Source organism: Hippopotamus amphibius, chromosome 11 (genome assembly GCF_030028045.1).
Source record: "Hippopotamus amphibius kiboko isolate mHipAmp2 chromosome 11, mHipAmp2.hap2, whole genome shotgun sequence".
NCBI lineage: Eukaryota > Metazoa > Chordata > Mammalia > Artiodactyla > Hippopotamidae > Hippopotamus > Hippopotamus amphibius.
The window spans coordinates 98,781,809-98,925,987 of NC_080196.1; the positions used below are offsets into that span (position 1 = coordinate 98,781,809).

Here is a 144,179-nt window from a genome sequence, read left to right on the forward strand (position 1 = left end):
CTTAAATTTTTTTAAAAAATCTAGCAACCCAAGTATAATGTCTTGCCTATAGTTAACAATACTGGACACTTAAAAATGTATTAAGACAGTAGCTCTCAGGTTCAGTGTTCTTAACCCAGTTTTTAAAAAAGGAAGAAAATCTGTTTTAATGACTCAATGAATGTTTGCATCAGCCATTTTGAAATGCCTGATAGCTTTTCAGCAGCTTTCATTCCCGTTGTCAGACAAGATACTGCTGTGTCCCCTCAAACAGTGGAGATTTACAATCATCCAAATAATCCAAATAAAGGGAATAACTTTTAGGCGTGGGTTTGGATTTGTGGCAGGCCCGTCTGCCTGGGTCTCTCACAGTGTCCCATGCCAGAGCAAACTGGCCCCAAACCATTGCCTGGCCTCTGCCCATAGGCTGCAGGCACTGAAGCAGGTTGCTCAGTGAGGGGGAGAAAATAGGAATAACTTTTGACTAAAACACTCAAATGTTTCAGGCAGAAGTTCCCAGGGCCTGAGATACCTGGGTTGTTAACTCAGATTTTCATGCACTTGACTTTGCAAAGCCTTCACAAATCCCTCCTTTAAGTCATCCTAGATGTTTATTTTTCCTAATTATTGAGATAGCCTTGAGGTGAAAGAATCTATTAAAATTATTGTCAAGCCAAAATAAACAGACATTAAAAAATAATAATAGTTTCTCAAAAGGGTCAGAATGGACTGAAACTAAAAAAGGAGAATTTCACCACTTTAAAACCCTGTAATGTACCCAAATATGCTGTATAGACCCTACTTCTTTCATCTTGTTCTAGTTCATAAGGAAACAATCTGCATTGTTCCCTCTTGTAGAAAATGTAAACAACTACATATGTAAAGCACAGCTATTCGTTAGGTTAAAAACCGAAGTCTAGATACTTACTTTTCAATACTTTTTGTCCAAGAGACGTGATAGGGGGGCTGGCTCGGCTGTGGGCTTCCCAGGTTGTGTGTGAGGCATTGACTGGGCGTCCCTGTTCCTGGGACTGGAGATTCAGAGGAGTTACAAGGTTCAGGGTCTTTTCCAAAGTTTTTCAAAGCACAGTTGGCTCTGTTTCCAGAAAAGCTCCTATCTTCCTAAGAGGGAGAATTCCGTGCCCAGGGAAGTTCTGGAAGAGGAGCATTTTTTTTTTCCCTGCCCTTGAATGAACTAGGTCATTCCTGAAGCTGGAGAATATTTTTTAGCATCACTGTGATGAAACTTGAGGGCTGTTTCTGCAGTGGGAGCGACACTTGTTGACGCTGCCGGGGAGGCCCTGGCAAAGGGGCCTGGTGAAATGCAGCCCCGGGGGAGCTGATGAAACCCAGACGAGCTGTCACTGGTGGCGGGGAGACAGCAGCGTTTGGCAGAGCCCATGCAGGACCTCAGGTTCAGGTGCTCGCCTCTTAGAAAAGCAAAATCTTGCTGCCTGATAAAGTGATTAAGGCCAGAGTAACACCAGCAGTTCTCCTACCAAGGCTATCAGGCACATGAAATACACATCGGAAACCTGAAGGGGGTTGGGGGGAGGGGTGGCGAAAATAAGAGTCATGTGTTGTTCATTTAGAACTGGTATTACAGTCGTTCTCTGAAGTTCTCTGAGAAAAGCAGAAGCCACAGCAAGGCAGGATCCACCCTCCTCCTCCAGTGGTCCCCTCCTCTCCCCCACACCCCCCCTTCTCTCTCTCTCTCTCTCTCTCACACACACACACACACACACACACACACACACACTTACACATTCTCTCTCTTCCTATTTTGACTGCAGTAGTAAGAAGAAAAGAGAGGCAGACCAGAAGAAATCCAGAGAAGAAATACCTTGAGCCCTGTTTTTTCAAATGGTCAAGAATCGTTCATGTTGGCAAAGTAGGTTTTATCACGTGGGCATTTCTTTTCTTGAATTTTGTCCAGTTCCAAGAAAGAACATAGAATATCCAGAAGTATCATTCCGTAACCACTTTGCCTCTTTGCAAAAACATTTTAATGTACCATACCTAGAAACTGACAGCTTAGAAGGAAACCTCTTATGAGACTCACGGCTAAAATTAGCAGCTTCAAGTGGGTGACTTTGAAAGGGACATAACTGTAAATATTCACCCCCTACTGGGCACTATAATCCTCAAAAGCAAATTGTTTTAACACAGCACAGTGCATGCATCACTGTACCTTGATGGAATGAAACTTCTCACAGGACGAAAAATCATCATCCAGAATTATTAGGTATCAAGTGCACTGTGGATGTGTTCTGTTTATTTCAGTTGTATCTTCATTTGAGAAGAAAGATACTGAAAAGCTGAAAGACTTTAAAATAACGGGAACACATTTGGGAACACATTTCTATGAAGCAACAGAACACAGAAATTCCACACCTTTGCGATTATGGATATCCGTTGGTTTTATTTAAAGCCCAATCCTCTTCACAGAAGAAGGTCCGTTCCAGATAAGAGGAGATAACTTTAAGGTGAGATTGAAGAGAGAAAGAGGTTGTGATGATAAAAAATAAATGTTATCACACTTAGCAGGACAGGATAAAGCCAGAAGTGTCCCAACACAGTAGATAAATGTGATGTGATCGTGAAAGCGGAGTTGCCTGGCAGCTGGTAAATGGAAAAGTCGACACTGGTTATGAAACTTAATTTTGTTCTTCACAAACAATTTGAAAGACAAACTCCCTCAACTCCTATCACCCATCTCCTAGCAAAATAAATTTGAGGAGCAGTGGATTGAAATATATATTTATTTATATATAACGGATTATATGTCTATTTTTATATCTAATGGATTACTCATCTCGTTAGCCTGCAACCACAGAATTTCTTTTTAATTCTTACATTTGGTGGAGCAGGAATGGAAGAAAATCAGAACCCGAGACCTTGGGATTAAACTCAGACCAGGTCACTGTTCTGAATGTTTTAGGATTATTCGAAGGAGGGGATAGAAGGAGGGATGTTGAAGAGAAAAAAGGAGGGCACATATTTGTGTCCCTCTAATAGCATCAAAAAACACGTGAGTTTGTGATTAAAAATAAAGACCTAAAAATGTTTGGCATCATTCCAAGTGAAGTAGTATGGAATAGAGAAAATACGTTTAGGTAGGCTCTTTTACTGAAGCTATAGGAGAAGGAAAAAAACCTTCATTTGAGAGGAGATTTTTCCATCTAAGGAGCAGGGCTGAAAATGTATTTTTTATCAGTTGTCATTTAATTGCTTCTCTGAAAGGCCTTTGGGGCTGTGTTCATTCCCTGGAGTCTGGAATGAATGGGAGCCGTGCAATTCACCAACTACTCTGGGCTGGCCCGGCACTGGGATCTAGTCAGTTTCCAGCACATCTGAATATTTCAAGCAAACCTGTTAGGCTCTTAAACTGCTCTCCACTCCCATGACTTGGGCTTGGATTGGTACGTGAGGGGTTTACCCCTCACTTTACTCCTCCTGGCACAGGTCTTCAAGTGCTCACATCTAACGCTATGAGTGATGAATGCCCTTCCCAGCAGAGCACATTCTTGGCTGAGGTTTGATACCAACCACATGTCAGGTCAGATCAGATTTTCTGCCAGGGTCCTTGGGCCAAGCTGGAACTGAACGGGTCAGTCCAGCTGCAGGGAGCAGTCCATGTCTGGGGAGGGTCCCCCACCACGGAGAGCAGCAGTTCATCCCCATCCCGGGTCCAGGGGTTCTCAGAGCTTTTGCAGTATGTGTAGTTTCTTGCTCAGTGGATGTGACCCGAATCAGGCCTTTGCAACCTTCATTCAGTTCCCTGTATATTAAACAGCTGCTAGTCACTCAGGTAGGTCAGCTCCACAGGTACTCCTCCTTTCCCTCAAGTACAGTGGCCAGAGAATTAGTCATGTCAATAAGATTCTGTTCTCTTAGTGTTTTTCATTCCAGGGAAGATATTTCTTAAAAATTCATCATGAGAATATTTGTTTTAAAATATTTGCAAAATTAAAATTAAAATTGTGACTTTTTCAGAATTCATATATTTGAGAGGAACTTGTCCAAACATATGAACGTTGTTTGGAATTTGGAATTCATTTTCCCCCAGAGTATCACAATCGTAAATGGTAGTTAGGTTCACAGAACACTTTACAGAATCATTTTACTTAATCCATCATGTTCCTAAAGTACCTATTTCAGCTTCCTAAAACCACAAGTCTCAAAACCAAGTTAATGTTCAATTTAATTGTCATGTCTAAGTACCTGGGAAAAAAGATCCAAACTTCCATGATAAAATCCTGGCATAGTTATTCCCGTGCTTCAGTTTTGTTTTAAAGTAGCCACCAAAAAAGCATTACAACTTTTAGAACAGGAAAAAAATTCCAATTTTCACAAATTTGTAGGTTGAGCCCTAGGTCCAATTTCACAAATACTAAGTCAGATTAATTACTTGAACAGTGTATGAAAGTTTAAATTTTTAAAAATATTTGTGTATGGTATGTATATTAAGTATTTTATAAAAGTTTCATTTTTAAGGCTTTTTTTCTGATTATAAGATCAATACATACTCATTACTGAAAATTACATACCCATTACTAACAATTTTTAATATTTTGATTTTGAAAATTTTGAATCTCCCACCACCCAAAGGTAACCACCATTTTGGTGTATTTCCTTCTACTCTTTTATTTTCCCTTTGTGCATGCTTATACATACAGTTTTCTATCTGTTTGTTTGTCTGTTTATTTTTTTACTTAACATGGGCCTCTCATTAAGAATTCTTTATTCTTAAAGCCTGCATACTAACCTGTCAGATGAATGTGTTCTACTTTATGTAACCAGTGTTCTACTGCTAGATATTTAGATTGCTTATATATTTTTGCTTTTATAAACAACGATGTGGTACACATTCTTGTAAATAAATGTTGGGGCACATCGCTTTGGGCATATTGTCTAAGGATAGGATGTTAAAAGTGGCATTGGTGAGTCAAAAGTCACAAATATGTTAGATTTTGAAATATATTGCCAAACAAAACTCTGTCAGTTGTACTATGTTATGTTTCCACCAGCAGGTGTAAGCCCGCCCAACCTTACTGAGAGAGTAATTACTTTTGGCACTGAACACTATCACTGACAATGTTTTTGCCAATCCTAGAAGCAAAATTTCTTTGATTGCTAATGAGGTTAAATAGTGGTTTGTTTGGGGTTTTTTGTTTTGTTTTATTTTGTTTTGTTTTTGGCTGCTTTGGGTCTTCGTTGCTGCGTGGGCTTTCGCTAGTTCCAGAGAGCTGGGGCTACTCTTTGTTGCAGCACGTGCAGGCTTCTCATTGCTGTGGCTTCTCTTGTTGTGGAGCACGGGCTCTAGGCACGTGGGCTCAGCATTTGTGGCTCGCGGGCTCTAGAGCACCTGCTCAGTAGTTGTGGCTCGCAGGCTTAGTTGCTACACAGTATGTGGGATCTTCCTGGCCCCGAGACTGAACCTGTGTCCCTGTGTTGGCAGGCAGATTCTTAATCACTGTGCCACCAGGGAATTCCCTAAATAGCATTTTGTAAGTTCTTTGGAACTTCTTCTTTCATGAATTGTCTTTTCAATTTTGGGGATCAACTTTGCTATTTGAGTATTTTCCTTTTGGACATATAAAAGCACTTCATAATATAATTTGCTGCAAATAGGCTCTATCTTCCAATCTGTGGTTTTGATACATAGAAGTTATAAATTTGCGGTTGTGATATCTAGAAGCTATGAATTTTTATTTAATAAAAACTACACAGGAAGGAGGAAAGGGAGTTGTTTTTTAAAGGGTACAGAGTTTCAGTTTTGCAAGATGAAAATGTCCTGGAGATGTATTTGACAACAGTGTGAATATACTTACCACTATCACATTGCACACTTAAAAATGGTTAACATGACAAATTTTGTGTTATTTTTTTAACCACAATTTTTAAAAAGCTCTCTTTTTCTTGTGGTTTCTTTCTTTGCTTATTAAGCCCCATCCCTACATGCACTTACTCACTATCCCACTGTCCCAAGGCAGAATAGAGGGTAGAGTACAAAGCAAGCCCTTCTCCCTCTTTTTCATGTTCCTTGGTCTGTGCTCATGTACGAAATCAGCCTGTGCCTTTTTCCTTAACCCAGACACCTAGGATTCTCAGTTTTCTTGCTGCTTTAAGGGCTTCCACCCTTTACAACTAAGAGAGTGATAGGTATAATAGTTAGGATTTTGGTTTGAAGACTAGATTCCCCCCCACCCCGTCAAAAATAGAATGAAATGGCAGTTAGGACTTTCAGCTGTGAGTGAATAGAAAATCTTCTCCCCAAAAAGCAACTATAAAGATAGACAATGTAGACAGCCATTTTAATGTTCTGGAAATCAACCAAAGGCATGCAACAATATGAGAAGCATTTATGGTTGGGAAACATCTCAACTTTGGGTACTAACAGTGGGTCTCTATGACATTCTTGGCTGGAGCTTCTCCCACGCCCCCTCCCAGCTGCAGTGTCACAGAGGTTCTGCCAGGGCAGACTGTGAGCACTGCCGTTTTTATTGCCACTGTTGAAGGGGGCTCGCTGGATTTGGAGCAGTAGACAACACCTGTGCCCAGCAGTGTTATCAGTGGAAGCAACTCTTGGTGGCAGATGAGTGGAGAAGGCCAACAGCTCTACCAGCGTGAGGATGGGATTGAGGTTGGGGCAAGCATCTGTCTGGCTGGGGCTGCATTCTTGTGCAGTGGAAACCAGGAAGGACCCAGCTCTCCATCTACACATTCCCAGCATGCACAGAGGGGACATGAAAGGGTCCAGCAGAAACTAAACATTAGGGCAGACTCAAACATGGCTGAAACTTGAATGCATTCCCCTACCCACACATAGATACATTGGAAGAGGATGGAAATTTTACTGGCTCAAGGCATTTGAGCACAACCTCTGTCCAATCATTGGCTGCCTACCAAGCCACGTAAACACAGGAGTGACTCCTAGGAAACAAAGCTTTAACATTTTTTTTAAAGAAAACTGAGCAGAAATATTTTGTCCACATACTATGAGGGAGACAGATTTCACAGTTTATCTCAGGTAAGTTACTAAACTAAAAAATAAACCAAACAGCAACAACAACCTTGGGGCTTGGGGGAGAAAATTGGAACTCAGAGCTACCACAATATATTATCTAAAATTTCAAATTTTCAGAAAAAAAAAAAAAGAGGTAGGCAAAGAAACAGGGCAATGTTCTCTTATACAGGAAAAAAGCAGTCAATAGAAACTCTGAGTGTTCCCAGCATTACCCTGATACCAAAGCCTGACAAAGACATTACAAGAAAATAAAACCAAAGACAAATATCTTTCAAAAACTTAAATGTAAAAATCCTTAACAAAATATTACCAAATTGAAATGGGCAATATATGAAAAAGATTATGCACCATGACTAGCTGGGATTTATCCAAGTAATGCAAGGATGGTTTAACATCCGAAAGCCATTCAATGTAGTATCTTGTTAATAGAATAAAAGACAAAGCCACATGATCATCTCAATAGAAGCAGAAAAAATTTTGAAAAATTACATCCATTCATGAAAGAAAAAAAAAAAAACCTCTCACAAACTATGAATAGAAGGTAATTTCATCAACCTGATGAAAGGCATCCACAAAACAACAACAACAAAAACCCTCAGTGAGTATTCTATTAATAGTGAAAGATTGAATTATTATTTCCCTAATATCAAGAAAAAAAACAAGGACATGACTTTTGCTACATCTATTCAACAGTGTACAGGTGGTTCTAGGTAGGGTGATGAAGAAAAAACATTAAAGCATCCAGATTGGAAAGGAAAAAGTAAAACTGTCTTAATTCATACATGATAAGATTTTGTATGTAGTAAATCCCAAGGATTCAACTGACAAACCACTACAACTAGTAAATAAGCTTAGCAAGGTCACAAGATACAACTGATTTTTAAATATTAATTTATGTTTCTTTATACTAACAATTCAAAAATGAAATTAAGAAAATAATTATATTCACAATAGTATCAAAAAGAATAAAATACTTAAGAAAAAACTTAAAAGACTTGTATAATGAAAATTATAAAACATTGAAAAGAGAAATTAAAGATTAAATAAATAGACATTCCACATTTATGGATTGGAAGACTCAGTATTGTCAAGATTGCAATTCTCCCCAAATTGATCTATATATTCAACACAATCCCTATCAAAATTCCAGTGGTGTCTTTGTAGAAATTGATAAGCCGATCCTAAAATTTATATGGAAATGCAATGGAATTAGGATAGCTAAAACAAAATTTTGAAAAAGAACAACAAAGTTGGAGGACTTAGACTACCTGATTTTAAAACGTATTAAAAACTCACAGTAATCAAGACAGTGCAATAGCGGCACACTCATATACATGGACAGTCTCTATAGATGTATCAGAATTGGAGAGTCCAGAAATAAGCCCTCACATTTATGTCAATTTGATTTTTGACGAAGCTACCAAGGTAATTCAACAAAAGAAAGGATTGTCTTTTCAATAAATGGTCTTGGGACAATCGGATATCCATATGCAAAAAATCCAAACTTTGAAACTTACCTCATTCCATACACAAAAATTAACTCAAAATGGATCATAGAACTAAGTGCTACTAATGTAGTGCTACAATGATAAACTTCCAGAGAATAACACACGAGAAAATTGTGACTTTGAGTTATGCAAAGAGTTCATATATATGACACCAAAATCATGATCCATAAAAATAAAAATTAGGAAATTGACTTTTACCAAAGTTAAACATTCTTTTGCTTCAAAAGACATCACACACCATGGACTGGGAGAATATACTTGCAAATCATTTTTTATATATATTCTTGAAATATATATATATACATATATATATATATTCTTGCAATCTCTCAAAACTCAACAATAGAAAGACAACCCAACTGAAAAATGGACAAAAGACTTGAAAAGACATTGAACTAAAGAAAATATACAAATGGCTAATAAGCACATGAAAGGATGCTCAACACCATTAGTCGTTAAGGAAATACAAATTAAGACCACAATGAGATACCATTACATACCCAGTAGGATGGCTATAATAAAAAAGACAGACAATACCAAATGTCCATGAGGATGTGAAGAAACTAGAACCCTCAAACATTGCTGGCAAGCAAATAAAATGGCACAGCCAGTTTGGAAAACAGTTTGGCAATTTCTTAAAACAACATATCTTTCCACATGACCCAGCAATTCCACTCCTAGGAATCTACCTATAAGAAATGAAAACACATGTCCAAACAAAAACCTGTATGCCAAAAGCTGGAAACAAATTATGGTACATCCGTCCGTACAATTGAATAATATTCAACAGTAAAAAAGAAAGGACACAGACAGATACATGCTACAACTTGGAAGAAACTCAAAAACATTATGCTAAGTAAAAGAACTAGATGCAAAAGACTAAATATTGAATTGTGCCATTTATATGAAATGTCCGAAGGAGGCAAATTTATAGAGACAGAAAAGATATCAGTGATTACCTAGGGCTGGAGGTGGGAGAGAGGATTAACTGCAAATGGACATGATGGAACTTTGGGAGATGATGAAATGCTCTAAAACTGGCTTGTGGCAATGGTTGCACAACTATAAATATACTCAACATTGTTGAATCATATACTAACATCCAGAGAATTTTATGTAGATTATATTTCAGTAAAGCTTTTTAAAATTTATAATAAAACAGTTAGGATCCCTCGCCTATCCTTTAAAATTTTTTTTAATTTGTACTTTATGTTCTTTCCAGCTTTATTGAAGTATAGTTTGTATATGGTTTGCAAATATTTTCTCCCATCCTTCAGGTTGCCTTTTCACTCTGTTGATGGTTTCCTTTGCTGTGTAATAGCTTTTTAGTTTGACATAGTGTCACCTGTGTGTTTTTGCTTTTTGTTGCCTGTGATTTTGGTGTCATATTCAAGAAATCATTGTCAAGATCAATGTCAAGAAGTGTTTTCCCCAGGTTTTTTTCTAGGAGTTTTATGGTTTCAGATGTTACATTCAACTCTTTAATCTGTTTTGAGCTACTATTTGTGTATGGTGAAATGTAAGTGTCCAGTTTCATTCTTTTGCATGTGGAGATCCAGTTTCCAGACACTATTTATTGAAGAGACTATTCTTTCCTCATTGTGTGTTCTTCGAGCCTACTTATCAAAAATTAATTGACACTATATGCGTGGGTTTATTTCTGGGCTCTATCCTGTTCCATTGGTCTCTGTTTTTATGCTAGTATGATACTGTTTTGATTACTATTGCTTTATAATATAGTTTGAAATCAGGAAGTTTAATGCCTCCAGCTTTTTTGTTCTTTCCCAATATCACTGTGGCCATTCAGGGTCTTCTGTGGTTCCATATGAATTTTAGGATTATGTTTTCTGTTTGTGTAATGAAGTCTTTGGGATTTTTATAGAAATTGCATTGAAATTGTAGATTGCTTTAGGTAGGTATGGCCATCTCAACAATATTAATTCTTCTAATCCATGAATACAGGATAGCTTTCCATTTATTTGTGTATCCTTTAATTTCTTTCATCAGTGTTTTATAGCTCTCCATAGCATGTCTTTCATCCCCTTGCTTATGTTTATTCCTAAGTATTTTATTCTCTTTGGTGCTATTGTAAATGGGATTGTTTCTTAATTTTCTTTTCAGATAGTTCATTGTTTAGTGTATAGAAACTCAACTGGTCTTTGTATGTTGATTTTGTATCCTGCAACTTCACTGAACTCATTTATTCTAACAGTTGTTTTGTGGAGTCTTTAGGATTTCCTACATATAAGATCATGTCATCTGCAAACAGAGATAATTTTACTTCCTCCTCTCCAATTTGGATGCCTTTTAGCTGACCTTCATAGTGACATCAAAAACCATAGGACCTATTTGGTAAACCTGTGACTTTGAATGATTACTTTGGATTTCAATTCCCATGAGCCCAAGAAGCAGATACTCCATGAGTAAATCCTCCTGAACATGATATTCCTCATGACAGACATCCAGAGAGCCAAAAGTCTAAGACAAGGATTATCACCAGCCGCCTCGTGTGATACATGCTCATTTGACAGTGTCATTATGCTGCTGTCTTATGCAACAAGACAGAACATGAGCCTGTCCTTCAGCAAATGTAAAGGTGGCGGGGGAAACCGTGTGTGTCCCAGGGAGCTCTGCAAAGGTCAAGGGACAGAGTTCCTGAACTCTTGTACCACGTATTACCTGCTGGTCATGTAGCCTTGCAGTCATTGATGACCCAAATTCTACATTAATAACATTCATTTTTTTAATTAATTAATTAATTTATTTTATTGGCTGTGTTGGGTCTTCATTGCTGCACACGGGCTTTCTCTAGCTGTGGCGAGTGAGGGCTACTCTTCATTGTGGTGCATGGGCTTCTCATTGCAGTGGCCTCTCTTGTTGCAGAGCACAGGCTCTAGGCACGTGGGCTTCAGTAGTTGCAGCTCATGGGCTCAATAGTTGTGGTGCACGGGCTTAATGGCTCTGCGGCATGTGGTATCTTCCTGGGGCAGGGATGAAACCCATGTCCCCTGCACTGGCAGGCAGATTCTTACCCATTGCACCACCTAGGAAGTCCCAACATTCATTTTTTTTTTTTTAATTTTTTATTTTTTTTGGGGGTACACCAGGTTCAATCAACTGTTTTTATACACATATCCCCGTATTCCCTCCCTTCCTTGACACCCCCCCCCTCGAGTCCCCCCCACCCTCCCTGCCCCAGTCCTCTAAGGGATCTTCCATCCTCGAGTTGGACTCCCTTTGTTATACAACAACTTCCCACTGACTATTTTACAGTTGGTAGTATATATATGTCTGTGCTACTCTCTCGCTTCTTCTCAGTTTCCCCTTCACCCCCCGCCCCCTCCCATACCTCGAGTTCTCCAGTCCATTCTCTGTATCTGCTTCCTTGTTCTTGTCACTGAGTTCATCAGTACCATTTTTAGATTCCGTATATGTGAGTTAGCATACAATATTTGTCCTTCTCTTTCTGACTTACTTCACTATGTATGACAGATTGTAGTTCTATCCACCTCATTACATATAGCTCCATCTCATCCCTTTTTATAGCTGAGTAATATTCCATTGTATATATATGCCACATCTTCTGTATCCATTCATTTGTTGATGGGCATTTAGGTTGCTTCCATGTCCTGGCTATTGTAAAGAGTGCTGCAATAAACATTATGGTACAAGTTTCTTTTGGGATTATGGTTTTCTTTGGGTATATGCCCAGGAGTGGGATGACTGGATCATATGGTAGTTCTATTTGTAGTTTTTTAAGGAACCTCCAAATTGTTTTCCATAGTGGCTGGACCAACTTACAGTCCCACCAACAGTGCAGGAGAGTTCCCTTTTCTCCACACCCTCTCCAACATTTGTTGTTTCCAGACTTTGTGATGATGGCCATTCTGATCGGTGTGAGGTGATACCTCATTGTGGCTTTGACTTGCATTTCTCTGATGATTAGTGACCAACATTCATTTTTAAAGCATAGTAAAGCTGATCTTAAATCAGGGTTTTTGGCAAAATATTGTTTCCTGTTCCTACCATTTACTTTTAGGTTTACATGGTCAATTAAGAGAGTTAATTCTATAATACTTAGATAAATCAGCAGGAAAAGTGTAAATTCCTTACCTGGAGCAAAACTTCACAAAGGAGGTTTCCCCCAACCCACAGCTTTCTGAAGCACAGTCTACCAACAGTTGCCTGTCTCCCTTTCTTGAACTTCAGAGTCCTGTCCAAGCTTCATGACATTAGATCCCTCTCTTGGTGTAAAGGATTCCGGTGGCAGAGCTCTGGGCTCAGTTTTGCCAGCCCAGCAAACTCCCTTCTTTGCTGCCCCCATGAGAGGGCTTATAACTACACCCTTCAGAACATGGCCCTTCTTTCTCTTTACATTTCACAGTCTTCTTTCTCAAAAGTTGTCCAAACCTGTCTTCCTGAGGACAGAAAGAGAACCTTATTCCAGGGAGAAAAATATCATCCCCACCTGCAAGTGTGGCTGCGTGTGATAGTGCCAGTAGAACAACCAGTTAGCATCTGCGTGTGTTACACAGGCACTTCTCCACATTCATTTACTTTATGAGTGTTCACTGGAGTCCATTTGTTTCTCTCCAGCTCCCCCCACCCCCTAGTGATGGGACCATAGCCCACCAACCACCCTTGCCAGGTCAACCACCCTCACCACCACTTCCAGCATCACAGCCGCCATCTGAGGCTGCCAGCAGAGAGCCACTGGACCAATCTTCTAGAAACACTGTTGTTTTTCATAAATCTTCCATGGTTCCCCATCATTAACGGCATAAAGATAAAACCTCTCAGCCTGACGTTCCTGAGTCCTCTCTTGTCCTGTGATGAAAGCCGACCCAGGAGCAAACTCTCCTGGGAAATGCAGGTCCTGTTTCTGGATTATTCTGCTCTTGTGTAGGGAGGATGCCAGCCTGGTCTTCAAACACTCATCCTGCCCAGGCTCTTCAACTTTCTTGTCAGTTTCAGCCGTATCTTCACCTCGGTGGACTGGTAACGCATATGAATCAGAGCTTAATCAATGACTCAGACTGTCGGTAGCACATGTCATCAGCACCTCAGAGGCTTCTCAGGGAGAAGCTGGTGTGAAGCTGGACTATCTGAGAGCTCCTTGCCGGGACCAGAATATCTTGCCCCGTAGGTAGAAATGCTTCCTGAACTCTGCTCCTCCCCTATTGGCCCATCTCTTCATTTTCCCTCAAACACACTCTATTGTCATCTCTCCCATTGCAGCTTTGCTGACACCTGTCCTTCCACCTCCTCCCAGCAGCTCCCATCCCGGCCTTCCTCCACCTTCCTCCTCTGAACTCAAGATATGTCACTCATTTGTTTTGAGACTGAATTCCTCAAATTCTTAAAATTGGTGGTGATGGTGGGAGTTTTTCAGTGAATACTGGGCGGGAAGACATTCTCCTGAATTCTCTTCTTGTACTTGTTTATGGTTTCAATTTTTTTTAATATTATATAATCTGATACATTTGGAACTTGTTTTAGTGTGATGCATGAGTTAAGGAAACAGTTTTACCATTTGCCTCAAAATCAAATTTCCCCAGTGATTCGAAATGCCATCTTCATTATAATTTAAGTTCTCATCTATTTGGGGTCTCTTTTTATGGTTTTACATTCTGTTCCACTGATCTGTCTAGCCATGCAATGATGTAAAACCATTTTAGTACTATGGCATTTTAAATCTATTTTGATATTTGCTAGGGCTGGTCTTTTCTCATTATTGTTGTTTTTCAGAAACTTCCTGGTTATAACCTGTTTACCTTTCCATATGAACTTTGTAATCATCTTGTCTGCTCCCCTCCACCAAACTCCTATTGCTGACATTATCAGATCTGAATTTCAAAAATCATTCTGGCTACAGTGTGAAGAACAAGAGTACATGAGGAAAGACTAGTGAGAAATGCTACTGCATGAGTTCACAAGAGAGGTGAGGGTAACCTGGACTAGGAGGGTGACAGTAGAGATGGAAAGAAAATAGGATCGAGTGATATGGAAAAATTAAAATTGGCAGGACTTGGTGATAAATGTGATTTGGTAGTTTAGGAAGAGGTAGGTGGTTTCCTAGTCTTGCCTGGAGCAGCTCTGGGATTTAGTCCAGTTCTCCAGAGTCCCCAATCTGGATCAATCCAACGATGCACTGTTAGTTTGGGAGTTGCCCTAAAAAGCAGGGTGCCCTTGGGAAAAGACCTGGAGCTCTTCTGTAAGGAGATATCATTGGTTCAGACAAGATACCCCAAAGTGAATTGCCTCCCCCAACCAGTATCAGGTATCAGGAATACCAAACCAGCTTCTAGAGCGTTTCACAGGCTGTGGGGGTGTACCCATGACCTCAAACCTCATGGCTTTAAATGGCAACCGTATATTGAGAGACATTCTGTCACATCACATTTGGGGACTGCAGAGCCAACTTGTGGTTAGTGAAGAAAAAAGGCAATACCTCAAAAGTTTTCTTTTCTTCAGTTCCTCAAAAAGTGCAATTATCATACGATTCCACTCCTAGGTAGATGATACCCAAAAGAATTACAAATGGGAACACAAAGAGAGCCTTATATATTAATGTTCGTAGCGGCATTATTCACAAGAGTCAAAAGGTGGAAACAGCCCCAAAATGTCCATCATCAGATGAATCAATAAACAAAATGTTCTACATCCATACAACAGATGCGGCCTTCAAAAGGGAGGAAATTCTGACACATGCTATAGCATAGAGGGACCTAGAAAGCATTATGGTGAAATAAGCCAGAAACAAAAGGATAAATATTGTATGATTCCATTTATGTAAAGTACCTAGAATAGGCAAACTCATAGAAACAAAAAGTAGAATAGAGGTTACCAGGGGCTGGAGGAAGGGGGAAATGGGGATTTATTGTTAAATGGATATAGAGTTTGTTCGGGATGATGCAAAGGTTCTGGGAATAGGTAGTGGTGATGGTTGCAGAATGCTGGGAACGTAATGCTATTTAATTGTACAATTAAAAGTGGTTAAAATGGTAAAGTTTATGTGTATTTTACCAAATTTGGAAGTACAGGAAAAAATCACTATGTTGTCTAACAGGAACTCATAATATTATAGGTCAATTATACTTCAAAAACAAACAAACATGCAAACAAATTCATTGAAAAAGAGATCAGATTTGTGGATACCAGAGGTGGGGAATGGGGGAGGGGGAATTGGAGGAAAGCAGTCAAAAGGTACAAACTTCCAGGTACAAGATAAATAAGTACTAGGGATGTTATGTACAACATGATTAATATAATTAACAGAGCTGTATGTTATACACGAAAGTGGTTAAGAGAGTGAATCCTAAGAGCTCTTATCACGCACAAAAATTTTTTTCTGTTTCTTTAAGTTTGTATCTATATGTGATGATGGATGTTCACTCAACTTATTGTGATAATCACTTCATGATGTACGTAAGTCAAATCATTATGCTGCACACCTTAAATTTATACAGTGCTGTATGTCAATTATATCTCAATAAAGCTGGAAGAAAAAATGGTAAATTTTATGTGTATTTTACCAAATTAAAAAAGAATATATATTTTAAACTTCTCTTATGAAAGAATGTCATAAAAGAGGCACCTCCCCTCATCACTGAGATAAATTATGATCATGTGATTATGGCCATAAGTCGTATTAGCTCTCTGAGACCTAGGTTTTGCAGAGCAGGCAACATACTCTCTCACCCAAAACAATGCAAAATATTTTGGGAAACAAACTATATAGCCTGCATCTCCGGAAATCCCCTCCCAAGTGGCTAACCACAAAGGGAGGAAACACAGCAAGGTGAAACCAAAAGTTTACAGTCAAAACTTCAGAGTCCCGTGTTATTTCGTTCTGATCAATGCAGTGCAACCGTGCACTCAGGAATGATTCTATTGCAACAGTTAAGCTTTCTCTGCCTTGGTCTTTCTTTATGCCATCATTCAGGGCTAATCTTGTTTCCAAATGTCTTTTTGAAGCAAACAGGTCTAAGGCATTCGATTAAACAGAAGCTATTTAAAACTCATTTGGCAAACCACCTGAATATTAACAGAATTAGGCAGTATCCTTCGAAGAGCTCTGAAGACAGCTAGGGATGAAACTGTGTTACTATTGGCAAAACTGATGCTACAAATAACCGCTCAGCTAGACACTATGAGGTTGCCAATGCTACTTCCATGCAAAAAAACATATATTTTTGTTCCAGAGGACACCCTAAGAGGAATTTGTCATAAAATGTAGGAGCATCTAAATGCAAGAACAATCAATTTATTGAGTGAATAGTAACATGATTTCCAGAAAAAAGAAAGGATAATTGATTAATATTGTATACATAAGTGGATATAAATTATTTATAGTGATAAAATTCTTTGTCAAAACTCTAAACAAGCAAATTTTTCTGACCACATAGTCACTACAATATTAAAGAGTGTGCAAAGGTTCAAGTGTTGGCTCAATGACAGTAAATGAAGGGTAGGAATAAAGGGAAATACTTCTCAAGGGAAGAAGGTAATACCCTTCTAAGTCATTGCTATATATCATGAAGATGTGTGAACTTTGAAATCTACAAGTTTGTGGATATCAATGAGCTTGGGAAGACACCAAGTTAAGGAAGATAAGTATAACAGGATGGTAAAATGAAATTTTCAGCTGAGGTCCCTAAAATAGACACCACATTCTAAAGAGGTACAAGAATACTTAACGCAGATGGCATAATTTTAAAAATAACCACTACACACCCATTAGAAGGACCAAAATTTGGAACACCAACAACACTAAGTGCTGGCTAGGTTGTGGGACGACAGGAACTCTCATTCATTGCTGGTGGAAATACAAAAGGACACAGACACTTTGGGAACCAGTTTGGGGGTTTCTTACAAAACTAAGCATACCATATGATCCAGCAACCACACTCCTTAGTATTTTCACAAAAGAGTTGAAAACTTATATGTCCACAAAAACCTGCACACAGATGTTTATAGCAGCTTTGTTCACAACTGTCAAAACTTGCAAGCAATGCAGATGTCCTTCAGTAGGCCACTGCGTAAATGAACTGTTACACCTAGACAATGGAATACTACTTAGCACTGAAAAGAAATGAGCCAGCAAGCCATGAAAAGACATGGAGGAAACTTAAATGCATACGACTAAGTGAAAGAAGCCAGTCTGGAAAGGCTGTATGATTCCAACTATACGACATTCTGAAAAAGACAAAACTATGAACACAGTAAAAATATCAACAGTTGCCAGGGATGAGGGTTGGGGGGTAAACAGGTGATGCACAGAAGATTTTTAGGGCAGTGAAAATACTGTGTATTATAATGATGGATATATGTCATTGTACATTTGTCTAAATCTATAGAATGAATGCATAACACCAAGAGTGAATTTTAAGGTAAACTGTGGACTTTGGGATGATTATGATGTGACAGAGTAGGTTCGCCAATTGTAACCAATGTACCATTTTGGTGAGTGATGTTGATAATGGGGAGGCTATATATTGGGTACAAGGGGTATATGGGAAATCTATGTATCTTCCTCTCAGTTTTGCTGTGAACCTAACACTACTGTAAAAAAAAAATGAAGTCTAAAATAATCAGTATGAATTGTTTATCCACTTGGAAAATAAAATATTTTTTTAAAAAAACCTACTGAGTGTCTTGCTAGTTAAAGCATCTATAGAAAGATGTCGTGAAGCTAGACACAGTACCTAAAGGGTACAAAATTGGCTTAGACAATGAAGGGGTTCAGAATATGCCTCTCCAAAATATGCCAAAATATTTGGTATAATGATTATTTTAAGCTGAAGACGTTTGAGATTCAACAGACACACACACACACACACACACACACACACACAGCCCTCTGGGAGCTTCCCTTATCTGACTAAAAGCAGTAACTTCTGGGAAATAAGGCTGCCATAAATTCCTCTTCAGGGTGGATCTACTCCCACAAGGGAGAACACAAATAAAACCTGACCCAATTCGCTTCTCCAGGGGGCTGCTATGACCCTGCAGAAAATGGAAAGACTACTCATACCTGTCTAGACAAATGTTATCACAAACTTCCTCAGCCCCCATCTATTTTCCTGAAACCCACTTGCCTTTCCTAAGAAACCTATTTGTTCTTCCCACAAGAAGCCTTTTCTCTCCCCTCCCCTTCTTCTGCCAAATTAGGTATATAATTCTTTAACGCCAACCAATTAATGAGGCAGCTACTTCCTTTGATGGTTCCCATGTGCATACGAAATAAACATTTTCTCCTGCTCATCTGTTGTTTACCAGGGTAATTCGCAGGCCCCAGGTACTGAACATAAGAGGGTAGAGGAAAAGGTAATTTTTTTTTTCCCTCCCCTATAGCAAAAAGGGAAATTTGTTGGCTCAGCCAACTGCAGTGAAGGAAAGGTGAAAAGTGAGCCGGGCCTCAGGGACTATCACAACCAGGGATGGAACACCACTTTCTCCATCTCTCATTTCTGCTTCTGCTTCTCTCAGGGTACCAGTCACTTTCTCCCTCTATGGACTAGATTCTTCCACACAGCCAGTGCGGACATGGCCACCGGGCAGCTGAGACTCATACCTCCCAGGTTTGCCACCTGAAATAGCCTGAGACCCTCTTCATCAAGTTGAAGGTCAGAAATCCCCAGGACTGGCCAAGCTTGGGGAACGCGCCTACCTGCAGCCAATCACTGGGCTGAGGAAGCAGATTGGTAAGAAACTGGGGGCTCCCGCTGAACCACACGTTGAAAAGCAATATTTCTGAGAAGAGAGGGCCACTCTAGGCAGACAGAATGGTCCTTCCAAACAGCATCATGAAGACCTCAGACACATTGTCAGGCCACCTACATGGCTCCCTCGGCATCCCGAATCCCTGGGTGTCTCCCCTAACTCTGGTTTGGCAGGAGTGGGTGGGGAGGAGCAGAATCCCAGCCAGTCATCTGGTGCCTTTTTCAGCTTCTCAGTGCTCAGCTCCCAGAGGGCTAGACCTTTCTCCATTCTATGTTGCTGCATTCAGACAACCTGTGGAAAAATGTTGGCCAGCATCTGAGACACCCCCGTCTCTACCACATCGCTCCTAAGTTTTACCCCCACTCTGCGCTCCCTCGACTCAGTGTTATTTGTCTTAAAAACCCAGACCCCAAACGAAACTGTGCCGTGCTCCTCTTTGGAGTGGCTCTTGGATTAGGAAATTATTGATGAACGGTAATGAGAAGGGACGAAGAGCAGCCCTTGTTGCCCCAGCCCCTGCCCGCTGCCTTCATCTCCCCCTTCAGCTGAGCCCCACTCTGCGCTGTTACCCCTAAAGGTGTCTCTGCACTTGTACAGACTGTGTGCCACGCCCTGCAAAGCTTTAGGGAGATAAATTTAGACATAAAACAGGAAGTAATTCTCTATGTCGCTGAGAATGATCTAAGAGAAGTTATTGCCTCAAGATATCTTAAAGCTAAAGTGCGAGGTGGGGGGGAGCGGTTCTCAGATCAGAATCACCTGGAGGGCTGGTTCAGCCATACCGTCTTTGGCCCCTGCCCAGAGGTTTTTTTCAATGGGTTTGGCGTGGGGCCTGAGAATTTGCATTTCTAAAAAAGCTGATGCTGTTGGGCCAGGGCCCGCACTTTGAGAACTCCTATGACAGAGGCTTAAGCAGAGACAGAAAACCTCTTTAGGCCGCAGGGTTCTCGTCTGAAATTGAAGAGACGAGACGTACTGGCCTAAGTCAGCTAAGGTGCTCTTTAGGGCTGACTTTCCGTGACTATCGTGTTAAACAGGTGACCACATATGTACTCGTTCAAGCTATTCTCATTACCATGAAATAATTATCTTTATTATGATATCATAAAAATTTCCAGGAGCTTCAGGGCTCTGATCTATACACTGCAAAACCTCAGTAAATTAAATTCATTAAAGTCACTCAGTGAAAAGCTTAAATTATAGAATATTTTAAATAAATGCGCTTTTGCTCATAATTTCCACTAGCCTCCTACAAAAAATATTTCGAAGAAATTTTTTCATTGATGGAGCTTTACAAAACCAATTAATGATTAGCATGTAAGGATTAGCAAATAACTAATGTTTAAAGGCCTTAAGTGTGATTTAAACTGTTGGTTGACTAAACATGTACCTTCTTCTCCCCTTTCCCTCAACCAATAAATAGTATTTACATTTTAATTTAATACAGTGTCCATTCTCCTGAAACAGCATTGTTTGTTCTCTACATCTAATTTGAACATATAACTAATATGTTACAATTTGAACCTTCATTTAAAAACTGCCCTTCTCCCCCCCACAAATAACCTTATTTGTATGTTAATTTGCTTAACTGGAAGTAGTCCATGATCTTGGAACAGCTGTGATCACCATCCAGGGCTCATCTTTGATCACTTTTTTTTTTTTTTGTGCTCTCCTCTGAACCCTCATGCCCTTCCACTTAGAACCTTAACACTGAAGGGGGCTTACAAAGCATCTAGTCCAGACCCCCAATCTGAGCCACCAAATGTGTCCTCAGGGTACCACACCAAGGAATTCCCAGACTCTGATGGCCAGCCGGAGCAGTGAGGAGTTTTGCATCAATTCTTGGCACATAACATCACGTGCAGAGTCTACTCAGATCCCTCCGTTAGTGACCCCAATAAACTGAGAACAGGTCACACTTGGGCACCTGGAGAAGAGCCAGCACTGATGTATTTAATCACCTTTGCACCTGAGCATGCACACCTGCCAAGGCTGATGTTGTCATTCCACTGGGAATAGTCAGAGTTGTCACATTTTTAAAAAACTATAAATTATACCAGTATTACCCAGGAAATAATCATGCCTTCACTGGTCAGATTCCTTTCATTCTCTGAGTCCACCATCCCTAATTCCAGAAGTTTATTGCTCTATGTTCCTGGCCCATCTCTGAAAGCTTCTGAACTGCATACACCAATATAGAAATCCCAAGGTCCCAAACTTTGCTTTGCCACTTTTTTATGTTTATAAAATTTATCTCCTCAACTAGATCATAGGCTTCTAGAAAACAGGGGTTCTACTTTATATTTCATGTCCCTTGTCTGCTGTGTCTGAAGGGATAGCCAGGATCTGGAATCCCAAGTCCCCTTGCCAGTGTCTGCTTTGTTCCCAAGGGACATATGTATGGAAGAAGGACATGTTACATAGGGGACATTGCAGGCAGTGTATTCTCTTTATTACTGGTTAAGTCATCAGCCAAAATCCTTATGGTGAGACTCCAATTTGATTGAATGGCAGAGACTAACAGGGAACCCCTACTTTACCTCATGGCTTAGAGTAGAGCTGGCCTCATCTGCTCTCTCCATACTTCCTGTCTTCCAGATGCCACCCTGACCTCACATTGCCTTTCAGCTGCAGTTCTAAATCCACCCCACCCAGTCTAGTTGGCCTTGGTTCTAGGGACCTAGGGCTGGAGTAGGGCGATTACAAATAAGATGGCAGGATGCAACAGGACCTAATAAGCAGACTGAGCCAGTACATATACAGAAGAACAGAAATACAAATACCAAGGAAGATAAAAATGACAAAAGACTGGCTGAAGGTAAGTCAGGATCAATCAAGGGATGATGTACGTCTACCATCTCGATGATCCTTTAAAGGTAAACGAGCTAATTTTTCATGCACCAGTGCTATGGTCCCTTTTTCCCTTTTTTTTTTTTTTTTTTGGCTGCATCTCTCAGCATGTGGGAACTTAGGTCCCCCCTGCCACCCAAGGATCGAGCCCGCACACGCTGCCCTGGAAGTGCAGAGTCTTAACCACTGGACCACCAGGGAAATCCCAGAGCTATGATCCCTTGATAGAGATACTCTTAAAAGCCCTGGCTCTTTGGAATCCTGGCTGGACAGGTCAGCTCTGAGCCCCTCTTGGGAAGGGAGAGGAATCCAAGTGGGGACTAGGGATGGGGGAGGAGCAGTGCCCGTGTTGGGAGGTGGGAGGAGCTGAAGGAATAAGCAGCCTTTCTCCCTTAGGAATGAGCCTAAGAGGTAGCTCTTCCCCCTTTCTCCTGGACCCTCTACGGGTCTGCTTTGTTCTGCCACTTTTAACGTTCTGACTGTGAAGGGAAAGAGAAAGAATCAAGTGGCCTTGGGGAAGCTGGTCCTCTGACTCTCATCAGAAGTTCCTTTACCACTATGTCCTTGGTTTCATCATTGACAGACACGGAAGAGCTTGTTCTCCAAAGGTGGAAAGAAAGGCAGAGATCCTGTGCTCTCCCTAGAGCAATCAATGGTTCTCAACTTGGTTACATATTAGAAACAGATGGGAAACTGAGAAAAAATTCTCAGCGATCAGACAGCATCCCCAAACCAATTAATTAAATAAGAATCTTGGGTGTGAGACTCAGACACCAATGTATTTTAAAACTCCCCAAATGCTTCTAATGTATAGTCAAGGCTGAGCACCACCACCCTGGAGATTAAGCATCCCTTCTGAAACCTGGCTTTATATTAGAATCACTTGAGGGACTTTTAAAACTTTTAAAAAAAAGAAAAGAAAAACTAAAGACCCCTCAGACCAATTAAAATCAGATCTCTGGGGACTGTGAGCCAGGTATCAGGATGTTTTTAAGGTTTCTCGGGTTTTAAGGTTCCTTTGTCTATGTGGTAAACCATACACAACATAAAGTTTACCATTTCAACCATTTTTAAGTGTACAATTCAGTGGCATTAAATACATTCACAATGTTGTGCAACCATCATCACTATCCATTTCCAGAACTTTTTCATCATCCCAAACAGAAATTTTGTATCCATTAAACAATAACTCCTTATTTTCTCCTCCCCCCAGCCCCACTGACTTCTATTCTACTTCCTGTCTCTATGAATTTGCCTATTCTAGGTACCTTATATAAATGGAGTCATACAATATTTGGCCTTCTGTTTCTGGCATACTTCAATGAGCGTAATGCTTTCTAGGTCTCTCCATGTTGTAGCACGTGTCAGAATTTCCTCCGTTTTTAAGGCTGCATAATATCCCATTGTGTGTATGTAGCATATTTTGCATTTCCATTCATCTGTTACTGGACATTTGAGCTGTTTCCACCTTTTGGTTACTATGAATAATGCCACTACAAATATTGGTGTAGAGGGATCTGTCTGAGTCGCTGCTGGCAATTCTTTTGGGTATATTCCAGAAGTGGGATTGCTGGATCATATGATAATTCTATGTTTAACTTTTTGAGGAACCGTGATACCCTCATGTGATTCTTATGTGCAGCCAAGGATGAGGAACAGTGATATGGCCGGCATCCCTCTTACATCCTGAGAGAGTACGGATTGGTAGTCGGTAAATATTATTGGATTAATTTCTTCATAAATTGCGTCGGAACCCAATGCAGTCGTTAGTGTTACCAAGTCAAAAGACTGTTGGATGGATTAACGTAGTTAGCACCCTTCTGAAAACCCCAACAAAGTATCTCCCTGCCACCAGAAATATCACATCAACTGCAGTTCCTATCTTCAATTGAAATGTGTCCCCAGTGATTTGCTAGTGCTGATCATTTACATATCAGAGTTTCTGATTTGCTTTGTAGATAATAAATGATTGGCATTGTAGACAGTAAATTAGACCCAATTCAAGACTTTTCTCATCGCCGTATCTATCATGGTACCTGGTATTATTCCTCAGATACATTTTCTGGAATAGGAAGGAGAGAGTGGCAATGTCTACGGGAGTGTGTAGTACACAGGAATGTGTTCCATCTCACAAAGCGCTGCTAAACTAGCCACTGACAGCTTGTATGTGAGGTTTGGTTTTGTTTTTTTCTCTCGCTGCTCCACGTGGTACTTTCTCCCCCGTATTTTCAGCCTTCCTTCTTGCTGCCAACAGAGTACTCACCACTCTTTCTTTGCCATAAGCAGAGATTGGATTTAGTCAACCTTGTACTCTAAGCACAGTAAGAAAGAATTCACAAAGATGTAAAACGTGATGGGTGTCCTAACTAGCTCATCTATCTGGATTATCTACGCCTTTGTCTTTGACTAAGGTATTTTGCAACTCTGAGAGATAGAAGTTGTAGCAAACTGATAGTAATGCAAATAATTCTTGATTATAAATAGATAAATTCGGGGGTGGGGGGGAAGTTCAATGGATTTCCCTCCTCCACTGTGGAAGAAGCTGCTTTGCATCTATTAAGCTAATTCATTGCAGCTCTCTGCTGGGCTTACATATTTATCTCCTCTTTGGATTCTCCTTTGAAGTGGTTGTAACACCTTTCTGGTTCCCTCATTCACTAATGTGTTAAATAAAATCTTTGACTTGTGTTCACTGTACATTCATTGAGAGTCATGATTTTAACTTTCTAAAAAACCACCTTATCCAAAATCTGAAACACCAAAAACATCAAGTGTTGGCCAGATTGTGGGGCAACAGAAATTCTCATTTATTGCTGCTGGGAATGCAAAAGGATCCAGCCACTTTGGGAAATAGTTTGAGGTTTCTTACAAAACTAAACATACTCTTACCCTGTGATCTAGCAATCATCCTTCTTGGTATTTACTCAGAGGAATTGAAAACATGTCCACACAAAGCCTACACACAGATCTTTACAGCAGCTTTATTCACAGTTGCCAAAACTTAGACACAACCAAGATGTCACATCTTCAGTAGGTGAATGGATAAATAAACTGTGGTACATCTAGACAGTAGAATATTATTTAGCACTAAAAAGAAACAAGCTATCAAGCTATGAAAAGACATGGAGGAAACTTAAATGCATATCATTAAGTAAAAGAAGCCAATCTGCAAAGGCTGTATGATTCCAACTATATAACTTTCTGAAAAAGGCCAAAATATGGAGACAGTAAAAAAGACCAGTGATTGCAAGGGGTTGGGAGGGAGGAGGGATGAACAGCAAGAGCACAGAAGATTTTTAGGACAATGAAAATACTCTGTATGACAACATAATGGTGGATACATATCATTATACATTTGTCTAAACCCACAGAATGGGACTTCCCTGCTGGTGCAGTGGTTAAGAATCCACCTGCCAATGCAGGGGACACAGTTTCGATCCCTGGTCCCATATGCCGCGGAGTAACTAAGCCCATGCCCCACAACTACTGAACCTGTGCTCTACAGCCCACAAGCCGCAACTACTGAGCCCACGCACGGCTGAAGTCCACACGCCTAGAGCACGTGCTCCACAACAAGAGAAGCCACCGCGATGAGAAGCCTGCGCACTGCAACGAAGAGTGGCCCCCACTCGCCGCAACTAGAGAAAGCCGTTTGGCAGCAACGAAGACCCAACACAGCCAAAAATAAATTTTTAAAAATAAATAAATAATAAAAAAATAAAAATAAAAATAAAAAATAAAATAAACCCACAGAATGTACAACACCAGGAATAAACCCTAATGTAAACTATGGACTTAGGCTGATTATTATGCCTCAGTGTAGGTGCATCAGTTGTAACAAATGTACCGCTCTGGTGGTGGATCTGATAATGGGGGAGGCTGTACCTATGTGAGGGCAGAGGGCACATGAGACATCTCTGTGCCTCCCCCTCAATTTTGCTGTGAACCTAAAACCTCTCTCTCTCTCTCTCTCTCTCTCTCTCTATATATATATATACAGGCTTAATAAAAACAAAACTAAATGAAAATCATCCCTTTACAGTATTTGGCACAGAGCCTGGCACAGGTAGCTATCCAGTTAATATTTGTGAATGAATGAATGTAGATAAGTAAATGTAGTCTCTGCCATGGATGATGTATCATGAAGGAAGGGTATGGACTCTTAACGCAACGCTTAGCTGCTATGCTAAAGTTGAAATTGAAATGGGAAAATCCCCCCAGTCCTTTGGGAGATGACGGCCAGAAGGGGCTGCAAGGGAAGTGGAGAGCCTTGTGTCAGAAAGCGGATTGTGTGGACTCAACAAAGAGGCTGAGTCAGGGGTCACAAAGGGTGCTGGGCATGGAATAAGGTGGGAGACAAGGAATGCCATTTAGGTTACAAGACTCCTGTTTCCTTTCCCCCTGTTGCATACAGATCCCAGGACCTCTGGGTTTTCTCCTGCACTGGGCCTCTGAAAATCTGTCCAGATATAAAATAATGGCACTCTGGCCTTTTTGGTTAGAGTACCAACTCTAATCAAATCATGTAAAGGAAAAAAATCTGAGTCAGCTTCCAGATGTGAGTGTTTTAAAGATGACATCAATGGATTTCTGCAGAATGAAACTACAGACTTCCTGCAAATTGTCTGGATTCACAAAGCCCTATGTCACTTTTAACTAACGAGGAAGAACTCCCAAGTACGTCATCTGTAGACATGCATGAACTTTCAAGGGGCATTTAAAAGTCAGATCTCCACTCTGTTTTTCTCCTATCATTACAGAAATGTAATGGTTGATATAGAAAAGGCACCTGAATTAGTTTACTTTTTAATATTTAAATTTTATTGGAGTATAGCTGATTTACAATGTTGAATTACTGTTTATTACATTTTTCCAAATTAACCTGGCAACTGTGAGAGTACTAATAAACAGTGAGTCTATTTCTCCCATACACTTTCTATCTGTATATATATTCTCTCTCATTTAATTCTCATAACAACCATTTGAAACAGGTACTATTATCTTCTGCACTTTACAGATGTGGAAATTGAAGCTGAGAGGTTAAGTAACTTGCCTAAAGTCACACTATTAGTGACTGGCAGCATCAAAATTCAAATTCAGAGCTAACTCTAAAGGTCACATTCTTTCTACGGTACCATCAGGCCCCATAAGAGAACCACAGGAGTGAAATTACATAAGAAAATATTAACATTTGATTGGGCGGAGAAAAAGACCAGTCATAAAATGCAATGTTAGTCCAAGGTAGAGGTTGGAGGGTGAGAGGTGGGGTGAATGCACAAGATATAAAATTGCTGGGTGAAAAATAGGGCCCCGACTAGAGTGAAATGAAGGAGGCACTTGTCTTGGGGCAGAGAGGAGAAGCAGGGGAGGGGGTGGGAGGTTACTGACACCATTCGTATCCAGCTGAGCTGTAACTGGATAAAGATGCACCTAATCAAATTGTGAAGGATACTCACAGGGTAATGAATGAGCAGGAGCACAAGCAAAAACTTGCACAAAGCATACTTACAAAAAAGTCCCCTGAATCTCAATTTTAAAAGACTAGGAGAGAAATGCAAGTCAAAGCCACAATGAGGTATCACCTCACATCGGTCAGAATGGCCATCACCAAAAAAATCTAAAAGCAATAAATGCTGGAGAGGGTGTGGAGAAAAGGGAACCCTCCTGCACTGTTGGTGGGAATGTAAATTAGTACAGCCACTATGCAAAACAGTATGAAGCTTCCTTAAAAAACTAAAAATAGAACTACCATATGACCCAGCAATCCTACTACTGGGCATATACCCTAAGAAGACCATAATCCAAAAAGAAACATGTACCACAATGGTCACTGAAGCACTATTTACAATAGCCAGGACATGGAAGCAACCTAAATGCCCACCAACAGATGAATGGATAAAAAAGATGTGGCACATAGATACAATGGAGTATTACTCAGCCATAAAAAGGAATGAAATTGAGTTATTTGTAGTGAGGTGGATGGACCCAGAGTCTGTCATACAGAGCAAAGTAAGCCAGAAAGAGAAAAACAAATACCGTATGCTAACTCATATATATGGAATCTAAAAAAATGGTACTGATGAACCCCGTGACAGGACAAGAATAAAGATGCAGATGTAGAGAACGGACTTGAGGACACGGGGTGGGGGGTGGGGTGGGTAGAGGCAAAGGGGAAGCTGGGACCAAGTGAGAGAGTAGTATTGACATATATACACTACCAAATGTAAAACAGATAGCTAGTGCGAAGCTGCTGCATAACACAGGGCAATCAACTTGATGATGGGTGATGATTTAGAGGGGTGGGACAGGGAGGGTGGGCAGGAGTTGAGGGGGGGATATGGAGATATATGTATAAATGCAGCTGATTCACTTTGGTGCACAGCAAAAACTGGCACAACAGTGTAAAGCAATTATATTCCAATAAAGAGCTTAAATAAATAAATGGGAGAAATGTATGTGAATTATATCTCAACAGAGCTGCTTAAAAGTTATGCCAATAAAAAAAGTCAAATGTCACTTCCTCCTTAAAAAAAAGAAGACTAGGAGACTAGACTAATAAGGACCAGACCAATAAAGACGAGAAGGCTTGATTTCTATAATTGGTACCTGCAGGTAATAGACTCTAATATTTGTTCACTGACTGAGGACAAAACCAGAAGGCCCTGGAAGTAACTGGAAAAGGTTTACCAAGTCAAACTGAGTATGAAACAAGCATTTGCACTTGTTAGGAGAATAGCTAGCATTTATTATCTACTATGTGCTAAGCAGAGTTAAGTGATTTATGTTAACTCCTTTAACTCTGGTAACAACGCTATATACACTATATTTTCAGTCCCATTTTAACAGATGAGGCAGAGAGTTAAGTAACTTATTCACAGTCATAAAACTAGAAGCTAGCAGATCTTCCTGGATCCAAAGGTTGTGCACTAAGCCATTATACCGCATTCTAAACTCTGAACTTACTGGATTTTTTAAAAAAAAATCACTGGATAGTGACTACTTGTGCTAGAATGTGGTGGAGGCTGTATGCCTCCAATCACCTTGAAAAAATGTAGTGAGAACTTGGGTGTCCAAATTATTACTACAGGACTTCCCTGGTGGTACAGTGGTTAAGAATCCACCTGCCAATGCAGGGGACACAGGTTCCAGCCCTGGTCCGGGAAGATCCCACATGCCACAGAGCAACAAAGCCCGCGTGCCACAACTACTGAGCCTATGAGCCAGAACTACTAAAGCCCATGCACACAGAGCCGGTACTCTGCAACAAGGGTAGCCACTGCAATAAGCCCGCCCACCTCAAGGAAGAGTAGCCCCCCCCCGCCCCGTTCTGTTCGCAGCTGCAACTATAGAAAGCCCGGGTACAGCAATGAAGACCCAACACAGCCAAAATAATAACAATAACAATAAATTTCTAAAAAAGTTACTGCTACAGAAAATCCTGCTGTCCCATGCTGTGTAAAAGTTAATGGCATCAGCAATTGGGTTAGGAAGCCTTCAGTCTGGGGTCGACCTGGCTGGTCACACTTCCTAAGTTACTTGCTCGCTTTTGTCCAAAACTACCCTCTAGTTTTCAATATGGCAACGGCCTCGAATAATGCTAAGACTGGGAGAGCCAGCTCCGGCGCCGTCTGCATTTGTTATTTCATCTATTCTGCATCCTTCCAAGGAAGAGCACCCTCTATAAAGTCGCCTGCTTTGATTTATGAAGATTGTGGGTGGCAGTCTGACTCGCAAGAAACCAGATGATCCCCGCTAAAAACAATCATTTCCAAGATCTCATTAGGTTTAAATAACCACGGCCCAGTTTTTTAAGTCTAGGCACCGATTTCAGGCAATTTCCATTAAGTATCTGGATTTCCGGCACCACTTCCCTTAGCAATGCCATACACATCTAATCCTAAAACGGGGAAGCCTCTGCTGAGGTTGCCCAACGCGGGCGCCGGTGGCGTCGCAGGGCGCACGCAAGTCCCTGAGTCAGCAGAGCGCGCCTCTGGAGGAGCGGCCAGGCCCGCGATGGAAAGCCGCGTGCTCCCCTCCTTGGCGTGAGGCAATCCTCCTCCCACAGCCTCGGGAAGCCCCCGACGCCGCAGGCTTCCTCGCCGTAGCTGAGCCGCCCGGGCGTAGTTCCTCCACCGCTTCCTCCTCCAGCTGCCACCACCAGACCCTTCCTGCTCAGCCGCGACTCCACCTCCCCGGGTTCGAAGCGCGCGCCTCCTCCGCGGCCCACAAAAGGCGACGCGGGCGGGGCAGGAGAGGCAGGGGGGGGGAGGCGGGCCGCCGCGCGCACGCGCACAGTGGGCGGCCCCGCCCCCGCCCGAGGCCCCGCCCCCGGAGCGGCCGGCTCGGCCGGCCCGCCGGGCTCCCCCAGGCAAACCTGTCTCTGCGGGGCGGGGAGCGGAGCTTCCTCCTCCGAACGCGGTGCGGCGCCGCCGGATTCGTCCTTCCGCCCCTGCCTCCGCGGCGCCGCGGCGAGCGAGGGGCCGAGCGGAAGGTGGTGCGCGATGTGGCCGGCGGGAGCAGCGGCCGTCGTGGGGTCTCCGGCGTGGGACACGTCGGTGTGCGGGGAGTCGCAGCAGGCCTCGCCGCCCCCGGGCTCGCAGCTGCCGGCGGCCGCGCCCTCGGGGCCGCCGCTCCCCGTGGCAGCCGGCGCGACCCTCAACCGCCTTCCGGAGCCGCTGCTGCGGAGGCTCAGCGGGAGCTTGGACCGAGCGCCGGAGGGCCGGGGATGGAGGAGGCTGGCCGAGGTGGCAGGGAGTCGGGGGCGCCTCCGCCTCAGGTGCGGCCCCGGGGCCCCGGGGAGTGGGGGGAGGTGGCGGGGTCACGTGGGGACGAACTTGGGCCGGGGGCGCGCGGGGAGAGTGAGGTGGGCGCGGGAGCCGGAGGATGGACGCGGCGATGGGTGAGGTTGGAGAGCATTCGGGCCGCTTGAGAGGGTGCAGGGGCCGCTGGTGGGAAGGCGGTGGGAGAACTTAAGCAGCCTTCCAAACGGAGAGCCTGAACACAGGAAAGCCCTGGGAATGCAGAGATTCGAGGCTGAACTCCGGCCGTCCACACCCTTTTCCTACCCTGCTTCCCTTGAGCTGTAAGAGAGAAATCGAGGTTGACCAAGGAGAACATAAGGAAAGCTATCTGGAGACCACTGCGTTAGGGCGGTAATTCCAAAGGATTAAAATACACAGACCTAGAAGACCTAAGGAAGGTTAGGAAGGGACATGCAGATAGAGGGATAATGAAGGTGAAGGGTTTGAGATGCAGGAATTCATGAAGGTTTTAACATAGATGTAGAGAGAGAAGGATGGTGGGAAGACAGAAACTAAACTCACCTCCTTCCTCCATCAAACCAGCTTGACAGGTTTTCTTCTTGATTTCAGCATGACTATTAAACTATAAGTAAAATAGTATAGTAAACGCAATTACCAAGCTTGGAACTGGACTCAAGACTCCTTTACACTCTTAAGAATTATCCGAGGACCCCAGAGTTTTTAGTGTGGGGTTCTATATGTTACATACATACAACATATACTGATATTACCATATTAGAAATTAAAATTAAGAATTTTTTGATATTTAAAAAGAATAATTCATTACATGTTAACAGAAATGACATGTTTTTGTGGAAAAAACAAACTTTTCCAAAACAAAAAATTTAGTTAGAAAAGTGGCATTGTTTTGCGTTTTGAAAATCTCTTTAATGTCTTGGCCTAATCCCAGAGAACCGGCATCTTTGACGTGCTTCTGCACTCAGGTCAGGTAACACTGGATCCTCCCATGCCCACTCGTGAGAGAATGAGTGAAAAAGATAAATAACAGTATTATTATGAATGTCATTTTGACCTTGGGGATCCTGTTTAAAGGGTCTCAGGAACTGCATTTGGGCTTCCCAGACCACACTTAGAACCACTGCTCTAGATCATTGTTATGATTGGGGTCTGCCTTTGAACCCCTTAGCAGTTTCATTAACTTCTCATATGACTAAACTTTGTCTTGTACTATAATTATTTGTACATGTCTTTATAAACGCCTCGAGAACAGGAACCATCACTTAAAGATCCTATGTGTTATGCATAGAAGCTGTCTTAGACACTCTATAATTTTGAATTGAGAGGGGAACTGTTCATTCAGAATTGGGTTTTTGGAGTGCCCAGTTTTAGCAAAGTTTCGGAAGATAAAAAGATGTCCGATATTTAGCTCCTACTTATAAAGGCTTATGCGGTCATAGACTGTTATTCTGAGACAATTGCAAATAACATGTTAGATGCTCTGTTGGGTGTGAAGAGTAACAGCAGGTTTAACCCTCGCAACAACCTTGAGTTTCAAAGAGTTTGAGGTTAAACCAGAATAATGATGATTTGGGATTATTTGGCCGTTCGGGGGAGTGATGATGTGAGGATGGAATCAACAAGTGGTAAATTTGCACAGTTGAGCAGATAGATGACATACATTTTCTTTTCTTTCTTTTTTGGCCACACTACACGTGGGATGTTAGTTCCCCTGCCAGGGATCAAACCCCTGTCCCCTACATTGGAAGCGTGGAGTCTTAACCACTGGACTGCCAGGGAAGTGCCCTTTTTTTTTCTACTGTTCTAGGAAGAACACATTGTGCTTTTGGCCATGCAAAGAAAATCCAAAATACGTACTATCATTCTAGGTCCATAGATTTCTGGATTTCTAGACTTAACAATAATATAAAAAGTTGTCCTCTTTGTTGGGGTGGGGGGTATCAAATTACCAGATCTGTGATTGGTTAATTTGTGAAATTAACCACTACTCTAGTTAGGGAAGGCCCTGGCATTTCCTAAAGAGGGTGCTCCTGAAGTGAGCACTCCTGTTTGGCCATGAAGAAGGGAGAACAACAGAAAGGCCCTGCCACTGAAGAGACGGATGAAATCTGAAAGTAGTGGATACCTGACCGCAGGTGTTCGGTTTTCCCCCCCATGCCTTCTCTTAAGTTTTGTTAAAGGCTACAGAATGGTATTAGCTGTGTTTGAGGAACTAATGGAAAAGTTTGAGGCCCCGCCTCTGGTGAAGGTAGTATAGAGAGAAGGCAGTCGCCCAGCAAGAGGAGACAAGCAGCAAAGGGCACGCAGCTCTGGAAGCAGGGATGTCAGGGCGAGACGTCTGCCGGAGACAGACGAGTTTGGCCAGTCTCCCAAGGATGTGAAGGTGAGCTCAGAGTAGATTAGTTGAGCTGGGGAAAGTGGGGCCACCCTGAAGGTTGGAGAGCTGGAGAACATTAAGCTCACATACCTGTTGAGATCAGAAGAATTAAACTGACTTAACAAAAAGTTAGCCCTGGGAACTTGGAGGCTGAGGAGTGACAACTGAGGGGGCAAGGTAAGCTGGTGATGCTTTTTCTGTTTAAGACTGAAATGGTCATTTTAAAGTGATTTCATACCAATGGCAAAAGAGCATCTGTGGTAGTAGAAGGTCCTAAAGGCATTTTTCTCTAGTGTCAAACCCAGGAATTACAGTGAGTTAGTCCAAATGGGTAACGGGTTCCACGTGGGTGTGCAGTGCTTTCCTCAAGAGTCACTGGATTCACAGCCCTAAAATCCCAAAATGTTGCCTATTCTGTTTCTTTTTACTTTTTTCCCTCACTATACAACTTTCCTCAAACTAGATAGGAATTTAATAAATAAGCCACAGGAGCTCCTGCTGAATTGTCCCATCAGGAATGAGGAGTGCTTCTAGATGGTTATTGGTGATTCAGGATAAATCCTTGCATATGGTTTAGTTTCTCAAGACCATGCATATATGGGAGTACCCTAAATACAGACTCAGCCTTCGTTCCATTCCGAACTGACCTAATGTGGAACACCCTTTGCTGTCAGTGTAGATGAGCACAGGTTCTGAGTGTCTTGCCCCAGCTAGGTGAATTCTGTGGAGGTATTGAACATTCGAGCCCCAAAGACGGCAGAGCTTTCAGGAGGCTCTAATGCTGTGTAAACTCCGTGAAGGAGGAGCTCAGAGATGGGGCTGCGGGACATGGACCAGGGAAAACATTCAGCCACTGCATACTTGCCGTGTGGAAGGTGCTCTTTCAGCTGTGGAATCCTGCCCACCAGCACCTTATGTTAGGAGAATTTCCTCCTGTCCCTGTCTCCTTTGTGTCGACCTCTTCATCTTTGGATTTTGGAATGCCTCAGGGCTCAGGCGTGGTATCTCTTTATCTAGATTTCTTCACCTTGGTGTTATCCTTAAGTCTCATGGCTTTACATATATTTAGGTTGATTACTCTCAATTCATATCTTTAGCCCATATCTTTGCTTTGAAATCCAGGATTCATACCTGTAGCTCTCCTCTCGAATGACTAATAAACACCTTAAATACAACATGTCCAAAACTCAACATGTCTTCTGCCATAAAACTCTTTCTCTTGCAGTCTTCTGCATCTCAGTGAAGGGCAACTACATCCATCCAGGTGCTCAGGCCAAAAACTTCAGAGTCATTCCTGACTCTGCTTTTATATTCCACATCCACTGTATCAGCAAATCCCTTCTGCCGTACCTCCAGTATGTGTCTAGAATCCAGTGTCCACTGCGATCACACTAGGCCAGGCCACCATTATCTCTCACCTGCATTGTTCCAGTGGCCACCTTACTTCTCCGCCTCCTGCTTTGCTCCCCACCCCAGTCTATTCTCAATATAGCAGTAAGAATCGTTCTTTTAAAACATTAAATCAGGTCTCATCTTCCCTCTGTTCAAAACCTTCCCATTGCTTCTCCATTTCAAAAACACCAGCTAGCCACCAGTTAGGTCTTGGACCTGATCTCTTAGTATCTCCCTCCCTCTCTCTGCTCTAGTCACACGTGCTTTCTTGCCCTTCCTTGAAGACAGTAGGGCCTTTGGACTTGCCGTTTGCTCAGCCTAAGATGTTCTTCACGGATGAGCCACAAGACTGGCTCCTTTACCTCTTCAAGTGTTTGCTTAAAAGTCACCTTCTCACAGAGAATGACAAATATATGATGTCGCTTATATGTGGAATCTAAAAGAATGATACAAATGAACTTATTTACAAAACAGAAATAGACTCAGAGATGTAGGAAACAGACTTATGGTTACCAAAGGGGTAAGGAGGGAGGGATACATTAGGAGTTTGGGATTAAAATATACAGACTACTATATATGAAATAGATAACTAACAAGGACCTACTATATAGCACAGGGAACTATACTCCATATCTTGTAATAACTTATAATGGAGGAGAATGTAAAAAAGGAATACATATGTTTGTATATTTATGTATAATTGAATCACTTTGCTGTACATCTGAAAGCACAGCATTGTAAATCAACTATTTCAATAAAAATTTTAAAAATAAACAATATTGATTACATTTTTTAAAACAGATCACCTTCTTAGTGAGGTCTTCTCTGATCACACTATTTAAAATCACTCCCTACATTTGCTCCAGCATTACCTATCCCCCTGCTTTGCTTTGCTTTGCTTTGCTCCAAAGCAGTTAGGACTATTGGATGAATGGGTACACAAATCTCTGTGTGCGTGTACATATCTATCCCTCTCCTCTAGAAAAATCTGGGAGGATGGGGGATTTTGTTTTGTTTTCTGCTATGTTCTCAATACCTAAGAAAACACAGTTGGCCTCTTTTAGGTAGTTAATAAGTAGTTGTTGAATTAATGAATGAAGATTCCAAAGTATAAATGTAGCAAGGAGAGAAGCAAAAGAATCTAAAAGCAGTGCCATGGTTTGTACCCTAAAAGATGTATAATATGTTCTATTTGATTACATATTTTTTAAAGTATAGATTTTTTTAAGCAAAGTCTGTTTCCGTAAGAAAGCAGTCTTTTTAATTAAATCAGAAATTTCAAATGAGGGCTGGTAGAAACCACTTCAAAGCACAGCCTTACAGGAATGTAACTAAAAAAGGAAAGAAAGAAAAGTTGGGTATATATAAACGTCATCTTAGCCGAGAGCCGGTGCCTATATGGAAAATCAGTAAAAGGAAAAGAGAGCACCTTGTTTTTCTCCAGTGCCTCGTGTATTAGAAGAGAAGTCGTTGTCTACTTTTTTCTTCATTTGTGTGGGGGGGGGGGGGGAGTGAAATTGTTTTTAATTTTCTCCATATCAATATAGAGATTATTTAAAGCATCATTTGGTTGCATTTGACAAGATGGCATCTTAATTTCATGTATCAGATCTTGATAACCTTTCTGAGCATTAAAAAAACTTAGCATACAGCATCCTTGTTTTTATAAATTTCCTATTATAGTTATTTGAAAAATTGATAACCCTTATATTGTGTCTAATACAGGTTCCTTGGGTATTCCAGGGCTAGTAAAGGAAAATCTTACAGAATACTGCAGAAGCATCTTCAGCTTTTGTTTTTGCTACCATCACAATCACCATTATTTCATAAAAGAAAAGGCACTTTAACACTTCTCAAAATAGGAGAAATAATCTTAAAGTCTTATTGTCCTTACTGTTATCATTTTGCCATGGACTTTAGGTAGTGCTGCCTGAGTATACAGCCCAGAATTCGGAACACTTGATCTCTAATATGATCACTGACATTTAACAAGGCTAGAGTACTAAATGTACAAATTTGGCTAGAATACACAGAAAAGAATAGCTAGTGACAGGAGGCTTTGGAGAACACCATCGGGTTACCAAAACAGTAGTTACTCAAAAAAACTTTTAAGGAAAAGCTAAAACAGTTTTAGAAATAAATGAAATAAACCTGTCATCTTTTAATGTTCCCATATTTTTATTGCATAATAAGAGCTAACTTTTATTGAGTGCCTCTTATTTGCCACACACAGTGCTAAGTACTTTTTACATGAATTGTCTAATTTAATTCTAACAATCCTATGAGATAGAATAGTAGCGTTGAAGTTATTTTGGTTGGATGCATGTTTTCCTCTGTGAAATAACCAACTTTATCACAGAATTATAAATCTTGGGTAACCATTATATAAATGCTATGGCAGCCTTTTACTATAACTGATCAAAGTGAATGTGAATTAAGAATATTTTAAATCATATAAAAGCCTGCTAACCTTGGCTCTGCCACAGCTGTGGTACCATTATGTTTGACCCCTTCCATCCAGGCTTCCAGGCATTTCGATTATGATTAAAATTCAGTCGTTGTTCAGTTATGAATAATTAATACAGGCAAGACAAAATTTTAGGTATCAAGGGATTGAAAAGATATATATATGATAGGGCTTCTGTTTGCAAGGAGTACCGTTACCTAGTTGGATAAAGAAGACATGTTTATGAAAGAAAAGCTCATGATTTTAAAGCAAAATTGTGTCAAAACATGTAGAACGGAGGTCTGCGACAGTAGCCGCTGGGCCATATTCAGGCCATTGCCTGTTTTTGTACAGCTCACGAGCTAAGAATGTTTTATATATTTAAAAATAAACAAAAATCAAGAAAAGAATATGCAGCAGAGACTGTATAAAGCTTAAAACATTTACCCTCTGGCACTTTACAGGAAAAGTTTGCCAACTTCTGCTATTCAAGACGAGCCCCATTAGGAGACTGTGTCTAAAGGGACAGTAGCATTCGTAATGTAAACCATTTCCCACCCCTCAACAACTTGCTGTGTATTCCCTGCAACACCCGCGATGGGCCCCGACATGTAGCAGGCAGATCATATTGAAGGAAATCTGTTGGCTTGAATCAAATCTGTTGTTTGCAGTGGTCTAGACTTGGAGCAGTGTTCTCTTAAGGTCCTGGAGCCTGAAGGCAGCCCAAGCCTGTGTCTGCTGAAGCTGCTGGGTGAGAAAGGCTGTACGATCGTGGAGCTGAGCGACTTCCTGCAGGCCATGGAGCACACCGAGGTCCTTCAGCTCCTCAGCCCCCCAGGTAGGTGTTTCCTGGGCACATTCTCCAGGAGTTCATGGAGACAGACTCACAGGAAAATATCTCATTTGACCAAATGAACTGTGTTAAGTATTTTGGGAACATGTAAATGTATGGAGCCTCATTTTCCCCCCCAGGTTGAGACTAAAGAACACATAAAAAGCAAATACAATGCATAAACGTTGATTTGATTGTTTTTCCAAAAAAACAGCTCCAGAAGACATTTTGGGGACCACTGGAATAACTTGAATATAAACTGCATATTAGACATTAGGGAATTATCATGTGAGGATGGTGTTGTACTTTTTTTAAAAATATATTTATTTATTTATTGGCTGCGTTGGGTCTTCGTTGCTGCACACGGGTTTTCTCTAGTTGTGGCAAACGGGCCCTCTTTGTTACAGTGCTTGGGCTTCTTATTGCGGTGGCTTCTCTTGTTGTGAAGCATGGGCTCTAGGCGCACGGACTTCAGTAGCTGTGGCTCGTGGGCTCTAGAGCGCAGGCTCGGTAGTTGTGGCGCATAGGCTTAGTTGCTCCATGGCATGTGGGATCTTCCCGGATCAGGGATCGAACCCGTGTCCCCTGCATTGGCAGGCAGATTCTTAACCACTGCACCACCAGGGAAGCCCTGGTGTTGTACTTCTATAGAAGAATGTCTTTATTCCAAGGAGGTGCATGTGAAAGTGTTGAGGGGTAAGGTTTCTATAACTTATGTTGCAATAGTGCAGCCAAGAAAGTAAATACACACATATTTATTTATATGTATGTATATGAATGAGAGAGTGTGACAGATGTTTATTGTTGAAGTGTTTTGCCAACATGGTTCTTTTGAAATGTTGAATAACTCAACCATATGATTTTTTTCCTGAATATACCAATATTAAGTGAGGTTGCTCATTTCCAAGGTGTGATGTGAGAAATAGGAAACAGTCCCTCTTTTCCACAGCTGACTAACTGGTCAGTTACTATGACATCAGAAGGAGGGACCACATCGTCCAAGTCACACGGCGGCGGCAGCGCTGCAGACCTTCTTTCTCAGGGGCTTGGGGAAGTAGGGACACGTGGTATAGTGGTGTACCATCAGATACACGTAGCAGAAACCTCAGCTCAAGTTGGTGTAATAAAGAGAGCATGTTGGTTGCAACAGAAAAGTCTTGTAAGCTTGGGCTTCAAAAAAGTCAGGAGGCAGCCCTGTTTCCAAGGAGCTGGAGTTTGTCTGTGCTTTTCCTTTCTTGTCATTGGCTCCCTCCCAAGGCTGACTTTCTGCATAGTCATAAGATGTGTACTAGCTGTTCCTTGCGTTTATCTTTGTCTTAGCAGAAATCATAGGATTCCCTAATAAGTTAACTAATTTTGGTCACGTGCCCGTGCCTGTACCTATCACAGGCCAGGGAGGTGGAGTGTGCCGCTTCACCTGGCTTAGAGCCAGGAGTGGAGTGGGTTCCGTCAGCTTTCCAGAAGGATCGCCAAACAAAATTGGGTGCTGGGGGGTGGGGTGGGGAACTAAGAAGTCTACCACAAATGGATTGTACCACCAGTTGCCTACTACCCCGGATTGTGAGCCAGGAAACTTGGACTCTCAGGTTATCCCTTGCTTTACAAGGCCTAGTGCAGATGATGAAATAGGTCCTCTATAAACGCCTCCCCTGTGTTACCCACTGTATCGGGTGCTTGACGAATGTTTCTCAGTGCCTCTTCATACAAGAGGCCTGGGGTGATGCAGATCCCGTCTAGATGCAATTGCTCTCTCTCACCAAACAGTAAACTATTTCTTCAAGTGACATTTATTAATTTTTATATCCCCAGTGTCTCAATCTCAGAAGTACCCTGGAGTTGTGGCAGTTGAAATCTGCCAGTCTAGGGCACTCGGCTACTAAGTTCTTATACTTTATAGGGTACTGGGGCCTCTGAAAAGAAGAAACCTCTTTGGGAAGTAAATATAACTTTAACATCTCATTATGTTTTTCAATAATTGCACTTAGTGACTCTGCCAAGTCTGTAAAATGAGAGTAAGTTTTCTTTACCTCACAGACTTGGAGCTGCTGCTGCTGGTGTGTTGGGTTGCATCTAGGTGATCACTGAGGCTGCACACAAATCTCATAATCTGTGCCGTGATCACTGGCCTGAGAGCAAAGGTTTCCAAGTTTTTAAAGTTACCCATGTATGAAAGTGGGCTTGACTGAAATTGAGTCACATATTTATCTGTGTGTAATGATGTACCTGAAATTTTTAGCAATATTTTCTATTTTGATGTGATAAGCCAGCAGCGAATACAGTGCCATCCTAATAAATATCAGTCATCGTCTTTGGAAAAATCTGTTTCTGCTCTTTGTGTTTCCCTCCAAATAGTAGGATGAGCGCTTTACCATCAGTATTCTCCTGTGCAGATCGCTCTGATATTTGGCCAACAGGCTTTTTCAGTTATCCCCTGGGACTTTTTCACATTTGAAGGGAGAACAAGAAAAAAAGTAGTTTCTACATCACCACTTATGCACTATTTCTGTGAAGTTTTGTGTTGTATTAGTATTCATTAGCTACATAGTACTCATTAGAAATCGGTTGGTACTTGAATGTTAATTGATTTAAGAGGAACTGTTTGGGGATCTAATAAAACTCAGTAATTTACAGTTAGCTTTCTACCTGAAACTTATGTGAATAATCTAAAATTTACTGTATTCACATACATTAGAATATAGAAATGTAGGAATTTGAGAATAATTTTAATATTTCAATAAGGACATTGAGAATAAAAACTATTGCAATTATATTAAGAATGCAAGCTCTGATAGAATCAACTTAATCTGGGATTTTGCTCATTCAATCAACAGTACTATATTCTAATACTCTTGCTATTCCAGACATTGGTACCATAAATTAAAAGATGACTAAAACAATAGCTCCTGCATGTTCAGAATTCATCGTCTGGTAGGGGAGACAAACATGTAACTCATCACATCCAGTACAATCATAAAAACAAGTATATATCCAGGTTTTCCTTTTCAGTGTATTCCTGAGTCTTTGTGAAAATACAAAGTAGGAATATGCTAACGTTTTCTCTCTCTTTTTTTTTCTTTTTTGGTAATGCAGTTTCGTAAGAGGACATTGGTTCTTATTCCAAAAAGAGTCTGACTTTTCTCTGTTTGTCCTTATAGAGAGCTCTTGTTTTGGGTGACTAAGATGCTATGAACCTCTGAACAGGCCTTTCAGGCCTCAATTACAAGGAGAAGGGGAAACATCATATTTATTTTAGTCTGATTTTGCCGTATTCCATCCCAGTTGTTTGTGGGATGACAGCCAGAGATGGCCATAGGAGATGGCTGTGGTACCAGTTTCTTGGAGGTCTTTGTTTTGGTGGCTCAGAGGTAGCAGGAGAGGGTTCCGCCATCTCTAACTGGAACAGTTGCCTTGATTGGGAGCCAAATTCAGTGGTCCTTCACTTAGCATGAGATCTAAGTCAAGGGCAACTAACCCCAAAATTCTTGCACTCTGTGGGCTCTGACACCTAATATATTTTTCGAAAGATTGTGGTTTACCCTCTCCTGCTTCCCCTCCAATTGGGCTTTTCCATAGCACATGGGTTGGCCAGCTTGCCTTTCAGACTGGCCCTCCCTGCATCTTATGTTGGAGAAATGGCTTATAACTCTTATGTATGGATGGTGTCCATCCTCATTGTCTAGCTCTGACTCATTGTTTCTCTGTTTTTCCCTATGTTTTCCTTTGGTCATTTCAGTGAAAATTGGAGGGGGTGGTGGGAGGGGCGTTAAATGAATTTGCTGAAATTGTCTTGAACCAGAAGTCTGTGATGACTTTTTTAGACCTTTCTTTATTTATCTTTTTATTAAAGGGTCAAAGACTCTGATCTCAAAGCAACCCAATTGGCACCTGTAACCTTGGCAAGTAAACTTAGACGCGCCTTTTGAGTTGTTTTTTTGTTTTGAGTGAAACCATTTGAGTGCAGATGTATAAGCGCCATCCATTAGAGTTTCATTAGGTTTCAGAGAAACCATTCGAGTGCAGACTAAGAGGCTGTATCAGCTAGAGTCTTGCACGTCACTAGATGGTTGCCAAGGACGCCGTGCTCTGACTGGAACTCGGCTAAGCAGAGGCTAGACAGTGGGGAAGGTTTAGAGAGACTTAACTTGTTACACACGGGTTTCATTACATGGATCCCAAGGTTCTTCCTGCTCTAGTTTTGTGATGCTGCCGTTTTCTTTCATTCTTGTATGAAAGGAGCTTTGCCGCAGGTACATTTCAGATGCGCTGGCAGGGTCATGTGGTTTCACTGACATCTTTTCCATTTTCCCCCCATCCTGTTTCATATTATCAACTCATTTTTCTTCTTTAGTTCCTCGTACCATACTCATTATTATGTTTCTGGTATCAGTTTTATTTTTTATTACTTTTATTGTCTCTAAGACAAGAGCAAAGATGGTTGAATATCATTCTTTTGTTTCCAAGATACCTTTATTTCACATTTTATCTTTACAATTCTGTGCAGGACCAGAACAGTACTATTATGAACAATTAAATTTTAAATGTGAGCACACATTTATGTGGAAAAGGCGATTACCAGAAGTTATCATTTGGCCAAAATCACAGTTGGTTATTGACAGAAGTAGGATTAGAACCCAGCTCTGCTGACCCTGACCTGAACTTGACGTCATTTCCTTAATGCTAGGAAGTTTCTGGATTGTTCGGGAAGCTTAGTTATGGATTATTACCTCAGTTCCCTCTTTGACCCACAGACTTCAATTTTTTTTCTTCTTGCCAAAGTAAAAAGTACTCAAATACGAGATCTTACATATAAGGGACTCATCTTGTTTCATGAACAACAGAAATTCCTGAAAGCAAGCTATTAAGAAGTGAAAAGAGGCAAAGATGGTATAAATGGGAATAAGATTAAGGAAGAGGTAGAGAGATAGAAAGGGAGTGGTGGTGAGGACTGGAAGGATGGGTTTCCATGCCAGGGTGTTAGAGGGAGTTGACGATAATGTAGAAGGATGAGGGATGTGATGTAGAAGGATGAGGGATGTGATGTAGGAGACCAGGTTTAGCCATAGCTGATGCAAATGTAAATTGACCTGTAAGAGGAAAGTATGCGGACATATACTGATTGTGTAATGGGGGCGGGGGGGTTAGTTAGTGGAAGAGGAATGGTATTTATTCTGGGTTGCTCTGGGTGCTTTTCAGTAATAGCTTAGAAATGTTCAAACTAACGTTGAGGGAGAGTTTTAGATAGAAGCTGATGGAAAAAGTTTTTTGGTTCATGGCCTCTGAAACTAGATGCACTGTAATGTACACAGTAGATCTTTTCCTGGGAAAGCTGTGAATTACATTGATAGCAAGTGCATTGTAAGAGAGAATAACGCAAAGGGAACCTACAATGAACCCTTTTGTCAAGTCAAGAATCACTGTAATTTATCTGTTTAGTGATTCCAGAAGGGGTTTTAGTTTTACTGTTTAATATCTTGTGCCGGTTGCTCTACACAGGTGTGTGTTGAAAGCATAATCCTTCATGTTCCATCAGACCCCGTCAGATTCTCTGGCTTACAGGAAATCAAGTAACCTCTTTGACTTCTTTGCAGATGTTATCTGAAAATAGGCTTGTTTGCCAGGAAGCTGTGTATTCACCCTTTAAAATAGAACTTTCATTTACCTTGGTACACCCTCCAGAGCTCCGTGCCATCTTCCCTCCTTACTTTGTTCAGCACCTTCTGACTAGTGGGCGCTGCACGAGGGTGGTTAGAGGTGACCATGGTTCCCTGTCGCACACGCGACGTGGGAGGAAGGAAATATGTGTGGTTAAAACATGGGAGGTATTGTGACTTCTCTCTTTACTACTCACCCAGGGCAGTTTCCAAATCACTCTGTGCCGTTCAATTCTCAGTCTTTGAAGCAATAAATAATAAAGACATGTCTTTGCTTACTTCTTGAAGACTTAGACTACTAAAATTGTTGGTACAGGACAGATGTATCAACTGTGTGTCTGAATGTCTGTTAAAAATTATTTAGTCTTGTCTCCCACAAAGGAACCTTTTAGAACATCCTAGTCACATGGGCCACTTCCACTGAAGTCATCCGTTTCTTTGTAAAACCCTCTAGGGAGAAAGCCTTTCGCTTTCCTTCATTCTCATCTCTTGTCTGTGTGAAATAGAGAATCTTTGCCACGGTAAATTTTTAAGCACTGTCATGGTGCAAGACATTGCACTCTGCCTGACGTGCTCCTTCCAGGAAGAGGCTCACTGTGGCAGAAGATGGGATTAACAGGGGAGATACATTAAGAATCACCGGAAAATGATAACTATGTGAGGTGATGAATGTATTAACTAACTTGATTGTGGCAACCATTTCACAACATTTACCCATATGAAATCATCGTGCTGTGTACCCTAAATATATGCAGTTTTTATTTGTCAATTATACCTCAATAAAGGTGGATGGAAAAAAAAATCACCAGGATAACTAAAGGCTTAAAAGGGTTTTAAAGCCCAAGAAAACTTAGGTTTGCATCCTGGTTCTGCTGTTTTACAATAAGTAAAAGACTGGTCTCAGGGAGGTTAATAATTTACACAAAGTAATTTGGATGACTTTCTGCAAATGACATAAGTTCATTTTCCTCACTGTAACATAGATCTAGTTAATATCTAACTCATATGATTATTTTGAAAGTTAGAGATCAAAGTGCTGGGCCTATGTAAAGCAGCCAGTAAATTGCCGCTATAGTAATTTTTATTATTATTATACACATTCATTCAACAAATCCGTGTTGAACACCTATCGTTTCATATATGCCAGGCACTATTCTAGGCGTCGGGTAAACTGGTGGCGAAGACAAGAGCTTCTATTTTACTAGGTGAGACAGATAAGAAGAAATGGGACTTCAGGTGGTTAGTGCAGTGAAGCCTACAAAGTGGGATGGGTGTAATAGAGAACGAGGGGTTGTGGGGGGTAGCTCATGTTTCCCAGATGAGCTGGAGGCCTGGGTGATGAGAGAGTCTGCCATGAGACAGTGGGGGTTGAGGGGAAATCCAGCAGAGGACCAGGAAGTGGAAAGGCAGGAAAGAGCTTGTCTTCCAAAGGAAAGAGGCCCTGCGTGGCTGGCGCATGGTGGGCAAGGAGACGGTGGGCACGAGGGCAGGGGGGTCAGTTCACACGTAAGGAGCTTGGGTTTTCTTCTAAGTCCAATGGGAGGTCAGTAGAGGGTTTAATCAGAGGAGTGATGTGGATTAATTTATGTTTTAAAAAGACATTGGGCTGCGGGCTGGAAGTAAGGAAAGAAAGTTAGCAGGCTGTGACAACAGTTCAGTCAAGAGGGGATGGCAACGTGCTCATGGCACTGAAGATGGAGAGATGTGGAAAAGCTTAACCGACAGGCCTCGCGGCTAAATTCCATGTGGAGAAGGAGGATGTGGGCAGGAGGGTTTAGGGATGGCTGCTAAATTTCTGTCCTGAGTAGCTGGACGCTTGGGGCCAGGCTGGGACCTGGTTTATCTTCCCCGAGATGGGAAAGACTAGGGGGGGTCTCGTGGAGAAGAGATTTTGTGTCAGGAGGGATTTGAGACGTTACCTTTGAGATGGCTATGAGCCATCTCCATTTTTTTCATTGGCTGCATTGGGTCTTCGTTGCTGTGCGCGGGCTTTCTCTAGTTGCAGCGAGCGGGGGCTACTCTTCATTGCAGTGCACAGGCTTCTCATTGCAGTGGCTTCTCTCGTTGCAGAGCACGGACTCTAGGCACACAGGCTTCAGTAGTTGCAGTACGTAGGCTCAAATAGTTGTGGCTTTTGGGCTCTAGAGTGCAGGCTCAGTAGTTGTGGTGCACGGACTTAGTTGCTCCGCGGCATGTGGGCTCTTCCCAGACCAGGGATCTGCATTGGCAGGCGGATTCTTAACCACTGCGCCACCAGGGAAGTCCCAAGCCATCTACATTTTAAAGCCAATTTAGGGAATTCCCTGGCAGTCCAGTGGTTAGGACTCTGCGCTTTCACTGCTGCGGGCCCGGGTTTGATCCGTGGTCGGGGAACTAAGATCCTACAAGCTGCGCTGCATGACCAAGAAAAATAAATAAAGCCAATTTGACCACGATGCTTGTATTTTTCAGATTTATACTTGTTCCCTTCTGTTGTTGTTGCAACTTTTTTTTCCTCTCATCACACTTAAACTTTGAAAATCAGAGTCTTTGTATCTTAAAGTTGTGATGTAAGTCTCTCCTGGCAGATGAATGGTATATAGGAGCATTAAAATACAGTGCTGTGAATTTTCTGGCTTAGATAAGAGTGCTCATCCCATTTCTGACTTCAGCATATACTTTCCGACCAACATGGATTACAGAATTCAGAAAAACTGTTACTTCAGCCATCCTGTGCTTGCTTGGCAGCCACATAAAGGATGAATGAATATGAAAGCTTTTCCTTGGCAGGAGTTTTAAATTCTTTTTTGAGAGGCTCTACTATATTTACTAAAGATTTCCCAGGGTTCCTCCAGACCCTCAAATGTAGTAGCTATGCGATGAATATTTAATCATTTTGGATTTGGGGTTCACTTGGTATCTTTCCTGCATGGATTTCACATGTCTCTTTTACCTTAGATACTATTTTTTCCCTAGAAAGTTTAGTACCTTTCATATATTAAGGTTGCTGTTATTTAGAATATCTCCTCTTCGATGGTAATCTTGTTGTGCTTCTTCGGATTGGTGGGTTGTAGAAGAAAAAGATATGAGATCATGTTCAGGATATATTAAAACAGACATGGGAAATTAAGTTTTATAAGTCTTAATGATTATTTCTCCTTTCTGAAAGCCACTAGCCCAGGTCTTTACATTAAGCCTTGGCAAATGTAAAACTTCCTAGCTTTGGTTCCCTTTGTGTCAGTTATCTGTCACTGCATAACAAATTATCCCAAAGCCAAAAATTTAAAAAACAGCATCCGTTTATTATCTCAGAGTTTCTGAGGATGGGAATCCAGCAGCGGCAGAGCCGGCTGGTTTTGGCTCAGGGTCTCTCACAGGTGGCAGTCTAGCTGTCGGCCAGGGCTGCAGCCGTCTGGAGGTCCCACTGGGATTGGGAAACCCTCTTCTGAGATGGTTCATGCACATGGCTGTTGGCAGGAGGCCCAAGTTCTTTCCTGACTGCTTGGGCCTCTCTGCAGGGCTGCCCAAGTGTCCCCATGACAGGGCAGCAGGCTTCCCCAGAGGGAGTGACGGAGAGAGAACCAGTAGGGAGGCGACGGGGATTCCATTATTGACTCCAGGATTTTTGACGAGAAGCTCCTGTCAAAAGTTTTCCAAGTTTTGATGCTGGTAGTCATTTCTCAGGTAAGAAATATTTGCATCACATGTATCAAATTTATATCTTGCCGTTCTGTTCCTGTACCTTTCAGCTTACAGAATAGTTTATTTTAATGCTAAATCGTAGCATTGACATTCAAATGTCTTTAAATGCCACTTAAATGTCTTCAAAACTCACACTTGTCTTACTCACAGCGCATCTGAGTTGAAGTGCAGGCTGTCTAAGCATTGATGACCAGGTATTCCCAGAGCTGGCACTGAGAAAGCGTTATGACTGCTGCCTGCGGACAGTTATTATAAGGCTCATCCTGATTTCAGAGGTGTTAGACCTTAGAAAAATACTTCTCAGAATTGAAGAAAGATGGCAAACAGTTTTCCCCCCCAGTCGTGGGGCCGTATAGTAGATCAAAGTCTTCTGCATGTGCTTTCCTTTCCTGCTGGTTTTACAGAGCCTGGAGCTCACAAGCTCATCATGTGATGGGAAAGGAGGTGTGAATGGGTGATTTATAACAAGGATGAATATGCAGGTTACTTCCAAAATATTTCTTTTTTTGGTTTCAGAAACATAAACCAGGAAAACTCTTCTTCTCTGACTTTATATAACTTTTTTTTTTCTTTTTTTAAGGAATAAAGATCACTGTAAACCCAGAATCCAAGGCAGTCTTGTCTGGACAGTTTGTGAAGCTGTGTTGCCGGGCAACTGGACATCCTTTTGTACAATATCAATGGTTCAAAATGAATAAAGAGGTAATTTTTTTTTTTTTTTGCTGCATTGGGTCTTCATTGCTGTGCACGTGCTTTCTCTGGTTGCGGCGCGCAAGGGCTACTCTTTGTTGCGAGGCACGGGCTTCTCATTGCGGTGGCTTCTCTTGTTGTGGAGCACGGGCTGTAGGTGCACAGGCTTCAGTAGTTGTGGCTCGTGGGCTCTAGAGTGCAGACTCAGTAGTTGTGGCGCACGGGCTTAGCTGCTCAGCGGCACGTGGGATCTTCCCAGACCAGGGCTCGAACCTGTGTCCCCTGCATTAGCAGGCGGAATCTTAACCACTGCACCACCAGGGAAGTCCCAAGAGGTAATTTTTTAATGTCTTTTAATTCCTCTGTCATGAGAAGAGCGAAAGATAGAGAATGAATTAGCCTTATGGTCTTCAGTGTGTGTTGAGGAATGTTGTTAACGGGTCTGGGTGGTTACTGAAGTATTCAGTAGTCATTCCTTTGGTAAGCAGCAATAAAATCAGTTCCCTGTTCTGAAAATTATGGAAAGTCGGGAGTACTTGGGCAACAACGTTAAAACATGACATGTCACCAGCACATTCTAACACATCTATACAAAACTCTTTATAAGAGATTATGTTCCAAGCAAAATTTTTAAAAGACTTTCAAAGCAACATAGAAGGCAGTATTATTTTAAGCATGTCACATAGCCATTACATCAAAAGATTTAGGCTTTTGTGGTAGATTCTGAAGTAAAATTCAGGTCAGTAGAAAGGGGCATTTATTCCTTTTGTGGAAAGATTGTGTCCCCAAACCACCCAACAAATAACGTAAAATTTGGAATTCTCTTATCTTAAACATCTTTGAGCCACTCTGCCACTAGGGATGTCTCAGTGGTCTGGCCATGTCGTGTCCCACTCTGGTGGGCTTCCATCTTCTCCCGCATCCATCTCCCCTCACTCCCTTCCCTCCCAGATGGGGCCATGAAACTCCATTATTCTTTTCAGCCCGTTCGTCACGTAACTAAACTTTCTTCCCAACTCAACACTAAGACTGCATTTGCAAACCTGAAACTAAGTTCAAGAGCTATTCCGAGATGACAGTCTTTCCTTTGATGGGATCACCCTGTGCCTTAGAAGAAATATGTGGATCTGTACAATTCTTAATTTCCGTCCCTCACACACAGGTGAGGTAGGGCAGCTGTGAGCTGTAGTAACAGGCTCACTCATGGGCGTTGGCACCAGACAGGCCTGTGTTGGGTCCTGACTGTCTATAGCAACTCAAATTCCTGTCACTGGGGGTTGAGAGGACTTAACGGACATGATATTTTATGTGCCTAGGCTCTCGAGAGGTGGTAACTAAAGTTATTTTTACCATATTTTCTCAGTTGCAAAGTGGCTTCCATTTTAGTAAACGCCTTTTGAGGAAAAAATAATGGACAAAACTTACTGCATTAAGTATAACATTTGTGACTTATGTCCTGATTTGAGAAGGGGAGGGGTGTAGAGGATGAGCAGTACATCGTGGATTTGAAGAGCTGTAATAGATTTTAAAGCTCTTACCGGTGAAGTTTTGTCAAACCACCCTTAGGTCCATAGTCTATTTCAGGAGATATTCATTTAATGACTACCTGTTGGGCACCTGTTTTGTGCCAGGCACAAACTTAACATGTCTAAAACCAGACTCTTGATTTTTCACCCTTGATCTCTTCCTCTCCCAGTCTCCAACACCTCAGTACATAACACCCGGATGCTTAAGTAAAAAATCTAGGGTCATCCTTGAGCTTGCTTCCTTTCCCCTCAGGCTCCACATTTAACCTGCCAGGTTTGATGAAGTCTGTCTCTAACATAAAGTGACTTACGCACTTTGGTCCGTCTCCACTGCCCTGTCCCAGTCCACACTACCATAATTTCCAGCCTAGCTGGGCAGTAGGTAGCTGGTCCTCTCGCTTTGCGCTTGCTTCCCTTCCAGCAGGAGGTTAGTGTTTTAAAAACAAAAATCCTATCATGTTACTCCTCCTGCTTAAGACCTTTATATCAGCTTCTCCCTTTATACCAGCCTGTTTATTTTCCTCGCAGCTCTTAACTCACAGAGTTATCTTCTTTGCTCAGTCTCTCCCCAGTGGAGGTGGCAGGGCCCCTGTGTGTCGGTGCTTCACCATCCAGGCCTCTCTGGAAAGAATAAATGGGTTTCTTTAGGAAATACATACAGAGGGGTTTCTAGGAGAATAAACAGGCGATAAGAAAGTTTGTGATCATATTTATTCATGCAGGTGCAAGTAGTCTTTCCATCTTCTCCATAGCCGTAAAACTCCCCTGGAGAGGGGATTTATAGTAGGTTTACTCTTGGTCTCCTTCCTGGGACTCAAAGCCACCCTGAAGAGGGAATTTATGGCAGCCTTATTTCCCAAAAGTTTCTGCTTTTAGTCAGATAAGGAAAGTTCTGACAAGGCTTCTTTCTGCATCTGTTGAATCCTAAATATCTTCAGCTTGAACTAATTTTCATACCAATGTTAGGGTTCTGAGTGGGTAGGATCCCCGTGCATCCCAAGCCCAACTAGCCTTTGTTAGGAAGACACACTTTCCATTTTAACAGGAGAAAAGAGAGCAGTTAGGAATAGGCACAGACATAGGTTTGTGATTTTTTGGTAGCAGGAAGAGGAGATAATTTCAATCTGAAGTCAATGTCTGAGAGAAGTGGGATTGTGGGAGGTTTGAGGAGAGAGAGAAAGTACACAGGAATAGTCTGGTAGGAAAGTAGATTTGGTAGGTTCACATGGTAGGATGGTCAGGCAGTGCTAAGGGCAGCCTCCATCCCAGCTGTCAGATCTTCAGCAAAATGCTCTTGCTCTGGTGCAGGTTCTGCGAGGAGAGAGAGTTGAATTCAGTTGGCTGGAGTTTGGAGAGGGAGAGCTTGTTAAAGTACTTTGCAAGGAAGCCAACATACAACTAGGCACTTGACTAAGCCCTTTGACAATATGACAGAATTAGGTGGCGCTGATAAATTGATGGGAGCAGCTAAGGTGAAAGAAAAGTTAATGTGACCAAAGCCCAGGAGGAAAAGCCTGGGAAACCCTTGCATGGCACTTCCTTCCCATCACCGATATGCTTCCCCTAGCCCTTCCCCACCCAGACCCTGAAAGAAGCGTATTGGTCAAGGCATTTGTCCTGATAGCATTTTGCAGATGAGAAAATAGGATCTCGGGGTAAAATAATTTGCTCATATACTAAGTTAACTTGGTCAGAACTGAAATTAACAGCCCGGCCTAACTTTCTGTGAACTCTTCACTCCATCATGGTATGGCTGCTGAGCTCATAAATGTTTCAGTTCTAGATTCTTGAAATACTAATGATCAAACAATTTTAAATGACAGAATAGACACTTTTCTGTTAGTGAGTTTTTGGAAGATATATGGGAGAGAGCTTAACTCTCTAGCTAACAGATTTGTAAAAGACTGGATTTCTAAGACTTCAGTCCTAAGTTAGTCAAAATGTTATTGTTTGTTTCTTGAGTGACAGATACTTTAGAACTTGGGGGGAAAATGATGTACTTTTCAAAGCTCCAAGGAAATCTTACATTTTGCACAGAACATTTTATAAGATGTGTTTTGGTGAGTGATTCACTTTTATCCTCTTATTCTTTCACAGATTCCAAATGGAAATGCATCAGAACTTATTTTTAACACAGTGCATGTAAAAGATGCAGGCTTTTATGTCTGTCGAGCTAATAATAATTTCACCTTTGAATTTAGCCAGTGGTCACAGCTGGATGTTTGTGATGTCACAGAAGTAACAGAAAGCTTCCAGAGTAAGTGATAAATTAAGTTGAATGCTCAGATGGGAATTGCATTTTTAAAATTTTGTTTTAAATGTTTACTTTCTAAAAAAAATTTTATTGGGGTATAGTTGCTTTACAATGTGTTAGTTTCTTGCTGTACAGGAAAGTAAATCAGTCATGTATACGTATATCCACTCTTTTTTTTAGATTTCCTTCCCATTTAGGTCACCACAGAACATTGAGTAGAACTATAAAGTAGATTCTCATTAGCTATCTATTTTATACATAGTAGTGTATGTATGTTAGTCCCAATCTCCCAATTCATCCCATCCCTCCCCTTCCCACCTTGGTAACCGTAAGTTTTTTCTCTGCATCTGTGACTCTATTTCTGCTTTGCAAATAAGTTCATCTCTACCATTTTTCTGGATTCCACATATAAGCGATATTATACCATATTTGTTTTTCTCTGACTTACTTCACTCTGTATGACAATCTTTAGGTCCATCTACATCTCTGCAAATGGCACTATTTCTTTCCTTTTAATTTTTTTTAATTTATTTATTTACTTTATTTATTTATTGGCTGCATTGGGTCTTCGTTGCTGCTCGTGGACTTTTTCTAGTTGCAGCAAGCAGGGGCTACCCTTCGTTGTGGTGTGCAGGCTTCTCATTGTGGTGGCTTCTCTTGTCACAGAGCATGGGCTCTAGGCGTGTGGGCTTCAGTAGTTGTGGCACATGGGCTCAGTAGTTGTGGCACACGGGGCTAGTTGCTTCACAGCATGTGGGATCTTCCCAGACCAGGGCTTGAACCCATGTCCCCGACATTGGCAGGTGGATTCTTCACCACTATGCCACCAGGAAAGTCCCCTTTTTTATTTTAAATGTTTACTTTTAAATAATTTCAAACTATCAAAGATAATACTCACATATATACTTCACCCAATATAATGTCACCAGTGTTAAGATTTTATCCTATGTGTTTTGATTCTTTTTATGGATGGATGGATAGACAGACAGACAAGACAGACATGCAGATGCCTTGGGCTGCCGTGACCTTTCTCGGTCTGGCCCTGCTGCGGACCTCTTGACCCTTGCTGCCTTTCATGAGTCTGAATGCTGTGGTCTCTGGTTTTGGAGGAGAAAAGAAATCTAATGCAGTCTTGGTGACTTTTCAGTTCCTTTTTGTACTATATATATTTTTCTCCCAAACTATTGTATTACTCCTAAAAAATTGTGTTGAAGAATAAAGACTATCTATAGAGTTGAAGTTGCCATGAAAGGGCATATCGTGTATCATTCGCTGCAATGAGGCATTTCATCGAACTAGTTTTCTTCTCTTTGCCATCCATCTTTTTAGTCCAATAACTAGTATTGATCAAAGTAAAAACCCAGTGTACTCTAAAGAGTAGCCATCCGATATTTTTTCACACACACAGTCAAGAACCATGTTTGTCATTTTTGCCAGACAAAAAGAATGAGGGAAACAGACTTTTTGTTGCCAGTTTGCCTGTCTTCCATTCTTTTAATTTAGCTTTTCCTACACCTGAACAGTCTCTATAAATAGTCATGATTAAGAGAGTGATTTATGTTTTCCTAGAATTTCTGTGCATGTAATGAACTTTAATATGTTTATAAATGAATCTTATTCATTCAACAAATATTATTGATCGCCTGCAATGTGCTGGCCATTGAGTTTCACTGTTACTGCATCACATTGACAAGACCTCGGTCCTCAAGTCTCTTAAAGAGTAACAGACGAGCATTCAATAAATAATGCTAACCCATCCATATGTATTCAGTGCTAATAACAAAAGTCCTAATTTTAAGAAGGCAAGTTAAATCAAACAGCAGAAGGTAGAGCTTTCTATTTGGAACAGGAATGTCACTCAAGATGTTTATAAGTCCTTTGCTCCCACCAAAAAGACTCTGTGGCCAAACACATTTAGAAACCACTTAAATTATTTTCCCCTCTTGAAGACACAGTGCATACTAACATTTTGAAAACTGTGAGAAGTCCTGCAATAAAGAAATCTGTTTAACTTTGTTTAACCCAGAATGTTCTAATGTTCTAAACCTATTTGTCTATAGCATCCTTTTTTTTTTTTTTTTTTTTTTGGTATAGCATCCTTTTATCCACAGAACATCTCTTAATATTTCTAGGTGTGCTACAGTTTTATGAAACATCGTTTGGGAGATGCTATTGAAGATTGAAAAAAAAAAAAAGGATGAAGTTGAAAACTTTTTTTTTAATTAAAAAAAATTTTTTTTAACCTAGAGATTTTATTTGTGTTCAATGATATTTTTCTTTTAATTTAAGGCATCTCTAAGCTGCAAATCTGTGTTGAACCAAAGCCCCAAAAGCTGATACCTGGCAGCACGTTGACTTTACAGTGTGTTGCTATTGGAAGCCCGCTTCCTCACTACCAATGGTTCAAAAATGAATCACCATTAATGCACGAGACAAAAAAGCTATACATGGTAGGAAGTTGGCCTTGGGGATGTTTTGGGGGGGGTTAATATGTAAAATAGTATAATTGAAAATTACAGTGAATATTAAAATTCATATTCTTCGGAGTGTTTTCATGTTTTCAGAATTTTTTCAAGTTCTTTATTATCTAATATTAATTGATTCTTATATTTGCAAAAGGGCTAGAACACGACACCAGCCCACATGTAAGGGCTTGTATGAAAAAATGTCAAACAGTATTGCATCAGACTCACCACTGTTAGATTCATTGTGTTATTTGCTTGCTAACATTTGACCTAATGAATGGAAATAATCTAGGGATGTCTGAAATGTTAAATGTTAGGTTTTGTAAGTTTAAAAAAAAAAAAACACACATACACAAAATAACTTCCTCCAAGCCACTTTAAATTCAAATTGAAGAGGAAACATGTGCATGTTCTGATGTGGTTACAGGTGCCTTACGTGGATTTGGAGCATCAGGGAACCTATTGGTGTCGTGTGTATAATGATCGAGACAGTCAAGACAGCAAGAAAGTAGAAGTCGTCATCGTAGGTAAGCAGTATCCCTCAGTGTTCTGACAAATGGAGCTATAGAAAGGGAAGTGTTGGAAAGCGGGAATTCTTCTCCCCCATCCTATCTAATGGTATGTTAAGCATTAGCAGTTATTTTAAGTAGAAATTTGAGAGCATGCATACTAAATTCCTAATCAGGATTCACATACAAAGAACAGAAAGAACCGTAAAAAAGGCTATTTTATTTAGATCTTTTTCATTATTTTTTTAGTTTTATTGTTTATAGTAAACATTTATGGCAAAAATGTATTCCTTAAAGCCTTAGCTAAAAAAAAAAACCTTGATTTAAGGGGAAAAGATTTTTAATAAAACATTAAAAAAAAATCACAAGTATATAAAGACAGGAATGATTATTAATCAGCAACCCCTCTTATGAAGTGCATGATTTGGGGGTGTGTTCTAGTTATGCTTAGTGCATTTAGTCACCTTGTTAATAGCAAGAGATATTGATGCACATGTTGGTTTGCCAACATATTTCTATATTTATCTCTGTTTGCTTGATGGCCACCCTTCCTAAGATCATGAATTACAATATGTTCACATTTGTTTTCTCTGGAACAAGGACGAACAGATGAGGCAGTGGAATGCACTGAAGGTAGCGTAATCCTTTGGTTTGAAACCAAATATCCTGCATGCTGGTTCCTCTTGGGATTGGTGGAGTGCCCTGGTTTACTGAGTGCAGTGATGGAAAAATACTAGCTATAAGAAAAAATTTTGATAGAAGAATACAGTATCTTAGTCTTTGAGGGTTCATAAATTGCCACAGACACTATTAAACTGACATTATTAAAATAACTAATTTTTCATTGATTTTCTATTGCATATAAAAATAAAGTTCCTGGGACTTCCCTGGAAGTGGTTAAGACTCTGTGCTTCCTACTACAGGGGGTGTGGGTTCCATCCCTGGTCAAAGAACTAAGATCCCACATACTGCGTAGCGCAGCCAAAAAATTAAAAAAAGTTAAAAAGTAAAGTTCCTGTAAAACATCTTATGAGTAGTGAACAGTTGCAACTAATTCTTAATGTTAATTATCTTCATAAAATTTGCAAAAATACATGGCTATACTGTCATGGATAGTTGTTTAGACTCTGTCCTTTAGCCATGATAAGATGCCTCTCAAATGCAAATATAATTTCTGTAACAGTTTCAGGACAGGAGATTTATCGTTTAACACATGCTTTAGCAAATATTAAATATCCTGTTTTAATATAAAATTTATAAGATCCATTTTTTGAAGCTACAAGTCTGTAGCTTATATATTTTGGCAAAGGTGACATGGTAGATTAAAGAGAACTGAAAATTATTTTAACATAAACTACTAATTTGTTTTAATTAACCAAAGCCTTGCACGTAAGTTGTATTGAATAAATTTTACAACTTAAGTTACCTTCCCCTAGTGTGATGGTACATTGTTTTGCAAAATTAGGTTTGTGAATAGCAAAGTATTTTTTCAATTTCTGCCTCTAAATTATAAAACCTTTGGCTCTACTTGGGCAAAATAAGAAAATAATGTTAAATCATGTTTCCTGGCTTTCCTGTCCTTCATATTACCATGGTGTCACTTTGAAATACTGTTTTGAAATACTGTTTTCATCCCAGTCATAGTTGCAGACAGGAATTCTCTAGCATAAAGTAGTTCTAATCCCGTGGTCTCTGGGCCCTACCTGAGGGAATCTATGCAAAGAAATCCTAACCAAACTCCTGTTCCTTCCCCTTTTTCACCTAATTGCATGATTTTTAAAACCTCCTAACATTGGAGACCTCTAAGAATAAACATAAACTAGCACTGCTGTCGGCTTCAGGGTGATGCATGTAAATTACCGCCTTGCTGCTTCTTTACCTGCAAGATCCTTCCTATCATTTCTGCAGTGGCAGGCACACGATTAAATAATAATTTTCAAATAAATCTGTTCAGAGCACTTAGAGGTGAAAGCCCAACTATGAAACTACTCCAAAAATTTCACATGGAAAAATTAGATCCAACTTTTCTTTCTGCAAAGTTGAGGCATTGTATCGCTGGTGGATTGGCACATGCTAACAATGCCCTACAACATACCATATCTTTTTTTACCTGCAGAACACGATGTGATCTGTTTCATTTTATGTGCTTTGTTAAAGATACTTGATCAAGACAGGGGGTAGGGGGTTGAATAGGTGGAGCTCAGGGGATTTTTTTTAGGGCAGTGAAAATATTCTGTATGAGAGTTATAGTGGTAAATACATATATGCTGGTTTTAAATCGTTTAAGAGGTCAGAGGAGGGGGGATCCCAGGATGGAAGGCAGAATATGACAAAAGAATCTAAACCTATTACAAGTGTAAGAAGCAACCTCACTGATTATGGGATGGAAGAACAGGTGCTGACCTAAGTACCTGGCAATGAGTCAACACAGAAGGCAGAAGAAATTGAACATAACCCTGTGCTCTGGCTGATGCCACTCTGTAGTTGATTTTATAGCACATAGAAGCTACTGCATAACATTTTATGAACAGTATAGCATTTATAATTTATTGTGAATGTTAATTTTTATCTTCACAAAATTTGTAACGGAAAAATAGGTGGCTATAACGTCATAGGTATTTGCTTAGATGATTTCCTTTCTCTGTTAGTCAGGGACTACAGGCTAACAATTCTGAAACCACTATACCTCCAAAAGTACATTCCACCAGCCTAACCAGGAGAAAAACATCAGATATATCCCAATTTAGAGACATTCTACAGAATACCTCACCAGTAATCCTCAAAACTGTCAAGGTTATCAAAAACAAGGAAAGTCTGAGAAATAGTCGCAACAAAGCGGAGCCCAAGGAGACACAAAGTAAATGTGATGTAGTGTCCCGAATGGGGTCCTGGAACAAAAAAGAACGTTAATGGTTCATTAATTGTGACAAATACGCCTTAGTAGCAACAGATATTAAAAATAGGGAAACTAGGTATGGGTGTATGTGGAAACTCTCTCTGTACTATCTTCACGATAGTTCTGTACATCTTGAACTATTCTAAAATTAAAAGTTTATTTTTAAAAATATCATTTGAGGTTTTCAGTTAGTTTCAAGAAGTGTATAGTTGAGGCCATAGACAAACCTATCTCTTTTGTCCCATAATTGGCCAGAATATCTAAAACTTTGATCAAATCAAGAATGAGTCTTTTTAGCTTTATGTCATTTAATGAAAGTAGTAGTAGCTTAGGAGTCCTAACTGATGTCCACAACAGCATTCTCTCCTCTTCACAACTTGCATGACTTCTCCTTTATGGCATTTACAAAGTTCTGACCTGATAAGACATTATAACATGATTTAATAGTGCAAAAATCAACTTCTTTGATCAGTCTTACTATTTGTGCTAAATTGGCAGTTAAAGATTATTAAATCTTTTTAAATCATGTAAAGATTAATCTATTTTCTCTTATTTTATTTTAGATGAGTTAAATAATCTTGGGCATCCCGGTAAGTAATACAAACATAAGATTTAGATTTTTAAGTTATTGAATACAGTAACTTAAAGATACTGTAGATATTCTTTTGCTATAGTCGTCCTAGTAATTTTTTCCCCTTGATTGAAATCTCATAATTTAGGGTTGAATTTAGTACCTACATGAAGTACAATTTCATGCAAGTGAAAACATTAAAAATATTAGATTGTAAGACTGTGTAAGGGTAGAAAAATAAATACACTGAGGCCATAAAATATCAGTGCATTTCTTTATCACTGTGAATGACTCTATACATAAAAAGGCAGTTAAATGGGGAAATGCATTATCTTTAATTTGAAAGACAAGAAGCAGCCTTTGAAAGAGTGACAGGAGTAACATCTCTGAATGTTACGTCGCCAGACCCCTGGGTCCTTATTCGAAGGTGCTCCGTCATTGAAAACATCTGAACTAGTTGGGTGGGTGTCTGTATCTGAAATAAAATTATTGTTAGCGGGGATTGTTGGTGCTGTACAGATGAGTAGTTAGTCGTTGATCATTAAGAGACTGACAGATGGCAGAAGTATTTATCATTCTTTGGCCAGTTTTAATGAGAACAGATTTCTGAACAAGTTAAGCTGAAGGGAAGCCTCACCTGAGCTGAAAGGCATGGTAATTGTGAGGACTCCATAAAGACAGAGGGCATTGGTCCAGGCTGCGGGCATTCTGAAAGGCACCGATGGCACCTGTGACTATATCTGAACATAAGACCTCACAGGAGTGGAATAAGAAGGCAGTTATATGTATCAGTTAATGTTTGTCGAGATCCCTCTTATTTCTCGACGTGTTATTTCTCATTGTTTTAGCACCATAACTAGTTTGCTTCGTTTTGTGCCCATATTTTAATAAACATCTGTTATCGTGAGCGATGACTGGGCTGTATTGATTACATATAAGCCAGTGAGACAAACCAGAAGGCCATGGTTACCCACGTGCCATTCCTGCTGGGCCAGCCTCGAGCTCCAGGAAGCCTCTGTGAGATGCTTCAAACACCCAGAACTAAGTGATGTTGGAGAACCACCGTCGTCACCTAGCTAGCTGCCTCTCTTGATCTGGTTAGAATCCCCTTTTCCTAAATTTGTCTGTTATTTCACACCCTTCAATGAACATTATGAAAAGCTATTTCAGGAAAACTTTTGCAAACCAGCACCACTAAGCTTCTACAATTTTCCGGACCTCCTTTTTCATTATATCCTTACTCCTCAAGAATTAGAACACCAAAAAATTTAGTTAAAAAAATTTTAATATGCTTTTAGTGGACTCTCGTAGCATATATATTGTTAAAAATGCAAATACCCTGTCTATAGTAAGAGACGCATTACTGACTGAACTCCGTCTTTCCCTGTATCCATTCCTATGTGCTCCTCGAGAGTGGGAGGTATTTCATTTTATGTATAATTGATGGCAAAGAGCGTGATCATGAAATGAGATTTCCTAGCTTGATACCATTGGGCAAGTGACTCAGTCTTTCTCTGCCTCAGATGCCTTATCTGTTTAATGGGGGTAATAATAGTACATATCTCAGAAAATAAAGCAAGGTTATTTTAATCAGTTATATTTACAGCACGTACAGCAGGCCCAGGTCGGCGTGCAGGAAATGGTAACTACTCCTCTGCTGCTCAGTGCCACCACCTACCAACCGTTTTCAGATTGTCATTTCTGCCTAACATGTTAGAGTATCACCCCCAGCCGTGGTAATCAATTACCAGAGACATTCCCCTGCCCCGATTCCGACCCTATCCGTCCAGGTGCATGTTTTTAATCAAGAACCTAAAAACCTTAAAATTGTAAACTAACTGTTAGGAACCACATTCTGCTCTTTGGTGCCACTGATGTGATTGTTTGTTTCCATCCCTGTAACCACAAAGATGTATCATGGATAACAACTCCTTATCTTCTTGCATTTTTATCTTTCTCTAGATAGTAAAGAGCAAACAGTTGACCAACCTTTGGGTGAGTAGAGCTTTACAATGTTTATTCAGAATATAATTGTAGCATGCAACTCTTTTATGGAGATCATGAAGGGATTTGAGACTTTTTAAATTGACAACCTTTATAAATATTTGAATAACATTGAGACCAAATGTTTTCTTTTGGATATTTGTAAAAGAAACTATAGAATAGGAGACTTTAAAAGATTATGGATTCAGTTTCTGGGACCAGATCAGCTTCTGTGGAATGATTTCTGTGTTTGGCCAGGGTACAAACAAATAAACATATAAATAAAAAGAAACATGTAAAGATCATGTAGAAGTGAGTGATACTCTATCTTGGGGGAGGGTTAGAGGTTAGGAAGGCACCAGAGAGGTTGCATTAGCAGCTGTACATATTGAAGGATGAACAGGAGAAGAGCCTTCCAGACAGAGAGCATGTGAAATCCTAAGTAAACATCGTAGAGAAAGGAGACAGGGCATTTGTTGTACTGAGGGAGTTGCAAATAACACATGATGCTCTAGAGCAGTGGTCCCCAACCTTTTTGGCACCAGGGACCAGTTTCGTGGAAAACAGTTTTTCCACAGACTGGATTGGGGGTGGGGGGAGGATGGTTTCTGGATGATTCAAGTGCATTACATTTAGTGCACTTTAGTTCTATTATTATTACATCAGCTCCACTTCAGATCATCAGGCATTAGATCCTGGGGGTTGGGGACCCCTGTTCTAGAACATGAAGAGAAGGAGCCTAGAGAAGCAGGATAGGACCAGGTCTTGAGGAGCCGCATTTCTCAGACAAGCCATTGGAAGGAAACTTTGATGAGAGGGGTGAGATTTGCCCCTCTGAAAGGCCAGTCTTATATCGTTATTTTCTTGTAGAAAATAAACTGGAGGGAGACATTGCTTAGGTTAGGAGAAAAACTGAGGCTGTTGCAATAGTCTAGGTAAGAGGTAATGAGAACCTAAACCAGGGCAGCACCAAGACAATGCAGAAGACGCCGGAGAACAAATTCAGAAGACCTTGAGGTGATGGAATCAGTAAGCTGTTTACGTCAACTCGCTATAGGGTATTAAAAATACAGAGGAGGGGACTTCCCTGGTGGCACAGTAGTTAAGAATCCGCCTGCCAATGCAGGGGACACAGGTTCGATCCCTGGGCCGGGAAGATCCCACATGCTTCAGAGCAACTAAGCCCATGTGCCACAACTACTGAGCCTACGCTCTAGAGCCCACGAGCCACAACTACTGAGCCCACACACCACAACTACTGAAGCCCCCACGCCTAGAGCCTGTGCTCCACAACAAGAGAAGCCACTGCAATGAGAAACCCGCACACCGCAAGGAAGAGTAGCCCCCGCTCGCCACAAATAGAGAAAGCCCACACGCAGCAAGAAGATCCAATGCAGCCAAAAATAAAATAAATAAATAATAAAATAAATCTTTAAAAGCAAAAAAAATACAGAGGAATCACCATGCCTGCTCAGATCCTTGCTTGGGCTAGGCAGGTAGTAATGCAGGCCACTGGGTTAGAGAATACAAAATCAAAAGCAAGATTCAAAGGATAGATGGCTCTCATTTTGGGACCTAACCGGTTTGAGGTATCTGTGCCCCGTCTAGGCGGGGATACACAGCAGGCAGTTGTGCACGTGGATCTGGGAACTCTAGGGAGAGGCCAGGCTCAGAGATGCAGTCATGGGCGTCATCAGCACAGAGGTGGAGGCTGGCACCACGAAGGGTAGCATTCATGGGATTGCTCAGCCCGCAGAGAAAACGGCACTCACTGGGGGAGGGGGTGGCCCACACAGTGTTTTTTAACAATGAGAATAAGTTGTCGCTGATTAGATAGCGTATACAAATTCAGGTTTCTAAATTCTCTTGGAAATGGTAGCTTTTGAGTGAGAACTGTCACTTATGGCTAAATAGTGGCTGTCACTGTAAAAGGGCATGTGCTGCCCTGTTTCCCTCTTGTGTAATATTCTTGGTCTACTTCACTCTCTCCTTCTCTCTCCTCCTCTTCCTCCCCAGATTGTTTCACCAGGTAGTTAAACTTCTTTCCGTGGTGGCTGAATCCCCAAACCGGAAACTCTCAGGACTTAAGGTTTAGACCCAGAACTAGCAGTGTCATACTACAGTTGAACATACTACATGTTCAAAGAACCACAGGGAAGCCCAGATTTGGAGCCGCAGGCAGGGCCCAGGGTGAGGGTGACCACACTGTATAAAGACAAGGAAACCATGGTTCCTCAGAGGCAGTCTCTTACCACAGCTGGAGAGGCAGCCTGGACAAGAACATGAATGGCTTTGTCGCCAGACTAAGGAACTTGGACTTTATTTTGTAGGACATAGAAATTAAAAGATCTGATGCATGAGACCAACAAGGACTGTATATTCACCCAGTCAGATCTGATGTTAATACTCGATCGTTGATAGATGGCCGAAGGTTTTTTATTTAACAAACATGTATGTAGCACTTAATACATACCAGGTCCTTTTCCAGTTGCTTATGAATATTAACTCATTTTGGATGATATGAGTAACACACTATTAGAATAACTAGACATGGAATTAATGATATAACTTGTACCAATTTTTAAAGAATACATTTCATTAAACTTTGGAAGACATCTAGGATCATGTAGTTAAGATATCTTTCTGAAGTAGTTTTATTAGGTTGCTTAATCAGCTGGTGTTTGTGTTTCCTTTTTCCAATGAATGGTTTGTGTTCAAGAAATTCTGGGTACAGAGAATGGACTGGAGAACTCGAGGTATGGGAGGGGGCGGGGGGTGAAGGGGAAACTGAGAAGAAGCGGGAGAGTAGTACAGACATATATATACTACCAACTGTAAAATAGTCAGTGGGAAGTTGTTGTATAACAAAGGGAGTCCAACTCGAGGATGGAAGATCCCTTAGAGGACTGGGGCAGGGAAGGTGGGGGGGAATCGAGGGGGGGGCGTCAAGGAAGGGAGGGAATATGGGGATATGTGTATAAAAACAGTTGATTGAACCTGGTGTACCCCCAAAAAAAAAATAAAATAAAATAAAATAATAATAAAAAAAAAAAAAAAAGAAATTCTGGGTAGCTCTTACAGTAAATGTTTTTCTACAGAAAATTTCTTCCATTTATTTTATCACTTAAAAACCATCCTAAGTGGCTTATATAGTTGCTATTTTGAAGTTTTCTTTGATTCCTTCCTCTTATCCTCTCAACTTCAAATTTTACTGTTTCTTTCTCTATCATAGCTCTAAAGTCTGACTTTTCCTTTCCCTTTCTACAACTAATTCCTGGAATGAGACTTTTGTCATCTCTCATTTCGACCACTGCAGTCTGCTTCTCTATTCTGAATCCACCCCAGTTCAGGAACTGTTTTGCGAGTAGAATGGGCAAGGTAAGTTACCCACCCACCATCTTTATCACCATCAAACTCAAAATCTTCCAAGACATCTTAGGAACTAGCTGTTAAAAATTATTCTTGGAGACAAGTTTTTGAAGAGTTATGGTTAGTTATTGAACACACATTTTAAGCCCTATAGTCCTCAAATTGCTGAACCCTTGCACTCTATAAATGATACCAAGTGTTCCTTCCAAACAGATAACAAAACCAGTGAATAAAGAATTGATCTTAGCAGAAACAGCCCATATGGTTAGTTTGACAACTGTTCCCCCCACCAAAGACCCCAGTGATTTTTTTCTATTCCATACCTTATAATTGTTTTCTGCCAATAGAACTTAGTTTAGGATATATTGGATTGAAATTATCATAATATCCCATAATATCATAAAAACCCACTGTGCTTTACAGACGCCTTACTACTTGAATCACATCGGGAAGCCCATGGTTTGGGCTATAATGATGTAAGCCAGTGACCACACATTCTCCACCTCCTCTCACTTAGGAGCAGATTGAACTGCATCCATCGGTGTATTGAGATTGCTCTGAACTCTGATAGGGTTAGTAGGCTCAGAAAAAAATGCACTGAAGTTTTTCTGTGGATTAGCCAGCTGAAGGCTTGCTATCTAGTGGATGAATTGGTAGAAGAGTACATTTCTAGTTTTAGAAGAAACTTTTGAAAAAAAAGGAAATACAAGTGATGTCTTATACTGCCTCCTAATTGAAATCCATCCTGAGTATTTGACTTCTTTAGAGTTTTAAAACTAAGGGCAGTTTAGTGGAGGCTTTGTGTCTGAATTTACTTATTTATTAGTCTTGAAGATTGGCCCTTTCTTTGGAATAGAAGAGATTATCATTTGTACAGGACTTGAAGTGACTTTTATGGAATTAGAAATGTGGCTTAAATACCATTTCATTTTTTTCAAAAATGTATACACTCATAATAGGCAATTACCAAGAAATCTCTGAAAATGTGATATAGAATACCGACACTATGACAAGGGGAATTCCCTGGTGGTCCCGTGGTTAGGACTCTGCACTTTCACTGCTGAGGGCCAGGGTTCAATCCCGGGCCACGGAACTAAGATCCCATAAGCTGCGTGGCAAGGCTGGAAAAAAAATACTATGACAAAAATAGTGAAGCTCTTCACAAAGTGGGGTATTCTGCCATTTTGAGAGAGTCACGTTCTTTGAGTTAGTGCTAAGGTTTCTCCAGATCTTGTTTAACCCTGGACTTAAATGTTCTGTGAAAAGAGAAATTCCACCAAAAGAGATTTTCGGTGACATTTAATCATCTTAATGATTTGAAGCGTGAAATTAGATTACGTATTATAGCCATCGAGTCAGCAATGTGATTATCTGTAGCTGTTTCAGTTGCATAGGAGTGGTATACATATTAATTTATAAATTAACTACTTAGCAGCACTTTGTACAGAGGTTGGTCACCAAGTCCCGGCCAGCGTCAGGCTGGGACTGCCACGTGCTCCTTTTGCACCTCCTCCACTGCTCCCTGGTGTCTCCATCATGGATTTAGACCGTGACTTGGGCTGCACACACCCCACTGCCAGCCCTCGAGAAAAACGTCATGACAGGTTCCTGTTGTCATGGCTTGGTCTCAAGTCTTTAACCTTTAACCCCATCCCCGACTAGCAAAAATACAATTCTGAAGACCTCTTAAACTATGCTTAGCCTTCCACAACTCTTTTGGACAAGCTAGACACCAGATAAAGCCAGCTGGTACTTTTAAAGACACAGGTGTGGATCTTTTGCCCCATGCAAACAGAAAAACTCTTTGTATGAGACCATGTCTTTGAGCAAAGCCTCAGTTCACTAAGGTCAGAAAATGAACTGCTCAGACATTCATACAAAAAGTCCTCACGCAGCCCTGAGGTAGCCACATCTCACCCAAAAGGGAAATATTTTTTTCTTAAAGAAGCTAAGGGGAGACAACGAAAAATTTTTTAAAACTACAGTATTTGTTAAACTTCTGCTCTTCTCTCCTCTTTGGTATTTCCCCTTACCCACTCTGATGGGAATTCTTCCTGTCCCTCTTTTCGGTATTTTTTTTGTTTCTAGCCTCTTCCATTGTCAGCAAAACTGAACCTAATTTGATGGAAACCCAATTCCAAACATTCTTTGCTTAAATTTGCTCTAAAGTCTATATTGAATATTCTTTCCTTCTGTTGTAAATCCGTAATAGTATTACTTTAACATTAGTTACCATTATGCTTCATATACAACTGACATCCTTTGCCTGGTTCTCAAAAGCATCAGTTAATTTCAGTTGTTTGATTCGTCAACCATGAAGTTGAATAATAGTGAAATCTTATTTGTAAAGCATTCCTTTTATTAGGTTTTATTTTAATTTTTATATCCTTTAAATTTCTCCCCCTCCACCCCCTCCCCTTTTTTTTTAAACAGCAAAGGACAAGGTTGCTCTTTTGATAGGAAATATGAACTACTGGGAGCACCCCAAGCTTAAAGCTCCTTTGGTGGATGTGTATGAATTGACCAACTTGTTAAGACAGCTAGATTTCAAAGTGGTTTCACTGTTGGATCTTACTGAATATGAGATGCGTAACGCAGTGGATGAATTTTTACTGCTTTTAGACAAAGGAGTCTATGGTAAGATATTTATCATCTTTGTTTTTATACTTACCCACTGTTCTTTTTGTTGTACAAGTTAGCTTAAGAGTTAAACAGAAAGGCACGGTAGACGGGTTGTTGAAAAGTTTTATTCTTGTAATAAAAGATGGATTTGATCTTCATTCCATCGTTCCATATGATTAATTAGCTTGATGTCTTTACTTTCATGTCTCAAAACACTGTTGTTCTTATTAGAATTCTTACCTATCTTACGTGATTTTGTTTTATTGACTAGAAAAGCTACAGTACAATAAAGTTCAATGACCAAATAGCAAATTGTATATTCGTGTATGTAAAATACTACTGTGTGTGTGAGAGAGAGTGAGTGTGTGTGTGTGTTTGGAGTATAAAAGGTTGCAACCACATGTACATTTCACATTTGTTTCCTTTTTCTAACTGTGGCATAGTATCTTCTGGTCTTTTAATGGGAACTAGAATTTGACAAGGAAATAATGGTGAGTGAGACATGTGAAAACAATCAGTAAGCTAAAGTTCTATCCAGATACAGTTAAAGATGGACCTCCACAAAAATTCTAACAGTAAATTTTTAATGGTTTTTCCTCATTCTTTCACTTAAATATGTTCAGAACACTACATGTATGGTAAAGATTCTTTAAAGAGGGAATGTGCTGTCAGTAGTGAGCAGTGTCTTTGGTAATTTCTTTCTTTCAATGGGCATAGCCGCAAGCATGGGACTGCCAGCTGTCTCACTGTGAGCCATGTCTCAGAGCTGTGCTCGCCACAACGTTCTGTAATAACATACGACTGCCAGGAAAGTGACATTGCCAGGCCTGCTGTCAGGATGCCACCGATAAACAAAGTGTCGATTTGGCTTCTATACATTTCCAGTTATTTTGCTTCAATAATTTCTAAGTTTAGCCTTTTTACTTCTAATTAGACTAAATGATGAGGCAAGTTTGGTAGAATTGCTAAAGGTTCTCAAGGTAGGATTTTTAACGGAAGATCTATACTTTTAAGAAAATTATAAGCTGCTTAATATAATGGGAGGGGAGGAACGCTATGTATGGAATCCAAACACCTATCAGTTATATGATTTTAAGCAAATTACTTAATCTTTTAAAATTTGATTTTCTCACATAAAAAATAGGTCATGTAAAGCTTGTTATATGGGTTAAAATTAGATCATGTTTATGAAGGTGCTTTGAAAACCATGAAAATGCTATGCAAGTGTAAAAAATTAATGTCTTTATTATGATTACTTTTATCAGAGAAACTTAATAATGTAAAATGTCCATGAAAGCCAACATGTGATTTTAAGTGTCAAGAGTGCTGCTGCAGGATTTCCCAGCAGGGTGAGGCTGAAGTATGTGAGAAAGCTAGAGACCAGATGATAACTTGCCTAAGGTTCGAACCTGAGATAACCCTGGAGCCATGGTGAAGATTTGGGTAGATGGAAAGGAGACAGTGGCTTGAGCAGGGTCATAGAGGTTACACATAAGCATATGTTGCTCTGGAAGCAGAAAAGAGACAGAGGGAGTAGAGTCAGATTTTGAATACTTGACAGTGTATAAATTTTACTCTTTTAAAGTATACAATTCAGTGGTTTTTAGTATATGCACAAAGTCGTGTGGTCCCCTAATTTCAGAACATTCTCTTCACCCCCAAAAGAAACCCCATATCCATTGGCGGTCTCTCCTCAGTCCTCCTTACCCCACACTCCTGGCAACAACACATCACTTTCTGTCTCTGGATTTGTCTGTCGAAGACATTTCATATAAGTGGAATCACTCCATATGCGTCCTTTTGAGTCTGGCGTTTTCACTTAGCGCAGTGTATTCAAGGTTCCTCTATGGTATTTTTATGGCTGATTAATGGTCCGTTGTGTGGATGTAGAACATTTTGTTTATCCATTCATCAGAAGATTGGCAGTTAGGCGTTTTCCACCTTTTGGATATTATGAATAGTGCTGCTATGAACATTTGTGTGCATATTCTTGTGTAGACAGTGTTTTCAGTTCTGGATATTTCCCTTGGAGTGGAATTGCTGGGTCATAGAATTCTAAGTTTTGCTGAGGATGTGCCTGACTCCAGAGCACCTGCACTATTGTATATTCCTGCCAGAAATAAATGAGGTTTCCAGTTTCTCTACATCCTTGTCAGCATTTGTTAATGCCTTTTTGGTTATAGCCAGCCTAATAAGTGTGAAGCGGTATCTCATTGTTTTGTTTTGCATTTCCCTAATGGTTACTGATGTTGGACATCTTTTCATGTGCTTATTTGCCATTTGTATGTTCTCTTTGGAAAAATGTTTATTCACATCCTTTGCCCAGTTTAAAATTGGGTTGCCTGTTTACTGTTGAAGAGTTCTTTATATGTTCTGGATACAAAAGTGTCCTTATAGATATATGATTTGTCTTTCCAAATATATATGTCCTTATAGACAAATATTTCCTCCCATTCTGTGGGCTGTCTTTTCACTCACTTGATCTTCATTGCTTAGCGAATTAAGCCCACTCCCTTTGTTGTGATTTTCAGAATGCTGTCTGTGCACTCTTACTTTCACTTACAAGGATAATCTAATTCCTTGCCAGGCTGGTCTCGTTTCTGTTAGCTGTCATTCCAGGCCCAAGCCTTGTTTGTTTCTGTGCGCCCTGCCTATACAGCACCTTGCTTTCTCTCTGCCTTTCCAGACCAAACCCTTTCTCTCAAGATGGCCCGTTATCGCTTCACCTCACAGATATTCCTCTCTGCACTTTATTTCATACAGGGTTGCCCTCATCACATGATATATGGTATTTAATTTAATTAAATACATTTAATTACATGCCGACTTTTCTTTGCTAACAAGAGCATGCCTGAATAAGCTGCAAGACTCCCGGGGCCTGGAACTCTGACTCCATTTCTTCTTCTTGGTCCTCATCGCCTACGTGATAATATTCAGGGCTCACGTGAGGTGGAATAAACCCACCCTGAATAAACAGGTGTATCCATTTTGTCATTTTTTACCCAAAATGATACATATGAAAGAGCCATTTTTCTCACTTAAATAGGAGTTCAACCTGGCAACCTGGATCCTGCCCTCTAGGGCCAAAGGAAGCAAGTTTTCTTTGCCCTTTAAAGCCACATTCCTGTTAGGGGTTGGGGCTGCAGCTACAAAGAAGTAGCTTTTTGTTGTTGTTCCTGCCTAAGTGTCTTTTTGCTATTTACTGAGGAAGCCCATCCGGATATTTTTGTTGTTGCTGTTTGGGGTTTGGTTTGGTTTTTACAATGAAAACAAACTTCTTTTCAAGAAGGTGTTCAGAATTGTTTGGTGCAGTTTTTATAGCACCATTTCCCAGTAAAGAAGAAATGACATCTTTTTTTTTTTTTTTTTTTTGCGGGAGGGGGTGCCTGCACTGCACTGCTTGCGGGATCTTAGCTCCCTGATCTTAACCTGTGCCCCCTGCAGTGGAAGTGCAGAGTCTTAACCACTGGACCACCACCAGGGACATCCCATGACTCATCTATTGAATACTACACTAACCCAAATTTTAGATTATTAATTCAACAGACTGTAGATGGAAACGTTAGTGATATTTATCTCATAATGAAAAGAAATAACAACCCATGAGATGAGATTTCTTTTCTCTGCTTCGAAAAAGCTACATTTATATTTTTATAACCATGACTAATGCTGTAAGGAAATGCTGTGGAATTTCATACACTTAACACTGCCGTGGCTGTTCATCTGAGTTGTTTGTTCCTTCATTCATTAATTACTCACTCTACTCCTGCTGTGCCAGGAACACACAGATAAATGTAAGACTGCCCTGCCCCGAAAAAGCTTCTGGTTTCACAGAGAAGACAAATGAGTCAGCAAAGAAGTCAGCCTTCTTTGTATTTCAACATCATGGGATAAAATTGCATTCCATATTATACCATTGGTTATAAATGTATTCCCTTTATGAATTAAAATACACCTCAGCATCTTGATGTTGGTTGAACATTCCATACTTAAATGAAGGCCATTGCCAAAATAATTTTCAATGCAAATTCAGTTAACACTGAAGTGTGTTTATAGTTGCACATCTCTTAAATAAGCATGCATTAACATCAAGAAAATAAGTCTTTTTTTTTTTTTTAAGAGTGCTACATGTTCAGAGTGCAATTTCTCTTTTTTTGCTTTTCAGGACTATTATATTATGCAGGACATGGTTATGAAAACTTCGGGAACAGCTTTATGGTCCCTGTTGATGCTCCAAATCCATACAGGTCTGAAAACTGCCTGTGTGTGCAGAATATACTGAAATTGATGCAAGAAAAGGAAACCGGACTCAATGTGTTCCTGTTGGACATGTGCAGGAAGAGGTGAGCTGTCCCGTCTTTTTTACCGAAGCTTGTTGGTGTCCGTTAACTATCAACCGTGACAAGTTAAATCTAAGGGCAAACCTATGCACGGTAGGAATCACTTAAGTTTGTGAATTTTAGATTGTAGACTGAAACTGATTAAGAAGAAAACTAGAGGAAAATATATTTTCTCTAAGTGTATTTATTTTAACTTTTTCCTGTCTGCTCTAGAACAAAAGTGAAGTATGAAAGGGCATGGGTATTAACTCATACTAGAAAAGATACAGCTCTTCAGACAGCCTTTAGAATGTCTCTAACAAGCCCTGCAGCTATTCCTCCAGGAATTAGCAGAAATGACATGCATGGAGTGGGGGCCTCTCGTTAGTCCTGGTCTTGCAGACAAGGTTTAACTAAACCAGATGTTTGAAGATCTGGATCCCATCTGTCCGTCATGATGTTACTGAAGAGTGGAACCAGTGATAACTCTACTCAGTCACAATTTTTTGCTTGCTCAGTTTTTACCAATCAAAATCCAGTGCCCTACCGAGCGGAGTAAGCCAGAAAGAGAAAAACAAATACCGTATGCTAACTTATATATATGGAATCTGAAGAAATGGTACTGATGAACCCAGTGACAGGGCAAGAGTGGAGATGCAGATGTAGAGAATGGACTTGAGGACACAGGGTTTGGGTGGGGGGTGGGGGGCGAAGGGGAAGCTGAGATGAAGTGAGAGAGTAGCATAAACATAGATACACTACCAACTGTAAAACAGATAGCTAGTGGGAAATTGCTGTATAACAAAGGGAGATCAACTCGATCGATAATGGGTGATGCTTTAGAGGGCCAGGACAGGGAGAGTGGAAGGGAGTTGTGGGAAGGAGGGGATATGGGGGTATATGTATAAATACAGCTGATTCACTTTGGTGTACCTCAAAAACTGGTGCAAAAGTCTAAAGCAATTATATTCCAATAAAGAGCTTAAAAAAAAAAATCCAATGCCCGAGTTCAAACATAACTCCAGTTTTAAAGCTAACAAGAAAAAAAGGTGTGATTCTCTGCTGTGCCAATAGTTTTAGGAGCCCTGGATTACTTTTGGTAAATATGTAGCTAACAAGATAAAGGAATTTTGAAGCTATGATTTTAAATTATGTGTAATAGAATAGTATCATATTTTTATTATTATTTATGCTCTTTTAAGAATGCTGTTTTAATTTTTCATATTTATATCTGTCCTCTCCTACCTTTTAAATAGAAATGACTATGATGATACCATCCCAATCTTGGATGCACTAAAAGTCACTGCCAATATTGTGTTCGGATATGCCACGTAAGAAACTTTTATGTTTATATTGAGGATTCTTTCATTCTTTCATTGATGACTTCTTTTTGATTGTAGATAAGAAGCCTAGAAATATCTATATCCATCTAGGCATAAATTTGCCTTGATATTCTTGATAGAAAATTTTAAATAATTGACTTCAGCACTTCATAGCTTGGTATCTTCTTTCTACTAAGCACCAAAGCATTTAGTTCTTGCTTAAAGATTAACTCTTTAATTAGTATGCCATGTGAGAGGCAGAGGATTCCAAGAGGCTCATCAGCTTTTGCAGAATCCTCGTGTGGCAGGTGTTTGCTCTTTTAAAAAGTCTTTCTTTTCAGGTGTCAAGGAGCAGAAGCTTTTGAAATACAGCATTCTGGGTTGGCAAATGGAATCTTCATGAAATTTTTAAAAGATAGATTATTAGAAGAAAAGAAAATTACTGTGTTACTGGATGAAGTTGCAGAAGGTAAAATAAAAACTAAAGAGAAATCTACTCAGGGTTCTCTGTTGGGTAATTATTTTATTCCTACTGCTACTGTGTGGGTTTGGAATTAGTATTTCATAAGACAATTTTTTATATAATGTTCACAACACTCCTTTTTCCTTCCTTCCCCATTGGCTTAGCTACATGCATCGGTGCAGCATTACTTGAACTACAAGGCTGACCCCAGACATGGTTGTGAAATAAATGAAGTTTAATCCTCAGAGCTCTTCACCTTGTTTCTATGCTTAGTACCTGATACTGCCCAGTCTGCTTATTTGCAAAAAAAAAAAAATTGTCTAATGAGCATCCTCTTTCAGGATCAGACAGATGAAACTTTACAGAAATTTTGAGGCCCTGTGGGAAAAAGCTAAGTTCTTTTTTTTTTTTCTTCTTCTTTTTTTTCTTGATGAACTTAGCAGTTTTAAAATTCTGCTTTGACAGGATCCTAGAGGTCTAATGCCACATCTTCCATTCCCTTCTGTTCCTTCCTTCCCTGCCTGGCATACTGCTGTGCCCGTGTGGGGGGTGCTGAATAAGCACGTTACAGCAGTAGATTGACCTGTGTTTTTTGAAATACCATTTTATAAGTCATATCAAAAAGAAGGCAGTTCTTCTGCAAACTGGTTCAGTAGCAAATGGAGTTTCATGGATGTTCTAAAGATGGCAGCTTGAGTGTATGGTAACTGTGTGTTTCACGACCCGCTGTTGGTCATATTCATTTATTTTCATGTTTTTGTCAGTGTAGATGCCTTAGCTGGATCACTTGACTACTTTGCCCTTTAATGTAGACAGTCAGAGCTTTGGCCCTCCTTCAACCAAAGAAGTTCTGCTTTTATCTGTTTTACATATTGTGTGGGCTTCTATTTAAGTTCTCATTTGAAGACAAAGTTCTGGTGCTTAAAAAAAAAGTAAAGCCTTTGGAGTATGTCAGTTATTTTCAAAGTGAGATCTGTGAAGGTACTTCAGAGACTCTAAAATGTTTCATTCTAATTTTAGTCTTAAAAAGCACCAGTTCATCCACATATGATGTATACTTTGTTATGGCAATGAATGGCATCCCAGTATATGCTGTGAGTTTATATTTGAACTTCTGGATTACATCTTTACTTATATTTTATTATATATTTGGAATTTGGATCTTCTGGATCATTTTTTCTGAATACTTTTAAGTATTCAAAGATCATAGGCCAAACAGTTGAGGGAGAAAAACCACCTTTCCAGATTCAATTGTGTGCCGGTAAAACAAAATATGCAATAAACTGGTTGCTGTTGTAAACAGCTGTTATAAGTTCTAGCTGTCAATCTGTGACCCAGGATTTTGATTTTTGTACGCCAGACAGCATTATTGTTAACTTGCTTGAAATTGCAAAATAAATTCTTCCCTGTCTAGTTCTGGCAGTATGGCAATACCATCTTGCTATATAAAACTCCAAGACCTGCTAGAAAAAAATATTTAATTAGTGATTTAATTTTTAATGATATAAGTCTCTTGGAACATTCTTCTGACAGTTTTTATTGTGAAATAGATGTTCCACATGAATCTCAGACCTTGACAGTTCCCTCTATCTCTTTCCTTGCCCCGCCCTCCTACATAGTAACCATCATTCTAAATCTTGTTTATCATTCCCTTGATTTGCTTCTTACATAGTTTTAATTGAGTTTACATATGTCTGCAGAAAGTATATATATTTTCATGTTAGTTGTTTTTAACTCTATCAAAAGATGCTGTGTTTGGGGGACTTGAATTTTTTCAGTGTTATATTGCTAAGGGCAGTCCATGTTGTTGCATGACTACAGTTCACTCATGTTGACTGTATTATAATATGCTACTCTGCAGACATACTGCAGTTTTTTTCAGCTGCTCTCCTGTTGGGCATTTGAGTTACATCCCAGTTTTTACTTTCATGAACAGTGCTGTTGTAACAATCTCTTACATGTCTCCTGGAGTATGTATGCAAGAGTTCCTTTGGGATATAAATCTAGTATTTGGAATTACTGGATCGTGGGGTATGTCAGTATTGAATTTTACGAAATAATGCCAGACCGTTTTGCAAAGTGGTTGCACCCGTCTACACTTACCCCTCTTCCCCATAATATACAAGAGATGGTGTAAATCTGCACTCTCTCCATCACGTCATATGTCAGACTTTTTTATTTTTTGCCAGATGTGTTAAATACTATCTCATTGTGGTCTTGATTTGGGTTTTCCTGATCATTAGTGATATTGAACACGTTTCTACTGGTAATATGTACATCCTCTTATGTGAAAGTCTGTTCGTGTCCTTGGTCTGTTTTTCTATTGTGGTGTTTTTGCTTTTCTTACTGATTTAGAGGAATTCTGATATGTTCTTGATGTTGTACTAGCTAGAACCTCTGAGACATCCTTGAGTAAAAGTCGTAGTGATAGACATTCTTGCCTCATTTCTGATTTTTAAAGGGAATGCTTCTAATGTTTTCACGTTTAGAATCAATGAATTTTTTAAAATCCAACATGATAATCTTTTTCTTTAAACTAGAAAATTTAGTTCAACTACATTTACTGTAGGCTTTTTGTGCCTGTTTTAACCATTTAATTTTTTATTTGGCTCATTCTTTTTTCATCTTTTTTAAAAAATTGATTTCTGTATCTTCTCTCCTATAACTTTCATTTTAGTATATGCTCACAGCCCTTAAGCTCCCCCCCAACCCCCAATATGTTGCTGTAACTTAGACTTAATTCTCAATTGTTTGATATATTCCTCCCTCCCATTCTGTGTGTGTGTGTGTGTGTATGTGTGTGTGTGTGTGTGTATAAAATCACTCTCTCTGTCTCTCTCTCTGACCTTACTATTGGTGAAAGACAAACATTTGGAATCTTTCTGAACAAAAGGGATTAAGTCAGAGTTTTATGTCTGTTTTCCCCAGATAAGTAACTACTTTCCCAAGACTAGATATTATTAATTTGTTTTTATCAATAATATATACAGAAATAGGGTACATTTATTGTAATGTATTCATACAAAAGAATATATGGTTTTATAAATTTAAATTGAGATTTGTCAGTATTCATAAGTCTCTAAATCATATTGAATGAAAACAGTATATTACAAGAGCATGTGTATAACATTTTTGTTAAGTACAAAACCTAAAACGTTGGCACATACCACTCACCAGTATCTACATCAGTGAAAATTAAAATATACATAAGAATATACACAGTACTTTGGTTACTTTGAGTTGGGGGAAGACAGTCATGGTGCTTTAACATATCGGTAGTTTTAACACATTATTTCCTTTTCAAAAAATAAATCTGCGGTAAAGACAGCATAATATTTTAACTTTCTCACAGCTGTGTCATCGTTTGTTTATTAACGGAATGTATTTCTCAAAAGAGTATGGGCATAAAATTATGACTGCCCTTACAGCAAAGAACAGATCTTTGTGAATTTCAAGGCTTAGAATATTAGGGATTCATTAATAGAATTATAGACGATAAAAGCTAGAAAGGGGCCTTTAGAAGTGAGCTGGTCCAGAATGTTTACATGTTTGCTCACTGCCATATCCCTAGCACTTGGAACCATGCCTGGAACACAGTAGGTGCTTGGTAAATATCTGTTGAGTAAGTCATATTGAGGATATAACCTTATTTTTAGGAGAGTTCTTGGCCTAAATGAAACGATGTGGTCTTAAAAATAATATTCACTTATCTTTTAGATATGGGTAAATGTCACCTTACCAAAGGCAAGCAAGCTCTAGAGATTCGAAGTAGCTTATCTGAAAAGAGAGCACTTACTGACCCAATACAGGGAACAGCACATTCTGCAGAATCTCTGGTGCGGAATCTCCAGTGGGCCAAGGCACATGGTACAGTAAAGTCTATTTTTTATGAGCTCTGTGTTTATATAAAATCAAAAAGTGTTTTTCCTTCTTAATATACAACTTTCCTCCGAATTTTGTAAGGAAAATATTTTAACCTAGTGAGTAAATGCAAGACTAAACAAAGGTTTCAGTTATAGATATTATAATGATTTATTTGATGTTGGAAATATTATTTAACCCATTATTTTCACCTTTGGTAAAATTTAAATGATCATTTTTAAATTCTTCTATCTTTAAAACAATTTTCAGTTTGTCTAATATACAGTCGCTTAGGCTCTCCTGTGTTGTGAGCTGTTGAAGTGTGCCATTTCAAAAACCAAACAGGCCCCTACTTGATAAACATGTTATCTGTAAAATGGGGGCGAGAAGTAGTGCGATAGGGCTGTTGATGTTGAATGAGATCACATGTACAGACACAGAAATGATGGTCAGCAAATACTGAAGGCCTGTGCATATTACTGAGCATAACTGAGCACTGTCTTCTCGACACTTGAATCCATGGGTTGGTGAACAAGAGAAAAAAGTGAGGCAGAAATCATCCGCAACTTAATTCCCTTTGGTAATTCTATGTGATTTAGTGAAAAAGTTTAAATTATGGGCTGAAATAATGGTTTGTTGAATTTTCTATGAATCCCAGATATCTATGCTGTGGATACATTATTAAGTGATAACTGAAAATTCATTGTATTTGTTGAACTGCCATATAATATCTTTCTTTTCATAACAGTCTGTTCTCCAACATATATTTTTGGTAAATTAACATATTGAAGCACATTAAAATGCAAAATGCCATAAGTATATTATCTTGGCATTCCAGATAATTGGATAAGTAGTTAAAATTCTTTTTCTTTAAAAAAGATGCAAAACAACTGCAAAATCACAGTTAAGAGCAACAGTAAACAAAACCTTTCATAAAATGAAATTAAAAGCTCAGATAGAAAGTATTTATAACAAATTTGATAAGTAGATAGTTATAATAAGGAGCTCATGCAAAATGGTACAACAAAAAAACATTAAGACCTCCTCTAATAATCAGAGGATGCAAATTCAACAATACACATAGTTGAGAATATACTAATAATTAAGAAACAAATATAGTAAATGACAAACTTAAACAGTAATTAGAGAAAGGAATTAGTTAAAATGGTGATGGTGTATTTCTTTTCCTTTTTCAATCCCATCAGATAGGCTAAACATTTTGAAAATAAACATTAATCTTGTTTTGGAAATGTGGTGAGACTAGTATAATTATATTCTCCATAGATGGAAAACTGTCACATTTGTGAGAAACCAGACAGTTATGTCCAACAGTCCTACAGCATTAAGTTTATATCAGAAATATTGACTATGGTAGAAAAAATAAAACTGAGATATTATAGATATTCAAGAGTAACTATTAAAGAATTGTTAAAGCATAATGTCACTGAACAGTTTATTAAAAACTATTTTCATGAAGAGTAAGGCAACAGTGAAAATATATCTACAGTTGTATGATTTTGATTACCACTATAAAAATTATGTATGCAGAGGGACAAGAACTGTAAGAAAATAGAAAATAAAAGATATTTGCTTGACCAGCAGAATATTGGGCTTTTTTTTTCTCTCTCTTTTTTTTTTTTAAGAGAGTTTATATGTGTGCGTGTCTTTAAACAATGTTAGTTACATAACATTTTTAAGCAACAGAAATAGCTCTAATTGTATTTTGCCCCATAAAGAATATTTGTTTGCTACTTAAATACTTAATATCAGAAAACTTACCAAGCATTCTTTAAATATTTATAAACTGTTCTTACTGTTCTTTTTCAGAACTTCCGGAAAGTATGTGTCTTAAATTTCAGTGTGGTGTTCAGATTCAATTAGGATTTGCAGCTGAGTTTTCTAACGTCATGATAATCTATACAAGTATAGTCCACAAACCACCTGATATAGTAATGTGTGATGCCTATGTTACCGATTTTCCGCTTGTGAGTCTTTTTTTCCTCTATTTAAAATAGTGATATATCCTCACTAATGACTACATTTTTGAAAAGTTGATGATAAATGTAAAGGAAATATGTATATATATCTATTACACTCATAAAAATATTTGCATTTCAATAACAGTAGTGATAATATTTAAAAACTAATTCCCCAAATACCTTAAATATGTTAAATTTAGGAATGTCTGAAGTTCACCCAGGAAAGAAGGCTTTAATTTCCCTTACCCTAAATAGAATATCAAATATGAAGGAATAAAATGTGCTATACATATGTACAGAATAATTTACTTTTTAAAAACATTTCCAAAAAAGTTATTAACAACAGTGTAAGCTGTATTTCTTAAGCTATTGTAGTCTATTGGAAGAATAGAAACCTAGTTCTTTCCAAAAGATTTAGATATATTTACTTCGTATTGGCCTAAAGAAGCCACTAAACAACATCCCTCTTTCCGATATAGTTGTAGTAAATTGAGATGTAAGCACAGAGTAAGGCAGACAATCCAGAACATCTCCTTTGCTTCTGATAAAGGCTTCATGGAGGACATTGCTTATTGTGACCCCCAGCATTGGACAGGTCTGTCTACCAGTCCCAGCAGCTCTGGACCAGGACAGGCCCCCAGGCGCTGGGCAGGCGGAGCCTGAGGGCAGCTCTAGAGTCACAGAGCAGATCCTCCTCCCTTGGCAGCAGTTGCCTCTTAAGAGAAGGAAAAAAGAGAAAAGCTGCCTTTGGCATGTCCATTTATTCCTCTTAAATATACAAATCACATAAATCCCCCTGCACCTTCCCAAGAGTGATGAATAAAAGGAGAGAATCCAGGAGTCAAACACTGATGGGGCTTGGACTTAGACGAAAACTTGGGGACGCTTAGAAGTGTCTGTAGGAATAGTTTGAAAGCTTTTTAGGCATAGTTCAGAGCTAACTTCTTAAGGGTATCAGTGAGGAATTTAGAATTCCTTTCTGATTGTTACAATTCTAGAATATTATTTTCATCGATTCTCTAGCCCTTGGTAAGGGATTACCTATTCTGACCACTATTCGTCAGAGAGCATTACCTATTAAGATGTTTTATGGTCATAGATGATGTTGTGACCTTTACTGATTTCATGAATATCGTTTACTGATTTTCACAGGACCTAGATATTGATCCCAAAGATGCAAATAAAGGGACGCCTGAAGAAACTGGCAGCTATTTAGTATCAAAGGATCTTCCCAAGCACTGCCTCTATACTAGGCTCAGCTCACTGCAAAAATTAAAGGTTATTACTTTTCCTGTTTGTAACTACTAAGAGAAAACTTTATGAAAGTGAAAATGCATTTTTGCCTGTGAACCTTGTATTGGCCTATAAATGTGCTACTTCTGTGCGTATTAAGTTAAAGTAGAGAGAACGGCTATATAGCAAGTCTCAGTGACCTTTTGCATGTCGTATTCTGTCCCCGATAATGGCCTGAGGGTTTGTGTGTGAGAATGCATGTAATTACCCTCCATGTTGTTAAAAGGTAGAGACTAAGAGCATAGTCTACTTGTAAATATCTTAGCATTTTCAAATAAGCATTTCCTAGTTCTGTGACTTTCTACGAAACGTAACAAATTAGAACTGGAATTCATTTTGATCTTTTTTCATTTCTCACTGACCTTACAAATCAGAAACTACATGGTACATGGTCTGTAAGGTTGAGCTTTCTAGTAGAACCATATTCTTGCCAAACTTGAGTTTTTATTTATAGCTGCATGACCATGGAAGGCATTAGCCAAAACTTGGGGAATGAAGTGAGCACTATTGAGAGTCATATGAGGACAACAGTCATAAACCTGCTGTCGCCCTGTTTGTGGCTAATCTGCTTACGCTCTCCTTGTATCTTTGAACTTCAGTCTATTATCTAATTCGGGTATACTTCTCCACCTGTGATTGTGGATGATTATTCCATAGTATTTTAAAACCAGCTAAACTGTTGACCTAGATGTAAAGCCAATTATTGTTTCATTACAAGATCATTCCCCATCTCCAGTAATAGGGAAAGATAGTTTCCTAAGCCCCGCTGCTTGGAAAATATCTTTTCACTGTTCATCAAGAATACGATACCAGATCTCTGTGATTTTGACTATACTAATACAAAATACTGAATGAGGGGAAAGGAAGCTAATTCTAGCTGGCCTTTCTTAGTATAGAGGAGGTGTAAAGGATACCTTGATGGTCTGGAACCTGGGAAAGAGGAGTGAGACTGGGTTTTTTCGTTGTTTGGTTTTGTCTGTATGTGTGTGTGTGAATGATATTCTAAGACTGATATACTTTCAGGGTTGATAAAAATGACAAATATTTTTTCTTTTCCTTTTCAGGAACATCTAGTCTTCACAGTATGTTTATCATATCAGTACTCAGGATTGGAAGATACTGTAGAGGAAAAGCAGGAAGTGAATGTCGGAAAACCTCTCATTGCTAAACTAGACATTCATCGAGGCTCAGGAAGGAAGACTTGCTTCCAAACTTGTGTTATGTGTAATGGCCCATACCAGAGCTCAACAGCCACCTCCGCCGGAGCTGGCCATTATCGTTCATCTCAAGACTCATTCTGTGGTGTTTACCATTCACATCTTAGCAACTCAAGTAATGTCATGCCATCAGATAGTTGTCGTTGCAGCCGGACTGCAGATGCATTTATTTCAAGTCATCATACCCACCATTATTCATGTCAACTCGGCAGAAGCAATGTGCCAGTAGAGACAACTGATGAAATACCATTCAGTTTCTCTGATGGGCTCAGAATTTCTGAAAAGTGACCTTTTTGTTTTTGAAAGTTATCATAATTAATAGATGTCTCATCCAACAGTACGTACATAAAGTGAGGTATTGGGGAAAAGCAAATATATATACATGTAGAGAATTACTAACAGCTCTTTAATGGAAAACTCAGAACTCTGAGATGTTGGAATTGTATTATTTAACTACAGACTTCCTCTTCTAGGATTTCGTGAATTGGTTGATTTGTTATGTAAGTATGAAGTATGGATGTGTATATGTTTATGTGTATATAACAAAAATGTTTTCATTTTGACTACTCTGAAGTAAGAACAGTGGGAATGGCATTACTGTAGAATAAGTCGTTGTATTTTTAGAACCAGAAAAAGAACCTTGCCAATTATCAGACTTAACGTAATTTTATCAGTGGGAGAAACAGTTTGAGGCATCGTGTTTAAGTTAGAGCTGAAACCTCCAGGTTTCTATTCCAGTGTTTATTCCACTACAACCTGCCTTTCTGACAGTTCTGTTTTGTAGATAGATTTAGAGATATGTAAATATGGATATCTGTATATAATCTAGAAATGTATGAACTTTAGTTGTGATTATAGGACTTTGCTGGAAATGCCAGTTAAGAGATTTGTATATAAATCTTATGTAGAACAGGCTGAAATGTCTCATTCATAAGGTCATGAAAGCACATAAGAAGTGACAAAATGTTTGTCTATGTTAAACCCTAGACAGCAGGATAATTTTGCTACTGAGTAAATCGTGATAGCTGTTTTATCTGAATCTTACAAACATTGGACACATCTTCCTTGATAACATGTATTTTCCCATTGATTTTACTGGCCTTAGGAGATAATCAACTTTGGTTCTACCTAAAAGCAAGGTTAAAAAGCAGCTGGCAATAAGAAAAAGGTTGAATTAGTAATTTATAACATCCCACAAAGAAAATCCCAGGCCCAGATGGCTTCACTGCTCTATTCTACGAGATATTTTTTAAAGTAGTAGCACTAATCCTTTGCAAACTTTTTCCAAAAATAGAGGAGAGAACACTTCCCAACTCATCTTTTGAGGCCAGTATTACCCTAATATAAAACCAAAGACATCACAAGAAAACTACAGAGCAATATCTATTATGACTATAAACACGAAAAATCATCAACAAAATACCAGCAAACTAAATCTAGCAACATGTGAAAAGGGTTATACACCATGACCAAGTGCGATTTATCCCAGGAATGCCAGGCTGGTTTAACATAATGTGTAAATTATCTCATTATTCACAATAGTTATATTCTATAATGTCACTATGAATACTGAATTAGTGAATACAGAGCCATTGCTCCTAGGGGAAATGTGTGTTTTGCATGTATACATATCTCAGACTATAACCTTAAATCCTAAAAACAATTTATCCTTGTAGGTTCTGTTTATTTTATAACAGACAAAATGAGGTTCAGAAGTATTAAGTGACTTGCCTAAGGCCACTCAACTAATGAGCCAGAGTTGGGATTCAGACACATCCAACTGGCCCCAGAGCCAGAGCTTCTTGCACTACACTGCCTTTCCCCCTGCCTTCTCCATCTGGTCATCTCTGCAGGAGAGCTGAAATAGGAAGGCAAAGCATTGCCTCATTTGACCTCAGTTGAGAACATGCCCCTAAGGGAACTCAATTTTTTTCAGCAGCTGCACATGTCCATGAATGGTCATAAAAGTGCTGCAACTATTGATTTTGGGGTTATAAATTTTAAATAATTGGCTAATTCACAAATACAGAATCATGAATAATTAAGATCATGTTCATAAAGATCAACATTACCACATTGTCTTAATATATGCAGGAAAAGTATTTAATAAAATTCAGCACCCTTTCATGATAAACATAAACTAGGAATAAAAGAGAACTTCCTCAAGATGATAAAGAGCATCTACAAAAATACCCACACCTACTTAAACGTCATACTTCATGGCAACAGACTGAATACTGACTGCTTTCCCCCTAAGATGAGAAATAAGACAAGGATATTCATTCTCACCACTTCTTACATTGTACTTGAGGTACTAGCCAGGGCAATTAGGCAAGAAAAAGAAAAGGCAACCATATTGGGAAAGAAGTAAGACTATATATATTCAGAGATGACATGATCTTGTATATAGAAAATTGTAAGAATTCATTTTAAAACTAATGAATTCAACAGGCTGCAGGATAGATAACAAAGATCAACATACAAAAATCAGTTTTATTTCTATACTAGCAATGGATATTCTAAAACTGAGATTTTTTTTTACTCCTGTTTATAATAGCATTAGATGAATAAACCTATAAAACATTGTTGAAATTAAAGAAATTAAAGAAGATGTAAATAAATGGAAAGACATCTTTGTTCATGGATTAGAAGACAATATTGTTTAGATGGCAGTGCTCCCCAAACTGGTCTACAGATTCAGTGTAATTCCCATCAAAATTCCAGCTGGCTTTTTTGCAGACATTGATAAGCTGATGAAAAAATTCATACAGAAATGGAACCCACAATATCCAAAACAATCTGGAAAGAAAACTAAGTGGGAAGATTCACACTTAACCGATTTTAAAACTTATTACAAAGTTATAGTAATCAAAACAGGACAGATATATGCAAAGGAATATATCAATAAAATACGAGTCCAGAAATAAACCCATACATTTTATGATCAATTGATATTTGGTAAGAGTGCCAATGCCATTCAATGAGGAAGAATAGTCTTTTCAACAAATGGTCCAAGGACAACTGGATAGCCACATGCTGAAGGACCCCTTCCTTATACACAAATTTTAACTCAAAATTGATCATACACCTAAATATAAGAGCTAAAACTATAAAACTCTTACAAGAAAACACAGAAGTAAATCTTTGTGACCTTGGACTAACCAACAGCTTCTTAGATACAGCACCAAAAGTACAAATGAGGGGAAAAAATAAATTGGACAATCAAAATGAACTTTTGTGCTTTAAAGGACACCATCAAGAAAGTGAAAAGACAATTCACAGAATGAGAGAAAATTTTTGAAAATAATACCTGGTGAGGGATTTGTATCCAGAATATATAAAGAACTCATAATTCATAATGAATCTTTTATATGCTAGTGCTCAATCATAGTTACTGGAGCAGTAACAAAGGGACTGTCCAATGGACTTTCTGTGATGGAAACATTCTGTATCTTCACTCTCTAATGTGACACCTTCTAGTCCCATGTGGTCATTGAGGAATTGCAGTACAGCTAGTGTGAGGAACTGATTTTTTTTATTTTAATTTTGGTTTTAATTTAAATAGCTACATAAAACTAGTGGCTTCCATATGCAACTGTGCAGCTGTAGCGTATGGGGCTAGAAATTAGGGTAAAGGGACTTTTTGCCTTTCACTTTATATTCTTCTGTATATTTGAATTTTTTTTAAACTAAGCATGTATTTATAATTTTAAAACATTTAAAAAATAAAGAATGGTGCATTTTTTTTGTCTTTTCCATCAGCCATGCTTTTATTTTACTTGAATCTCTCACACCAATTGCTTTGTAATATTAACATAGGATATTTTAAAACATCAATGGAATTTAAAGAAAGTAACCTATCCATACCAATGACAATGTGAGGAAGAGATTAGCACAGTAAAGGCTTACTAAATCCAAAGCTAATACCTGATTCTGGAGAAGGGGTATTTTCTGGAAAGTAACTTCAAAAATTATAAAGTAGCAGTGAGTTACAATGTTTTCTAAAAAAAGAAAAAAAAAACCCTCAAACCTCATTACATGGGATCATTTGAATAGAAAACATTAAAGTGTTGTTCACCTGGGGATTTCCCTGGTGGTGCAGGGGTCAAGAATCCTCCTGCCAATGCAGGGGACACGGGTTCGATCCCTGGTCTGGGAAGACCCCACGTGGCCGAGCAGCAACTAAGCCCATGCGCCACAGCTACTGAGCCTGCACTCTAGAACCCGCGAGCCACAACTACTGAGCCCATGTGCTGCAACTACTGAAGTCCACGCACCTAAAGCCCATGCTCCACAACAAGAGAAGCCACTGCAACGAGAAGCCCGCTCACTGTGAGGAAGAGTAGCCCCCACTCACCACAACTAGAGAAAGCCCATGCAGCAATGAAGACCCAACACAGCCATAAAAAAATAAAGTATGCAGAGAGACAGACCCCTTTAAAAAATAAAAATAAAAAATAAAGTGTTCATCTAGAGGTGAACAGGTAAATAAATAGAGAGGCATAGCCTTTAAAGAATACTGAAAAGGGGCATTTAGACCTTTTGTTGCACATGAAGCAACAATGAAGTGGTCTCGGTAATCAATTTTTTCCACTTGTCAAACTCAAGAAATTCAATCATGTAGTCATAGTTCAGATAACTGATATACTGACTCCTAGATCTGCACAAGTTCAGTGTCAGGATGAGATCTGATTTTTTTTTTTTAAGGCTCAATAAGTTTTAAGTTGTTTCCTGTTATTTGAACATTCCTCTGGTATTTGTACATTATTGCTTTCAACTACCAACTGTTGCCAAAAACTCAGAATTTACACATTACTTTCACATATTTCAACCTGTTTTTCTAGTTTAACATTGTGAATTTTATCCAGGCCCAACCAAAATATATTTTCAATACTTGCCCTTGAATTATATGACGAATCTCTTGTATTGATAAGCTGCTAAGGAAAATACACCCAGAACATAATGTTTGTATAAATGTAATCTTTTTTCCTGTTTTGACAACATTAAAAATATTTCAGCTTCAGACATAAAGTCTGGCTTTACTAAAGCGGAGAAGTCTGAGTCCACTCCAAGTGGTGTGACAAAGTGTGTCATCTTGTCTATGCTTTTTCTATTTCCTTATCTGTAAAATAGGGACAATGATATAATATCAGAGGGCTTATAATACTTTATAGGGTTGGCAATACTCAAGAAAATAATTCCTATAAAGTGCCAGCCTTTTGAAAAGGGTCATCATTTTCCAAATCTGGCATTCTCAAAATCATACCAGTCCCCACACAGGGTGTTGTTATTTGTTAAGGTACCTCCTACGATGCACTTTCGTAGTATTAGCAATGCATATTGGCTTCTAAAGTAAGCCACAGTTGAATTTTGTTCACTCCAAATTCACTTTTCGAAAAGTATGGAAATTGAACGTCCCCAGTCGTTAATGTTACATAAAGTACTTTATACCTACACACAAAAACAATCGATTAGCAGTGTTTCTCTCTAATTGGTGGGATTGTCTCTGTTTACCTGTATTTTCCAGTTTTTATACAGGGAGAAACTACAGCTTTAAAATATATGGAGAAGGCTTCCTAGGTGGCACAGTGCTTAAGAATCTGCCTGTCAGTGCAGGGGACACGGGTTCGAACCCTGCTCCAGGAAGATGCCACATGCCGCGGAGCAACTAAGCCCTTGTGCCACAACTATTGAGCCTGCACTTTAGAACCCATGAGCCACAACTATTGAGTCCATGTGCTGTAACTACTGAAGCCTATGCACATAGAGCCTGTGCTCCGCAACAAGAGAAGCCACGGCAATGAGGAGCCCATGCACCACAATGAAGAGTAGCCCCCACTCACCACGACTAAAGAAAGCCCGTGCACAGCAAAAAAGACCCAACACAGCCAATAAAATAAAGAAATTTATAAAGTAAAGTGATTATTGACCAAAAAAATAAATAAATAAATAAATAATATATATATGTTATTTAATGTAAATATTCTGTGTCAATAAATTTGTTTCTGAACACTAAATTTTTCTTAAGTTTAAAAATACAAAGGGGCTCATGTATTTTTTTAATGTCATGAGTAATTCATACATCAGTGCTTTTAAATTTTAAAATTGAGATGCTTCCAAACTTAGAGAAAAGCTGCAAAACTAATACAAAGAATTCCCATATTCCTGTCACCCTGATTCTCTAAATAGTAACATGTTCCAGTATTGTATCATCTTGTCTCATAAATGTATGTACGCTCATATAGATACATATACGTAGGACATTTTTTCCTGAGCTGTTCAGAAGTAACCCTTTAGCCCCTAAGTCAATAAATACTTCGGTGTGTATTGCCTAAAAACAAGAACATTTTACGTAACCACAGTACAACTGTCAAGATGATACTTAGGATTCCAGAACCCCCCTCTGCTGTGGCCTGAACACCAGGAAACCCAGGGCTTATCTTGTTTGTCTCCCTTCCCTCAGGGATCGCAGTCCTGTGCTCCTTGTCCAATATCTAAAAACTATTGTTTCATGTATCTTGTCTGGTATTCTGGTTGTTTAAGATGAGACAGCACCTCCAGGCCTTATGATTCCATCATGGCTAAGTGAACACCGGCAAGTAATTTGTAAAACTAATCACATATTCAAAAATACTTTTGGATGAATTTGCATATATTGCAAGAAACTATTAACCAAACCAGGGTTCACTGCTCAAAGCACAGCAAGTCAACCCTGAAACACCAAGGTCTACAGCAGAGAAAGCGTTTATTCATGAGGCAACCAAGCCAGGAGATGGGAGAACTAATCTCAAATCTGCCACCTGAAAGGCAAGGGGTTTGCGGTGTTAATGGGATAAAACCGAGGCATGGGGAGTGTGGGGAAAGGTGACTGGAGGCAAGAAAAAGGTGAGGTAGCTGTCATTCTGCACAGGTGCAACTAAGCTACAGTCTTCTTCACAGGATGCGTGTTGAGAAAATGGTGGCACCAGCACGATCAGAGGGTAGAGTGCTTGGCTTTCTGATGTCAAGAGGTCCCCAAGAGGACATCTGCACATGCCCAGTGGAGGATCAGTGGCCCTAACCAGTCTTAACCAGCTCAAGAGAGTACAGTTCTAGGAGGACACAGTTACCCAGCCGGCAGTAACAGCTACCCGATTAGATTCAGAGACAGCGTCTTCAGCAGGAGAAACAGAGCTCCCTGGACAATGAGGTCCATGAGAGGACAGGGTTAGCCTTACTCATCGTGGTGCAAGGCACAGAGTGGGTCCTCAAAAGGGGTGGACGTCCAACGAGTCTGCTCTTGGTCCCGTGTCCCTTTGCTGACAGAGGCAGGGAGGGTTTGTCCCTTCAGAGTCCGGTTCTCATCTAATTCTCTGTCGAGACATTGACCTTCTACCTGATAACCTGCCTGAGGGTCCTGTGCTTTGGTTAATATGTGCTTTCCACTAAACAAACTCTTCTTTGCCGCTAATGACTTAGTGCTGTGTTGGCCTCAGTCTTCTTTAGATCTAAATGAAAGCCATCTGTCTTTTGAGTAGAAAGAAGCGTCTCTTGTTTTAACCATGAAAAAATGAGGTTTCAAATATATACCCCCCAGAAGATATTAGCATAGTTGTACAGTGGGCACCAGGCACTGAAGCTGGGGGGTGTTTAGTGGATCAGAGCATGGTTGTAAAGTTACTATGTGCAATTGAAGGGTTAAGTTTAAACACCTGTACTTTAAAGATGAAAGGACTGAAAGGCAGGATGGGGGTGGGGAGGGGCAGATTAGACTAGAAATTCAGGAACCTCTTTTGATGGAGCCCTCAAAATCAACCTTCTCCTTGTACATGGAAAAAGAATGATTCACAAAGAAGCTTCTAGGAAGATAAAGTTGTTGAGGGAAAGGCTTTGAAAACAAGAAAAGAAAATGTCTGGGACTCAATCCAGTGATTTGAGTGAAGAAGGCAAAAAGGATGCTGAGCTGATATTTGTAATTAAGGTGGTTTGAAAATTCACATATATGACTTCTTTCAGGCAGGAGTAAAAGCATTCCCTTTATTTTTTTTCTCTGGCACTGGTCTTGTCCTCCCAACCACACGTAGGGTTTGGGAAATGAGCAGAGAACAGCTCTCTCACTAAGCAGCCCCTGATCAATCACTTCAGTCCTTCAGGGACTGCTCAGGCCCTTGGTCCTGCTCACCCTGACCCTGTGCCTCTGAAAGCTGGTGTCTGAACCGCCCACACTGGTAGGTGGGTGGGGGGCTGGCTAGGCCCGGAGTCCCAGAAGGGAAGCAGGGGAACGGCTCCTGTCCTCACGGTTTCCGTTGGTTTGTTCTAACACAATCCTGAAGTCAGGAGAACTCGAGTCAGGATCACGTGCCCCTGTGAGCCCTGACTCCGTCAGCTTTTTTGTCCCAGCATCTGAGGGCCGGGTACCCTTGTGCGCGCACACATACACACACACACACACACACACACACACACACACACTCCTGATTTCTGATTGGGCAAAGACTCTGATCTAAGAAGAAAGGAACTTCGAAAATTCCTCTCTCAACCAAGCCTGACTTTAAAGATTATCATCCTGCTTTAAACGAAGATAAAACCAAATACCTGTTTCTCACCAGGTGTTTGCTTTCCTTGGTACAACACTAATTACCACCCCCACCTCACCAGCAAGCCCCCCCCACCTCGCGTCCCAAGCTGCTTTGGAAGAAGAATGAAGCAGAAATGGAAAGACAAGAATTTTCTTCTGATAATTCCCTATATACACTGTTGGCAACTAGAGCTTTTTCCTAGGACTTTGGAAATAAATTACTGCAAACTGGTTAACTTAAAACAATACATTCTCAGTTCTGGAGGCCAAAAGTGTGAAATCAGGGTGTCCCCTGGGCCACACTCCCTCTTCAGGCTCTAGGGAAGAATCTTTCCTTATCTTTTGACCTCACCTAGTAACATCTACAAAGGCCTTAGTTCCTCACATTCTGAGGTTCCAGGTGGGTATGAACTTGGGGGGACAATTTAAGCCCCTACAGCAACCCACTTTTCCCCCAGCCTCCTCTACTGGCCTCCCTCCTCACAGCCTCCAGTTTCCCATCAACACTTAGCAGTGAAGCTCTGTCCCTTGAGTGGGTAGTGTGGACTTGAGAGTAGAGAGGCTTAGAGTGAGGTTCTAGCAACAGGACAGTTAGAGGGAGGCTGGCTTTTTTCTGGAAGCTACACTTGTTTCTGCGGTAAAAGCAAAGCCTGTTAGGAGAGTAAAATTCAGCACAGTGGATAGTTTATCTTTGTCACTGCTCTGCTTTTGCTCCTGAACCAAATTCCCTTGCACAGAGCCCAGCAGCCAAAATGCCCAGACCCCACGCCTTGCCACAGAGGTTCCTTCCAGACACAGCCAAGCAAAGAGACTGTGGAATAAGACTCAGCGCCACCTCCCCGAGATCAGGGCCTGGGTGTATTTATGGGATTGAAGCAGGGCGGTCTGAGGTGTGGGGAGCGTGGGGAGGGTGGGGAAAGGTGAGTGGAAATAAGGAAAAGGTGTGGCGATGGTTCTCTCCACGTTCAAAAATGAAAGCTCTGGGCTTCCTAGGTGGCGCAGTTAAGAATCTGCCTGCCAATGCAGGGGACACAGGTTTGATCCCTGCTCCAGGAAGATCCCACATGCCACGGAACAACTAAGCCCGTGTGCCCAAAAAAAAAAAAAAAAAAATGAAAGCTCTGAGCACCCACCCGGATGGCGGTTTCAGCCCTCTGACATCAAAGCGGACACGCGTGCATGCCCTGCTGGAGGGTCAGTGGTCCTAATCAATCTCAACCAGCTCAGCTCCAACTAGACACACCTGACTCCCAGTTCCTGGAAAACAAGTCAAGCAAACATCTTATTGTTTATGCTACGTGCTGCCTGAAGGACTGTGCAAGTTTTTGTAGCAAGAACTAAAGCAAGCGTGATGAGTGAAGGCAGGGTACACGTGTAACAGATCTAACGAATGAGGACCCCCAGTTTCAAAGTTCACACATTTCTGGGCAAAGTATTTCCCTTCCTATTCACTATCCCACCCCAAAACTGACTTTTAAAAAGGCAATTTGCATGTACTATTTTAGTAGAATAAATGGTTCATCAATATTATCAAATGAAGGCATGCGAGCATAAATATTTATGCAAAGGAAGGAAAGCAAATAAGTCTTTGGGGTGGAACGTGCCACTTTCTGTGTGCCCGGTACAAATGTTTTACACAGAGCATCTCATTTCACTCTCAACAGCTTTGTAATTTATAGATGAGGAAACGAATCGTTAGGCTGACCAAAGATCTCTCCATTCGCCTGGAGAGCCCAACTGAAAAATGCCAGGAGCAGGATAACTCAAGCCCAGAACAGAGCTTATTTTCTCCGCGATGCCGCTGCTTCTTACCCACTAATGAAGAGATACACGATCCTTGTTAATAATAAAGGCGGAATCAATGCAAAAGTGGGCTGACGTGAAATGACATTAAAGGCTCATATTTGATGACGTAGTACATATTGTGTCTAAAAGATATAAATCTTTGTTTGGATAAAGTGAGCAAGAAACCATCCTACTTGGAAAACAGAAGGAACGGCATCTTGAATCTTATAACTGGATCTTGGTGTTTTTCTAGCATAGCAGAGAAAGAGCTGAGTGTGATTTTTGATGACATAAGTGTGTTAACAGGGTGACTTAACATCAATATTTCATTCTTCGAAGGACATGAAAAATAGTTTTTAAACACTGACACATCATTCTTAGAAGAGAAAGTAATCTATCAACTCTCAGTGTGAAAGTCACAGGCCACATTCCAAAAACTTACAAAGGGGTTGACCTAAATTTAGTCATGTTGCTGTATTACGTTCAACACAGTCTGACAGGGAAAGGTGTTTAAAAAAATTTTCTTTAAAGTATTTTCTTCAGCTTTCGTTTGACCACATCCGACTTTGTGTAGAATGGTCGTTTTCTATTATGAAGATTTAGCGTCTTCCCCAAAGACCAATCATTTTTATAATACACATCGTCTACGTACCTCTGTCTCCTTTGCTGCCACACTTGGGTTCCGACATCACTCTCTGACCTCAGGGTCCTCTGTCCTGTGTCCAGCTTGGGTAAGTGGCTTTGTCTCCCTTCCCAATGACCTGCCCTAACAATTGACTTCAAACCTGAGTCCACTGCCTCTCAAACAATTCGAGTAGCTTCTCTGGGGGAGGGTGGGATTGGGGCTGCCACCCTGTGTTTCATCTGGAGCAGCTCTGCTTTCATCTGGTTTTCCATGCTGCCTTTCCAGGTAAGCTTTGGTTTGTGTAAAAAGTTTCTCAGGCAAAAACAGCGGATCTAGTCTCCGCTCACCATTGCTGGGGGATCCTCCCCTCACACACAGCTAGGTGACTCCCCACAAGCTAGGTGACCTGGGGCAGACTACAGAGCGGAGAAAGAAGGGGAATAAAAAAAAATCCCACTGAGCTGTGAGGGCTCCCAGCCTCTCTATGAAGGGGAGGAGCTCAGTAGGCTGGTCAGTTGGAGCTGCTGATGACAAGTAAAGGCCAGACGAGCAGGTACGGATGGACGGTTTTGGCAAACAGCACAACACTTGGCCCTGAAATCAACCTTGTCATTCAAGATGTGGCTTCCTGGTAGGTGTTATTAACAAGGCAAGACACCATCGGATAACCTTCCCATTAGAATCAGGTATTGCTAACTAGGTATTAAGTTTCTTAAAACTGGGTTTTACACTTTAGGGGCACTTGACCTCCTTGTGGCCCTGGGAAGTATATGGTTTCAGGGCACGCAGCGGCATTCCCAGGTGGGCAACACGCCAAGGTCAGCACGCCCGTTTGCAGCCTCTCTGGAAGCACACCTGTGTGAAAGGGTCAAAGCGTTTTGTAAGCATGATGGGAACCAGGGGAGGCGCTCTGAAGAATCCGGTGGTTAAGGACACCAGGCTGAGCTGACCCAAACACGCATCCCATCAGCCAACCTTGCCAATGAGCCTGCACACCTCAAGCCAAGAGTCCCCGTCCCAACAGCGCCTGCGTGTGCTGCCAACGCCCCCTTTCTGATGGAGGATCTTCTTCAGCGGTAGGAACATCCAGTCGGCTTGGGGCTCGCCTTGCTGGTCTGGGAGCCGTTCTAGCCACACCCACTGACTTCACACATCTCAGGTCTGACCTATGAAGTGTCAGTGTCTTGGTGCAACTCTCAGGACCACCTTTGCCCATATTTTCATGCCTTGGACCCTTGTTGGTAGATGTGACCAACATGGGTGACCAAGGCCCAAGCCGGGGCTAGCCAGCAGAGAGGGCTGGGGGCGGCAGAGACTGTAATGATGGTTAGATAGCACTGATTTGTCCAGAGACTGAAAAGAATGTCACCAAATAATGCAGTGAGGAAAGGGAAGGAAGACTATTCACAGTGTCCTGATCATCCGAGCTGCATGGCCAGCCTCCTGCTGCTGAGGGATGGGGAAAGGGTGGTCTGTTTCTGACGGGGCCACAGGGGCAGCTGGCTTCCAAAATGCTTCTTTAAAGGGACACGATTAAGGTCAGTCCGCATTGCGTGGGAGTTCTCTGACCAGATGCCTTGGGCCTGGGGTTACCAGCCAGCCCAGAGCCAAAGCTCCAGGGACCTAACCCCAAAAATGCAATTCGAGTGAGGACAGATGGGCTGTGAGGGGACAGAAAGCTCATTGCAGGACCTACTCCTCCAGGTTTCACATCTGGTCCAAAGAGTATGCAAACGTGCTCAAGGTCGATGCTGCTGGCTGAGTCTGCAGGAGCTTTGAGCCCATCCTTAGACGCCTGGGGCACTTAAGTGGGAAGACTAGGAGTCTCCAGAATCCCTTTAGGAATTGGTTACACAGCCCCTGAAGGGAGGACTTGAGAGAGACCCTATGCTTGAGGCACAGGCACCAGCAGACTCCCCTGATGTGTTCTCCACGTCCTCAGCATCTGCATCCAGGGCCACCTCAGGCCACTCCTTGCCCTCGTGGACGACTGGCCGGGAGCCAGAGTAGAAGCGGGGGGACCCCTGTCACTCCAACACTGCCTGAGCTCAGCCAGCTTCCTAAGCACAGGGCCCGGGGGTGCACGGAGCAGGTGCCACCCCCTGTGGAAGAACCAGAAAGGTGCCTCCTTGAAGCCCTGCACCTACAGCTCCGGTCCATGGTACTTGTTCATGAACATGGGCTGCCCACAGCCCGCCAGTACACCTGCACGCCACCCACGCAGAGGCTGAGGACCACAGGTGTGCTCTGCTGGCAGCTGCGGATCCGGCTGGCTGCCTTCTGCCCTGAAGAATCATCTCCACGCTGGCGCAGACGCGTTTTGAAATCCAGAATACTAGGTACCCCGTAGCGGGAAGGCAGTTCCGCAGGAAGATAGACGTGTACTGGTTCCCACATTTTGTATTCTCTGTCACTCTCTGTAACTGATGCTGGTGACACGTCATGCTCCAGGGATATAATGTTTAAGCTGGGAAGCTACAGTCCCACTTTTCTCTACACTGTAGTACAAAACTTTCATTTTCTTTAGCCACTCAGATTCTTCTAACTGCAGGAGCCTTCCTTGTAGAAACGTGATCTACCAAGAAGAGGCAGCATGAGATTGAGGCCTGGGTTCAAAGCCCAGTTCTGCAGCCTACTTACCTTTTTTTTTTTTTTCTTTAGATTTTTTTGATATAGACCGTTTTTGAAGTCTTTATTGAATTTCTTCAATAAAGACAATGATATTGCTTCTGTTTTATGTTTTGGTTTTTTGGCCATGAGACATGTGGAATCTTAGCTCCCAGGCCAGGGGTTGAACCCACACCCCCTGCATTGGAAGGTGAAGTTCCAGTGTAACCACTGGATCACCAGGAAAGTTCCAGCCTACTCATCTCTTAAGCCTCAGTTTTCACATATGTAAACAGTACCATCTACCAAGGGGTACCTGTAAGCATTAAACAAGGTCACCCAGTAAAGACCTTTAGTGAGGGCAGTCATATAGTAAAAAAACTCAGTAACTCTTACTAACAGTTTCACCAAAATAAAATGTGGGTCACCAACTGGGTTATTAAACTATAGAGAAAATAAAGGCATAGTGTGTTGAATGGTGCCCCCCCCAAAAAAAGATATCTCTACGTCCTAATCCCCCAAAACCTGTGACTATGACCTTATATGGAAATGGGGTCTTAGCAGATATAATTAAGTAAGGATCTGGGCAGGAGAGCATCCTAGATGAGGGTGGTCCCTACTCCAATGACAAGTGCCTATAAGACAGAGAAGAGAAGATGGGACACAGAGAGGGCCATGTGAAGATGGAGGCAGGGACAGCACTGACACAGCCATAAGCCGAGGGTGAATACCTGGAGCCCCCGCAAGCTGAAGAGGCAAGGAAAGTGTCCCCCCTAGAATCTTCCAAAGGAGAATGGCCTGCAAAGACAATTTCTGCCCAGTAATACTAATTTTGGATATCTGGCCTCCAGAACTGCGAGACAATAAATTTCTGTTAAGTCATCAAGCTAGTGAAACTTGGTTGTTGACAGCCCTAGGAAACTGCTACAGAATGGCAGCTCACAGAGGAGCCAGCCCTCAGACTGCCATGGGAAGGATATTGATGGGAGAGGGGGCAGAGCTGGTCCTGAGCGCAACAACTGCTTTGTTTTCCCATAGATTCGAGACTTCTGTTGCAGTCTCTTGCGCCCCCTCCTGGCCCAAAGACAGAACTGTGCTCCCACCAGTCCCAGCTACTTGATATCTCAGATGAAAGGGGAGAACAGAGGGAATCTCAGTGTAAAACAGAAATATGTTTCTAGGGAGTTCCCTGGTGGTCTAGTGGTTAGCATTCTGCACTTTCACTGCCGTGGCTCGGGTTCAATCCCTGGTCGGGGAACTTAGATCCCACAGGCAGCATGGTACAGCCAAAAAAAAAAAGAGAGAGAGAGAAAAGAAATGTTTCTAAAAAAGAATTTTAAATAATGCATTCTTTCCCCCATCCTGAAAACCACAGTGAGGTATTTATCACTTGTCCTGAAATCTCATGCTCTATCCTCTCACCTTTCTTGGTAAATGTAACTCTGCGGTGATGACCCACCCAACATCTTTCCCCTCATTTCCCTGTAACCCAGCCACACACTTCACTGGGGCTCCCCTGGACCTCGCCACCACAGAAATGAATCCAAACTTTCCCCTGCTAATCACAAACTCCTATCAGCTCACTTCCTGCAGTGTCCCTTCAACCTAATGAGAACTTCAAACCCATCCAAAATATACAAACAGCACATGCAGCTCTATGTCAAAAAAACAAGCAACCTCATTTAAAAATGGGCAGAAGATCTAAATAGACATTTCTCCAAAGAAGATATATAGATGGCCAAAAATCACATGAAAAGATGCTCAACATTACTAATTATCAGAGAAATGCAAATCAAAACTGCAATGAGGGCAGAATGGCCATCATCAAAAAAATCTACAAACAATAAATGCTGGAGAGGATGTGGAGAAAAGGGAACCCTCCTACACTGTCGGTGGGAATGTAAATTGATACAGCCACTATGGAGACCAGTATGGAGGTTCCTTTAAAAACTAAAAATAGAACTACCATATGATCCAACAATCCCACTCCTGGGCATATAGCCAGAGAAAATCATAATCCGAAAGGATACATGCACTCCAAAGTTCATTGCAGCACTATTTACAATAGCCAAGACATGGAAGCAACCTTAATGTCCATCGTCAGAGGAATGGATAAAGAAGATGTGGAATATATATATATATATATATATAAATCAGCCATAAAGAAGAATGACATAATGCCCTTTGCAGCAACATGAATGGACCTAGAGATTAAGCTGAGTGAAGTAAGTCAGAGAAAGACAAATATCATATGTATCACTCATACGGTAGAATACAATTTTTCAAAAAAAAGATACAGATGAACTTATTTACAAAACAGAAACAGATTTACAGATATGGAGGACAAACTTACGGTTAACAAAGGGCACACATGGTGGGGAAGGATAAATCGGGAGCTTGGGATGAACACATGCACCCTGATGTATATAAGGCAGACAACCAACAGGACCTACTGTATAGCACAGGGAACTCTAGCCAATATTCTGTGATAACTTATATGAGAAAAGAATCTTCAAAAGAATGAATATATGTATCGTATAAAGGAATCACTTTGCTGTACACCTGAAACTAACACAACATCGTAAATCAACTATTCTCCAATAAAATTTAAAAAAACAGAAACAAAAAAACTGCGAACCCAGCTTCCTTCACAGCCTCTCTTGATGAACATATGTAACCTGGATTCTCTGGTTCATCTCACTATCACTCTCACAAACACCACCAACTGCCTGGATCCACTCTCTCTCCACTGTCTTTTAACTGGCAAAACTCCAACCCCAACCATCTTCCACACACGTTCTCTTTCCACTCAGACCCCTCCTTCCTCCTCCTCACGCCCTCCCACTCTTGACAAGAGCCCTGCCTCCACCATCACTGAGAAGACAGAGGCCATCACAGCCTTATCACTAGCCCACCTGCATCTACACCTACATTTCACTTCTTCCTGTTACGATGGAGGACATGACCTCCTTCTATCTAATCCCTCCGCATATAGTCTGGGTCCTATCTCCCTTTTTTCTTCCCCAAATGTCACTTCTTTAGTTACTTCCCTCTGTCCTCTCTTTTTAACCAGTCATTCTCATTGGCCTATAGACCTGCTGTCAGAGCCAGCCTCGTGGACATATGACATCTCCTCGCACGGATCCAGTACTTGGTTTAATGCTCTGCTGTCACCATCTTGAAATTATTAATAATTTTTGAAGGAGGTGCCAATCCCACCCACTGTGGTAGCTCCGATTTTTCTCTGTTTCTCTTTTCTAAATTACCAAGAGAGTAGCCTGTGTGAACCACCTCTACATCTTCGCTTTCATTAACTCTTAAAGTGTTCAAATCCCAACACTCTATACCCAAAACTGTCCTTGTCAAAGTTACCACTGGGACTTTCCAGGTGGCGCAGTAGTTAAGAATCCACCTGCCAATGCAGGGGACGCGGGTTCAAGCCCTGGTCCGGGAAGATCCCACGTGCTGCAGAACAGCTAAGCCTGTGCACCACAACTACTGAGCCTGCACTCTAGAGCCCGTGTTCCACAACTACTGAGCCCACATGCTGCAACTACGGAAGCCTGCGCGCCTAGAGCCTGTGCTCCACAACAAGAGAAGCCACAGCACTAAGAAGCCCTGGCACCGCAACGAAGAGTAGCCCCTGCCCGCCGCAACTAGAGAAAGCCCACCTGCAGCAATGAAGACCCAATGCAGCCCCCACCCCCCCCCAAAAAAAGAGTTATCACTGGTTTCTATTTGGTCAAATGCAATGAATGCTTGCCTGTTGTTATCCCTGAAGACGCCCTCTAAATAGGTCCTCTTCTTCATTCTCCATCCTACCACCCCCTTGATCGTGTTCTTAGCACTTTCCTCAGTTTGTAAATGTAGAATTAACATACTTTTTGCTCTTTCCTCTAGATTCCAAGCTTTTTTAAAATATTTATTTATTTAGCCTATGCCAGGTCTTAGTTGAGGCATGCGGACCCTTAGTTGAGGCATGCATGCGGGATCTAGTTTCCTGACCAGAGATTGAACCCAGGCCCCCTGCATTGGGAGCTTGGAGTCTTACCCACTGGACCACCAGGGAAGTCCCCGCTAGGCCCTGAGCTTTGAGGGCAAGGACCGTGCGCGCCCGATGTCTGACGCAGCAGCTGGCACGTACAGGGTTCTTAGTGGATGTGCACTGTGTGAGTAAATGAATGAAGATGCGAGAGAATTCAAACTCTTTCTTTTATGTAAAGCTGATGAAAACGGAGGTCCTGGCCCAGAGAAACACTCTACTGCAAATACTTCTTCCAAATGGTACAATTTCAAAATACCAAGCTGCAGATGGAGTCTCTGATGTCCACCATGCCTGTTAAGAAATATTTTGCCACATGTTAGCATTTCATTGGGGGCAGAATGGGAGGATGGGGAAGTGCCGCAAACTTCTAAACGAAATTGAAGCACAGATACAATTCCAGTCTCATACTATTTTGTATGTATATAAAACAAAGTCTCATAATACTTTGTTTTAGCTCCGGCCAATCTTAAAATGGTCTGCAAATGATCATATGGATACAAGCACCTTTCACATAATTTGTGTCAACGTCAAGGGTGTAAGAGGTGCCTAGGTCACACAGACAGAATTCTCAGGCATGGTTTTTCCATATCAGAGCTGAAATGCAATGATTTCATGACAGAAGAATTCAAGATCTTGATAAGAGCTCAAATGATCAGTAATGTATAAACTTAATAGAGAAATGTTAAAAAAAAAAAAAAAAGCTAGAAAGAGCTGATGGACTGAGAGAAAAAGAAAAACCAAAGAATTAGATGACCTGGAGATGAGCAGATAGCAGAGCACACTGAGAGAGCTGGAAGGACAGCTGGATGCCGTCAGAAGGTGGAACGCTCAAGTTGAAGATTTTGGAGGCAGCTCTAACTAGTTCTAGATGCTGACTACTTCCAGAGGCGGTCATGAGCATGGATGGCTTATGTAAGTTGGAAGTGAAGGTCACTGGAGTTGGGGAGTCAAGGAACTGGTCTAAGGTTGCTGGATAATTTGCTTAGATGAATATTCAGGCAATCAGATTGATAACAGGAGCTGGAGTCAAAGGGACGACATTGCCAAGATTTTCAACAAATGATAATCAGCACTTACAAGGCAGCTACTATGTGCTTTGCATGGACTATATCATTTATGTTAACAACAACCCTATGAAGCATACTATTACTAGTAGCATCCCCATTTTACAGATGAGCAAGTTGAGGCAGAGAGGCACCCTGCCCAAGGCCAGCTAGCAAATAGTGCAGCTGGTCGAGGAATCTGGGCTGTTCGGCAGCAGAGATTATGCTGCCTCTTGTTTGAATGACAAGAAGATGCCAGACAAGAGGAAGTAATATTGGCCTTAAACCCGGAAAGGAAGGCAGGAACCAGATCGTGACGGGCGCTGTACTTCATGCTGTTCTGTAATCACCCTCTTGGCAACTGGCAGGCTTTGAAGGAGGTCAGACAAGGGCATGACAGCATCACCTTAACAAGTTCTGGAAATTCAGTCTGGCTGCAGGGTCAGGGGGGAATGACCTGAAGCAGGTAAGCTTTTCAGAGACTCTGGCAACCAGGGGTGACTGAGCCGGGGCAGTGCACCTGGAAAGGAAACCGGGGATCAGCCATGATGAAGACCGGCCGATGACAGGACCCACCCTAGAGGAGCCGGCAGGGCGAGGCCCACCCCCCAGGGGGTTAGGAGCCAGAGCCCATCCTTGGCCCCGAGGGGAGATCGCGCAGTCCTGGTCACCTGGAGCTGGCTTGCGGGTGGCGATGCCAGCGGCACGCTCCCAGGGGAGGGCTGAGACCCCAGTGAGAGACTTGGGGCCTGAGCAGCGGGGACCCGCGAAGAACCTGCAGGCGGGCCTGGGGGGATCTGAGGCCCCCGTTTCAGGACGGTGGGTCCACACAGGGTTCCTGGGCCTGCCCAGCTCTCTGCGCCAGGCCTTGCCTTGAGTTTTCCTCTCCTGCTCCCTGGTGCCCATGAGCTGGGATTCCCAGCAGAGGGCAGCGCAGGCTCATGTGTCCCTGGCTCTGGGTCTGGGCGGGTTTCACAGCCCGGGAGCTTGTACACCCCACCCTCCGGGCCTCCCCCTCCGGCCCCGGGCACACGGAAGGCCGGGAGCCTCAGGAAAGGCTCCCCGAGCAGCGGTGGTCGGCAGCCACCATGAGGCCGTGCAAGTGGCCACGGGCCCCTCCTCTCCTGACCTCTCACCCCACGACCCTGGTGCCCAAAAGCCCAGAGAAATGGTGAGAAGCGCCTCTCCTGGGCCTCCTCTGAGGGAGGCGCCTGCTTTGAGGAACAGCTGACAAGGGCCCCTCTGGGGACGGGTCAGGGTGCAGGAGCCACAGGCCTTAGAGTCCCAGCTGCCCTCTGAGTCCTACCCGCACAGCGAGGGAAAGCAACAGGACTGCGGAAGCCTCCCCAGAAGCCGCGACCCTGAACTTGAGCCTCTCAGAACCGGGTGACAGACCCTGAATGAAGGCCCTTAGAGCCCTCCTAGTCTAGTCTGATTTTCTTCCTTTTTTCTTTTCTTTTCTTTTTTTAAATGATATTTTTTCAATTACTTGTAACCGTGGTCAAATATACGTCAACCTAAAATTTACCATCTTAACCATTATAAGTGTGCAGTTCAGTACTGCTAAGGGCCCACTATTGTTCTCCCTCTAGATTTCTATTGTGATTTTTCTTATACAGAACTGGAGACACAGATACAGTGAACCTCAAAGAAAAGGCAGAGACCTGGAGAAGGATTTTGCTAAGAAAAATACAGAAAGAATTCCAAGGTAGGCCTGAGAGGTTTCTCAGGCTACTGTGCACCTACAAGCTCTCCAGACCCCTCTGCCCCAAGGGGCTGGGCGGGGGTATCCTGTCCGTCTCCGTCACGCCGGCCCCCCAGGCCTTCCTCAGACATTGGCCGGGCACAGCCTGCAGCCCGTCTGGCAGCGCTAGTAAGTACCCCCAAAGGGGTCTCAGCCCACATTCAGAAGCAGGACCAAAGGCTACTCAAAACCCTCTCAAACATCACTTTGAAAATAATCTGTACAGTGTGTAAATGGAACGTCAACAGAAAGTGGTGAGTAACTGTGACCCAAAACATTTTAATCAATAAGACGCATTCAGGGACTTCCTAGGTGAGCAGTGCTTAAGGATCCGCCTGCCAATGCAGGGGACATGGGTTCTATCCCTGCCCCAGGAAGATCCCACGTGCCGCGGAGCAACGAAGCCCGTGTGCCACAACTACTGAGCCTGCGCTCTAGAGCCTGTGAGCCACAACGATTGAGCCCACCTGCCACAACTACTGAAGCCCATGCACCTAGAGCCCATGCTCCGCAACAAGAGAGGCCATAATGAGGAGCCTGCGCACCACAATGAAGGGTAGCCCCCACTCACCCCAACTAGAGAAAGCCCATGTGTAGCAACAAAGACCCAACACAACCAATAAATAAATAAATAAATTTTTTAAAAAATGCATTCAGATATTTGGCCTTTGATGAGCTACAAAGCTGAGCAAGACAGAACTTGAACCCCTAATAATAATAACAGCGAGTATTTACACAGCTCCTATGAGCCTGGCACGATGCCAACTACTTTTCTCATTCAGGCTTTTGTGATGGAGACACTCTTTGTTGTGCCCATTTTACAGAGGAGGAAACTGGAGCCCCCAGGGCCAGCTGACTTGCTCAAGGTCACAGAGGAAGAAAATGGTGGAGCCTGGATTTGGACCCTGCAGACCAGCTCCAGGTTGTGGCCTGATGACCGGGCCTTTGCCTGACATGCTAGGGCCGGGGTGCAGTGACGAGAGAGACTGCAGGAGTTCTGGCCCCCAGGAACCCAGAAGTGGGTGGAAGGGTGAGTTCCCCTTCTTTGAACAATGTCAGAGCCACCAGTCCCAATGAGCTAGAATTGCCCTACAACTGTCCATTTTGATTGGTAAATTTTCACATAAAAACTTTAACAGGGGCATTCACACACACGCTCACCAACGATGCCACCTCTTTCACCACATGCCCTCTGTTTTGGTCTTAGTGCAAAAAGAGAAAAAAAAAATGTCCCCAAAGGACCTGAGAACATCCAGAATGTTTTAACACTCCAACAGACAAACCTTCCCGTCTGTCCCTTCCTCCCCTTCATACTTGGCTTTGCTGCCGGCTCTTTAAGGGATTTGAACCTGAGAGCACCTGGCCAGGAGGTTGTGTTATCCCTTGATCTGAAAGAGCTGAAAGAAAAAGTAGAACAAGAAATACTGAATGATTTTCTATTTGCCTGTACTTGGTTTTTTTTTTTTTTAAACATTTAACTATTTATGTTTTAAAATTTGTTTATTTATTGGCTGTGTTGGGTCTTCATTGCAGCACATGGGCTTTCTCTAGTTGCAAGGAGCGGGGGCTACTCTTCATTGTGGTGCATGGGCTCCTCATTGCTGTGGCTTCTCTTGTTGCAGAGCATGGGCTCTAGGCGCAAGGGCTTCAGTAGTTGCAGCACATGGGCTCAATAGTCGTGGCTCTCGGGCTCTAGAGCACAGGTTCAATAGTTGTGGTGATGGGCTTAGTTGCTCCGCAGTATGTGGAATCTTCCTGGGGCAGGCCTTGAACCCGGGTCCCCTGCATTGGCAGGTGGATTCTTAACCACTGTGCCACCTAGGAAGTCCCGTACTTGGTTTTTTTGAATGTGTTTTGGCTCTTATATTTCAAGCTAGTGGTAGATGGGGAAAAAATGTTTGAAAATAATATTCACATGCCCCAGGCAGCTGAGCACACCATGAGTTTAATTAAAACTCTCTTTTCTTTAGCTCTGCATCTGACCTTCCCCCTCAACCTGTACCCACTTCATTGTCATGGGAAGGGAGTGTAGGGAGGGACCTAGCGGCTACTCTAATTGGTGACAGCCTACGTCTATTTATTTCTCATCACCTAGCTACACTCACAGAACAAAAAATATAGCCTTCAGTGCCCAGGGGTTGATTGATTTGTAGCCAAGGCATTTATGAACACGCTTTTTCCATTTTCCCTTTGTTACCTGTTCATTATCTTTTGTAACCGGGGCCTGCTTTCAAGTATAGGTACAAGTAGGTGATATTTGAATGTACTTTGAGATATAACTGTTTCAACAGATATTGGGTGCTAAAGAAAAATCCAAAACAATAAAAGCCCTGCCTGCTGTCTTCCGTGGGCCACGTCTGCATCTGATCCTTCCAATGTTTGTCCTTCAGCATATCATCAGTGCTCCTGTTGCCAAACGCAGTAGCATTCGGTGGCTTTTAGAATTTTTGCAGCCCCTTTTCCCAATCAGCGGTGCATGTATCTGTTAACTCTCCCCAACGCTTCTTCAGCCATCCTTAAAGTGAAATGAGCGTCCTCTCTCCTGTTCCGGGCCCCTTCCAAGTCTCTCTCTCTCTCTCTTTTTTTTTTTTTTAATTTTTTTTGTGGCTGTATTGGGTCTTCGTTGCTGCACACGGGCTTTCTCTAGTTGTGGCGAGGGGGGGCCACTCTCTTCATTGCGGTGCGCGGGCTTCTCAGTGTGATGGCTTCTCATGTTGCAAAGCAAGGGCTCTGGGCACGTGCGCTCAGTAGCTGTGGCACATGGGCTTAGTTGCTCCACGGCATGTGGGATCTGCCCAGACCAGGGATCGAACCCATGTTGCCTACACTGGCAGGCGGATTCTTAACCACTGTGCCACCAGGGAAGTACCCTCTCCAAGTCCCTTGCCAGGAGGTGCCTCCAGTGAGATATTTCATCCCAGGAATTATCAGTTCAAATGAACTATTTCTGGCTTTATCAGCAGAGAGAATAGGATATGAATTCTATTGGAGGAGGGGAGACTGCTCTTGGGATTTTCTCTACGCATCCTGTTGGACCAGCTTAAACATGCATTTCTATTTCTTTAAACCAGAGTTTCTCAGTCTTGGCACTGTTGAAATTTGGGGGCTAGAAAATTCTTTGTGGTTGGGGACTGTGAATTGGGGGTATTCAGCCGTTTCCCTGACCTCAGCCCCCTAGATGCCAGTAGCGCTATCCTCCACTTACCCCCACAGCTGTGACAACCAAAAAAGTCTTCAGACATTGCCAAACGTCCTCTGGGGGCAAAACCGCGCACACACACACACCCCCAACTGAGAATCACTGATCTAGTGGTTAGAAGCCAAAGATATCACAAAACATCGTACCCTACACAGGACAGCCCTCCAACAAAGAATTATGTGGCCCCAAAAGTCAGTAGCGCTGAGGGTGAGAAACCCTCAACCTGCCCTGATTGTCTGATCCAGCATTAGTCAAGTCTGCCATGGTCTGCAACCTAATTCCTATCTGCTACATCCCTCATTAAGATAGTCCTCCCTGATAAAATCAAAGGATTGAAAGAGCTCTGTAAAGAGTAAGCGCTTGGAAGAGGGAAAGTGTGCTTCTCCTAAACTTGGGGCTATCCCAGACTTCGTAGATGGAGCTAACCCCTTGGAAGGGGAATCGAGGCTGGAGGTGGAGCGAGGGGACTGGCCGGCAGGGCTGGGGGAGCGATGGTCCTTGTAACCCCAGCACTGACCCGAGGGACTGTGGTTTGTGGAGAGCCTCCCACTGGGGACGGCCAGGCCACGATACTGAGAGAGAAAGGCAGCAGTCTGCTGCGTCCAGGGCTGTGCGTTCTGTGGTGTAGGAGGGTCAGAGGCGCCCGTGGGCTCAGGGGCCAGCTCAAGTCCTGGAAGCTTCCACAAGATCAGACATCAGGACAGAAGATTTGTGCCCATCTGGGAAGTCTGAGACGTGTGGATGCCACCTCACTGCCTTACTCCCTGGGGGAGGGGAGGCGCCACTCCTTTTGAATGGCACTGATTGGAGGATTTCATAAACTTGAAGGCATTCTGAAACCAGCTTGCTCCACTGAGAATTCCTACCTTGAACCTGGTTCCCCTGCAAAGCAGAAGGAAATGTGACCTGTGGCTGCCATCAGGACTCCTCTTACTAATTCAATGCCAGAAACAGGCTCACCAGAGACAGTTCAAAAAGAACTCAGTGTGCTTCGGTTATAAAATCTCTTTTCCATTCTCCGTGACTGCTGTGGCCAAGGGTATCTCCCTATCAACCTGTGGGGCCTGCCTGGTGGGTGGCTGGACTTTAAACGGCTTTCTCTGCTTTCTGGAGGAAGAAATTTGTACAGTTCTAGGGTCTCACCACCCCTAGCTCAGGAGAGTCCCAGGTATGACCTCCCTTGCCCCCAAAGCAGGGAACATGTCTAGAAGCACACCTCCCATCTGCACATTTCATAACCTCAATGGTCAACTCGTGGGTGAAATAGTCCACAGTCCTTGGAAATTGATGTTATAGGAAGATTTCCATATTATAGAAGTTCCTCTTCAAAATATCAATCAGTCTCCCTACCCTGATTTCCCAGTGTGGGAGGCAGAACAATGGCCCCCAAAAACGTCCACATCCAAATCCCCAGGACCTGGGAATGCTACCTAACATGGCAAGAGGGATTCTGCAGATGCGATAAACAGTCCTGAGATGGAGAGATGACCTGCATTACCTGGGTAAGCCAATGTCATCGCAAGGATCCTTGAAACAGGAATGGCGGGAGAGCTAGAGACGAAAGGAAAAGGCCATGTGTGACGGAAGCAGAGATTGGAGAGATGCTCTTTGAAGGTGGGGGAAGGGGTGACAAGCCAAGGAACCCAGGCGGCCAACAGAAGCTGAAAAAGGCAAGGAAATGGATTCTCCCCCAAAGCCTCCTGCCAGCCCAGCTGAGGCCCCTTTCAGCCCTCCTATCTGCGTCCTCGCCCTGGAGGCTCTCTTGATACTCATTTTCGCCTGATTTCACCCATAGTCAAATGTTGGGGAAGAGGAGAAGAAACAACTCTCCTCCCTGTTACCCTGCTCCCAGTTCGTCCAGAATTAATTCTCAGAGTTTTATTCCTTCCCCACCTTGGGGCAAATAAGGAGTCTCCCTTACCTAGAACAACAGGGCAAAAGCAGGCTGTTTATTTACAGGGACGTTTTACTGCTCCAGACCTGGGGCGGGGCGGGGGGGGGGGGGGTGGCACGTGTTGAAGAATGGCTTGTTCCCCATCCTGACTCTGCTGCTGTATTACTCAGATTAATAGTTCATCCGTGTTCCCTTCTCTGGCCAGTCACTTCCAGGGGATTTTGGAAAAATTCATGAGTTAGCATTTGGAAAGAACTCTGAACTCCTACATAAATTTTAAAAAAATCTCACAGTTGGAAATCCTGATGCCTTTTAATGAGTCCTTATAAGATCCGAAAACACTTAAAACTTCATGCTGCTCCCTGGAAATAGCTTTTAGTTCTATACACGCATGTAGTTCCATACATATTAGGTACCTACAGAGCCCCTGTTACAGAACACTTACAAGGTACCAGGCAGTGAGTTAAGCTCACTGTATACACTATCTTGTTGATTTAGAGAGATCAAGATCACCTTGACCTGGGCTGTCTGAGTTCCTGGAAGGAAAACAAACACCCCATAGGTATGTGTGCATCCACCCTGATGTCACCAGCTCCCATGCACAGCGCCTGGCAAAGGGTGGGGACTCAGTGAGGCAAAGGGATGGCATTTCTTTTAATTATAGCAAAGTGAGATGAGCCATTACCAGAGAGACCAAGTTTAGGTCAGAGAAGCAGAAATAGATGATATTGATAATACAGGATTCTCTGCTCTTCTGGTAATTTACAGATTAAAAAAATGCACAGTGGCTGGAATCAATTCCCGAAACCAAGAGTTTCTTCCCTGATCCCTGCTCCTCAGGCCTGCTGCTTCTTTCCCAAATGTGCACGAGGCCAGGGTGCTAAGACACTAAGGACACGGCGTTCTGTTTGGGAGCTGTTTTCTGGGTATTGTCTCTCTCACCCCAAGTACCACTGGGAATGCTGCAAAGCACGTCTCAGAAGTACATTTATGGCTTGGCTCATTTTCCAAGAAAAGGACAAGAGAGACAAGGGGGACTCTCGACTGTGGAAAACCAAAGTAAATAAGTAGAGAATAACACAACTTGTGTTATTCTTCAGTTAAGGTTTAGAGGCATCGTGCATGTAAATAGCCACCAGGGGGCACTGTTATTCTCTAAAAATGCTGCTGGTGGGGATGGGGCAGGGGTGGGGGGTGGGGTGTGATTGTCTTTTGGGGGGGTATATGGACACACACGTGTGTTGGGGTGACAGACAACTTATCTCTCACCCACCGACCGCCACTCAGCCAGGCAGCCAATCCCTACCTTAACCTCCACCATCCACCCACACCCTCTTCTCCGTCATCCTTCTTTCCCATTCTTGGCCAAAAAGGAGCAGAGAGGAGCAAGAAAAACGAGCAAGATCATGAAACCAATATCGAATCAAAAGATATTCCCCAGGACACCTCAGGAAGGACACCTCAGGAAGAACCCCAAGGTGCCATGCCTCTCTCCTTTGTTACCTCATCCTCTTTCTGCTCCCACCTGCCTCCCCAGCCCCCGACAGCAATGCTTCATTGCTTTGCAGGAAGGTGGCCCCATCATCCTGGTGATGTCCTGCTTGTTAGGCATCTTCCTTGGAAACGAGAACTCTGGACAGACTAAAGACCTCAGAAGAATAATTTTTTGACATTGGCTCTTTGGACGCATTTCATATCAGACCATCTGGATCTAGAGGATACGCCTTAGGGAACCTTCCTTTTCCCCTAAAATCACATGCGCGTGGGAACAGCCGTTTCCTCCATCTTTGTTTAAAGTAGTTATCCTCAGAGGCCTTAAAACCCCAACCTTGCCAGAGAACCTGGGCAGTAAGAGCACAGTGAGCTATACTCCAGCTGCAAAAACACCCCTGTTCATTGATCTTCTTTCTCCACCTGCTTAATAGGCATTAAAAGCCGTGCACGGAAGGCCTGCCTCCGGCTGATTTCAAATGCATCGACATAATGGACTTGTCCCCACAGAACAAACCTCCAGGGACTCAGGCTTGGGCAAACCATTTCTAACACTGTCTTGATGCAGGGCAGACAGCGAATGCTTTGGAGAGAGCTTGTGTGTTGCTGAGCGGTTTGAGTTCAAATGCAGACAGCACCATCTAACTGGCTGGGTGACCCTGGGCATGTTCCTGAACCTGCCTGAGCTTCCATCTCTGTGAATCCAGGTTAATAATCCCAGTGCACTAGCTTATGGTGAGCTATGGAGGTAACAGAGGTGCGTTCCCAAGGTCAGAAGGTCAAAGATGGTATTACTATTGCTTACCGTGCACTGGGCCCTGTGCTCCACGTTCAACACACATGAATGATCTTAAGCCTCACAACAACCCTACCTGCAGACGTTGGAAGTGAAGGGCTTCGTGGGCTACTGAGGACCACGGTGCTGGCAGGTATATGGAAGATGCTGGTCTGGGGGTCCCATTCCTCCCTGTGAAAAATGAACCGGGATCTTTCTACTTGTGTGCAGGTTGGGGGAGCAGGTTCAACGTGGGCTCACATGCTCTGTGCTACTGGGCCCTGGGTATTTTTAGTGATGCACCAACAGTAAAAAGGCACCTCATGAATGGGTGACAGTCTCAACGTGACACAATATCATGACATTTTCCAGGCTGAAACAATAGTCCCTAAGGAAACGGCATTGTGGGAATTATTAAAAACAGCAAGGTGTGCCTCCAGAAGACATTTATTTTATTTCTATTTTATTTCTAAGGGATGTAAATCGTGGTTGTGAAATACACTAGTTTCTTTCTCCTTGGGTGTGGTCAGGAAAAGTGGTCACTTTCATAACAGCTATGTTTCTAGATCTGGAAGTTCACATCCTTAAGTGGCAAGACATCTAAACCATACTAGTGACGGAAGCTCTCTAAAGTGGAGGCATATCTGGTTCATGTCTTTAGGCCTGGAGGGTTTTATTGATCCCCCTCAAGGCCATCAGAACTTTTATAATCCTGACAGAAAACTGAGACTAGAAACAGGATGGGAGGTTTTCCTTTGTTTTTGCAATGGGTATGTGCCTGTGTGTGTGTGTGTGTGTGTGAAGGAAATAAAAGATAAATGGGAAGAAGGAATATGGGGAGAGATGGATGTAAAGCAGGTGAGATGAATGAGGAGGGGAGGGAGGGGGAGAAAGGACCACAGTAAAACACGGATAGAAGATGGAGCAGTCGGAGGGCAGAGGACTGTGGATCCCTGCGGTATTGGGGACTTCAGTGGGAAAAGCCGTTACAGAGTTCCGAAAATAGAAATGCTAAGAAGAATACTTAGTCGTTTTGACAGGCTGGTCAGAAAATGCCACGTGTAAGCTCTCAGGGCTGAAGGCCAGGACCAGCTGCCAAGCAGGGCCCTCCTCCTCCTCCTCTTCATCAAAAGGAAAGCTGGCCCCGAACGCTCTCTACACCTCCTCCCCCTGCGTGCTGCCAACACCCTCATTTCAGCACGTAAACAACAAGCTCTGTTATGCCCACAGGCCCCTCCGTGGCCTTCTCCGCCCGGGTGGATCTGAGGGCCCCAAAGGCTCCCCGCTGCCTTCTGGAACCAAGAACCCTGGGGTGTCCACAGCTCCCAGCACCTCTGAGAAGGGATGGCCTGGGAAGGCCGCTCCTCCCTTCCTTCCCCCGTGGCTCTTCCCAGCTGGGGCCTCTGCACAATGGAGCCGGGCCAGGCCCTGTTGCTGAGGGAACCGGCAGCCGGCCCAGCCCCCTTCCCCACTGAAACAGCCAGAGGAGACGCGCAAAGGATTAAATTGCCCTGATCTCCAGGCCTCTGAGGAGGCCGGGAGCCGCGCCAGCGTGAGGTGGCAGCTCCCCATTGGCCCGGAGGCAGCAGGAGGCCACACAGCCTGGTCCTTGGCTCCCTTCGCCCCACCTCCAAGGCCCTCTCCTCAACCACAAACCCCCCAAGAGCGAGACCGCCAGTTCTGCCCCCTAACACGGGATGGGGGATGCCAAGCCTGCGTGGCTTTACCCATCTGACCCCTCAGGGCACCTGGGAGTGAAGAAGGAACTGGCTGCCCCAGTGAGAGACGCGCTTTTGTTTGGTTCTAACTCATTGTCTGTAAACGTTGGTGGATGCAATCAGATCACCATCTACCTGCAGCTGAGGCTCTGCAAATACAAACAGTGTACCTCCATCAGGCAACAACCCCCTTCATTCTCCGCCCCGCTCCTGAGATGTGACTGCAGCTCTGCTGGGAGGAACAGTTGACAGGCCTGCAAGGCCTTCCTTACAGCCTTTGCTGGCAGGGGGCGGGTCTTGCCCCTAAACTGCTCATTAGGGGACATGAGTCACTGTTTTAAAAATACCCATGCCCGGGACTTCCCTGGTAGCACAGTGGTTAAGAATCCTCCTGCCAGTGCAGGAGACACGAGTTTGACCCCTGCTCCGGGAAGATCCCACATGCCACGGAGCAACGAAGACTGTGCACCACAACTACTGAGCCTGCACTCCAGCGCCTGTGAACCACAACTAATGAGCCCACGTGCCGCAACTACTGAAGCCCGCCTGCCTAGAACCTGTGCTCCGCAACAAGAGAAGCCACTGCAGTGAGAAGCCCATACACTGCAAAGAAGAGTAGCCCCCACTCACTGCAACTACAGAGAGCCCACGCACAGCAATGAAGACCAAACGCAGCCAAAAACAAAATAAACGTTTTAAAAATAAAAAAGTAAAAATACTCATGCCCAGAATCCATGCCCCACCCCACCCTATAAATTCAGATTCAGTGAGTCTGGGGTGGAATTCAGGGAAGGTTTGTGTTTTTGTTTTTTGGTTTGTTTTTTTTCTGGCTGTGCCATTCGGTGACCAGGACCAGGGATCGAACCTGTGCTACCTGCAGTGGAAGCGTGGAGTCTTAACCACTGGATCTCCAGGGAGGTCTAGGAAGGCATTTTTTAGGTGCCCGGGTGATTTTAATGATTCTCTGGGCTGAGATGAGTGGTGAAGCCCAGCAGGGCTGCGTGGCTTGTCTGAGCTGCACTGACAACAGGAGACCTGGGGCAACGCAGTTCCTTTGACTTGAGCACAGCGTTCTTTCTGTCATATTCCTTTTCCTGCTTAAAAAACTTTTTTTGGAAAGTAATACACATACTATTTCGGAAATTTATATAGAAAGGGATAAAGAAGAAGGTTTAGGTTACCCATAAACCCTCATCACCCAGAGTCACATACTGTTAACATTTGGGGTTATCTTTTCATCTATTTTCACATACTTAATTTACAAAAAGGTCAGACAGAGTATACAGTTTTATGCTTTCTTTTTATTCCTTTGTAACCTGAAAGGTGGCATGGGCTTCTTAGACACAGCTGGACAAAGTGTGAGCGGGCAATTTTTTTAGCAGACTGTTTGGCAATGAGTATTGAGAATATTTTTAAACGTTCACCTTTCAGCCCACTGCGCCATTTCTAGGAATCTCTCTTTAAAGAATGATCAGATGCATGCAAAAATTTATTTGCAGAGACTTTCACTTTAGTGACACTTAAAAGCGCCAAAATTGTCAACCTCATCAAGGTACAAAATTACAGGGATAGTTTAATAAATTGTGGTTATTCATGAGATGGAATACTCTGTGGCCATTAAAAATCACGTTTTCAAAAAATGTGTACTGGCTGTGATCATCTTTCTTTCCCACAGTCCCTCCACACCCTGGGACGCTGGTCTTCGAGTGAGTCTTACAGAAAGATCCCACCTCCCGATTCTACTGTAACCCCTTTGGATGCAGCAGGCTGTTGATCTCCCCTTTCCTGATCACCTGAAGCATTTATTCTCAGCACCCAGTGTTTGGGCAGTTCATTCTTCTTATTATTTAGTATCCATTACTTCCATTTGTCATCTGGTGTATGTATGTATGAATGTGTATTATCTGTGAATGTGTGACTGTATGTGTATATATATATATATATGTAAGAGAGAGAACTCAGGATTGTAAACGGAGGGCAGGGGCCATGATTTCCACATCTTCATTCTTTACTAGCTCTTCAGTTGCAGCACAGCTAAAACGCCATTCATCATCCTCACTTCTGATCCAGTTCTACTAACAACTTTTTGAGTGCATAAGACATACTTCTCTCCTTCTGCATTACCAGCTTCTTTAGTGGTATCACCTAAACCATTCTCCTTGGGGACACCCAGATTCAAATTTTTGGAACCATTGGTCATTGGACCCTAACGGTTTTCTTTTCAAGCCTTGGCATGTGTCTTTCCATTCCCACTGCTGTAATCAGGCAGCATCCCCATCACTTCCATCCTGAACAGCTCTATCCTTCTGCTGGACCATCTGCTTACGGCCCCTTTTCCCTTCAAACTATGCAATGTCAACCACTTAAGTTATTTTTATCCCATCACTTCTACTCAAAAGCCTTCAATGTCCACTTTTAAAGGGCCATTATTAAATGAAATTCTAACTTTTTATTTTGGCATGTGGGTCCCTCTTTAAGTCAATCCCAACCCATCCATCTTCCTATTTTATACCACACAACTTCCTAATTGATATCCCCGACTCCTGCCAAATTGGTATATGCACCAACCCTGGGATACAGTCTCATGACTTCTCCACTTACTAGCTGTGTGATCTTGGATAATTTGCTTACCTCCTTCATCTCTGCCCCTCATCCACAAAGTGCGGGTAATACTAATAATACCCGCCTTATAGGATTGTTGTGAGAGCAAAGCAGAGGTGTGAATGCCAGGCCTGTCACTCATTGATTTGCCCACAATGTTGCACCTGGGCAGAGCTTGGCAAGGCAGCACCTTTGGGCTCCAAGTACTGTCAGCTGAGGTGGACCAATTGGGCCAAAGGGTCTATTTCCAAGATGGCTCACCACATACCTGGCAAGTGGGTGCCATTGGCAGACACTCAGCTGGGATGATGGTCCTGGAGCCTGAATTGTCCTCCATTTGGATTTTCCATGTGGCTTCTTGGACTTCCTCACAGCATGTCTGCTGGGTGCTAAGAGAAAAGGAGCAGAAATTACCAGTCTTCTTAAAGGCCAGGCCTGGAACTAACACCACATAACTTCCACCATCTTCTTCTTGTCAAAGCAGTGACAGGCCAGCCCAGATTCAAGGAAGTGAAGAAATAGACTCCATCTCTCCAAGGAGTGGCCTGTGCACAGAAGGAAGGAAAGAATGAATGGGAACCACCTTTGGAGACAAGTTACCACCGAAGGGTCTTTGCGACCCCTTATCTTATGCAGCAGAGGAGCTGCTCAACAAATATTTCACATTTCCTGAACGCTTAAGGCCTGGAACATTCATCTGTCACAGGGTCGCTTCGGTTGCTGTTTGAATTGTGAGTTGACTGTCCCCCTGTGCTTTGATTAGTTACGATATTCCAACTAAACAGTAAGCTCTTTGAGGGCAAGGCTCCCAGCTACGAGACACATTTTTGTATTCCCCCCCCCCATAGAGACTTACACATAGTAAGCCTCAGAAATGTGCAGCGCTTGATGTATTTTCCTCTGGCAGCCCTACCACTGGGAAGGGAACATAAGAGCTGCTTTCACTGAGTTTTTGTATCCGGCCGAGGCTCGCTGGGCTCCAAGGAAATCTCAGAAACAGTCCCTTTGTTTCCCAGAGTGGGGCCCAGAGCCGTCCAGAGGGGGAAGTGCAGTGCAGAGGCTGTGGCCTGGAGGGCGTGTGGAGGAAATTCCATTCTAGACCCTCATTTCCGAAACTGCTCTGTGATTAGCCCGTCTCTGTGCAGGCCCCAGTCCAGAGGCAGAGAGAGGCCAGGCCGTAGGTCATAAAAACACCAGGAAAATACAAATGCAGGCCCCTTTACAGCCCTGAACAGGAGGTTAAAGGATTTGCTGTGTTGTTTGTTTATCTCTCAGACTGAAGCCAATTATCCCAATTACATTTTTAAAAAAGTTTACGAGCGATTGTATTTTAAGTTCATTTCTTCTCAAAAATGGGGCTCTACAACACATTTTTTTCTTTGGTCCCAAGGACTCAAGCCCAGTCTCGGAGGCAAAGAGGGAGGCCCTGGGGTCACATGTCAGAGGTCAGGGGCCCCTGATTGTTCCCACATGTGCTTCCACGTAGCCATAGATTTGAACTTTGCATTGTTGCTGAGGCCCCCGGTCAGGGGCTGCCCGGGGAGGGGAGAGCCTGGGGGAGGCCATCTCTGCAGTTCAAAGGCAGCCTCTCAGGCGAGGCTTCCCTTGGCTTATGGTTTCAATCCTTGAGTCAGTCTTGAACCCCATCCCTGAGGGGCTCCCGTGGGTGGGAGGTGGGGGTGGGATCGGGGATGGACACTCCTTTAACCCAACACTGCCAACCTTGCAGACTGACAGCGGCTTCAGAGCTGGAAAACCCGCAGGATTAGCATCAGAGGCTGAAAATTCCCCTGCATTGCTTTCAGAAGCCCCAGAGCATTTGCCCACAATGCCGATAAAGGATGCTCCTTGCCCAGAACCAGCCAAGAGCTCCTCCTGGCCCAGCGCACTCAGGACTCTGTAAAGTGTAGCTGAATGCAGGGCACTGGGGTTCAGAGATGAACCCCAGGCTCTGGCCTTACCCAAGGGTAGTGGTTGCTGGATAGTGCAAGTTGAAGAGGAGGCGAAAGTTCCCAGACCATCCCCCCAAAACAAGCATCTCCACTGATACCTGAAAATCTACCATACATATGATGTATATTTATATTTAGTGACTTCACAGGTGTGTTAACATATATGATTAAATGCAAAAAGCAAGCTACACAGTAATATTTAGTGCATGGCCCCATCGATCCAGGAGATGTGCAGGCACCCACACACACAGGGAAAACGTGGGAGAATACACATCAAAATGTTGGTAAGATCTCTGGTAGAATTTCAAATGACTTTTTTCCTTTTATTTTTCTGCATTTTAGAATTTACTTACACTACACATGTTCCTTAGGTTATTTTTTTCAAAGGGAATAATCTAGCATTTATGAAACATTTCTTTAGCTCAGTGTTTTTCAAAATGTGATCCAAGGGAATTCCCTGGTGGTCCAGTGGTTAGCACTCTGCGCTTTTACTGCTGAGCGAACCAGCTCAGTCCCTGGTCAGGGAACTAAGATCTTGCAAGCCCCAAAAAAGGGATCTAAAAACATCCACATCAGACTCAGAAAGCTTGCTGAAAAGGAAGATCCCTGGGTGTAATTCAGACCTATTAGGTCAGAATCAGGGGGTTCGGGGTGGGTAGCCTGAAAAACAGCATTTTAAACACCCTCTCCAGGCAATTCTAAGGGAATGGAATCCACCTGTGCAGATGTTTGCTCTCTTTAAAGGTTCTGGCTCCACTGTGAGCCATTTCAGGCGGGACCACTCAACCCCTCCTGCCCTCCTTTCCCTAGGTCCTCAGAACCAGAAATAGCCCATTAACCCTGACAAAGCAGCCCTGGCCCCGCCCCTTCCCTTGACAAACAGTCCACAGGCAGAGCTTCCTGGCACTACTATCCTCTCCCTTCCCCTTGCTCGTCTTCTCTTTTGCTTCACTACACTTGTTTTAAGCTAGAAGGACTGACAGCACAGAGTGATTTGCATAATTATGTATGTCAAGTAAGACTAAAGCTGTAAACCAAATTCAGTTATGCCAGTGGGCAGCAGGATGGTAGAAGAGTCACAGGGTAAGTCTGACCCTGCTTCTTGATAGACATGTGATCCTAGGTTAGTTATTTAACCTCTCCAAGCCTCAGTTTTCCCAGCTGTAAAATGGGAATAGTCACACCTACCTCTTAGAGTTGTTGGTGAAAGATTTAAAACTAAGATCATGCATATATGCAAAGCATCTGGTACATGGTCAGTACCCAGTGAAAATAGTTATTACCAATTTGAACCAAAGAACTTATGAAAAGTCTGAGATAGCCGTTCTCAAACTCCCCAGGGAGTTTAGTAATAATGCACATTATTAAGTCTTCCCCCCAGATATTCCAAATTAGTCTCTCCAAGGAGAAAGCCCAGGAAACTGATACTTACAAGTATCCCAGGTGATTCTGATCACACCTTGTAGGTGGTCCCTGATCACACTTTCAGGAACACAGTCTAAGGCTTTCATCAGCAAAACAGAAATAACTACAACTACCGAATTCCCCAGCTTAGTCACACTTAAATAGTCAATTATCCACACTGCCCATCACAGGCTGGCTGAGGTTTGGCAGATCTAAGCTGTCCAACTGGCAAGGTTCCAAGCTGGGGTCTGTGTCCAGGTCTGCTCCATAGGTCTCTCATCTTTCTTAGACCAGCAGGTACTCAAGGCCTGTTCTTCTCAGGCCACATTTGCTAACATTCCATTGGCCAGGCCAGCACGTGGCCACACCCACTCCCCCTCCCTGTGGGGGGAGGGGCAGATATAGTCTGCCTCAGAGACAGGAGTGAAAAATAAACAGTTGTTTCTCAAAAGCAAATCCAGCCTGCAGCCTCTTTTTATACTGTCCACAAGCTAAGAATGGCTTTTACAGTTTTGAGGAGTTGTAAAGAAAAACAAAGTGAATAAGAACGGAAAACTATATGTGGTCCGCAAAGCTTAAAATATTTAGGAAAAAGTTTGTTGATCTCTACTGTAAGCCATCAAAATGTCAAGGTTTGTTGTTGTTGTTGTTGTTACATAGCATAACTGCACAAACAAAGGGGAGCAATTTCATATTTTTGTTTTGTGTTTGTTTTTAAGTTGAGGCATTTAAAGTTGTTTCTAAGCCACAGAGCAGGAACCACGGGAGAGGAGGAGGGGAACCACTGAAAAAACAAGAGAGGGAAGTTAATTAAGGGAGAGTGGTCTTGGAGGAGAAGGGCCAGCCTTTTCTCTAAGGATCTGGTCCACTGGAGAAGAGGGTGGGGTGAGAGGGGTGGGATCAGCTGTGATGTGGTTGTCAAGGAGAAAGAGAGGACTAGATAGGACTGTCCAGGGGCAGGAATACCCAGCTACTGGGTGTCAGGAAAAACTGTCAGACTTAGAAATGACCAGAAGAGGATCCTGGTGGCCTTGCAGTAGAGTGCTGGGGGGTTTCTAGCAGAGCTTCCAGGGATTATCTGACTCCATTCAGTGTGCACCTGCGATGGTTTTTGACGGACTAAGGTATTGAACAATTCTGTAGGGATAGAAGTTAAGTTCCAAAAAACTGACAACATAGTTTTTGTTTTTTTTTTCCCCTGTTCATGGCAATGCGAAGGAATTATGTCCTGAGGATAATAAAAATCTAAGTCACGTTCTCATTTAAGCCAGTTTGACCCTCTTACTGGTTTGCACATTAACCAATGAGTTAAATAAAATCTTTGACCCTTGTCTATTTCATAGTCATATGAAAGTCGTAATTTTACCATTTAAAAAAAGGATCTTTTAGCAATATCTAAGGCACTTCATTTGATAGTCACCTCAGCTCTGTAGGCCCATTACTGCTGTCACTGTTATACCCCATTTTGAGGATGACATCATTGAGAAACAGCCTAAGATCTGGAATTCCCTGGTGGTCTAGTGGTTAGGATTCGGCACTTCCACTGCAGAGGCCTGAGTTCAGTCCCTGGTTCGGGAGCAACAAGGCCAAAAAAAGAAAAAGTAAGAGCTTGCTTAAAATCACACAAACAGAGAGTGACAGAGTCAAGGTCGGGACTTCAGGAGTCGTCTAATCCCAAATCTCCTATTTTTTCCACTAAGTTAAAAAAAAAAAAGACACCCTATCACACTATTTATTTGCCCTCATTTATGAGCATAGGAACTGTGATTTAGTAAGCAAACGGACCTAACATTCTTGGGTGCCTGATGCCTCGTGTGCAAATGCTGGGAAAGGAGCTACAGGATGTAACTAACTGCTTGCCCTGCCAAAGGTAGACAGCATTTGAAATCAATAAGACTGCAGATGAGTACCAGTGCCAACAGGAAACTGCTATCTGATTTCTTCTTCCCTAATGGATCATCAACTGAAAATTCTCAAAAGGTAAATGTCCCACAAGTACTTTTCAAAGTCTTACTGTTTTGCTTCCACCTCAGATAAACCCTCCTCCCCAGATATGCTGGCATTTCAGGAGGCTTTACTCTAAAGGGTCCTGCATTTCTCCCAGTGTGATCACCCCTTTCCCACAAGATGCCCAACACTGACTGAACACCTCCGTGACCGATGAGCTCGCTCTTCCGCAGGGCACTTTACAAATGTCACCTACACAACACTCTGTAAGCTCTACAGTCATTTGGTCAGCGAATATTTACTGTGGAAGTATGATAATGTTAGAGATACAAATATGAAAAGAAGCGAAACAAAACAGAATCTCTACCTCAAGTAGTTGAGTCCAGTGGAGAACCTTTCCGACAAACAGATAATTACACTACCACATGCCAATCAAGGTTTGGTGGGTGCATGCAGAAACTGGTTCCTGAGTGTTTGAGAGCATCACAGAAAGCATACTAGAGCTAGAGTTTGCACGGAAGAATAAAGACGTTGCCTAGGGGAGAGAAGAGGAGGTGTTCAGAAGCTCCTGGGCAGAGAGAATGCTCTAACAAAGGAAAGGAGGGAACGGGGTATCTAGGAGGCAGAAAACAGCCCAGAGTTGCTGCAGCTATCAGTAAGGAGGGAAGAATTCCAAATATGAAACCAGACAGGTGGTCAGGAACAAGTCATGGCAGGCCAAGATGTGGAAACTTCCCTGTAGGCAACAAATGAGCAAGTCACTGCGGCAAGGCAGAGCGCACAGAAGCACTCACAGGATGCCTTCAAGGGAAGCCAAGGGCACCTTCAAGGAGATACTCATACCACAATGATTGAATCAGCACCAGGTCCATCCTCAATTTCCCACCTATGCCCAAACCCCAAGACAGGTTCCAGGGTTCTTGTCTTAGCAGCAGTCTTCAGGCTGCTATAGCAAAATACCACAGACTGGGTGGTTCTAAACAACAGACATTTGTTTTTCACAGTCTCGAGGCTGGAAAGTCCAAGATCAGGGCCCCAGAAGATTCCGTGTCTGGTGAGGGTCCACTTCCTCCTAGACAGTCATCTTTTCGCTGTGTCCTCATGCGGCAGAAAGGACAAGGAAGCTATTTCGGGTCTCCTTTAGAAGGACTCCACCTTCATGACCAAAGCACCCCAAAGCCTCACCTCCTGATGCCACTACCTTGGGGGTCAGGATTTCAACGTATGAATTGGGGGAAGGGGCACATTCAGCCCAGAGAAATACTCAAGACAGATACTCAAGTGAATGACAGCTAAGAAATGGACCTGTGCAGTTGTAAATATTTTCCCTACTTGGATTATTTCTTCGTGGTCTGAGTCTCCAATCCTTCACCTTTCAGGCTGGGAAGGAAGGGGGCACATGTTCAACGAATCTGAAGGAGACACACAGTCACGGCAAAGCAAACTGTTAAGTGCTTAGGACTCTGAGTTCTCACTGCCAAGGGGCCGGGTTCAATCCCTGGTTGGGGAACTAAAATCCCATGAGCCGCATGTCATGGCCAAAAAAAAAAAAAACCACCAAACTGTTAATTTGGCAACATTACATGGCAAAAGCCAATGGATGTCTTTCCATTCATTTATCAAGGTCTCTGGAGACACTAACTGGCAGGATGCAAATGACCCCCTTGGAGAGTGTTATTTCTGGGGACCTCTCAGGCCACACATTAAAAAGCACTGGTTCCCTTCCCCCTCCCCATCTGCCACTGCCCACCTCACCTCACCCCCCACCTCCCACTCCCCACCTCCCACCTCCCACCCTTCAGAGAGGGAGAAATCTTCAGGAGCTGCATTTTCCTCACTGACATCCTCATCCAATGGGGTCCTGGGGAAGTCTGCAGAGATAAAACGAGAAGGAATTAATCTGTCTCCAAGAGAGGGCCTGCCTCAGCTGGCTGACAGCTTAATCTCCCCTGGGTTCCTGAACATTCCTTTTATTTTAATGTGCTGCCTTTTTATAAAGTACTGTTGAAAAGAAACAGAATTTGGGGTAATTGGGCAGTAACAGCATCATTTACAGCAAAATAGAGACAGCCTATTATTAGCATCTGCGGTAAACACCATAGGGGAGAGCTCATTAATTTTTAGCAACAAGCAGCATTTTGGTCCCTATATCCTTTCCTCAACTAAATTCTCACTTCTTGATTGCTTCCCCGTTGATCTGACAACAAAAAGAGAGGAGGCAATTGCTCCCGTATGCATAACCATTCCTCCACAGAGCATCTTTGCGGTGCGAGGACTACCTAAATCTTGGGATTTATGTTATAACTGAGCCACCCACCTCATCCCTGACCCCATGCCTCATCATCACATCCCGTAGCCCCCTCTCTTCTCAGAACATCTCGGTAGTGACTTTTCAGTGATTTTTCCATGCCCCACTTTAATCCTGCACATCTCTGCACCAGCCTGCATTTCTTGTCCCCACAAGATGAAAGATTCTGAAGGCAGCAACGGTGTCTCTATACTATCCAGCCCAATGTCCAACATCCACAGGTTGGATTAGTTTCCTTTGCTGTGTAACAAATGCCACACACTTAGCCACTTAGAACAGCACCTATTTATTAACTCATAGTTCTGTAGGTTAGGCTCAACTAAGTCTTTGCTCTGGGTATCACAAGGCTACAAACAAGACTGTCAGCTGGCCTGGGCTCTGGGGAAAAGGTCACTTCCAAATTCATTCAGATTGTTGGCAAAACTCAGCTCCTTGCAGCTGTAAGACTAAAGTGCCTGTTACCTTGCTGGCTGTCAGCTAGGGGTCACTATTTGCTCCTAGAGGCTGCTCTTTGGTCCTTGCATGGGACCCCCTCCATCCTCAAACTAGCAAAGATGTATCCACTCCTTATGCTGTCAGTCTCTCTGACTTCCCCTCCTGCTCTCAGCCAGATAAAACTCTGCTTTCAATGGGCTCATGTGACTCAAATAGACCCACCCAGATAATCTCCCTGTTGATTAACTCTAAGTCAACTGATTAGTAACCTTTTTGCCACATAATGTAACACAATTAGGGCATGATATTGCATCATATTCCCAGACCCTGGCACTAGGACAGGAAATCCTGGGGGCAGTGGTGGGGGGAGGATTTTAGGATTCCTCCTACCACAAGTGTCTCAGAATATGTGAAAAAGCAAGAACTGTTGGGGGTAGTAGGAGCTCCATCCATGCATTTTCTGCCCCCACCCTAAGCATGACAAACACTGAGCTGGCCTCCTGAGCTGCTGACAACAATGTAGACCTAACTGGGCAGCATGATCCCAATTTGGGCACCACACATACATGGCAGAGAGAACCGAATGTCCTCAACACCACAGCTAATCACTTCTAGCAAGTCCAGGGCTTATATAACTGACATGCTCATCACCCACACTCAGAGACTCTGCTCTCCTAAACTGAGACCGCAATGGTTCATGATCTTTCAGCTTTAAAAGATGCCCATTTCTCCTCCCCCAACCCCACCCCCTAGAGCTTAGGCCTGGGCTGGATTGGGGTCCTTGCTTGACAGTAAAACTTTTCCATTCACTTTGTTTGTTTGTTTGTTTTATTTTGGCCACACCACACTGCTTGCACAATCTTAGGTCCCCAAGCAGGGATCGAACCCTCACCTTCAGCAGCGAAAGCGCAGAGTCCTAACCACTCAACTACCAGGGAAGTCCCCTCAACCCTTAGTTTCTTAGTCTTGTCTTTTCTTTTCGTGACCAGACATCTTGCTGCTCCCTGATCTGATGTCCTTTTACCTGTTGTGTCCTTTAACCTGTGTCCGTGACTCCATCCGTCCCTTCTCCTCTCTTCTGCAGCTCCTGAAAGTCTTCTTTCCCCTCCGCCTGCAGGTATGAGGATCTCCCACTCTCCACTGGAGATGCCACTATTTCTATTCCTCACCATAGGTCTCTCTAATTCTGTATCTCAGGTGCTTGAAACATGGTAGCAATCAGTATACATCTGTTAATTGAATGCATGAGTGACTAAATGAATAAACTGGTGAATCTGAGTCACCTATGCCTTTCTAATCTATTATTTCTCAGCATCAGTACCACAGTGGTGCCTTCTGGTTATAGGATCCTTCATTCATTCATGCATCCTTATGAATACAAAGATAACTATGAACAGGATAAACATTTTCTCCTAGGTTGTTGAAGAACCTGTTCTCTGTAGAGGACCTGAGGCATTTCCCTTTTGGGATACGTTTTGCCAGCCCAAAGGTGGCTTTAAAATTCAACATCTAGGAGTACAAGCTACTATCAAATTTAATCGTTAGGAGTCCAGGTCTGCCAATCCAAGAGTGATAGGATTCCTTTCTTTTGTGAAAGACAGCATTCTCATTGTTTCTCACTAAAAGAGACACTTAAATTTGCTTCCCACCAGGTTTGAAGCTGGTGCCTAATGTGGCTGAAAATGTTATGGAGCCCAGGGAGGAAATCCAATGCCCTGGGGCTGCGGGGCTGAATGGTGGCCTTGTTTCCACGGCCATTCTCCTTTGTCTGCCTGGGCTCTCAAATGACATGTTTGGACACAAAGCCTCTTAGGTAGAAATTACTACATTTGCAGGCGTTCCTAATTTGGAGCAAGGTTTATTATTTCAAAGTCTTTTTTCAAGATTAGACTTCAGTGAAGTCTCACAGCTGAGTCGCAACCCTCATTTGAGAAGAGTATGATGTTTATGAGTATTCTTGTTAATTTTTTTTTTCAGGTTTCCTCTTTGGAAGAGAGCCACCCTGCCTTGAAATTTTCCAGGGAGGATTTCACTTTGTCCCATTGAGGTCGTTTTCTTAACGACTCAGAGATATTTATCTTTAGAACTTCAAAACCTTTCTGTGTAAAGGGAGCTTAAAGAAGACAGCTGATAAGACCTAGGAAAGTCAGAATCCTTGGGGAGTTGGGGGAAAGAAAGGCTATTTTCCTAATGACTATTATTCTCAGGCCAGTAGATTGTGTGGTTCCTTGGCCATAGGGGCAGGTTTGGGCCAAGGGTCCTGGGAGCACGGGAAATGTGACCTCTGTATTTGAGAGCCAGTCTGCATTCTTCACACACCAAATATAGGATGCTAAATTTTCTAATTTTCTGTATTCCTGATGCTCTAACATCTGAGGCTGTGCTGACTAGGGAGAGACTGCCTCTCCCAGGGCTAGCCACTTCTTAGAGACAGCAAACTACTCACTGGGAGGGCCCCTTTCATATGCAAACTAGCCAACCCAGAGCCTATACGTCAAAGCACCTCCTCCAACTGGCTCTTATTCTCCTGGAGGCAATATTTCTCTGCTCTAATCATCCCAGGGCCAGGTACCAAATGACTAGAGACAGCCCCTATGTTACAGAGCCCATGGAAATTGTTCAGACTAGCTAGTCCAAAAGCTGTCTGTCCTGCTTACCCTGCATCCACCATTCCTTCCCAGGAAAACCACAGTAAAGGCTCTCCTCCATGCCTTCCCCTCACTCTTTCTCCCTCCTGACCAACCCTGTTGCTTCCCCACATGGCCCTGCAGGGCGTCACATGCCTTCTGTTTTGAGGGAATTTCAGTAACAAACTATCTCTTCAATGGCAGCTGTCTCCCCATGTTTTGGCCTCATCATCCCTGAATAATAATAAAATCTACACTTTAAAAATCATCAACACTGCTCTCAGACACGCTCCCAGGAAGTAAGAAAGAAAGAGAAGGAAGACTAAAACCCATGACTACCACTTCAACCCCAAAGACAGACAGACAGACAGAGGAGAATCTGTGAAGAAAGGCAGGTGACCATCATTTTCTTACTCTGGACATTCTCCAGGCCAGCTTCATCAAGAGCTTGTAAGGTGATACTATTGATATTTCAACCTCATTTTGCTAGTGGGTGACGAGACTCAGATAAGTTAATAATTTGTCCAAGGCCACAAAGCCACACTAGTAGGCAATAAGGCCAAGGTTTAAATTCAGCTTTGTTTAATACTCAATGCCAGTGTCAACCCAATCCCAATCTTTTTGTCTCAGCCCCTGCCATTTACACCTCCCACTTCATGTGGGAGCTTCTCCTGGGTTCTCTTCCAAAATAGCTTTGCTGTCCAGCAAATCCCCTAAGATGAAAGATGAAGATTTATGACATTGTGCTTCCTTCTAAAGGTACTCCAAACAATCAATCAGTGGTTATTCCTGAATATTTACCACGCCCTCTTCTCTGGGCTACATGCAATGGGAAGGAAGACAGTCCTGAACACGATGTGACTGAAAATGGGGACTTTACAATGTAAACTGGGATATACACCTAACACAGGAGGAGCGAGACCAGATAACACGGGAGTATTTAGTCAGATGCCGGATTGTGTGGCACAAAATAGATTAGTAGAAAGAGTGGAGGAGACAGTTGAGGACATCCTGGCATAGACAGAACTCGATGAGGACCTTGAAGGATAGGGAGCAGTTTGGTAAAGAAAAAGATCAAACGAATTATTTTAGACAGTATGGCAATTCTGCAAAGAATTGTAAATAGAATGATCACATATCCAGCAATCACTTCTGGTTACATATCCAAAAGAACTGAAAGCAGGGACTCAAAGAGATATTTGTACACCCATGTTCACAGCAGCATTACTCACAATAAGCAAAAAAGTGGAAGCAACACTAGTGTCCATCAATGGACAAATGTGATATATATATTTATATATAATTATTATATATATTTAATATGTCCTATATATAGAGAGAGAGAGAATTATTATTCAGGAAGGAAATTCTGACACATTCTATGACATGGATGAAGCTTGAGGACATTATGCTAATTGAATAAGCCAGTGACAAAAAAAAACAAATATTGTATGATTCCATTTATATGAGCTATCGAGAGGAGTCTAATTCATAGAGACAGAGAATGAAATGGGGATCGGGAGTGAGGAAATGGAAAGTAATTGTTTCATAGGTACAAAGTTTTTGTTTGGGATGATGAAAAATTCTGGAAATACTGGTGATGGTTACTCAACATTGCGAATGTACTTAATGCCACGGAATTGTAGACTTAAAACAGTAAAAGTGGTAAATTTTATGTTGTGTTTATTTACCACAATAAAATAATTAATTAAAAAAATTTTTGCTCTATTCCTTTAAGTGCCAAACCTTGAACATATTTGTTTTTAATGGAAAATTTCTCCAACATATGACGCAGGCCCCTGTTTTCTTAAACAGAACATACCAGTCATAACCTAAACATCTCCCGAGGGTCAACATCATCAGCTAGAATGAAATGCAGCCAGACCTCTAAAGTTACCAGCCCCAAATTGATTCAGTAAGTTACTAAACGTAGTCACTCTGCTTGGCTGTCTATTGCTTTTGTCTGTTTTTCCAGTTTTCCTCTGCTCCTCCCTAGTTTCCTGCATCCATCAGGTCAGCATTTGCTTTCAAATCTGTTGTTTTATTTTTGAAATCTACTGTGAGCGGAGGAAGCAGAGAAGCAAGTGTGTTCCAAAGAGGTGCAATGTAAGACTTAACAGGCTCCTCAGAAAGAAGGGCCTGCCATGCCGCTCTGTACCTGCATATCCTTACGACCCTCTGCCTCTGGGTGTTTCACAAGCACTTCAGACTCAACACGATCAAAACCAAAATAATGACATTCCCCCTTAAGCTTACTTCTTCTGTAGTGCTCCCCAGCTCCGTCGTCTTTGTGGTCATCACAACGCCACAAAAGTGAACGCTGGTCCCTCACTTCTCCTACGTCCAGTTGATTCTCTTTGTCCATTTCCCCTTCTGAAACTCCGGGCCAGGCCTTCAGAACTACTGAACTAGCTCATCTGGTTGTCCAGCCTTTAATCTTGCCTCCTTGTACCTCATAGCTACAAACTACATTCTTTTCTTCTTCCTGAGACTAGACTTTTCTTTCAAAAACATACAGTCGGCACTTGGTAGCCGCGGGTTCGACGTCCGAAGATTCAACCACCTGGGACCGTAAACCTCATAGCACCAGATCCGCAGTTGGTTGAATCTGTGGATATGGAACTGCGGGTACGGAAGGCCGACGACGGGACTTGAGCATCCGCGTATTTGAGTATCCGCCGCCGGCCCTGGTACGCGCCCCCCGCCCGCCGCCACCCCCGTACCAAGGGAGGACTGTATCTGTAACGTCGCCTGACTCCTCACTGCAACAGAATAAGTTCAAATTTACCTCACAACCTGGCTGCAACCTATTTTTCCAGCTTACCTCATCTCCAGCTCTCTCTCCCCCAAAACCCTTATTCACTAGTCATTTACCATGCCTCCAATACTCCGTGTACAGGCATACTTCCAAATTCTCACAAATAGTTTTCACTCTTTGTAGCATGTCTTTACGAAATTGCACACTCCTCAATCCAAATTCAAATACCACCTTGGGGGGACTTCCCTGGCGGTCCAGTAGATAAGACTCTGCACTTCCAAGGCAGGGGGCACGGGTTCGATCCCTGGTTGGGGAACTAGGATCCCACATGCCCTGTGGTGCGGCCAAAAAATAAATCAATAAAATAAATAATCTATTAAAAAAAAATACAACCTTGGTTGATTCCACACTAACCTCTACCTCAAACTCTCTCTCTACCCTAAATTAATCACTCCTTCCTCAGGACATCTGACATGTCTGTTGGTACCTTGGATGACCTCTACATTAAGAACTGACTGATTGCTCCAAAGGAGGATGTGGGCAGAATGAACACTTACAGTGTCCTTTTCTAGCTCATTGAATTCTGGTTAATTGCCTGTCTCTCCTGCTACAAGACAACGTCCTATTTAGTTTCCTTTCCCAGTGCCCAGCACAGTGCCTTGAATAAAAAGACACTCAGTAACTGTTAGCTAAACTGAAATGAGTTGTTGAGAATGCATTTCAGAGTAATCACCTGAATTTGGAATTACCAGAAAAAAGGAGAGAAAAGGAAATTGTATTGGAATCAGTGATAAACGTAATCTAATTCATATTTATGAACATAGAGACCCTGTCAGCGTTGAAAGTCTAATTGATGACCTGGGGAGACGTTTTGAGGCAGACAGAACACCCGTGCTCCTTGCCTATCATGGACATGCTCCTTCCCATACATACCAAGCCCCTTTCTACTTGTCCCAAGTGGGACAACACATAACATCAGTAAACTTGCAATTCCCTATCCATGAGTTTTCCTACTTTCACATCTTCATCAGGTGCAGGGAATTGCAAATATTTAAGAAAGCAAAATATTCGGTGCATATCTCTATTGGAGCCCTCATCACTCTGGATTATGGTTATCATTGGTTACAATTTCTTTCTCCCCAACCTGACCCAGCTCTTTACGAGCAGGAGCACTGTGTCTGCCACGTATTAAGTGCTCAACATACGTTTTATTGAAGTATTGCATGGATGGATGGATGGATGGATGGACGGACAGACAGACAGACAAATGGATGAACTGGTATTTTACTTTCAACAACTGACATAGCTCCATTTCTGGGCTAACCAGAAAGGATGGGCCTGCCTAAAAACTGATCGTTTGATTCTTTATCACAGTTGCCTCCCTTATGCATCTTCCTCTTAAATTACATTAGCCTTTGAGGGTAGAAGAAAAAGAAGGAAGAGGGACTTCCCTGGTGGCGCAGTGGTTAACACTCTGTGTTCCCAGTGCAGGGGGCCCAGGTTTGATCCGCGGCCAGGGAACTAGATTCCACGTGCATGCTGCAACTGAGACTTTGTATGCTGCAACTAAGGAGCCTGCCCACCACATCTAAGACCCAGTATAATCAAATAAATAAATATTAAAAAAAAAAAGAAGAAAAGAGATCATTTTGCTCAATAGTTTTACCTAGTCTTTCCAAAGTAGCATTTGGGAAGAGTATTTTTAAACTTTAACTTCATTTATATATTTTTGGAAAAGTAATATACTCACAGGATATAAAATCCAAATGGTTGAAAAGTATGCAAATGAAAAGTTATACCCAGTCCCCACCCTTGGTGTAGCCACTGACACTACTTTCTTGGGTATCCTTCTAGAGATAGTTTTAGCGTGTAAAAGCAAATCCAAATGGAAGCATATCATATATCAGCTTTTCTTAACCTTGACTGTACAGTGGCATTATTCAGGGGAACTCTCCAGAACACGTAGATCAGAATCTCTGGGGGAGAGACCCAGCCGTTGGTATTTTCAAAAATTCCTCAGGTGATTCCATTGTGCATCCAGAGTCAAGAACCATTGAGCAGAACTTCCCTGGTGGCGTGGTGGTTAAGAATCCACCTGCCAATGCAGGGTACACGGGTTCGATCCCTGGTCCGGGAAGATCCCAGATGCCGCGGAGCAACTAAGCCCCTATGCCACAGCTACTTAGCCCACGTGACACAACTACTGAGACCCCATGCCTAGAGCCCATGCTCCGCAACAAGAGAAGCTACTGCAATGAGAAGCCTGCACACCACAACAGAGTAGTCCCCCTACTCACCACAACAAGAGAAAGCCCCCGAACAGCAATGAAGACCCAATGCAACCAATTAATTAATTACTTTTTAAAAAAAAGAACCATTGGACTTCCTAGGTGGCACAGTGGTTAAGAATCTGCCTGCCAATGTAAGGGACACAGGTTCGATCCCTGCTCCAGGAAGATTCCACATGCCACGGAGCAACTAAGCCCGTGTGCCAAAATAAAATAAAATAAAATAAAATAAATAAATAAATAAAAATAAAATGTATTCTTAAAAAAAAAAAAAAAAAGAACCATTGCACATGCTTTGTTCTGCAGCCTGCCTTACTTTTTTTCTCTAACAATATGTCTTCAAAGGTCCTTCTATACCAATGTATGAGAATGCCCCCCTTTTTTTTCTTTTTTTGAACAATTCACACCTTTATTACACGAGCTAAGACAGGAGGGAAGAGGATTTATGTGCCTTTCCAGACCTTGATTTTCCTCGGATAGAACTCCAGCTCCTTTCCCTCTAGCACATAGCCATCTGCTCAGCCACACTGGCCTGGTCTTGAAGTGATGCATGCAAGAAGCTTGCCCTGCTGGAACTGCTCCTCTAGAAGACTGCTGATTTTGGAGAATGCTGTTTTCTTAAAAACAGCTGCGTGGTTCTCCACTGGATAGGTGGAACATGAAGGCCATTTACGAGCCTCAGGTAGGTTCCAATATTTTGCTCTTAAAACAGTGCTACCCAAAAAATGCTGTCATGTTATATATAAAAAAAATAGTGCTACAACAAATAACCTTTACACCTGTCATTTTGCGCATACACATATACATAAACTATATTACATATACACATATATAGCGAAAAGTCCTACAAGTGACATTTCTGAATCAAAGAACAAGAATGTTTGTAATTTTGCTAAATATTTCATGCTGAATACTTGATAGGTGTTACTAAACTGCCCTATGAGGATTAATTATTAATCCAGGTTCACAAAGAGTTTTTAAAGTGGAAAAGTGCGATTGCATTTTAGAGACATATATGCCAGGACATAATTACTGTACTTGGGCTTACATTTCAAAAAGTGACTAGAAATTGGAGAAGCAGATCCTTTGTCACAGTTAGGGTAACTGGTATCTTTTCTGATAGGGATGGCTGGCTGCTCCGTCTCTTGCTCTTTCGTGTCATTAAAGAGTTTCTGTTCTCAGAAAGGAAACAATATGTGCTCTTTGAAGTGGTTCAGAAAAAAAAAGACCAACACCACATTTTAAAATGCTTTGTAGAAGAGCATCCAGAAGCGGTTCTTTAGAAGAAAGAGCCTGCAGACAGAGCTACTGCTCAAACGAGAGAAGTCTTTCAAGCACTTGGAGAATTTCTGACTCCGGAGGAATTCTCTCATTTAAGAGAACACAAAAGCAAATAATGGAAAATGCAGACACAATTATTCTCACTCTGAGGGAATAACTTTCCAACCGAAGGGAATCTTTGCTTTGAGGATATGCCAGAAGCTGGAGACAGTAAATCAAGCACCAAATTAGAAACACTCTCTTCCTGCAAAAAGGGGAGCGTTCCTAGGAGCAAGAAACAGACACCATTCTGAAAGTTTCCACGTTTGTATACAATTGAAGTTTCTACTTTGTAACATTCATCTCTTCTGCTTCCTTCTTTACTCCTCCTTTCTCCTCCTCCTCCTCCTCTGTGAAAGACAGACAAACACAGAGAGAATCAGAGACAAAGACAGATGTGGAGTTACAGAGGGAAACAGAGACAGATTTTCTTTCTGTTATGACGTGTTTTAAAAATACCTCTCAAGACCTGCCAGGAGAAATGGACCATAATAAAAGAGATCATTTTCCTGTCAAATGAGTTTTATGGTATTCCTGTATTTCTCAAAGAAATTCAAGCGTCCGTCTTGAAGAGTTTACCAGTGGAGGTTCTTTGATAGAAAGCAATAGAAATTGACTCAGGAACTCGGAAGGCAAAAAGGAGGAGGTTATCTGAACGATGCTGGGTAGCTCACAGAAGTGAAAGAAGGAACCAGGGCAGATCTGGAAGCAGAGTGGCAGAAGCTCATAATGTGCTTCTGTTGGAGATCTTACCATCAGATCGTTTTTTGAAATTCCCAGGAAAAATAACCTTCTTGATTTGGCTTCATTACCTGCCCTCTGCCTGTGGCGAGACACAGCTGGGTCTGTTACCAGAAAAGGGTGCGGGAAGTTGGGAAATATGCCACGAGGACTGCAGTAGCTCCCCCCCAAAACCCAGTAAATGATGCCCATGAATATCTGATCTTGGGTAAACAGAAATGCTACATTGAGATACTATTACAGCTTGTGACTTTGCTCTTCATGAAAATAGGCAGAAGGCTGATTACAATTAGGACCAGACAAAAGGTTTTCAAAAAAGCCCTTCAAGAGACTGAGAGGGTATTGGACCTGCTTCAATCTCCTGGATAATGCCTATCATTTTTTTAAAAGTGGGCATTTAAGGACTTCCAAGGTGGCGCAGTGGGTAAGAATCTGCCTGCCAATGCAGGGGACACGGGTTTGATCCCTGCCCCAGGAAGATACCACATGCTGCGGAGCAACTAAGCCCGTGCGCCACAACTATTGAACCTGTGCTCTAGAGCCCGTGAGTCACAACTATTGAGCCCATGTGCCGCAACTGCTGAAGCCCACGCGCCTGGAGCCTGTGCTCTGCAATAAGAGAGGCCACCGCAATCAGAAGCCTGCACACCACAAGGAAGAGTAGCCCCTGCTCGCCGCAACTAGAGAAAGCCCGTGTGCAGCAACGAAGACCCAACACAGCCAATAAAATAAATAAATAAATTTATATTAAAAAAAAAAGTGGGCACTTAAAAAGCTGTGTGTGTATTGGATTTCCCTCGTGGTGCAGTAGTTAAGAATCCGCCTGCCAATACAGAGGAACACAGGTTCAAGCCCCGGTCTGGGAAGATCCCACATGTCTTGGAGCAACTAAGTGCCGTAACTACTGAAGCCCGTGCGCCTAGAGCCCATGCTCTGCAACAAGAGAAGCCACCTCAATGAGAAGCCCGTGCACTGCAAGGAAGAGTAGCCCCCATTTCCCACAACTAGAGAAAGCCTGCACGCAGCAACGAAGACCCAACGCAGCCAATAAATAAAAATAATAATAAATAAAATTTAAATAAATAAAATAAAAAATAAAAAGCTGTGTGCCAAATCGATGCAACCATATTCCCAGCAGCAGTATTCACAATAGCTAAAATGCTGGAAGCAACTTGTGTCCATAGATGGATGAATGGATAAACACGATGTGCTATATGCATACAATGGAAAAGCCTTTATAAGGAAGGAAGTTCTGACACATACCAGAACATGGATGAACCTTGAGGATATTATACTAGGTGAAATAAGCCAGTCACAAAAGGACAAATATTGTACAAATATTGTACAATTCCACTTACGTGAAGTACCTAAAGTAGTCAGATTCATAGAGACAGAAAGTGGAATGATGGTTGCCAGGAGCTAGGAGGGGGGGATGGGGAGTTGTTTAATGGGTACAGAGTTTCAGTTTTGCAAGATGAAAAGAGTTCTGGAGATGCAGGATAGCGGCGGTTATACAACAGTGTGAATGTACTTACTGCCACTAACTATGTGCTTCAAAATGGTTAAAATAGTCAGTGTTATGTTACGTATAGCTCACTACAATTTGAAGATGGAAAAAAGCAGTGTCTGAGAGTAGACATGCCAACAGCACAAGAAAAAAGGGTAAAAATGAAGGTGATATTAAAGACTTATTTCTAAACATGCTCCCTTTTCCATGGCTTTCTGTGGTGGATTGGTTTAGCTGGTTCCAAGTGTTGTATTTAATCATTCTTTAATTTACAGAATAAAAAATTCATGAGATCCAAAGACAAATGTCAAAGCTAGCAAATGGCTTCTTTTTTATATATGTTACAAGTCTAGCTGGTAATCCGAACCCCCTGCACTGACACGGGCTTTCTTTACTGGACTGCAGAGCCCAGGGAAAAAAAATTAAACCTTTATGACCAAGAGCACTATTCCATTTCCTTTCTAAACTAACCCCATGAAAGGCCACCCAGGCAGGCTCGTGCAGACAGAGCAAGACAACTGTAAACTGAAGCAACCATATTTCTACATCCTTCATACTGAAAAAACAAAACAACAAACACCAAACAAAAACGAATACAATTTAAATACATAACAACGGCTGGTTTCCATCTTCATAATTTACAGCGGGTGAAGTACTGAGTTATCAATAGCCTTTCATGTGGTTAGCTTCAAAATGTTATTTATTACCGTCTCCAGACCATGGCTTTCTGGTTTGTTCAGTTGACTTCCCCACTTATTGGGCCCTTCTTCTGCAAAGAGACCCTCCCCCTGTTCTGCAACTATCCACACCTACCAAGATCTTTTCTTGGAAGTCTTTCTATAAAAAGCATTTTCTAGAAAGTCTTCCTGAACCTCTTCAGATCTCTTTTTCTAGTGAATTGCTATGACACTAATTATTACTTTTTTTTTTATGGTGCCTAGACCTTTGCGCCATCAAAGAATAATTTTCAAAAAGTTAAAAACCTGACTCAGACAAGTGCAGAATGAACACATGTCAATTATTTATGTAACTGATGAGGGTGCCAGGAGGATGGTAAAACTGGTTCAAAAGAGAATTGAATGGAGGTCTGTGTAGTCAGATAGGAGAGGTATCCTAAAATAAGTTTTCTAAGTTACAGACAAAACTGGTTAATGTCCTATAAGGCAGTAAAATTATAACCTTTGGACGTATCTTCACTAGTCCTGGAAATCTACAAGGTAAAACGTAAATTCAGGGAATCCGGGTCTTAGTCATGAGTAAATGAAAAGAAAAACAAAAGTACATCTCCTAGGGAATTAAACAAACTTTGAGTGGGCCTTGGGCTAATCAGTGCTCCCATATGATTTTGAAAGGACATGCAGTCATCCTTTTACCTTATTTCAAGGTTTTTGGATAATTTTTCTTGACTGGGTCAATCACACCATTTTGTGAAGAAACACAAGTTTGCAGAGATTAGCGAACTTGTCCAAGATCACACAACTAGTGAGAAATCCAGCTGGGGCTTGAAACCGAGTCTACTTGGCCCAAGCACAGTATCCAGGGGATACAATTGCTTATTATGTGTCAAAAAGTCTCATGACCTATCTAGACTACCTCTGGATACCACTGGTGACATACAAGTAACAGCTAAGAAGCATATAACTAGTTGACCTTAGGTGCAGTTTAGCAAAATTGTTCTATGCTTCTGTTTTATTTCATCAGATCGTAACGTCTTTGAGAGGAGGTATTTACTCAGTACGTGTTTTTGTTTGTTTGTTTGCTTTGGCCATGCCACTAGGCTTGCAGAATCTTAGTTTCCCGAGCAGGCACTGAACCCTGGACCCCAGCAGTAAAAGCACCAAGTCCTAACCACTGGACCGCCGGGGAATTCCCAATTAGCATTTGTTGAGTTCCATCTGTGGCAGATTGTATATTCCAAAGACCTATATATTTATCCCATGTCGCATGCTCTTTCTAAAATTGGACGCACACTCCTTCCACTGAAAGGAAACAGGTTCTCCCACCCCTTGTATCTGGGTGGTAACTGCCCTGTCAACGGAGCACAGCAGAAGTGATGCGACGTGACTTCGGAACCCAGGTAGTAGAAAGTTACAGAGCCCACCACGGCTGTCTCTCTCTCTCTCTCTCGAAATGCTTGCCCTTAGAATCCAACCACCATTGTATGAGGCAGCCCAGGCTACGTGGAGAGACGATGCGTGGATGTTCTGACCAACATTCCTCAGCCCCGCAGCCAACAGCCAGAATCCTGGGGGTGAACTCTCAAACAAGCCAAAAGATGATTTCAGCCCCCAGACGTTCAAGTCTTCCAGCTGAGACCCAGACGTTGTGGAACAGAGATCAGTTATCCCTGCTATGCCCTGTGTGAATTCCTAACCCACAGAAACCAAGAGAGATAATAAATGACTCTGGTTTTATTTTAAGCTACTACGTTTTGAGTCATTTCTTACGTAGCAAAAGATAATTAACATATTATGTCCTCAGCACTGTGGCATGAATAGTGTCAACTTTTCATTGGTGGCTCAAATGTAAATGTCACGTAGTTTTCCCTAACTTTGCTGAGGCACAGATTTGAACCTTGCTGAGTGAGCGTGGGTGTGTGCATCCCTGGCTGGTAAAGGAGCCTCCTAGTGCCTATGGCTCCATCAGCCTTGGTAGCTCCCACCTGTAATTGGATGTACCGTCACTCATGTACAGAGATTAAACGCTCATAGCCTGGGGGCGGGGGGGAGGAAGCAAGTGCTTGTCCTGAAAGTTGAAGAGAAATTGGGGATGTTTAAGAAAGTAATGATTCTTGGCGAAAAAAAATGGGGGGGGGGGCAGTTTGGGTTAAGTATAAAGTGAAACTCAGTGAAGGATCAGATTACATGTGGCATGGCCTCATCCGCCATGGTGTTAAGTAGCACACCATCTAATGCATAATTACATTTTTCTGTGGAGATGCTTTGCTGGAGTGGAGGTATGCACTTTTGTAGCATTATGAAAGTCTCTGGATGTATTCTCCTAAACCCTCAGTGGTTAATTATGCTTCTTTATATCTGCCAGCTCCTAGCTTAGAAGTTCCCATCCCGTGAGGTATGAGATTTCCCAAGTCCTCTGCCAAAGAACCTCAGCTCAGGAAAAATCTAAACAGACCTCTGATTAAACCAGTCATTAGCGTAGGCTGACTTGCAGCTTTTCACTTCAGGGACACGGAAGCTGATGAAGTAGTTTTCCCAAGAATAGGCTTAATTTAGATAAAGTGTACTTTCAGGAATATCCTGTGTTTAAGAGAGTGAGCACAGTAAATTACTACGAAGAGCTACGTTTTAAAGATTCCTTGATTTACACGATTTTACTTCTATCAGCTGGAGGCTGTATTTTAAAATGACAGCAAAAGAAAAAAAGACAATAAACGAAACACAACAATAACAACAAAAAGCAGGCAGCACAACATAGCCATGAAGAAGTTAGAGTCTTGTTTCTTCCTTTCCTGGCACCTAATTTCTCTGTTTCCTCATCTGTGAAATGGGGCTATAATAACATGTCTCGCAGGCTTGTTCTGAGGGTTAAACAGGACAGTGCATGGAAAGCCTTTAGCACGGTGCCTGTCACACAGTGAGAAACTAAGAGCGTTTCCCAAGACCATACTCCTGTATCCTGCTTGCATTTTACCCATCCACGTGTTTATTATCTGTTTCCTCCTAGAATGTGAACTCTGGGCCAGCAAGAACCTGTTTGGTCACTTAGATATTTCCAGAGCCTAGAACAGTGGCCACCAGAGAGCAGGTGCTGAATAAACAACTTATTTTTCACATACTTCTAGATTATTCTGTAAACAAACTGTTGCTAATAATAATATCAATAATAACTGTTAAATTAATTAAACAAAAATCGCATTAGACTGAGGTGGTTCTAAGATCATGGCAGCCTATGTCAACAAACCAAAACCTAAGCCTATAAATGCCTCAGAGTTATGAAACAGAAACACAAGGACGACCAATTACAAACAGCCAACTGGGCTTTAAGCTGTAGCCAATCAATCATTTCCTTGCTTTACTTCCACCTTTTCTCTATAAAAGTCTTCCCAAGCTCTTGTCGGTAGAGTCCTCCTAAAAACTTCCAATTTTTTTTTTAAATAAGTTTATTTATTTTTGGCTGTGTTGGGTCTTCGTGGCTTCGCGTGGGCTTTCTCTAGTTGCAACGAGCAGGGGCTACTCTTCGTTGTGGTGCTTGGGCTTCTCATTGCGGTAGCTTCTCTTGTTGCAGAGCCCGGGCTCTAAGCACGTGGGCTTCAGCAGCTGTGGTTCATGAGCTCTAGAGTGCAGGCTCAGTAGTTGTGGCTCACGTGCTTAGTTGCACGTGGGATCTTCCTGGACCAGGGCTCGAACCTGTGTCCCCTGCATTGGCAGGTGGATTCTTAACCACTGCTCTACCAGGGAAGTCCCACCACTTTCAATCCAGCATTGCCCTATTCAAAGCGATTTTTGCTCAGATAAACTCTTAAAATTTTTAATATGCCTCAGTTTCTCTTTTAACACAACTAATGAACATTGCCCACTTATTATCAACCAGATACTAAGCTAAGACTTCATACACATGACCCCACTTAATTCTCACTATGGCTCTGTGTAGATATTATTCTACCCATTCTGTACATAAAGAGATTGAGCTTTAGAGACTATATTTCAAATTCTCCAAGTGACATGGCTACAAGCAGAACTAAACGTGGGCATTATTCCAACACCTGCTCCCTCCGAGTCATACGAAGGTGTCTCCCAGCGAGAAGAAAGCTTGGAAATCACTGTTGCAGACAGAGCAGCCCCTAATCTTTGTTGTTTGTGGCGAAGCACTGATCCTGGTGATGGAAATTCCATCTGTTCTAGCTCTGTGTTAAGCATGTTTTTAATTTTTTGTATCTTATGATGTTTTGACATCTTGGAGGGGCCTTAGAGATTCAGGGAGAGACTGCCCTTCCCAGGGCAAACTGAGTCCTAAAGATAGTAACAACTCACCTAGGAGAGCACTTTTCATGTGCAAACCAAACAATCTCAAGTCGATAGCCCCCGTGACCTTTTTATCTAACTCTCACACATCAAGTCAATATTTCCCCTACCCTAAATCATCCCAAGGCCAGGTACCAGGAAACTAAAAACCTCCTTTATAGCCCAAAGCCCATTGGAATTATTCAGACTAGCCATTCCTAAGCTGTATACTCTGCCCTCCCATGACTTTTCCACTGAAAACACAATAAAGAGACTGGCCTCAGTTTGCCCCTTCTTCTGACCAAAATCTGGTGCTTCCCCTGTGGCCCTGCATGGCATGGCATGTCCTCTTCTCTTACAAAATGTAAGTAATAAAAATCTTCTCTCAATGGCATTGGCCTCTCCCTGTCATCACTCAGTTACCTTCATAAATTAGAATTCTGCAGGCACACATTTTAAGACACTGGCCCCCTGAGCTGATTCAGGGAGGAATTGATTTAGGAGGCTTCCTGCAGAACTGAATCAATGCCTTCCAAAACTCCTTTTTCTTTTGTGTCATAATACTATTTTCACAGTTATATGCATGAGTTTATCAGTTTCAGCTCACCTCAGAGCCTGCGGACTCTGAAGCAAGGTATTAAAATCAGTTTTTTAATATGAAACCGCAACCAACAAAGTATTTCCTACTATATTTTCTGGCTTATTTAACAGCTTCTTTTTGATTGATTTATGGAACTGCTGAAATCCAGAGAATTGGAAGAGCACGTTATAAGGCAGACACTCCTAAGTTTCTGCAATATCTGTTTTTCTCATCTTTCCTGGTAATAAACATTTTATCAAAGGACATGACCACCCACCAAAAAAAAAAAAAAAGTGAAGCCAGGTGTGGCCATGTGACAAAGTTCTGGCCGATGGAATGGAGGGATGCAGAGGCTGTGTGGCACACAGTCATTTCTTCTTTCGTCCTCATCATCCTTCCTTGCATCCTGGTGTTTGGAATGCTAGTGCTGCCCTGTTGGATCATAAGGACTGGTCCCTGAAGACTTCTTGGAGCAGAGTACTTACTTCTTCAGTTGGTCTATCTCGTTAAGCAACTGTTATTGGGGGTTTTCTATGACCCACAGCTAGGCCAAATCATTAGAATTCAGTGGCAAATGCTGTAAGTGCAGGACTTGAGGAGGTGGTGTTTAGTGACAAAATTGATAACTACATAGCTTAGCTGAGATTGAATCCTATGGACAAGCAATGAAGTAATAATAATGGCTTGCTTTTTTAGTGCTTTATAATTTAAAGCATTTTCAAATGTATTTTCTCTTTTGATCCTCATAATAAACTCCTGGGCCAGTGAAATAAAAGGACTTTGGTGGTAACCTCTAAGCAGAAAGCCATCCTCTCCTGGCCCTGAGGGCACAGCTTTTTCTGTCATATCTCACAATCAGGTCTGACTCACTGATCCAATTAATGGCATGGTAGAAGGCTGAGATTTTACTATTTAGTTTCCAGTTGACTTCTCAAGTTGATTTCAATTCTCTTTACAATAATGATAAGGTCAAAGCTCAGAGGGTCTGAATCGTGTCCCCCCAAAATTCATACGTTGAAGCCCTAACTCTCAACGTGACTGTATTTAAAGACAGAAACTTCAAAGAGGTAATTAAGGCTAGATATGGTTGTATGGGTGGGACCCCAACCAGTATGACTGGTGTTCTTATAAGAAGAGTAGGAGATGAAAAAAAAAAGAGAAGAAGAGTAGGAGATACCAGGAATGCATACACAGAAAACGGGCCATGTGAAGGCACAGTGAGAAGGTGACCACCTGCAAGCTAAGGAGAGAGGCCTCAGGAGAAACCAAACCTGCCAACAACTTGATCCTAGACTTCCAGCCTCCAGAATTGAGAGGAAATTTATTTCTGTTGTTTAAACCACCCAGTCAGTGGTATTTTGGCATCCTTAGAAAATGAATACAGGGACTAAATAATTCTCTGTGTCAGAGAGAAGATGGAGTCCCAAGCATGTCAACTTCTAGTCCAGGATCTTTCCGGCAGTCCATTCCATGTCCTCAAAGTGTCTGCAACTCCCAGATCCTGGTTTGCACCTTAAAAGACAGACCTTCCATCAGCCCAAGTTCATATCCTATCATTTAATTGTTTGGGGGCTGATAGCACTGCTCTGAACAGACATGGACCCAAGTAAATGCTTTGTTATTGACTATTATTAATCAGAAAAAAAAAAGGTTTTTGTATAAATGATTGTATTCAAGATGTTTCTAAAAAACTACAATGAGGTATCACCTCACACCAGGCAATATGACCATCATCAAAACATCTACAAGCAAAAAATGCTGGAGAGGTTGTGGAGGGAGAGGAGGGAACCCTCCTATACTGTTGGTGGGAATGTAAATTGGTAAAATCACTGTGGAGAACGATATGGAGGTTCCTCAAAACATAAAAAATAGAGTTGCTGTATAATCCAGCAATCCCACTCCTGGGAATATATCCAGAGAAAAATATGGTCCGAAAGGATAGATGCACCTCCATGTTCATTGCAGCTCTGTTTACAATAGCCAAGACATGGAAGCAACCGAGATGTCCATCGACAGACGACTGGATAAAGATGATGTGGTACATGAATACAATGGAATATTACTCGGCTATTTAAAAAAATGAAATAATGCCATTTACAGCAACATGGATGGACCTAGATTGTCATCCTGAGTGAAGTAAGTCAGACAGAGAAAGACAAATATCATATGAAGTTGCTTATATGTGGAATCTAAAAAGAAAAAAAAAATGACACAAATGACTTTATTTACAAAACAGAAACAGACCACAGACTTAGAGAAGGAACTTATGGTTACCATGGGTAAGGGTGGGAAAGAGGGATAGTTAGGAAATTTGGGATTGACATGCACACACTGCTATATTTAAAATGGATAACCAACAAGGACCTACTATATAGCACAGGGAACTCCGCTCAATATTGTGTTAACAACCTAAATGGGAAAAGAACTTGAAAAAGAATACATATACGTATGTATAACTGAGTTACTTTGCTATACACCTGAAACTAATACAACATCATTAATCAACTCTACACCAAAATAAAATTAAAAGTTTTAAAAACAGATGTTATTGAAAATCAGAAAAATGTCAAATTGAATGGAAACAAACAAACAAACAAAAGCATGAGGGAAACCACAATGAGACATCACTTTCTACCCACTAGGATAGCAGTCTTTTTTTTTTAATGGAAAATAAAAAAGTGTTGGTGAGGATATGAAAAAATTGTAGCTCTCACACTTTTCTGGTGGGAATGTAAAATAGTGTAGCCATTGTGGAAAACAATGTGCATTTCCTTAAAAAGTTAAATATAGAATTGACATATGACTCAACAATTCCACTCCTAGTAAATACCCAAAAGAATTGAAAAAAGGGACTCAAACAAATACTGTCACATGAATGTTCATAGAGGCATTATTCACAGTAGCCAAAAGGTCCAAATGACCCAAATGTCCATCCACTGTTGACTGGATAAACAAATTGTCATATATCCATACAATAGAACATAATTTGCCCATAAAAAGGAATGAAGTACTGATACATGTTGCAATGTGGATGAAACTTGAAAATGTACACTAAGTGAAAGATGCCAGGCACAAAATATTACGTATTACATGATTCCATTTTTGAGTGATGTCCAGAATTGATTAATCCACAGAGACAGAAAGCAGATTCATGGTTGCCGGGGGCCAGAAGGAGTGGAGGACGGGGAGCAGCTGCTTAGTGGGTACAGGGTTTTCCTCTGATGTGATAAAAATGTCTTGGAACTTGATAAATGTGGTGGTTGCACAACATCGCAAATGTGCTAAGTGCCACTGAATTGTATACTTTCGAATGGTTAATTTTATGTTATGTAAATTTGACCTCAATTTTTTAAAATACTAAAAAAAATTTTTTTTAAAAAGCATGGGAAGAAGATGTGGCACATATATACAATGGAATATTACTCAGCCATAAAAAGGAATGAAATTGAGTTATTTGTAGCGAGGTGGATGGACCTAGAGTCTGTCATACAGGGTGAAATAAGCCAGAAAGAGAAAAACAAATACCATATGCTAACTCATATATATATATGGAATCTAAAAAAATGGTACTGATGAACCCAGTGACAGGGCAAGAGTAAAGATGCAGACGTAGAGAACGGACTTGAGGACACAGGGTGGGGTGAAGGGGAAGCTGGGACAAAGTGAGAGAGTAGCATTGACATATATACACTACCAAATGTAAAATAGATAGCTAGTGGGAAGCTGCTGCATAACATAGGTAGATCAACTCAATGATCGGTGATGACTTAGAGGGCTGGGATAGGGAGGATGGGAAGGAGTCACGGGAGGGAGGGGATATGGGGATATATGTATAAATACAGCTGATTCACTTTGTTGTACAGCAAAAACTGGCATAACAGTGTAAAGCTATTATATTCCAATAAAGAGCTTAAAAAAAAAAAAAGCATGGGGAGGAAGAGAGAAGATTTACAATGAAGCTATTGGTGCCTTGTCTGGACCCTTCCAGAACCTGAGAGGGACCCTAGGAACGTGTTCCCATGGCTCTATCTCTTTTTTTCTTACAGAAGGTCTGCAAATGGTTTAAGCTCCATGCCCCACAAAACCTGGCCCTGCCCCAGGGAAGGACCTCATGGCTCTGAGCCCTTGAAATAGCTGGAGGAAACAAGTCAGTTTCACCTACAGCCCCCGCAGAGCTTTTTGGAGCCTTAGGGAGGAGGGGAACTCAATTTCAAGCAAAGACTGACTTACCCTTGTGGCCATAAGGCTCTAAAAAGAAACTCAAGTACTGAAGAAACATTTTTCTTTGGGAAGCCTCCTAATTGCATTTTGTCCCTGGATCTCTGAATGGAGCTGTCCCTGGTATAGGCAGCTCTCTAGGGTAGGTTACCCAACTGTCCCCATTTGCCTGAGACTAAGGGGTTACCCAGGATGTGGAATTTTCAGTGCTAAATCAGGGAACATCCCGGGCAAACCAAGGTGGGATGTTCACCTTCATTAAGGTGAGAAAGTCTGAGCACCTTCAGAGTAGAGAAGATTGTAACCACCGTTTATTTCCTCCAGTGGAGATTTATTGAAGATTTTTTAAGGGGCCAGGTGCTCTACTAAGAACTGGTGCTTCAAAACTAATAGAAAATCCTGTATGATTTCCCTTACGTGAGGTTTCTAGAGTAGTCAAATTCATAGAAACAGAAAGTGGGATGGTGGTTACTAGGGGCTGGGATGGGGAGGAGGGAAGGGTAGTTGCTATTTACAACTACAGGGTTTCAGTTTTGCAAGATGAAAAAGTTCTGGAGATCTCCTTCACAGCAATGTGAATACGCTTAACACTACTCAACTGTACTCTTAAAAATGGTTAAGATGGAAATTGTGTGTTATGTGGTTTTTACCACAATTAAAAAAAAAAAAAGGAATGAAACAGAGACCTTGCCCTCTAGATGACCCCAATTTCTTGGGGGGTAGATAAATGGCAAGTAATTTAGTGCTGTTTGCAGAGTACTTGCATAAAATACAATCACACTGGACCCTCAGGATCGTCTGTAAGATGGAGATTATCAGGCACATTTCACAGATGAAGGAAGAAGCAGGCTGGGATTCAAAGCTGGTCCTCATGACTCCACAGCCCCTGCTCAGTCTCTCTGATGCTCTGTGTGATCCGAGCAGGACCATGCCTTCCCCGATGCAGGCTGTTTACGTCTGTCTGCTCTCATGGCCTTTGATTCTCCCGTTAACTTGACTTCGGTATGACTCTTAGTCTTGGGAGGACCCTCGAATCTGGCAGAGAGCTGGCCCCTCAGGGCACAGCTCCCCTGTGGTAGGGGTGGCCCTGATGGAGTTAACAGCTTCTAAAAGCTTCTTCTCCCCATGGCTGGCACGGCTCTCAGGGGCTGGCTTTGCTGTCTCTGTAGCGCCCCTCTCTCTGGTCCAGCGTGGGTGAGGACCCTGCAAAGAGAGCCCTTCCTGGCATGAACCGGTCCACAGCCCTGGATGGCTCCCCAGGACAAAGACATCCCCAACAGCAACTCTTGCCAGCAAGAGACAGAGAGAGAAAGGAGCTCAGGGACAATACATTAAATAAGTTATTAACTCTGCACTTCAACAGTGTGCTAATGAAGCCTGCGGGCTGGACTCCAATTTCTTCAGTTTAGAGGACCCTTGTTCTGAGCACTTAAATGGGGGTGTCTGTGGGCTATTCATGTAAACTGGTTCAGAGCTGAATGTCTACATGTGGGGAGAAGAAGAGACCTCAGCTGTGGGCACCAGAGCCCTGTGTCTCTCGTTTCCCAGCTAACCACTGCCCCACCCCCACTAACCACCCCCTCCAAACTGAAAGGAACTCTCTCTTCTTAGCACTTATTGGAGAAATCCAGGCAGGCCAGGCATTCAGAGAAGCAGTCCCCATTAGAACCACACTGGGGGGAGTTTCCTGGTGGTCCAGTGGTTAGGACTCTGCACTCTCTGCTGTGGCCTGGGTTCAATCCCTGGTCGGGGAACTAAGATCCCACAAGTCTCACGGTGTGGCCAAAAAAAAAAAAAAAAAAAAAAAAGGAATGAAAAAGAGCCACATAGGGAAGGGGAGCGAGTCCCCAACAATTTTTCTCCAGGCTCCTTCCCACCCACCTGATCTCCTTATAGAGACCCTACACACCAGCCTCGCTAACGGCAGTAAGCCTTCTTTTATCCAAGAGTGGAAACACAGAAGCATCCAAAAAATAGACTTGTTCTTCAAAGTCAATTAAAATGATGATTGTCTTAACCTGGCCTGCTGTAACAAATACAACAAATAGATCAGGTGGCTTAAACAACAAACACTTACTTCTCACAGATCTGGAGTCTAGAAGCCCAAGATCAAGGTGCCAGCAGATTCAGTGTCCCATGAGAGCCCTCCACCTGGCTTGCAGACAGCTGCCTTTTCCTTGTGTCTTCACATGGCAGAGAGAGAGGATCACCTCTCGAGTCTTTTCTTCTCAGGGCACGAATCCCATTCAGGAGGGCTCTACTCTCATGACCTAATCACGTTCCAAAGGCCCCACCTCCAAATACCATCACCCCAGGGGGGTGGGAAGGGGTGTCAGGCTTCAACATGTGAATTTCGGGAGGACACAAACATTACAGTAATCATCACTCAGGAAAAAAAGCAAAGAAGACATTTTGAAAATTTTCTACCATGCGTCCATCATGGGTCTTTCTGATATGAC

At 42.1% G+C, this 144,179-nt stretch overlaps 1 protein-coding gene, 1 non-coding gene and 1 pseudogene across 2 annotated transcripts; 2 read left to right on the forward strand and 1 right to left on the reverse strand.

Moving 5' to 3' along the window:
- The first annotated feature begins 303 nt into the window (after positions 1-303).
- LOC130832156 (small nucleolar RNA SNORA42/SNORA80 family) lies at positions 304-435 on the forward strand. Its single transcript, XR_009048235.1, has one exon. It is a non-coding gene; the product is annotated as a small nucleolar RNA SNORA42/SNORA80 family (small nucleolar RNA).
- Positions 436-30,443: 30,008 nt separating this feature from the next.
- On the forward strand, positions 30,444-81,504 carry MALT1 (MALT1 paracaspase). Its single transcript, XM_057698549.1, has 17 exons — positions 30,444-30,868; positions 37,759-37,925; positions 47,832-47,953; positions 51,565-51,724; positions 54,011-54,171; positions 54,614-54,713; positions 55,296-55,328; positions 58,155-58,181; positions 60,125-60,157; positions 65,948-66,151; positions 70,302-70,479; positions 71,712-71,786; positions 72,119-72,246; positions 75,958-76,107; positions 77,929-78,086; positions 79,233-79,358; positions 80,438-81,504. The coding sequence occupies exons 1-17, from the start codon at positions 30,594-30,596 to the stop codon at positions 80,876-80,878; spliced, it is 2,538 nt and encodes an 845-aa protein (XP_057554532.1). The 5' UTR covers positions 30,444-30,593; the 3' UTR covers positions 80,879-81,504.
- An 11,457-nt stretch (positions 81,505-92,961) lies between these two features.
- LOC130830935 (inositol hexakisphosphate kinase 2-like) lies at positions 92,962-97,085 on the reverse strand (annotated as a pseudogene).
- Between the last annotated feature and the right edge of the window lie 47,094 nt (positions 97,086-144,179).

Excerpts from the sequence above, each read along its gene's own strand:
- MALT1 (XM_057698549.1), top strand. The coding sequence starts at position 30,594 with ATGTGGCCGGCGGGAGCAGCGGCCGTCGTGGGGTCTCCGGCGTGGGAC. Across the intron at positions 55,329-58,154 it reads GGCAGTGGAATGCACTGAAG|ATGAGTTAAATAATCTTGGG; the intron begins GTAGCGTAATCC and ends ATTTTATTTTAG. Across the intron at positions 70,480-71,711 it reads TTGGACATGTGCAGGAAGAG|AAATGACTATGATGATACCA; the intron begins GTGAGCTGTCCC and ends CCTTTTAAATAG.